This window comes from Oncorhynchus kisutch, linkage group LG18 (assembly GCF_002021735.2).
Source record: "Oncorhynchus kisutch isolate 150728-3 linkage group LG18, Okis_V2, whole genome shotgun sequence".
Taxonomy (NCBI): domain Eukaryota; kingdom Metazoa; phylum Chordata; class Actinopteri; order Salmoniformes; family Salmonidae; genus Oncorhynchus; species Oncorhynchus kisutch.
The window spans coordinates 36096980-36205596 of NC_034191.2; the positions used below are offsets into that span (position 1 = coordinate 36096980).

General features: G+C 44.6%; 5 protein-coding genes across 11 annotated transcripts; 3 read left to right on the plus strand and 2 right to left on the minus strand.

The window, feature by feature from the left end:
• The first annotated feature begins 696 nt into the window (after positions 1-696).
• LOC109909021 (gastrula zinc finger protein XlCGF26.1) lies at positions 697-4454 on the plus strand. The gene is made up of 5 exons (XM_020507872.2): positions 697-1007; positions 1469-1616; positions 1854-1921; positions 2015-2090; positions 2222-4454. The coding sequence occupies exons 1-5, from the start codon at positions 843-845 to the stop codon at positions 3760-3762; spliced, it is 1998 nt and encodes a 665-aa protein (XP_020363461.1). The 5' UTR covers positions 697-842; the 3' UTR covers positions 3763-4454.
• A 5881-nt stretch (positions 4455-10335) lies between these two features.
• Positions 10336-19216, plus strand: LOC109909022 (gastrula zinc finger protein XlCGF26.1). Its single transcript, XM_020507874.2, has 4 exons — positions 10336-10658; positions 15705-15969; positions 16097-16179; positions 17453-19216. The coding sequence occupies exons 1-4, from the start codon at positions 10512-10514 to the stop codon at positions 18860-18862; spliced, it is 1905 nt and encodes a 634-aa protein (XP_020363463.2). The 5' UTR covers positions 10336-10511; the 3' UTR covers positions 18863-19216.
• A 1140-nt stretch (positions 19217-20356) lies between these two features.
• On the minus strand, positions 20357-24321 carry LOC109909583 (insulin-like growth factor-binding protein complex acid labile subunit). Its single transcript, XM_020508606.2, has 2 exons — positions 24285-24321; positions 20357-22912 (listed from the first exon to the last, which is right to left on the minus strand). Exon 2 carries the CDS (start codon positions 22901-22903, stop codon positions 20849-20851), a length of 2055 nt encoding a protein of 684 aa, XP_020364195.1. The 5' UTR covers positions 22904-22912; positions 24285-24321; the 3' UTR covers positions 20357-20848.
• Positions 24322-28472: 4151 nt separating this feature from the next.
• Positions 28473-80695, plus strand: LOC109909019 (MAP/microtubule affinity-regulating kinase 4-like). Of its 6 annotated transcripts, none has more exons than XM_031795929.1 (18): positions 28473-29475; positions 45964-46161; positions 47243-47296; positions 59423-59471; positions 60041-60106; positions 62285-62355; positions 62571-62627; positions 62830-63066; positions 63416-63535; positions 63636-63735; positions 63954-64063; positions 64638-64821; positions 65101-65327; positions 65905-66011; positions 70587-70856; positions 72945-73027; positions 74615-74659; positions 77895-80695. In XM_031795929.1, exons 1-18 carry the CDS (start codon positions 29428-29430, stop codon positions 77957-77959), a joined length of 2091 nt encoding a protein of 696 aa, XP_031651789.1. In that variant the 5' UTR covers positions 28473-29427; the 3' UTR covers positions 77960-80695. The 6 variants fall into 6 exon arrangements, with proteins under 6 accessions (XP_031651789.1, XP_031651790.1, XP_020363456.1 ...); XM_031795930.1 differs by lacking the exon at positions 77895-80695 and adding an exon at positions 74921-75850; XM_020507867.2 differs by lacking the exon at positions 72945-73027.
• A 220-nt stretch (positions 80696-80915) lies between these two features.
• On the minus strand, positions 80916-84808 carry LOC109909020 (creatine kinase M-type-like). Of its 2 annotated transcripts, none has more exons than XM_020507871.2 (8): positions 84564-84808; positions 83251-83463; positions 82834-82988; positions 82530-82662; positions 82252-82423; positions 81988-82111; positions 81604-81793; positions 80916-81420 (listed from the first exon to the last, which is right to left on the minus strand). In XM_020507871.2, exons 2-8 carry the CDS (start codon positions 83438-83440, stop codon positions 81242-81244), a joined length of 1143 nt encoding a protein of 380 aa, XP_020363460.1. In that variant the 5' UTR covers positions 83441-83463; positions 84564-84808; the 3' UTR covers positions 80916-81241. The 2 variants fall into 2 exon arrangements, with proteins under 2 accessions (XP_020363460.1, XP_031651793.1); XM_031795933.1 differs by having other exon boundaries at positions 83251-83460; positions 84564-84647.
• Positions 84809-108617: the final 23809 nt, after the last annotated feature.

Here is a 108617-nt window from a genome sequence, read left to right on the forward strand (position 1 = left end):
CCAAAATCGGTCAGGGGATTTGGTTTTTGAATCAGCTGTGTAGTGCTAGGGCAAAAACCAAAACGTGCAAACCAGATAGTTCGTTTCCAATCTTTGTGTAACTGATTGCTGCCTCCTAGTGGTGGTTTTAAACCACACTCAATACAAATGAGGTGAAAGTAAAGGTTGCGTGTGAAAGCAGATCAGCACCATCTGATGTTTATACTTGGGGACGTGCTGTTTGATATAAACAATCTAATTTCTTACCAAATGGCTTCAACATCTATAAACTTGACCTGAGTTTAATGGTAATTTAGCCGCAATCCTGATAGACACGAGACATAGATGCGTTGCCTTTTCTGTTCAATATGCCTTATTGTTGTATATTTTATTCTATAGATCCTGTTCGAAATCTTTACTGACTGATGTCTGGTGATTGTTGTACATATATTCGGATGTTAGTGGGATATAAAGCCTAGAGGTTAAGAGCGTTGGGCCAGTAACTGAAACGTTCGAATCCCCGAGCTGACTAGGTGAAAAAATATGTCGATGTGCCCCTGAGCAAGGCACTTAACCACATTTGCTCCTGTAAATCGCTCTAAGAGCGTCTGCTAAATCACTAAAATGTACATTTCCAATTATCTCACTTGTTGGACTTTTATTTTGAAACTGGAAAAGGCACAATAAGTCTATATATGACGTATTAGAGACGTTCTAGAAGTACCAAGGCTGCCATTTTTTTTGTCTGTTGAGACGTGCAAAGGGGCCATCAATCAACTTTTGATTCAACTAGCTATCTTACTGGAACTAAAGAAGTCGAACAAAATTGTTAATTTTAGTATTAGACTGAGGACACAATTTCAATGGATTACGAGTCATTTCAATCACAAGCAACTTCAATTTTGGCTATTGTTGTTGAAGCGTCCGTGGCAGAAATGTGCAGAGTTGAGCATGAAGCGTCAATCATGGCATCATGTAGTGAAATGTCTTGCACTGGAGATGATGGTGATCAAAATGTCAACACAGGGGTGGGTGTCTTCCTACGTAGCCAGTTAACTAGTTTGGACTCAGTTTGCATAACAGTACCTAATGTAGCCTATTCCAAGATGGCTAGTTGTTCATTAGCCTTACATCTTAACCTTCTGATGCTCAGTTAATACATTTCACTGGCCAAGTCGTAACTTCAGGGGTCAGGAGGACTCGACACTCACTGGTATGATGGCCAACAGCCCAAACTGGTTTTGGAACCACTGCTTTACTAGATGCCCCTAGTCCCCCCCAGATAACACACTAAAGATCAAACTGTGGGATATGGGGTGTTGTTTATTAGGATCAAACGGTTGGAGATGGGGTGTTGTTTATTAGGATCAAACGGTTGGAGATGGGCTTTAGTTTTGTAGGATCAAACTGGGAGATAAGTACATGATGTGGTTGTGATATTAGGTAGCCTAATATTGCTTCGCCACGATTTTCTTCCCATTTCCATCAGGCACGGCTTGTCTCCATCATGCACCTGTTGATGAAGGAAGCCATTCGAAAGTTATGTAGGTTATTCACAGAGTGTACTACAATTCTACAAAATGAAAATGAGACCCTGAAGAATAAACTGGAATTAATGGTGACACCACTGGAAAAGGGTGAGATCTGAAAAAGACTAATTATGTGTTGACCAAGAGTAATCAGTTTGGTTAGTTGGGAGTGTGTCTGAAATCCACAGGAAAAAAAAAAAATCTGAAATACAACGTTAAAATCTAAATAGTTAGAATACCATGCAGAGCATTCGATAAACTGGACTATGTAAACATATTAATCTGGTTTCATATGAAAGAGAAACCGGGTTGAAATAATTCCACTTATTTACATTTCTCTTTTAGGTTATGTTGTGTCTCCTGCCAGTGCAATGAAAGATGGGACTTCTGCATCATCAGAGGAAGACTGTGAGGTGGGTAGATTGTATTTCATCAAAACATGCCAAATGAAATCATTGTAATAGTACGTCTGTTTTTACTGTGTGTGTGTATTTGTCTATTGGCAGGAGGATGACTCAATCGACTGTTCCATCAAGGAGTGTGATATCTCAGGAATCAATGTGACATCAACCAGAGGAGAGGGTAAAACTCTTTGATTGTGTTCTCTCAGTAATTCTGCTCAGTATACATCTCAACTGTATTTAGATGCTTATTTTGCAATTGACCAGAGGTTTATGTGCCATTCTTTGTGTTTGCACTCCATTTGTCCTTAGGTCCTGCAGATGTTGATAATGCACGCAGAGTGAGTTCAGGCACAGACAGTGACCCCCCTGCAGGAGACCGAGAGGAAGTAAAAACAGAGCCCACATCAAGAGACCCGGAAATTGGCGTTGAACACATCCATGATGCTCTCACTGATGGCCCACTAGTCAAAACAGAGGACAATGGAACAAATGAAGAAGTTTCATCTGCTGATGTAACAGAAACCACAGAGCACAGCTGCCCCAGAACAAAGCAGATCTTTCCCAAAAGGAAGAAATCCTTTAACTGTGACCAGTGTGGGAGGCGTTTTCATCTGAGCAGCTTGCTGAAACAGCACAAGCGAGTTCACACGGGAGAGAAGCCTTTCTGTTGTGGCCAATGTGGAAAGAAGTTTATATACTTAACTTCTCTCAACAAGCATGTCTTGGGTCACTCAAAAGGGAGGACTTTTGTCTGCACAGTTTGCGGAAAGACGTTCCGTGAGGAGAGAGCACTAAAGTCCCACGAGTTTGTTCATTCAGAGGCAAAACCATTCAACTGTCTGACTTGTGGACAGGGTTTCACAACAAGAAACAGTCTTATGGTGCACCAGAGAATTCACACAGGTGAAAAACCATATAGCTGCACTATGTGTGGAAAGAGTTTTGCACAATCCAGTTACCTCACGACACATAAGAGAACACACTCCCTCGACAAGCCATTTAGGTGTGCTCAGTGTCAAAAGGGTTTCATGACTGAGCGGGCATTGAAATCTCACCAGGTAGTGCACACAGGACTGAAGGCATTTAAATGTGAGATATGCGGAAGCAGTTTTGGTCACGAGGTCAACCTTAAAAGACACAGTCTGATTCACACAGGGACTAAACCGTTCAGCTGTAAGGTGTGCAGAAAGCAGTTCAACCAATCCAGCACCCTCAAAGGACACATGCAGGTACACGAAGGATTGAAGCCCTTTATGTGTGACATTTGTGGAAGAACATTTGTATACAATTACGCTCTGAGAAACCACCAGCAGACACACATGGATGATGAAAAGAAGGACAAGCACAGGAAACCACAAAGTTGTGAGATATGTGGGAAGTGCTACAGCTCCATTGGGACGCTTAAAATACACCAGCTGCTTCACACAGGTGAGAAGCCATTTGTTTGCTCCACATGTGGGAAAACCTTCACCCAGCGAGCTGCTTGTGTCATACATCAGAAGGTTCACACTGGAGAGAAGTCTCACATGTGCAGCGTGTGTGGGAAGAGCTTCAGTTTGCCAAACAGTCTTCGACTACATGAACGAATTCACACGGGCGAGAAACCTTACACATGTGAAACTTGTGGGATGACCTTCCGTATCAGCGGTAACCTTAAAAGGCATATGCGTGTTCATACAGGAGAGAGGCCCTTTAGCTGTGAAGTATGTGGGAAAATGTTCAGCCAAGCTAATAATGTCAAAGCTCACATGCAGGTGCACAAAGCAGAAAAGCCATACTCATGTGACAATTGTGGAAAAAGCTTTGCCTATGTAAGAAATTTCAAGGAACACAAGTGTGTCAGTAGATAACCATTTGCAGCACTGTGAGGATTGTATCAGAAAATGTGTAGTTTGGGGTGCCTACATGGTTGACAAGAGGATCAACTTTTATTATTATTATTATTAAGAGAGTGGGCATTAAAAATGAAATCTCTTAGTTTTAGGGTTGATGATGCTGTAAACTGATATCTGGGCATTTGTTGAGCAGGATGATGACATGGTCTCAGTATTATCATTCCAAGTTATTTATTTGTAGCAAAACTTATTTTGTTCTTTTAGCACTTTTATCAAATTGCATAAGCTTTTTCTTTAATGGACAGATAGAAATGTACTGGGGGAGGGGTGGTCCAAAATAAGGGAGGGTTGTCAATTAAATTGTTTTGCTTTGGGGAGGGTTGTGTGGGTTTTTTTATTGGGCAAAGGGGAGGGTAGTGTGGTTTTTTTTTTGGGGGGGGGGGGGGGGGGGGTGGCTTGTGGAAGAACATTTGATATTACACTAATAAACTTTTTAAATGTTTGTGAAGGTTTGGTATGATGTGGCTATAATTACGCTTTAGCTACTGCAAGCCTATGATATGAAGGCAGTGCGCCCCGGAGCTCCAACTGACTGACAGTTCAACTTGAGGTGAGGAGGTCTATTTCAGGTCTACCAGAGTTTACTCCTATAATCTAACAATATAATGCTTATCTTAATAAAAAAATATTCTGATTGAAAATCTACAAATTAGCCTCCGTCTGTACATCTATAGCTGCATAGCAGACGCTATAGCCTACAAAGAAATACATTGTGAAGCATTTGCGAGTGCGACACACTAGGCTGGTAGGAGAGTCAGGGACATTAAATGCTGAGCTTTTAAAAAACATTTTGTTGTATTAAATCATTATAGTCTATAAATTGCGCATATAGGCTTTGAGTTACTTATAATTAAATACAAATTAAACTGACTTTGAATACATTTTTAGAAACACCAGTTTGGCCACAGTCTGGCTTTAGGATCATGCAATGGTGCTGGGAGAGGATGCCAGCATCGAAGAATATCCTCTCCGCTCTTGCAGAGCTACTGGGGTTGCAAAACACTCTTTTGGCTACTCTTGCCAGGCTGGGCAGGGATGCAGAGTTTAAAAAATATATACACTGCTCAAAAAAATAAAGGGAACACTTAAACAACACAATGTAACTCCAAGTCAATCACACTTCTGTGAAATCAAATTGTCCACTTAGGAAGCAACACTGATTGACAAATTTCACATGCTGTTGTGCAAATGGAATAGACAACAGGTTGAAATTATAGGCAATTAGCAAGACTCCCCCAATAAAGGAGTGGTTTTGCAGGTGGGGACCACAGACCACTTCTCAGTTCCTATGCTTCCTGGCTGATGTTTTGGTCACTTTTGAATGCTGGCGGTGCTTTCACTCTAGTGGTAGCATGAGACGGAGTCTACAACCCACACAAGTGGCTCAGGTAGTGCAGTTCATCCAGGATGGCCCACAATGTGAGCTGTGGCAAGAAGGTTTGCTGTGTCTGTCAGCGTAGTGTCCAGAGCATGGAGGCGCTACCAGGAGACAGGCCAGTACATCAGGAGACGTGGAGGAGGCCGTAGGAGGGCAACAACCCAGCAGCAGGACCACTACCTCTGCCTTTGTGCAAGGAGGAGCAGGAGGAGCACAGCCAGAGCCCTGCAAAATGACCTCCAGCAGGCCACAAATGTGCATGTGTCTGCTCAAACGGTCAGAAACAGACTCCATGAGGGTGGTATGAGGGCCCGATGTCCACAGGTGGGGGTTGTGCTTACAGCCCATCACCGTGCAGGACGTTTGGCATTTGCCAGAGAACACCAAGATTGGCAAATTTGCCACTGGCGCCCTGTGCTCTTCACAGATGAAAGCAGGTTCACACTGAGCACATGTGACAGACATGACAGAGTCTGGAGACGCTGTGGAGAACATTCTGCTGCCTGCAACATCCTCCAGCATGACCGGTTTGGCGGTGGGTCAGTCATGGTGTGGGGTGGCATTTCTATGGGGGGCTCGCCAGAGGTAGCCTGACTGCCATTAGGTACCGAGATGAGATCCTCAGACCCCTTGTGAGACCATATTCTGGTGCGGTTGGCCCTGGGTTCCTCCTAATGCAAGACAATGCTAGACCTCATGTGGCTGGAGTGTGTCAGCAGTTCCTGCAAGAGGAAGGCATTGATGCTATGGACTGGCCCGCCCGTTCCCCAGACCTGAATCCAATTAAGCACATCTGGGACATCATGTCTCACTTCATCCACCAACGCCACGCTGCACCACAGACTGTCCAGGAGTTGGCGGATGCTTTAGTTCAGGTCTGGGAGGAGATCCCTCAGGAGACCATCTGCCACCTCATCAGGAGCATGCCCAGGCATTGTAGGGAGGTCATACAGGCACGTGGAGGCCACATACACTACTGAGCCTCATTTTGACTTGTTTTAAGAACATTACATCAAAGTTGGATCAGCCTGTAGTGTGGTTTTCCACTTTAATTTGGAGTGTGACTCCAAATCCAGACCTCCATGGGTTGATGAATTTGATTTCCATTGATAATTTTTGTGTGATTTTGTTGTCAGCACATTCAACTATGTAAAGAAAAAAGTATTTATTAAGAATATTTCATTCATTCAGATCTAGGATGTGTTATTTTAGTGTTCCCTTTATTTTTTTGAGCACTGTATATAGGACACACCTACTCATTCAATGGTTTTTCTTTATTTTGCCTATTTTCTACATTGTAGAATAATAGTTAAGACATCAAAACTGTTAAATAACACATATGGAATCATTTAGTAAGCAAAAAAGTGTTAAACAAATCAAAATGTTATATTTGAGATTCTTCAAAGTAGCCACATTTTGCCTTGATGACAGCTGTGCACACTCTTGGAATTCTCTCAACCTGCTTCATGAGGTAATCACCTGGAATGCATTTCAATTAGCAGGTGTGCCTCGTTCATTTGTGAAATGTCTTTCCTTAATGCGTTTGAGCCAGTCAGTTGTGTTGTGACAAGGTAGGGTTGGTATACAGAAAATAGCCCTATTTGGTAAAAGACCAAGTCCATATCATGGCAAGAACAGCTCAAATAAGCAAAGAGAAATGACAGTCCAACATTACTTTAAGACATGAAGGTCAGTCAATTCTGAACATTTCAAGAACTTTGAATGCTTCACAGAGTTCAAGTAACAGACACATCTCAAAATCAACTGTTCAGAGGAGACTGTGCGAATCAAGCCTTCGTGGTCGAATTGCTGCAAAGAAACCACTACTTGGCTTGGGCCAAGAAACACGAGCAATGGACATTAGATCGGTGGAAATCTGTCCTTTGGTTTGATGAGTCTAAAGCTCGTTGTCTTTGGGAAACGCAGAGTAGGTGAATGGATGATCTCCACGTGTGTGGTTCCCACCGTGAAGCATGGAGGAGGAGGTGTGATGGTGTGGGGGTGCTTTGCTGGTAAGGCTGTCAGTGATTTATTTAGAATTGAAGGCACACTTAACCAGCATGGTTACCACAGCATTCTGCAGTGATACACCATCCCATCTGGTTTGCGCTTTGTGGGACTATCATTTGATTTTCAACAGGACAATGACCCAACACACCTCCAGGCTGTGTAAGAGCTATTTGACCAAGAAGGAGAGTTATTGATTGCTGCATCAGATAATCTGGCCTCCACAATGACCAGACCTCAATCCAATTGAGATGGTTTGGGATGAGTTGGATCGCAGAGTGATGGAAAAGCAGCCAACAAGTGCTCAGCATATGTGGGACCTCATTCAAGGCTGTTGGAAAAGCATTCCAGGTGAAGCTCGTTGAGAAATCCAAGAGTGTGCAAAGCACTCATCAAGGCAAAGGGTGGCTACTTTGAAGATTCTCAAATAAAATATATTTTGATTTGTTTAACACTTTTTTGGTTACTACATGATTCCATATGTGTTATTTCATAGTTTTGATGTCTTCACTATTATTCTACAATGTATAAAATAGTAAAAATAAAGAAAAACCATTGAATGAGTAGGTGTGTCCAAACTTTTGACTGGTACTGTATACATACAGTGCCTTCGGAAACTCTTCAGACCCCTTAACTTTTTCCACATTTTGTTACGTTACAGCCTTATTCTAAAATAGATTAAATTTAAAAAATCCTCATCAATCTACTCAACATACCTCATAATGATGAAGCAAGAACAGGTTTTTAGACATTTTCGCAAAATATAAAACAGAAATACCTTGTTTACATAAGTATTCAGACCCTTTGCTATAAGACTCAAAATGTAGCTCAAATGAGAACACAGTGGCATCCATCATTCTTAAATGTAAAAGTTTGGAACCACCACGTCTCTTCCTAGAGTTGGCCGCCCGGCCAAACTGAGCAATCGCAGGAGAAGAGCCTTGGTCATGCAGGTGACCAAGAACCCGATGGTCACTCTGACAAATTTCCTCTGTGGAGATGGAAGAACCTTCCAGGAGGACAACCATCTCTGCAGCACTCCACCAATCAGGCTTTTATGGTAGAGTGGCCAGGCGGAAGCCGCTCCTCAGTAAAAGGCACATGAAGCCCACTTGGAGTTTGCCAAAAGGCACCTAAAGGACTCTGGCCTCTGTATTCTCTGGTCTGGTGAAACCAAGATGGAACTCTTTTGCCTGAATGCCAAGCGTCACATCTGGAGGAAACCTGGCGACATCTCTACGGTGAAGCATGGTGGTGGCAGCATCATGCTGTGTGGACGTTTTCAGCAGCAGGGACTGGGAGACTAGTCAGGATTGAGGGAAAGATGAACCGAGCAAAGTACAGAGAGATCCTTGATGAAAACCGGCTCCAGATTGCTCAGGACCTCAGATTGGGGTGAAGGTTCACCTTCCAATAGGACAACGACCCTAAGCACACAGCCAAGACAATGCAGGAGTGACTTCGGGACAAGTCTCTGAATGTCCATGAGTGGCCCAGCCAGAGCCCGAACTTGAACCTGATCGGAAATACCTGGAGAGACCTGCAAATAGCTGTGCAGCGATGCTCCTCATCCAACTTGACAGAGCTTGAGAGGATCTGCAGAGAAGAATGGAAGAAACTCCCCAAATGCAGGTGTGCCAAGCTTGTAGCGTCATACACAAGAAGACCCTAGGCTGTAATTGCTACCTAAGGTGCTTCAACAAAGTATTGAGTAAAGGGTGTGAATACTCATGTAAATGTGATGTTTCAGTTTTTTACTTGTAATATATTTGCAAAAATGTCAAATAATCTGTATTTGCTTTGTCATTATGTGGTATTGTGTGTAGATTGATGAGGGGGGGAAACTATTTAATCCATTTTAGAATAAGGCTGTAATGTAACAACATTTTGAAAAAGTCAAGGGGTCTGAATCCTTTCTGAATGCACTGTATGTATTATTTTAACTGACAAATAAAATGTATCATTTAATCCAAACTGTGCAGCAGCCAACTGATGAATGAAAAGAGACATCTGTTACAAAACACCAAGTTTAAAGACATTCGGAGATTGTCAAGCCTTCAATACTGGGTAAGCCTACAAGGTAGGGAGGGATGTATTTTCCATTTGTTGAGATTGACATAATCTATTTATTTTGGTGTTAAAAATGCAAGCCATGATATTGAAGTGCTCTAAGTAGGCGGTATACTTTGTTTATTGGTTGTGTGGTGCATTGGCACAGAAACCTGTTGGTTGGAGAATTTGTTGCATAAGTTTTATAGAATTATAAATATGGCATCAAAATGTACATCTGATTTCCCCCTAGCTGATCATTGTCTCTAGCCGGCTCTGATCGTGAAGTAATAAAACAGGCAGGGAGAGTCTCGTCTGCGGTGGACGGCGAACCCTCAACCTTCAAGCCCCTAGCCCTGTGTGGCATTGATAGTGCCACAAAAGCATGTTATATCCACATTTATAAAGACATGGTCGCTACAGTTATTGTTAATTTTGGTCGTAAACATTCTTTTGAGCTAATTCTATGAAGTGGGAGGGTGTTCCATTTATTTTGCAGTACAAGGGGAGGGGGGTGCATCATTTTTTTATGGCATCTTGGGTTGGACAATCCCCCCCCCCCCCCCCCCCCCACACACACAGTAAATGTCTATCTGTCCCTAACCTACATTAACATTCCCTACACACCTGCAAAGCAATCCCTAGATTCTTTGGATGTGCAAGTACATTTCACTTATGTCAAAATAAACATTTCCGTTGGCAGGAGACTGGGTGATGACTGATGACTTTTTGATGCATTTGTTTGTAATGATTTCTGCGATTTTTGTAGTGTACGAAATATTTTTCTGTAACACAAACATCACTCTTTCCCATATAGCTAATTTATAAGTGAAAACAAAGTTACTTTTATTTTGAAACATTAAAAACGGTTGTCACAACACACCACAGCCACAAAGTCATAAACCCCGCCCATTTGTACAATTTATCTTCTTGAGTTTTTAAACTTAACCACACACTGCTAACTCAATGCCTAACCCTAACCTAAAATTAAGACCAAAAAGCAAATGTTAATTTTTATGAATTTTTATGATATAGCCACTCTGACTTTGTGGTTGCAGTAACTCGTGGAAACCAATAAAAAAAAAACATACCTCGACCCGGAAGAACATGTGACCTATGCCGGTCGAGTTGTTTCAGGTCAGTCGGACAACAACACTGCTAACAGCACTAGCTACACTTATTTTGTAGCTAACGTGACATAGCGCTAGGCCAACTTGGCCAATAGCGCGTATTTACGAAGATTTGTAAGTGCGTTGTGATTTTGACAAAAATGTCAGTTTTGCAAGGGCAGATTGACTCCATTTTGGAGATAATGGTTAGAGCGACTGTTACAGAAATTAGCAAAGTTATCGAGGGTTCTGCCTCGTCTGAAGTGCCAACAACGGGAGATAACGCGAATGAAGCCCCAAACGAACAGGTATATCTGCTGATTATGTAAAGTAAGGCATTTTGTAAACTAGTCCGCTATTTAATTGCACCGATGTAACAGCCTCCACTCCACTCTGGGGCGCAATCATTACGCCCAAACCGTTTACTCCAAACGGAAAACGCATACGAGAGTTTCTATTGGACAAATTCAAGAAGAGACCTACCCATTTCGTTCGGGTTGGTTCTGCGTTATGCAAAACTCGTTCCGCCATTTCATAGTTCGCCTAGTTTTAGTTTGTACCAAAATAATTAAGTATAGACTTTATTTATTTTATTTTATTTCACCTTTATTTAACCAGGTAGGCTAGTTGAGAACAAGTTCTCATTTGCAACTGCGACCTGGCCAAGATAAAGCATAACAGTGTGAAGAGACAACACAGAGTTACACATGGAGTAAACAATTAACAAGTCAATAACACAGTAGAAAAAAAAGAGTCTATATACATTGTGTGCAAAAGGCATGAGGTAGGCGAATAATTACAATTTTGCAGATTAACACTGGAGTGATAAATGATCGGATGGTCATGTACAGGTAGAGATATTGGTGTGCAGAAAAGTAAATAAATAAAAACAGTATGGGGATGAGGTAGGTAAAATTGGGTGGGCTATTTACCGATAGACTATGTACAGCTGCAGCGATCGGTTAGCTGCTCAGATAGCAGATGTTTGAAGTTGGTGAGGGAGATAAAAGTCTCCAACTTCAGCGATTTTTGCAATTTGTTCCAGTCACAGGCAGCAGAGAACTGGAACGAAAGGTGGCCAAATGAGGTGTCTTAGGGATGATCAGTGAGCTACACCTGCTGGAGCGCGTGCTACGGGTGGGTGTTGCCATCGTGACCAGTGAACTGAGATAAGGCGGAGCTTTACCTAGCATGGACTTGTAGATGACCTGGAGCCAGTGGGTCTGGCGACGAATATGTAGCGAGGGCCAGCCGACTAGAGCATACAGGTCGCAGTGGTGGGTGGTATAAGGTGCTTTAGTAACAAAACGGATGGCACTGTGATAAACTGCATCCAGTTTGCTGAGTAGAGTGTTGGAAGCTATTTTGTAGATGACATCGCCGAAGTCGAGGATCGGTAGGATAGTCAGTTTTACTAGGGTAAGTTTGGCGGCGTGAGTGAAGGAGGCTTTGTTGCGGAATAGAAAGCCGACTCTAGATTTGATTTTAGATTGGAGATGTTTGATATGAGTCTGGAAGGAGAGTTTACAGTCTAGCCAGACACCTAGGTACTTACTATACTTGCTTGTTTGTAGAGAATCAAAATCATTGTGCCATCTATACCGCTGTGAAATCTCTTCCATAACCAAAAATATTGTGATTACCAGTGGTATAAAGTACTTAAATAGTACTTTAAAGTATTTTTACTTAAGTCTTTTTTGGGGTTATCTGTACTTAACAATTTATATTTTTGACAACTTTTACTTCACTATATTCCTAAAGAAAATAATGTATATTGGTGTCCTTTAGGACCATGCGGACGCCTCCGAGCGGTCGGGTAGGCTGTCTGGAGTGTTTTATCTGACTGGATTTAGGGATAGGCGTCCAGTTAATGGGACAGTTGTAAATCATGCAGCACCTTTTGTGACAATCACATATTTAGAGAAACAACAAATGTCGGTACATATGTGTCTTATATCGGCTGAAAGCTTGAAATTCTTTATTAATTAATATAACTGCACTGTCCAATTTTCAGTAGCTATTACTGCTAACAAATGCCATGCTATTGTTTGAGGAGAGCTCCTAACAACAAAACACTTATTTTCAAATGTTTACTTACATTCTGAAATCTTGCTCTGATTTATCATCCAAAGGGTCTCAGAGATAACATTAAGTGTCGTTTTGTTAGATAAAATCATTTTTCATATCCTAAAAAGGTCCATGTAGCATCGAGTTTGTATTTCCACTCGTTCAATTTGCAAAGAAAGGAATCTGTGAAAATCTAACCCTAAATGTTGTTTCAACCAGTCAAATCACATTCATATGTATTCCTCAGAGATCCTAGAACGTAACCAGACTTCACTATATCATTAAGGGTGTAGTATATCCTATAGGACACCAAATTTGGTCAGAGAGCGACACCTTTATGTCACGCCGATGATGCGGCCGGTCTTCATTTGATCTACAGTATCTTTGTCAAATAACTGTAGATGCTAACCTTTTGCGACAGCATGCCCTTTCCTTTTGGACAAAAATTATACAGTTAGGCATCCCGGGTGGCGCAGTGGTCTAAGGCAGTGCTAGCTGTGCCACCAGAGACTCTGGGTTCAAGCTCAGGCTCTGTCGCAGCCGGCCGTGACTGAGAGGCCCATGCGGTGGCGCACAATTGGCCTAGCGTCGTCCGGGTTAGGGAGGGTTTGGCCGGCAGGGATATCCTTCTCTCATCGGGCACTAGCGACTCCTGTGGCGGGCCGGGCGCAGTGCACACTGACCAGGTCGCTAGGTGTACTGTGTTTCCTCCGAGACATTGGTGCGGCTGGCTTCCGGGTTGGATGTGCGCTGTGTTAAGAAGCAGTGCGGTTGGGTTGTGTTCTCGACCTTCGCCTTTCCCGAGTCCATACGGGAGTTGCAGCGATGAGACAAGATAGTAACTAATAATAATTGGATACCACAAAATGGTCAGAAAAGTCAGAAGTTTACATACACCTTAGCCAACTACATTTAAATTGAGTTTTTCACAATTCCTGACATTTAATCCTAGTAAAAAATCCCTGTCCCTGTCAGTTAGGATCACCACTATATTTTTATTTTAAGATTGTGAAATGTCAGAATGATAGTAGAGTGATCTATTTCAGCTTGTATTTCTTTCATCACATTCCAACTCGGTCAGAAGTTGACATACACTCAATTAGTATTTGGTTGCATTGCCTTTAAATTGTTGGTTCAAACGCTTCAGGTAGCCTTCCACATGCTTCCCACAATAAATGTTTAAAGTCATGCCCCTCTCCATCCTTGACTATTCCTTAAGTCTATTAAACACACTGTCGTTGTTCACAAACAGAACTGGTATTATAACCAGTTTTAGGTGGACGCGTCGTTTTAAGTGTTTTTTTTGCCTCTCCTCCCGACGGTAGGGCCTGCGCCCCTCCCAATAGTTGAAGGTGCAATGTCCAGTTGATAATCACCCAGATAATTGCCTCAACTGAACCTAAACTATACCAAAACTAATTTCACACTTATCACAACAGATCAAATAAATGAAGTAAAGTGTGATGGGGAGAATCGGTGATTGAGAGGACACGGACACATAATTATGTAATCACCTATTGTGAATGAAGATCAGGACTGGCCATTCTATTGTATTAATCTATTCTAATTATAATCAGTCCCCCGAATCCAAGCAGTCCTATCAGTTTACTCTGGCCTACTTGGGGTAAACAGTCAGTGAGGGCGTACATCATTTACAATGGCAAGAAGCTCAAGACAAATGGATGGACATGCTGTGTTAAGCGTTGCTACCAAATCTGAATGAAAATGACTGATGGTGGGGAAGAAATTAATCTCGATGACATCTGATTATCAGCACAAAACGTTGTAACGGAGAGCAGTCCCTAAAAAAACATTTGCAACAAACTCATCAGCTTTCGTTGTTTATGTGCATGCTTTAACTGATGCCATTGCGTGAAGAAGCACACCATGTATGCCCGAGCTGACAACAATAGACTATTACTGACTGCTGTCATATCAACACATATATTAGTTAAAAAGCCATTATTGCTTTTGTGCAGATGTTCCATATTTATCAAGCACACCTGACACTTATAATGATGTTTAGGCTACTGATGTTTTCGTCATTCTACCGCATATGTTGCTGGCAGTGGTTGGGGTATTTTTATTTGGTTATAAAAAGTTATCTGTTACTTTCATTCCACATGCTTTCTTTTTCATAGTTATAAAAAAGGCACTCTATGTACAATTGATTGAAACCTTGTGCGTTTTTTAATTATTAAATTTTGTGTTGAAATGTATCCTACAGTAACAAACTAATAAATGCTTTTGTGTTATTTGAGACCTTCATGGACACAACCAAATGATTATTTTTGAATTGGGTATATGAAATGTATTAATTACACTGCTAGAATGTTGCAGTCAGAATGACTGCTCATTAGCTTGAAGGGGGGGGGGGGGGTCCCTCAAGGCCCAATGGTTCTAGGAGGTCCCATGAAAAAACAACATGCCCCCTATGGAAATGAAATGCCCGCCAACTGATTAGTTCTGGTGCCGGCCCAGCCTTAGCCTGGAGACCTGACATTTGAATGTCATTACATTCAGCATCGGGCGTAAATGAGTGTTTGGATCAGCAACGTTTCCTCTCACAACCTCTACAAGCCGGAATGTGAAATAAAATGACTTACTTTGAACTTACTTTACCAGTTGTCTGTGTGGTTGGTCCTTTTGCAGGTGGGAATGTGTGACAATATATCCACAGGAAGGTATAATTAAATCAACTTTTCAAAGCGCTGGTAGTGCGTTCAGATGTCTATCACCTGATGTATTAGCACTAGATGATAATATAATGCATGCATACTTGCCAAGCTCATAAATGTGTTTACACATTCTGCGCATGCTTCATGTGATAGAAATCTTAACACACTACCAGTGCTTTGAAAAGTTGATTTAATTATACCTTCCTGTGAATATATTGTCTCACATTCCTATCTGCAAAAGGACCAACCGCACAGACAACTGGTAACGTTAAAATATCATTTCATTCAACATTTTGACTTGTAGAGGTCGAGAGGAAACCTTCCTGATCCAAACGCTCAATTAAATGAAATTCAGCTTTGGGTTTTTAGGCTACCCATCCCTGACCTAGGGTATGTGTTCTACGTCTGGTTAATTTAGCTAATACATTACGCTAGTACTTACCACAGGGTTGGCTCAACTGGAAACATGTTTGTATAATTTAGATCTGCAAGCATTTAGCTTAATCGACAGAAATACTTGTCAGAGACGTTTATAATGGAAGCTAGCTAGTTGAGTAAACTGAAGTTTGTTCTGTATGCCCTAAACTTGCTTTTGCTCATTTCACTCAGTTGACCCAGTTGACATCATTCATGGAGATACTGGCAAAGGAGGCTGTGGACCAAATCTGCAAGCTATTCAACGAGTGCTCCTCCATTCTGCATCTGGAAGTGTCTCGGAGTCAAACTGAGAATGAGGACTTGAAGAAGAGGCTAGATGCGGTTGAGACCAAACTGAGGACTGTCTTAGAAGGGAGTGGAGGACAAGAGAACACATCAGCCAATGGCTGCTGCAGTGAAGTCAAGATCATCCACCAGTTAAAAGGCACACACCCAGGTGAGAGTTGGCATTATTTCAGGGAAGCCATCAATCTGGTTTTAGATTGCTTTGTTACACTGTTACTAAAACCAGTGCTTTTGAATTAAATTCAAACCTTTTTGATTTTGACTGCAATCTTTTTCAGGCGTATGCGCTGGTGATGCAGAAGTGAAACGATCCCCCATCCTCCACCTGTGGAAAGGGAGACTTCCCTCAACTGTAAACGAGGTAGGCTTATTTGCCTAACTGACAATATTCTGTGGGAAGTTTAGATCTTGGAAAGCTGTCTGGAATTACTAGGGTGTACAGAACGTAATAACTTATTTACTTGTCTGTATCATTATACACCATTTGGTACCAGGTAGTTACCAATTGTATTTAATTATTGGAAGTGAGTACAAGAAGCATTTGATCCCTTTGTGAAGATTTCTGTTGTTTTATGATATTATATGGATATATAGGTATAGATATACAGTACCAGTGAAAAGTTTGGACACACCTACTCATTCAAAGGGTTTTCTTTATTTGACTATTTTCTACATTGTAGAATAATAGTGAACACATCAAAACTATGAAATAACACATATGGAATCATGTAGTAACCAGAAAAGTGTAAAACAAATCCAAATATATTTGAGATTCTTCAAATTAGCCACCCTTTGCCTTGATAACAGCTTTGCACACTCTTGGCATTCTCTCAACCGGCTTCACCTGCAATGCTTTTCCAAGAGTCTTGAAGGAGTTCCCACATGCTGAGAACTTGTTGGCTGCTTTTCCTTCACTCTGCAGTCCAACTCATCCCAAACCATCTCAATTAGGTTGAGATAGGTTGATTGTGAAGGTCAGGTCATCTGATGCAGCTCTCCAGCGGTCCTCATGGGAGCCAGTTTCACCATAGCGCTTGATGTTTTTTGCGACTGCACTTGAAGAAACTTTAAAAGTTCTTGAAATTTTCCGCATTGACTGACCTTCAAATCTTAAAGTAATGTTGGACTGTCGTTTCTCTTTGCTTATTTGAGCTGTTCTTGCCATAATATGGACCTGGTCTTTTACCAAATAGGGCCATCTTATGTATATCACCCCTACTTGTCACAACACAACTTATTGGCTCAAATGCATTAAGAAGGAAAGAAATTCCACAATTAACTTTTAACAAGGCACAGCTGTTAATTGAAATGCATTCCAGGGTCCTCATGAAGCTGGTTGAGAGAATGCCAAGAGTGTGCAAAGCTGTCATCAAGGCAAAGGGTGGCTACTTTGAAGAATATCAAATATAAAGTATATTTGGGTTTGTTTAACACTTTTTGGTTACTACATAATTCCATATGTGTTAGTTCATAGCTTGTAGAATAATAGTGAAGAAATCAATGTAGAAAATAGTAAAAATAAAGAAATACCCTTGAATGAGTAGGTGTGTCCAAACTTTTGATTGGTACTGTAGATAGAAATAGATGGGTCTCTAAACCTGCGTTCCATTAAATCACTTTCCCTCTCATCTCAGCACTCCAACATGGAGGAAACGATCGAGTCAGTTATTATCAAAGAAGAAGGCTTAGAAGATTACTTGTACAGTAGCACCTCAGACCCAAGTTCTTTTTTAGAGAGCCATGCCCAGGAGTTGAGTGACCCAGAGAACCCCTCAGAGGACCCAACGGACAGAGGCGGCACCGCAGGGCCAAAGCATTTGAGAAAGCCAAAGATCACTGGGGCTCGTCAGGCAAGGCCCAAAAAGGAGAACCATCTTAGCTGCAAGCACTGCAGGAAGACATTCAGCAAACTGATCCAGCTGAAAGCTCACCAGGCGATCCATGCAGCAGCGGAGAAACCTTTTAACTGCAAACAGTGTGGCAGAGGTTTTTCCTTTAAACGCAGTTTGGATGCACACCAGCTGCTTCACACAGGAGAGAGACCACACACCTGTGGCGATTGTGGAAAAGCTTTCACCTTAAAGCAGCTACTCAAGAATCACCAGAGACTCCATGCAGGGTTGAGACCGTTCCGCTGCGACGAATGTGGCAAGAGCTTTAACCGGGCCCATGGTCTCAAGATGCACCAGATCGTCCACACAGGAGAGAGGAAATACAGCTGTGAGATCTGCAAGAAGAGTTTCAGCATACCAGGAAATCTCCACAGGCACCAGCGTATACACACCGGTGAGAAACCGTTCCGTTGCGATACGTGCGGGAAAAGCTTCAACCAGGCAGACACTCTGAAAGGACACCAGCGGATCCACACAGGAGAGAGGCCATTTACCTGTGAGACGTGTGGGAAGTGTTTCATTCAAAGAAGTGCTCTGAAAATGCACCAAAGAACCCACGCAGGAGAAAACGCCTTCCTCTGTGTGGTGTGCGGGACAGTACTGGCTTGCGTCAACTCTCTCAAAACACACCTTCAGGCTCACACAGCAGAGATGCCTTGTATTTGCTCAGTGTGCGGTAGTAGTCTCAGTTCATTCACTCACCTCAAATCACACCAGCAACTCCATACTATGGAGAAGCCGCACAGCTGTGGCCTATGCAACAAGAGCTTCAAGTCGGTCAGCTACCTGAACATACACATGAAAACTCACACTGGGGAAAGACCGTTCACCTGTGACGTGTGTGGAAGGATGTTCACTCAACACAGCAGCCTGAAAACCCACCAGGCTGTCCATACTGGGGAGAAACCTTTCAGCTGTGAAACGTGTGGGAAATGTTTCAGCAACACTGGGAACCTCAACAGGCACCAGCGGATACACACTGGAGAGAAGCCTTTTAGCTGTGACCTCTGTGGGAGGAGCTTCAACCAGGGCAACAGCCTCAAAGCCCACAAACAAATCCACACAGGGGAGAAACTATTCATGTGCGACAAATGCGGGAAGAGTTTTTCCTACCTGAGGAATCTGAAAGATCACAAGTGCTATTATATCTAAAACCAATAGGCATAGCCTCTTATTGCGATGGACCACACTTGGTTTGAACAATTGTCTCGGCATTAAAAATGCATTTATAGGTCAGTGAGTGGCATACTAACATAAGAAGTGTACTGATTAGATTGGTTGCCAAAAAAGCCTTTTTTTTCAAAGTATTTAATTTTGTATAACCAGTTGCCTTTGTGGGGTAGAAATACTTTGAGTGGATTGGCTGGTGGTCCAGTAACTGTTCAATGAAGCAGAGCCTAATTTATTTGAGAAGGATGTACATCTGTAACCTTTCTTGTCTTGTGTACCTTTTATTACTGTTATCTCGTATTTGTGTGCCAATGGTAAATAAAACTCCTGAAATTAGTCCTTTGTTGGTGTGGGTGTTTGTTGCTATCCGTGCATATAGTCCCTCTAACAGCTGCAACATAACATTAATGCAAATGATCGAGTGCCTATAGGTTGGTGTCCCTCTATGGCGCCTTGTATGAAGTGCCTCAGATGAGACTGATAAGACTCGTATGGATATTACATAACAAGGAGAAACAACAGGAAAATAAACCTGTATTTCAGTCCATTTTTGGCACCGAAATAGCAGATCATCCATTTCACATTAAATTAATTAGAATAGTGTCGATGCATGAATTCCTCCGAGAACAGATTCTTGACTGTGGACTTGTGGTGTGCCGCCCATCTACATGTCTGCATTACCAGTAACTGTGTTCCCAAGCCATACCTCAGCCAATGTCACGATGATAGAACTGTGCAACGCTCTCTTCCCTTCCAACAGAAAAGTACAGTAGATATGAGCCAGTTTCCTGAATGGAGCCAAACAAGTTTTTTTTAAATCTATGAATAAGCTAAGGCAACACTGTTGGTGATGTCAAAGGAAGTGTACATGTGACCAGAAGATGATTATCTTCCGCACTAATAGAAGTTCATGTGCTGTGGTAGAATGAAATGGTTCTGTATTATGCCTGCATATTCATAATTCATGTTGGGTTACCTTGGGCACTTCAAATATGCAAATCCTCATAGGGTAATCAATGAAAGATGGTCCTAATATTGTTGCACACTTCACATTGATTAATTCATTTAATATGTGGTTTTGGTGGTCTGCCTCGCACCCATCTATGGTCATCCTTCCCTCCAATCCTATTCCTGAAAATCACAAGTCTACATATGTTCCCTGTCAGTCACATTAATGGGTATGGCATAATGTCTATGTTTAGACCAAACTCACCAAAAATGAAGATCTTTAATTATTTTCCCCAATGTTCTCTGATGTACTCCATGCACATAATAGCAGAGAACTTGTCATATATATATATTAAGGGGAACTTCCTTGCCACTCTTCAGCAGCACCCCACCTAGAATGCAGTGCAGGAGGTGAGGGACCAGACCTTGTGTTCTGCTGTCGGGAGCCTGACCTGACCCTGTGTTCCACAGTTACCTACATGTCTTTCCATTTAGGGTTAATCACATTCAACCTCAAAAGGTTGACTCGAGGCTCACTCACGAATGCTCAGCAGTAATGCCCCTCAGCACTTGTAGGTTAATGTATCCTTGAATCTGCACAGTGGGTATGCAGTGATGTCTAGTGGCGTTTCGAAGAACAAGCAGTTGTATCTCTGAGTGTGCGACTGCATGTCTTGAGTTGGAAAGAGTATGTTTTGTATCCATGGATGGGTGTTTAGTCATAGATTATAGAGTAAATGCCTCAAGTTTATTAACTCTGAGCAACACTCCTAGTCTAATTCACATGAAGATCACACATGGCAGATATTGTAACCCATCAAGAAATTAAATTAAATGATTTGTTTTATTTCAAAGAAAAGCATGAATTTTCAATCAAATATTTAACACCATTCCATGGTATTTTAATCTTTACACTATATCACTTACTCTTCACAATGCATGTGCAATAGACAGTTGCATGAAAGCATAACCATCTGAAAACAAGAAACAAAACCACAATGCTGAAACCGCAAAAGTACGTCAAAGAAAACCGCTAGCTAGAAGCCAAGCTGTAAGCACTGTCAGCATCTCTAGGGGAAGTTTGTGTCTGGGGAAGCATGCAAAGCTCACACAGGGCTTTAAAAGGTGTGCAGGCTGTGAAATGGGTCGGTTGAGTGTGGAACACATGGGTTCGTCCTGTAACATCTGGGTGTTGTTGATGATCCAGTTACTGATGTACAGGATGGGTGATCTGCAAGAGCAGTCCCAGGGGTTCCCCTCCAGGTGGAGGGCCTTCAGGCTCTGCAAAGGCTCCAGTGTCCCATTCAAAAGAGTACTGAGGCGGTTTGATTTCAGGTGAAGTTTCTGGAGACGGTGAGGGCCTTGAAACATGTCAGGGTGTAGCTGTTCTATCTGGTTGTTGTCTAAGTCAAGCTCCTGTAAGTTGGCCAGGGGTGTGAAGACTTGAGGGTGCAAGGCCACCAAGCGGTTGTTCTGGAGAAGGAGTCTACGTAGGTCATCCAGGGAGTCGAAGGTTGCATGTGGGAGATCACGGAGCTGATTGAAGCTGAGATGAAGCTCCTTTAGTGTACCTAACCCATCAAAGCCTGCAGGAGTCAGTGCTGTGAGGCGGTTGTTATCCAAATCCAGCATCTTGAGGCTGCGAAGCTCAGAAAATATGCCTGTGGGAAGATCTTCGATCAGGTTTTCATTCAGCAGGAGCTCTCTCAGGTTTCCAAGGGTAGAAAACTGCTCAGGTTGAAGAGCTGTGAGACAGTTATTGGAAAGCTTCAGGGAGTGGAGTGTAGCCAGACCATGGAATATGGACTTAGGGAGAGACCTGAGGTGGTTATTGTTCAACTGTAGCTCCCTGAGTCTCTTGGTCTTGTGGAATAGGCCTCTGGGAATCTTGCTTATTGCGTTGTTGTCCAGGTAGAGTGTCCGTAGCCTTCTCAGTCTGGAGAACAAGGCATTGTGGAAGTCAGCTATCTGATTGTTGTCCAGCTGGAGTTCCCTTAGCTTAGACACCATGTGAAAGAGCCCTGGTGATATGTATGAGATATTGTTGCTGTCAAGTTGCAGCTCTCTCAGCATAGTTAGGTTGTGAAACAGGTTCTCTGGAAGGTATGTCAGCCTGTTGTGGTAGAGATCCAGGAGCTCCAGTCTGCATAGATATTGAAACACTTCAGAAGGAAGGGATTGGAGGTTATTGTAGCTCAGATCCAATTGACCGAGATGTGCTAGACCACTCAATGAGTCCTTAGCCATTATGCTCAGATGGTTATTATTCAAAACCAAAATCCTTAGATGGCTGAGCTCAGAGAAAGCATCTTCTGGTAAAAATGTGATGCTGTTCTTCTGGAGGTACAAGCTGTGCAGCTTTGACACATCCTTCAGGGCAGCAACGGGCACAGAATCTAACCTGTTTCCACTGAGGTCCAGATGACTCAGGTTAACTGCTCCACTGAATGTGCCATTCCCAATGCTAACCAAGTTGTTCTTAGACAAAATCAACTTTACCAATTTGGATGAATTCTCAAACACCCCTTCCTCAATCTCCACAATACTGTTGCTGCTCAGGTGAAGGTCAGTGAGTGCAGGGGCTCCACCCAGTGCCCCGTACTGCAGGCTGTTGATCTGGTTCAGTGTTAGAATGAGCGTCTTTAATTGACCAAGGCCTTGTAGGGATCCTGGTTGCAGGGCCTCCATGTTGTTCTCGCTGAGGTCCAGGAAGGTGAGTGCTGAGAGGCCTTGGAGCTGCCAAGGGCCCAATGAACCCAGGTAATTACCCCTGAGAAACAGCTTGACCAGGCTGCTCATGTTGGGCCAGATGAAGTTGGAAGTCAAGGAGACATTGAGACAGTTCTTGGTGAGATCCAGGAACTGCAGCTGCTCCAGTCCACTGGTGGGGAATGCCTCGATCAGGTTGTGGGCCATATAAAGCTCCTCAGTACCATCTGGGAGGTTAGGGAACTTCTTCAGCCTCTTGTCCGGGCAGCTGACTGTGACGTTGTCCAGACATTCACATGGTGAGGCAGGACAGGTAGCAGCTACTGAGATGAGTGCCATGATGACCGTACTTAAACTCACCAACATTGCGAGGAACTAATATTGATATGACAGGAAAAGAAATTGGGTCAATGTGAGATCTGAAACAAATATATGAAACTTCTGTTGTGACATAATTCCTGTTTACCAGTACACATCCTGCTCAACCGTGTCAATGTAATCTATGCCAATTCATTGTTCATTTCTTTGGATATTCAGTACAATGTCTTGTTAATTATGTGAAAATCTTGCGACACTACAAACTTGTTGGACGCATTTGCAGTTTGTTTTGTTTGTGTTTCAGATTATGCTGTGCCCAATAGAAATGAATGGTAAATAATGTATTGTGTCATTTCAGAATCACTTTTATTGTAAATGAGAATTTAATCTGTTTCAGAACACTTCTACATTCATGTGGATGTTACTGTGATTATGAATGAATCATGAATAATGATGAATGAAAAAGTTACAGGTGCAAAAAGATCATGCCTCCAAAACATTGGAGTTGGAGTACGAGTTGGAGTACGATATTTATGCTAGCATCCACATTTACAATACAAGTGAGTCCAAGATACATAAAGTGCTTTCATTTCTAAATGATAAAACAGATGAAAATACGCTCAAATGAAATGTGACATTCTGTACTGTACATAAATACTGTACTGAATGAAAACATTTGATCACAAATCCAAAATGCCGGAGTATAGAGCCAAATTAAAAGTTTGTCTATAAACATATCAGTACTGTGTAGCAATGAGTACAATATAATTACACTGTGCTTTCCAACTTATTCCAACTTAACAAATATACAGTTTCCCTGTCACTTATTATAAAATGGAACCCAACAGATTGCTTGGGAGTGACACCATCTGTCTTTACAGTAGATTCCCTTATATAAAATTCCATCATTAAAACTTTTATTGAGATTTAAGGGTCAACCTGCAGTTCAAACAATAACAAAGCGACACCCCGCCACTCTTTTGGTTAAAAGCTGAGGGATGGGGCTGCAGAAATGTAACACTCAAATTCATGGACATGGCTATGGATACAAGGAAAAGTATAGTTTAAACCATGTTTTGAGGCTTTACATTGTTAGTTTACAAGTACAATGTTTACTAACAAAGGAGTAAAACAAGCTTATATTTTTGGTTCTGATGGGGTACAACTGTTGAACTAAGCTTATGAGGCATCCATAAGTTATATTCTTCAAGAATCAATGGGTATAATATCATTAATTTTAAAGTCTAAAAATGAATGTTACAAGGCCAATTGCCCCTTTAAGGACTTGCATGTTTATCATATTTTAGTAATGACAAAAGTGTAAAATATGTGCATGCATTTCATTCTCACTTTGAAAGTAAGAGTAAATGCACAGTTGCATACAAATATTCAACCACATTTTTTATTCACTAATCATAAGTCAACTTACCTTTGAGGAGGATAGATTTGTGCTGCATGTGATTGTAGTGAAGTCATAATGGTGAAAGGCACTTGCTTTTAAAGGTGAGGGTTTTAGATGTCGGAAACTTTTTTCAGAATATTACAATTTGTCAGCACAAATGTTGTGGTTTAGAGCCCCTATCTGTGACATCAGATCAGTCTCATATTTGATTACCACAGAAAGCTAGGCAGGTGTCTAGAGGTGAGAGATGCATGTCAGTACCAAGAAAATGAAATAAACCACTTCAAAGCGTTGTCTGTGACTGCACTGCAATCAGTCTAGTCTGTGTCTAGGGTATACTGATAATATCTTGCTGTGTTTGATAATGTAGAACAGGTATTCCCAAACTGGGGTACGCGGAATGCCATCAGGGTATGCCAAGTAAAAATGTTATTCACATTTTTTTATTTATTAATTAATTAACATTTTCAAACAGTTCATTTATATTTTCCAACAGGGCTATACATCTGGGTGTGTCACGTTCTGACCTTTATTTCCTTTGTTTTGTATTTATTTCGTATGGTCAGGGCGTGAGTTGGGTGGGCAGTCTATGTTTTTTTTTTCTAGGTTTTGGGTATTTCTATGTTTCGGCCTAGTATGGTTCTCAATCAGAGGCAGGTGTTATTAGTTGTCTCTGATTGAGAATCATACTTAGGTAGCCTGGGTTTCACTGTGTGTTTGTGGGTGATTGTTCCTGTCTCTGCACCAGATAGGACTGTTTAGGTTTTCTCACGTTTGTTGTTTTTTGTTAGTTATCTCATGTGTAGTGTCTTTATAAATTAAAGAACATGAATAACCACCACGCTGCATTTTGGTCCGCCTCTACTTCACCTAAAGAAAGCCGTTACAGGGTGAGGTTTTTTTCTCACCTGAGTAGCCTCGTTTCACTGCCAAAATTAAACTATCTAGTGTTCAGTGAAATAACAACACAATGTCCGATACAGGTAATTAACGGGAATTCCACTAACAGTCTGTATGTAGCCAAACGTAGCTGCTGCTCATTTCGTTTGTCCGAAAATTGATTGTTAACATGTTTTTTTGTGTCAAAAGTAAGGCCCTCGTCCATAGAGACACATACCAGCTCTACTGGTAGTACTGCTACTACCAGCAGTACTACACCTGCGCCTGTCGACGACACAAGTTGTTCTGCTTCCACGAGCACATCCAATGCTAGCATCAGTAATTCTACATTTGTTGTTAGCCCAGCTAGCATAGACACTGACAGTTGTGAATCTGATGCAGCTGAAGAGCTACTGCCCCCTTACCTGGGAAAGCACTGAACAACCGACAGGGACGTTGGACCCTCATAGAGGTGCAAATATGATGAGAACTACATTGATTTGGTGTTCACTTATATTGGGAGTAGTGCCTTTCCCCAGCCACAGTGTGTTATATGTGCAAAGTACTAAATAGTCTGGGTCAGAGTATCCTGCCTTGGCAAATCGCGCTGTTATGACACTGATACCCTTTGCAACCACATACCTATATGAGAGTGGATTCTTGGCCCTCACTATCATAAACTAAATACAGGCACAGACTGCGTGTGGAAAAAGACAGACTCTCTCCAATACAACCCAACATTGCAGAGTTATGTGCATACTTTCAAGCACACCCTTCTCATAAACTTGTGGTGATTTATCCACAAGTTTTGATGAAAAAATAAGGTTTTATATGTAAGATGGCTACGTAAAGAGCAAAATTATTGATTATTATTTGTGCCCTGTCCTATAAGAGCTCTTTGTCACTTCTCACGAGCAAACTCACACTTATTCTTATGTTTAATGAATGTATCGTATAGTGTGTGTGTGGCAGGCTTACAATGAAGGCAAAAAACATTTGAGAGTGCGCTGACCCTGGTGCTAGAGAGGGTACGCAGCTGGAGGTTGAATGTTTTAAGGGGTACGGGACTTTAAAAAGTTTGGGAACCACTCATGTAGAAAATGCAAAAGGCACACACATTTTGATGGGAAATGTAGTATTTGTAAACAATTATCTGATAACTTATAACATAGTAATGTACTGTGCAGAGTGAGAGGAAGAGCGAAAGGAAGAGAGTGAGAGAGACAGAGCGAAAGAGAGAGAGAGTAAGATGGAGAGAGAATGCAGCGATGGTCTGTTCAGTTGATTCACTTCCTATTTATTTTTTCCTTATATGTTTCAGTTTCAATCACCAAGCATATATCTGAGAGCCTTGAAGCATGGCAAGTAAGCTATGCTAGATGAAAGTGAGACCTTTTTGTAAGATGTCTTTCCAGGCTCTTTTTTGAGTGGCTCTGGTCATTTTCACCCTTTTAAGCATTTTGTGATCAACTTGATCTCATAATAGATGCAGACATAAAGGGTAATGGTAGAGAGTGGGACAATTCAATTTGTGACCCAAAATGTGGCAAGAGGTTATTCTAAATGTTGAAACTTGAAACAAGGATGAAAGATTAAAGTACTGTAGGCCAATGTGCTTCCCCGGCTGTTTTGAATAGGCCTCCCTGTGGTTCCAGTTCAAACTCACACCAGTTCGGAGACTGGAAGTACTTTGATTTCCTGATGCTGCACTCTACCCTCTCTCTTATATAGACTACACAAATGGAAGAGGGTTTTCAGGCTCAAAACAGCAGGCGATCACCATGTCACAATTATAATGTTAAAAAGGGGGGTTTGCTGATGATGCAACAAAACACTGCCACCACATAACAAGTAAAAGAAAACAGAATCATTGACAACCACAAGATGACGCCATCACAACAGTAATAAGGATGCCTCTGGCCGTGATGTGGCTACTACTCCACTAGGTGGCCCTCTATAACCTAACATAATTTGCAACACAGCACAGAGAGCAAACAGGATGACATTGCAACTTCTCACCAACAAGATGAGCAAACAAGGTAAACATAACAAGCAAAAGTATGATAACTATATATGAGATATTAGAAAAAAATAATTTCTAAAAAATGCCACTCTTGCCTATTTCAATGTTAACCTAACCAATGCATTATTCTGTTGCCCATATATTCTTGAAACCCATAATCTATACAATCAATGGTCTTTATTTGTATCTATTTGATTCCTTTAACAATTTGCATTCATATTAACAGTTGGACAACATCTTCAAGCATATTTGAATTACAGCCAAGTCTCATCAAATATAATAATGATTCTATTGCCTGATTTTGTTCACAAAAAAGGGTATTTGTAAACTTTGAACAACAACATCCTGGGGTTCAGGGACAGTCAGGATTGGACAGACACTTGATTAAGGGCAGAACATAGCCTCCAATGTGCCTCCAGACATCATAATCTCTGCCAGATTAGAGATTAATGCAGTGGGAGGCATGGGGGGTTGGCCATGGTACTGCCTTCCAACAGCTGTAATTAGAGCATTGAGATGACTAGGTCTGAAATACAGTAGGTCAACTGGAATAGAGAGAAGTTTCAGTAGTTTGTAACTCTCCTCCATTTGAGGATATGTAAAGCATTTTGGATAACAGCTGATACTGTTCATGTTGCCATGTGATGTATATGTCTACACTGAGTATGCATGTTTTTTAATAATATTTATGAAGCTATATCAAATCAGATTTGCCAAGAGTCTTGAGTCAGACAGTGGAGGCTCTGTTGGACAGCAGACCTGACTGGAGGTGGTTTGTGTTCAGTTCCTCAGGGTCAGCCAGGGTTGCAGTGGTGGGGCTGGGCCCTGGTCGATCACCCTCACCCGCTCCGTGTGCACACATCACTTACAATCATGTCTCGGCTCTCTCCATGGTACATGGAAAGAGCAGCATCATCTGACGCCCACACTTTACCTGCCTTCGCACATACCCCATTAGGAGTATTGAAAATTCCACATAAAGTGGTTCCCAAATGATTTGGTCCCAAATGACTGCCTAATGATGCTGAGGGACTAGATGCTGATTAGAGAGAGTTTGACGTGTGTTCCACAGGTTCACACTGTTTCAATAGTGACTCACTTTCACACACTGCTCTATCACCCATTTGTCGCCCCTGTTGTCAAATGCCCAAGAGATGCTGTCTGCAGCGTCAAGTGATGACATTACTGTACAGAATATTGCTTGCCAACGTGGTTGACGTGTGGCTGGTGCTGGTAACTGCTGTTCTACCAATGAATGAATGGGGGGATTGTCTCTTTAAGAATATGGGGGAAGGGTGTGTAACTGAGCCACCGACGCAGCCCTGCCTATTATTTCTCTTGATGTTCTTCCCTCTTACTCTTGTCATACAGTTTGGAGATGCCGTTTTCTGTAGGCAAATGTTACAACTGATAGTTATGTAGGATATCTGCGAGAGTCAAAGTTAAATCATTTTTCGAACGTTGAGTGTTATTCGACGGCTACTTTTTCAGGAAGTGGTCCATCACGTGCAGAAAGAGAAAGGTGGTAACAGTACATTCGCCGATGCTCTATCCGCAATTGTCATGTCGTTGTATTGTTTCTTTTGACGGTTAATTATTTATTAATTAACTATGAAATGTGGGCTGGCAATTAGGCTTAAGTCGTTCAGTGTTTTGCCTTGGGAGTGGTTGGTTTTGCGAGCATTATTTGGCACCCCCCCAAAAATACATATTTTTCAACGACAGACATCCACCCATGGTCGTGGTACGCGCAGGCTACCTGACCAATGTTTTTTGTTTTGACAATTGTTTTTTTTATCGGATATAACAAACTGCTCTGTTCCTGACATACACCCACATTCATCACTGGAAACACATAATTGCTTTCAAAAAATGGTTTTAGTATAGTAATGGTGCGATAGTGACAAGAAACCTATTTTGGGTTCATTTTATTTCCAGAATGAGGTATATCATTGATGCCTTTCTTCACATGAAGGATCAACCAAACATGAAGTAGATAGCCTAGAAGGCTATTCGGACAGTTTTCTAGACAATTGTCGTGTTCGGTGTTGGCTTTTTACAATGAAAATTATTATTTGAGGATACAATTCTGTCTCACTGCTCTCGAACCTGGGGTTGCCGGTAGGAAAGGCGTCTATTGCCTTGGAACACTGGCTAGGCGGTGGAGCGGCCAATGTCGACCGTTATCTTCGGTAGAATATAATCCTGTATATAACTGTTACCTACATAAAAACCAAGTAGCCTAATAGAAAGGATACCTCAGGGACAATGTCTTCTCGTGCAGCACTACCTGGGAACGAGCGGAAATCGGACCTCGTAAGTATTTAATACATTTTATTGTCTTGTATAATCTTTTGTGGAGGGGTCTGACTGTCATGTGCATTACACCCTTTAAATGGAACAGTGGCATGGAATCAAGCTAGGTGACATATCAACGTACTAAAAAATGACAGGAGGATGCATAAAACCGATACAATAATTGATTGCTGGCTGGCTGTAGCCTATTTGCACTGCTGTTTAAACCATCATTCATTCACTCTGTACATTTTGTTCAAGTGAACAGAATAACCCATAATTTTGAGAGAGAGCACATGCTGCGCCTAGAAAGTCTGGAAATCAATAATGATACATCTATAACACTGTCATACCAGTATGTAATAATATGTCAATTCAATGTGACACATGTGGCCTAGCTAATGCAGTGGCAGGCTTGTATACAGTCTCCCAGGCACAGATATGTCACTTTGGTTTCATTGTTTGCTTCACACACTTTTTTTTTAGGATTGGTGAAAAGAGGACATTCTGTTAATCATCATAGAAAAGCTCTATACCTCTTCTAATTCCCGTCAATCATGAAGGAGATGTTTGGCTTGAGTCTAGTCTGCTCAGTACAGTATCAATGCTGTAGAATAACAGAGCTTAAATAACAAGTTGCTCACCAGTTTTGCACAGACCTTCTTGACGGATAACTGGCATTTAAAGACGTGGATGTTGATTAAGACAGCCCCCCGCACCTCTCTGATTCAGAGGGGTTGGGTTAAATGCGCAAGACACATTTCAGTTGAAGGCATTCAGTTGTACAACTGACTAGGTATCCCCCTTTCCCTTTAAAGCTAGACCGTTTTATATGTTTACTGACAGTGATCCTCGGCCAGACACTTTTAGAAGTGTGAAAATCCACCCTGTATTTTGATCACAACATTGGACGGGCCCCAGTTTATTTCTTTATTACATAGACGAACAATAGATAGATAGACAATTATATTATGCCACGCCCACATAGCATATTATGTTCTGCTGATTGTTGTTGCTTTTATTTGTTGATCATCCTCTGCTACAATAAATATCCATTCAAATCCTATATCTAAGCAGGTCTCACATTATCATGCCACTGACTTGGTCCTTCCTGGAAGGAATGGCATGCAAGAGTGACACCATCAAAGGCAGATAGATTCACTACAAAAGCATTTGAGTTGAATTGACAAAGCATTTTTGACAGGTGGATATATCGGAGAGGTGTAGGGTCTGTCTAGCCCTGCTGTGCCCACCCTCATCCATAATATTAGGGCATGTCAGGATGTTGGTTGATTGGTGTGGGTGCAGGGCTAAATTAGGATAATATTACGCAACTACCATACATGACCTGAGCTTACATTGTTTAAAAAAATGTTTTATTAAAAGAAAGGGCATAGAAATCTTCTAGACATTCATGAAGCAGATCATGCTTGCTGTCCTCTTCAGAAAGGACGGACTTCCAGAAGGACTTCCATTGTTTGTTTACATCACATCAAGCGACTAGACGAGAGTACATTTTTGACAAGATGATTCTCTTAATTACAACCTCTTTATGCTCGCTTCGAGGAATACAACACAGAGTCTTGTGTGAAAGCCCCAGTTGTTCCAAATGACTGTGTGATCTCGCTCTCCGTGGCTGAAGTGAGTAAAACTTTTAAACAGGTTAACACTCGCAAGGCTGCCAGGCCAGACGGAATATCAGGGCATATTCTCAAAGCATGCACAGACCAGTTGGCACGTGTGACATTTTCAATCTGTCCTTGCCTGACCTAGTCTGTAATCCCAAAGACAGTTTTAAAGAAGCATGATATGAAGAAAATTTAGTCAAAACAAAATCAAATGCTATTTGTCACATGCGCCGAATACAACAGGTATAGGTAGACCTTACAGTGAAATGCTTACTTACAGGGCAGTCCCTCAACCAACAATGCAGTTTAAAGAAATCTTTGAAAAGCCTATTTCAGAAAAAAAGAATAGCATAATTGTCCCTATGTGGCTATGCCAAATGGTTGTGGGCTACACTAGTTCATTTAGCAGACAAAGTTTGCTTATAATTCCATGGCATGATTTTATATTATTTTATAGTATGAAGAATACAAAGCTGAATAAAATAAACATTTTCTCAAAACAATTTGAGGGAGTGCACTCATGCGGCTATTCTGTGTTGAGCGGCTAGCAAAGAAATAGGTACTCCTATATGCTTCATTTAGAGTTATTAATGTAACTTTAGTTGTTCTACAAATGTTGGGCTATATGTTTTGATTTTTAATACATTGTAAGGCTGCATGATGACACAAATTATTTGAAAGAAGTTGCTTGAAAGCACAATGGGGAAATGGCTACCTAAATATGATCCCCAATCAGAGACACGATAAACAGCTGCCTCTGATTGGGAACCATACCAGGCCAACATAAGACATATAATTCCCCTAGATAACCCACCCTTAATCACACCCGATCTAACCAACAGCTCTCTGTGTTCAGGGCGTGACAATATTGAAGATATTTGAAGAACTGTCCACATTTACTTTTCGTCAGCCAAGAAGATGAGTAGGCCTAACGAACAGCAAAAGCACTAGGCTATGTCAATCTACTATCTCCCATAGTACAGAAGTCAACCTATTCTATTCTGTGCAATATATATTTTTTCTCCAAACATAGTCTGGTACGGTTGTGGGATGTGATAGAGCCCAAATTATTACAACCACTAGCATCAAAAAAACTTTTTTATGCAATGTGGCTGACGCAACGGATCAGAACGTTTTGCTTAAAATGTTAATAAACTATTAGGCTATTTCTTCACATTATAAGCGCAGCAATGCGCACCTGGTAGTAGTCTGTAAGCATGAATGTTCCATTAGTGGAAAACACCATTATCAAAAGTGACCCCAAATGCAATTATGCATGTACAGTTGAAGTCGGAAGTTTACATACACTTAGGTTGGAGTCATTAAAACTAGTTTTTCAACCACTCCACAAATTTCTTGTTAACAAACTATAGTTTTGGCAAGTCGTTTAGAACATCTACTTTGTGCATGACACAAGTAATATTTCCAACAATTGTTTACAGACAGATTATTTCACTTATAATTCACTGTATCACAATTCCAGTGGGTCAGAAGTTTACATACACTAAGTTGACTGTGCCTTTAAACAGCTTGGAAAATTCCAGAAAATGATGTCATGGCTTTAGAAGCTTCTGATAGGCTAATTTACATAATTTGAGTCAATTGGAGGTGTACCTGTGGATGTATTTCAAGGCCTGCTTTCAAACTCAGTGCCTCTTTGCTTGACATCATGGGAAAATCAAAAGAAATCAGCAAAGACCTCAGAACAAAAATGTGTAGACCTCCACAAGTCTGATTCATCCTTGGGAGCAATTTCCAAACGCCTGAAGGTACCACGTTCATCTGTACAAACACTGGTACGCAAGTATAAACACCATGGGACCACGCAGCCGTCATACCACTCAGGAAGGAGATGCGTTCTGTTTCCTAGAGATTAACGTACTTTGGTGCAAAAAGTGCAAATCAATCCCAGAACAACAGCAAAGGACCTTGTGAAGATGCTGGAGGAAACAGGTACAAAAGTATCTATATCCACAGTAAAACAAGTCTTATATCGACATAACCTAACAAGGCCGCTGAGCAAGGAAGAAGCCACTGCTCCAAAACCGCCATAAAAAAGACAGACTACGGTTTGCAACTGCACATGGGGACAAATATTGTACTTTTTGGAGAAATGTTTGGAGGAATAAGGGGAGGCTTGCAAGCCAAGGAACACCATGCCAACTGTGAAGCACTGGGGTGGCAGCATCATGTTGTGGGGGTGCTTTGCTGCAGGAGGGACTGGTGCACTTCACAAAATAAATGGCATCATGAGGAGGGTGTGGATATATTGAAGCAACATCTCAAGACATCAGTCAGGAAGTTAAAGCTTGGTCGCAAATGGGTCTTCCAAGTGGACACTGACCCCAAGCATACTTCCAAAGTTGTGGAAAATGGCTTAAGGACAACAAAGTCAAGGTATTGGAGTGGCCATCACAAAGCCCTGACCTCATCCAATAGAACATTTGGGGGCAGAACTGAAAAAGCGTGTGTGAGCAAGGAGGCCTACAAACCTGACTCAGTTACACCAGCTCTGTCAGGCCAGAATTCACCCAACTTATTGTGGGAAGCTTGCGGAAGGCTACCTGAACCGTTTGACCCAAGTTAAACAATTATTATTAATTTATTTTACCCCCATTTTTCATGGTATCCAATTGTTAGCAGTTAGGAACTTGTCTCATCGCTACAACTCCCGTACGGGCTCGGGAGAGACGAAGGTCGAAAGCCATGCGTCCTCCAAAACACAACCAAGCCACACTGCTTCTTAACACAGCACGCATCCAACCCGGAAGCCAGCCGCGCCAATGTGTCGGAGTAAACACCGTGCACCTGGCGACCTGGTTAGCGTGCACTGCGCCCGGCCCGCCACAGGAGTCGCTAGTGCACGATGAGACAAGGATATCCCTGCCGGCCAAACCCTCCCTAACCTGGACGACGCTAGACCAATTGTGCGGCGCCCTATGGACCTCCCGGTCGCGGCCAGCCCCCGACAGAGCCTGGGCTCGAACCCAGAGTCTCTGGTGGCACTGCTAGACCACTGCGCCACTCGGGAGGCCTAAGTTAAACAATTTAAAGGCAATGCTACCAAATACTAATTGAGTGTATGTAAACTTCTGACCCACTGGGAATGTGATGGAAGAAATAAAAGCTGAAGTAAATTATTTGCTCTACTATTATTCTGACATTTCACAATCTTAAAATAAAGTGGTGATCCTAACGGACCTAAAAAAGGGAATTTTTACTACGGTTAAATGTCAGGGATTGTGAAAAACTGAGTTTAAATGTATTTGGCTAAAATGTATGTAAACTTCCGACTTCAACTGTAAGTATTCAGATTCTTTGCTATGAGACTCGAAATTGAGCTCAAGTGCATCCTGTTTCCATTGATCATCATTGAGATGTTTCTACAACTTGATTGGCATACACCTGTGATAAATTCAATTGATTGGACATGATTTGTAAAGGCACACATCTGTCTATATAAGGTCCCACAGTTGACAGTGTGTGTCAGAGCAAAAACCAAGCCATCAGGTCAAAGGGGAGTGTCTGTAGAGCTCTGAGACAGGATTGTGTCGAGGCACAGATCTGGGGAAGGGTCCCCCCAAAAAATCTGCGTCATTGACGGTCCCCAAGAACACAGTAGCCTCCATTTTTTAAATGGAAGAAGGTGACCAAGGACCTGATGGTCGCTCCGAGAGAGCTCCAGAGTTCCTCTGTGGAGATGGGAGAACCTTCCAGAAGGGCAACCATCTCTGCAACGCTCCACCAATCAGGCCTGTATGGTAGAGTGGCCAGACAGAAGCCCCTCCTCAGTAAAAGGCAAATGACAGTCCACATGACAGTTTGCCAAAAGGCACCTAAAGACTCTCAGACCATGAGAAACAAGATTCTCTGATCTGAAGAAACCAAGATTGAACTCTTTGGCCTGAATGCCAAGCTTCACACCTGGAGGAAACCTGGCACCATCCCTACTGTGAAGCAAGGTGGTGGCAGGATCATGCTGTGGGGATGTTTTTCAGCGGCAGTGACTGCTTAGACTTGTCAGGATTGAGGGAAAAACGAATAAAGCAAAGTACAGAGATATCCTTGAGTGGCCCAGCCAGAGCCTGGAATTGAACCCGATTGACCTGAAAATACGAGCAATGGACATTAGACTGGTGGAAATCTGTCATTTGGTCTGATGAGTCCAAATTTGAGATTTGTGGTTCCAACCGCCGTGTGTTTGTGAGACGCAGAGTAGGTGAACAGATGATCTCCGCATGTGTGGATTCCATCGTGAAGCATGGAGGAGGTGTGATGGTGCTTTGCTGGTGACACTGTCAGTGATTTATTTACTGTTCAAAAGTTTGGGGTCACTAAGAAATGTCCTTGTTTTTGAAAGAAAAGCTATTTTTTTTTTGTCCATTATAATAACATCAAATTGATCGGAAATACAACATTGTTAATGTTGTAAATGACTATTGGAGCTGGAAACTGCAATATTTTATGGAATATCTACATAGGCGTATAGAGGCCCATTATCAGCAAACATCACTCCTGTGTTCCAATGGCACGTTGTGTTAGCTAATCCAAGTTTGTCATTTTAAAAGGCTAATTGATCATTAGAAAACCCTTTTTCAATTATGTTATTACAGCTGAAAACTGTTGTTCTGATTAAAGAAACAATTAAACTGGCCTTCTTTAGACTAGTTGAGTATCTGGAAGATTGGCATTTGTGGGTTGGATTACAGGCTCAAAATGGCTAGAAACAAGACCTTTCTTCTGAAACTCGTCAGTCTATTCTTGTTCTGAGAAATGAAGGCTATTCCATGCGAGAAATTGCCAAGAAATTGAAGATCTTGTACAGCGTTGTGTACTACTCCTTTCACAGAACAGCGCAAACTAGCTCTAACCATAATAGAAAGAGGAGTGGGAGGCCCCGGTGCACAACTGAGCAAGAGGACAAGTACATTAGAGTGTCTAGTTTGAGAAACAGATGCCTCACAAGTCCTCAGCTGGTAGCTTCATTAAATAGTACCCGCAAAACACCAGTCTCAACGTCAACAGTGAAGAGGCGACTTCAGGATGCTGGACTTCTAGGCAGAGTTCCTCTGTCCAGTGTCTGTGTTCTTCTGCCCATCTTAATCTTTTCTTTTTATTGGCCAGTCTGAGATATGGCTTTTTCTTTGCAACTCTGCCTAAAAGGCCTGCATACCGAAGTCACCTCTTCACTGTAATTTTAATGAATCTGCCGGTTGAGGACTTGTGAAGCATCTGTTTGTGTCATGCACAAAGTAGATGTCCTAACTGACTTGCCAAAACTATAGTTTGTTAACAGGAAATTTGTGAGTGGTTGAAAAATTAGTTTTAATGACTCCAACCTAAGTGTATGTAATCTTCTGACTTCAACTGTATGTAAAACACAGGGAAATCCAATATTCTGCTGCACTGGCCCTTTAACAAAAACCACATGTTGGTTGTCCTTTATGTGACAGAAATGTTGCAGGTCAGGGATCGAAATGATTGACCTGCTCTTGGTGTCAACTGGGTCACACGCTCCTCTTGTTTGAAATCTCTCCATGGAAACCCAGGAGTGCTTTGCTTCCCAGTCCACTTTCCTCCCAGTTTGACATCTATGCTGAGTGAAAGGTGGTGGCGTAAAATGAGAAAGCCCACACCGATCTCCTCCTATCATGTTGCTCGCGCCATACCTCCCAGAAAGCCCCATCTGTAATTAAAATTATTTTAGATTGTATCGTCTTCCTCGGTCTCGTTCCCTGGGACAGCCTGGGGGTGTGTGGGAGAGTGAAAATGTGTTGCGTGCAGGTTGACGTAGTGTATCAGGATATGTGCACAGTAGGGTGGGACGGGGCATTTATATACTTAAGATTTTGGTAAATCATTGGTAACAACAAACCAGACCTGTGAGGCTGTTGGCCTAAAATGAAGAATTTATTGAGGGTAGCATATTTGGCTCAGTAAACAGTTGATACAACCACCATTTTCAATATTCACATGAGTTTTTCTGCTCGAATAGATCATAGGCCTACACATTGAAGTAGACTACTAACCAGAAGATGACATGATGTTCAAACTCCAAGTGGGGTTTCACTTGTGTGGTGCCCTTGTGTAAGACGTCTTCCTATATCCTTGTACATCAATCTGTGTAAGCCTAATCATTGTAATTCCATGTCTGTAAAGCAAAGGAATTTGTTATGTAGGTCAGCCTAATGATGCTTATTCAATGGATTATTATCTCTCTATCATCATAACTTGAATAATAAACCTAACAACACACATGGTGGCACAGATTAGTCATCCAGATTTGAGATTTGCATAATCGCACTTGCTTCACACCTCCCGCTCCAGCATGTCTCAGGGATCCAAGTCGTTATGAGTCAGGCCACTAATGCTGTCTTAGCGCTGGTACAGTTTCGCACCCCCCTGCATTGTGACATCCTCTGTATGCCCCTCATTCTCTCGCTTCTATCAGCACCATCTGGTAGAGGGACCTTTACTCTCACTCTCCAGTTGCCCAGCCAGTCCCGTGAATGGAGTCCATGTAGGCCCCGTTTCTGTTGTTTTGATCAGTACCTTTACTTACCTCTATACATTTCTTATCCAGCTCAGCTTGCAAATTCGGCCCAAATACAAATAACCCTCCATATTGTGAACAAACTCTTAGTCATACATTTTGCATATAAACTTTTTGTTGTATTTACCTGTCAATAGTTTATGGCCCCTTTGCAAATAATTCACAAGCCTGTATAATGCAACCAGATGCAGGTCTGAATGAATGAACAGGTTTTTCCTGGTGGCACAGAACAGAGCCATTGTGTGGCCTTGCGTTGATGGATTCATGATTTGGCTGTCTCTAAATGGAAAGGACTCCTCAAATCCCATTGGAGCCATGCAGGTCACGTAGGAATGTTCACAGTCTGTTGAATTTCATTGAACAGAACCTCGTTTCAATGGTGGGCTATACATGACCTGCTCATATTGGTAAAGATGACTATCGTCTGGTAGAAAGGAACTTGACTTACTCCAATTTATATGACCAAGCAAGCCTAAGTATCAGGCTAGTTTTTGGTTGTGTTGAACTGGTTTATTTGGAAAGCTGTCAGGACAGGTGTCTATTTGAATTGCTTCAAGAACATTAGCACACAGCTCTCTGCACTGTTACGTAACCGTTGCACTCTGGTGTCACTTTACCTGTGCGTCTCCAGGGTTGAGTAAAGGGCTGGGCGATACTGTATATCGTGGAGACTAGTATACCGGTATGGATTTTTACAATACCGTCTATAAAGGTATTTTGAAACAATGCTAAATAAATGCAAGTTCTACATTTTGACTTTCGCTGTCAATGTTGTCCTAGTTTAGTTGAGTATAAAACAATCAAAACTAAGAAAGACCAATAAAATCACTTAGAAATAATGTGTGGCCTTTCTAGGGTCATTCACTACTTCTAGAACTTATTAAGATCTTGTAATCTTCAGAAACTTAAAATACCGCCATACCGCGAAACATATTGTGATGTGATATTTTGTCCATATTGCCCAGCCCTAGCTGAGTGGGTTACCTAGCGACACATAAGACAGCTGTTTCACCTGGGCCTACTGTGGCTTTCCAGAGTGACTAGGCTACGCTAGAGCATTCCACTCCTGTGTTCGACCGCTACTCGTTATTTGTTTCACATTTTCATTGTTGGATATAAAAGACTAAAACACCAGGAAATCAGCTCCAAGTGATTTTAATTTGGAAATCTTTTCCCAAGTATTCCCATGCATAATAGAGAGACATATTTGATCGTTTACCACTAATAATAATTGATTGGATTTATATAGCACTTTTCTACCAACTGAGGGGGGAAATGTGTAGCACCCACCTCAGTGATGTACGCCGACCATTTTTGTGCCAGAACGCTCACCACACATCAGCTATCAGGTGAGGAGTGATATATACCTATTAGGAATGAGGGGGATGAGTAGGTGGCCATGAACACCGGGGTGAAAACCCCTACTCTTACAGTAAGCACCATCTTTAATGACCACAGAGTCAGGACACCTGTTTTAACGTCCCATCCGAAAGATGGCACCCTACGTCGGACAATGTTCCCAAATGTAATCAAGGTTTGAAATGATTATGTTTTATCAAATATTATATCTGTTGAGGCTTCTTGTGGTCAATTTGCAGTCAAAAAATATTTATTTTATAATGATCCGGACCCCTGACCATCCGCTCAAGCAAAAATTGGTCCGCGGCTGAATCTAGTTGATGATCCCTGCAGTAGATGGTAGAGTCATGAGTCCATGAGTCGTATTCAATCTCAGGCTGTGTCTCAGCCGGCCGCGACCGGGAGGCCCATGAGGTGGCGTACTATTGTCCCAGTTTCGTCCGGGTTAGGGGAGGGTTTGACCGGCCGGGATGTCCTTGTCCCATCGCGCTCTAGCGACTCCTGTGGCGGCCCAGGCGCATGCACGCTGATTTCAGTCACCAGTTGTATGGTGTTTCCTCCGATGCATTGGAGCGGCTGGCTTCCGGGTTAAGCGAGCAGTGTGTCAAGAAGCAGTGAGCCTTGGCAGGGCCGTGTTTTTTGGTGGACGCATGGCTCTCAACCTTCGCCTCTCCCAAGTCCGTACGGGAGTTGCAGCGATGGGACAACATTGTTACTATCAATTGGATATCACGAAATTGGGGAGAAAAGGGGTAATAAGTACAACAACAAAAAAATAATGAAGTGGAGAGGAAAATGGAAGCACAAGTGTCAATTGTGAAAAAATGATCTGGCAGAGTATGCAAACCTCTTCTGTCTAGCCACTGTGAGAGTGTATGTAAACAGAGGGAGACTGAGACAGTGAATCTGCTCTACAGGTTAATCTAGGGCAGTTAATTACATTATATCTCTGACCTTAGTCCTGCTACTTAGCCCCAGCAGACCCTATGGAGCCATTCATTACTTTTTAATCTGTGCTTGAGTTGCCCATGGGCCATCTGCCTTGTTCATGTATGAAACTAAGCGAGGTTCTGTACACAATCAGCAGGGTCTTCAGCAGAAGGTCAGATAGGTATTTGCTTCCTGTGTGGGGTTATGACCAGAGCACAATTGGAAAAGCTAAGCGATATGGTAGGCTTACAGTGTTAGGCCAGTCTAGTGAAAGCAGTTTATGTTCTGGTTTCACACATTGCACACTGTAGTAAAATTTACTTTCCTATTGAAGACTAATGGCCCTGTTTCTCTGAGCCAGTGCTCCTGTGTTCTTGCTGGTGTTTAGGCTGTTTCATATGGCAGTGCCGTATAGATGAATTGTATAGGCTGTGCAGTGCACTGTAAGTGGCTTTGGATAAGGGCATCAGTTAAATTCATTTCAGGCTTCTAAGATACATCGATTAGAGAACCTGACTGAGAACTTGTGTGTGTTTGGTTTGTGTGTCGTATGTGTGTGAAACCAGAGAGCCATGGCGCCCTGTTTCTGTGTCCACTAGAGGATGAGAGAAAGAGAGAGGGATATCCGACACAGGAAGAAAAAAGCAACATAAATAAGCAGTAGTGCTTGCTGGTAGAGTTCAGTTCCCTCCTTTCATCTGCCTTTGTTGATGTGTGTTTGTGTGCACTAGCACGTGCCTATGAGTGTGGGGGATTATTAGACCTGTTGCAATGATACAAATTAACTTCAAAGGAAGGAGGGAGTCTGTCCTGTCACTCTTAATTAATGGGTTAAATGACAGTGAGTGCAACTCCCCAAACCTGTTACTAATAAAACATGACCAGATTTGTATCTGTTATTCGCTTAGTTTGTATAGAGGCTTAATCCTATGAGAGATGGAACATTTCCTGCTTTGAAAGCGAGATATACTCTCTCTGTCTGTCTGTCTGTCTGTCTGTCTGTCTGTCTGTCTGTAAGGCCATTTTGTTCTAGAACATATTTGTTGTACTGAACGAGAAAGCTTCAGGCACTCTTAGAGGCAGATTGTTACTCAAGTTTGACCCGCATTCTCTTCTGCTCTTCATACAAATACCTTTAGGAAAGACTTCTCACCTCTTCGGTTGCTGAGATATACTTAGGATTGAATGATCCTGATGATAGCTTTAGGGAAAGGAAAGGGGGGGATACCTAGTCAGTTGTACGACTGAATGCATTCAACTGAAATGTGTCTTCCGCATTTCATTTTTTTAACCTTTATTTAACTAGGCAAGTCAGTTAAGAACAAATTCTTATTTTCAATTACGGCTTAGGAACAGTGGGTTAACTGCCTGTTCAGGGGCAGAACGACAGATTTGTACCTTGTCGGCTCAGGGGTTTGAACTTGCAACCTTCCGGTTACTAGTCCAACGCTCTAACCACTAGGCTCCCCTGCCACCCTGCCTGCCGCATTTAACCCAACCGCTCTGAATCAGAGAGGTGCGGGGGGCTGCCATAATCGACATCCATATTTTCAGTTCTTCTTCTAACATTGTATTGGTTAGGTTCCAAGCCCTGAGGGGATGGACCTTTCCTGCTGTAGTGTTCTTTGCCATAAGCATATGGTCTTTACATTTCAAGGTTTTGTTTGACGCCAAGTTGAGACTTGTGCTGTGAACCACACCGGCTGCAGTGGCTGTGTCTCTAGTGTTCTGAAGCCATTATCCCCAGTCGCTTCTCAGCTGTGTTGCTCATGGTTTTGGTAAAAACCACAGTGGTAGTTTACCGACTGGACTGACTGAGGAGAGTTCATTCAGTCATGAGTCATGCTGTAGAATTCACTAGCAGGCAGGTGAGCAGACTGTCTGGGACTCCCAGAGAATAGAGCATGTTAGGTCGTTGCTGCAAACTAATCTGCCCCCAACCAACACAACAGGATTTGCCTAAAGTTCAGTAAACGCTCTGGATTAACAGCAAAGCAAGTTTTATGTGAAAATGTACTGAAATGTAACTGCTGTAGAGCTAAAAATTATTGAAGAGGATTGATACTGGCAGAAGAACTACAGTTTACCAGCTCAGTGTCTGACCTCTGCACGACAAAGCAAAAGATCTGTCCGAATGTAGCTAGTAGCAAATGAATAAAGTAGCCTAATGTTGGTTCTATTGGGATAATATGTTTTGGATGCTGTCTTATTCTCACTCTGTTTTTTAACCAAGCTGGATTTCCTTGTCAACCAGTCCAGGAAACACTGCACAGCAGTGTATGACGTGTGACAGTGTGGCATGTCACGTGCTCTTCAGGACAGTAAGACGCTGGCTACGGTCACAACTTCCAGTTAGATGGGTGCTAGCTAGGCTATATATCAGACATTTATGAACAGAGACATTCCAACTATCCGCATATGTACAAGGGACATAGATTTTGTAACACTTCCTATACCATCATATTGAGATTCTACTCTATGGACATATCCAGCCTGAAAAACTTTCATCACAGGCACAGAGAGGAAGTCTGAGGGGAGGTGGCATTGTGTAAGGACGGGATGTTGAAACCCTGACCCATCCTCAACCCATAGCACAGCCTCCTATTGTTTTGCCGCTCACCAGTCATGTGATCCGATGCAAAGATAGACACAAACCGCCCCCAGGCACTGTCCAGCCTTACTCAGACAGAAGTGGTTCACATTTGTCTACAATGGTAGAGATTGCCATGTAGCCTATTAGAATGACTTATATAGGTTAGCAATCATGCTAACCTATGCTACAGGCTTTTATTGGCCTGAATACATAACTTGTAGGTTGCCATACAGACCTAGTATTTCAGGGATGGCCTCACCCAGTGATGCACAGGAAACTGAGTGTGCCTCCAGGCTGCCATTACATGACTGGGTCATGACAACTTTCTTCTTTAGGAGGTGTAGCCTTGACCCTGAAATTCTCTCTCTGTTTACCAGCTCTGTACTTCCTTTATTTCCTTTACTTATTTAACCAGGAAAGTCAGTTAAGAACCAATTCTTATTTACAATGATGGCCTAGGAACAGTGGGTTGGGCCTTGTTCAGGGGCAGAATGACAGATTTTTACCTTGTCAGCTCGGGCATTCGATCTAGCAATCTTTCGGTTACTGACCCAACGCTATAACCACTTGGCTACCTGCCACCCCTTTAGAAGAAGATGGTGTAGTGAGAGAATGGCATACTTGTTGGGTGTACTGGTGTTATCATATCACACCTCCTGTTGTTGTAGTTATAGTTGCGTGCTATGACATAACCTGTATCTCTTTCTCTCTAGTTGACTATGACTAATTATGGTTTGATCCAGCAGGACCTTCCATTTATTTCAGCTGGTTGAATGTTATTTTGTGGAACATTTGCGATTCTATGCATTCCCTATTGTTTACACTCAAACGGATCCAATCTCTCACACTTGATTATTCTGGCTTTCACCCTCCAGGGTTCTCATGGCCCACACAGAACATTGTTGTTGCAACAGACAAGTAAAAATCACATGCATATAGTCACTTGTTTTTTCATGTTCACGTTTTTATTGTTGTGGTGTTCAGTTTCACCTCCAAGACCTGTCTGTGACCCTGCTCTGTTGAACTGCTGCAACACACATTCATGTCTCTCTAGTCTTGCCCCCCAGTCTGTCTATGTATGCATCAGCGACTTCATCTCGTACCCAGCCCTCTGCCCTCAGACTTCATCCCACTATCTGAATACATTGACGTGGCAATTGGATGGAGAGAGAGAATCGATGGGCTCTCCTTGAAAGGGTCAAATGGAAAAGGGAGGGAAGAGAACACAGATTGTGAGGTTGGCTGAAAATGAGAGAAAGATAGCAACACTAGACACAAGGGGATCGGGGTCGGGTGTGGAAAGGAGAGGGAGACTAATTGATTTGTTTTGGGGGAGGGGGAGATGAAGGGGAGGGGGCTAACTGAGGGCTTGTCACGCCCAGTGAGATGGGGATGCAGGCGGGACATAGGGGCTCGGTCGGAGGCGATGCCCAATAGGAGTTCTCCTCTTTCCTGTGGGAGCGAGGGACACGACATGGGAACAGGTGGATGAGAGGAGTGATAAACCGGACTGCGGCAGGGAGGGTGGGAGAGAGAGAGGGATGGGGAGGGGATGAAAGGGCTCTGCCAAGAGTAGTCTGATGCAGCACCAAATGCTCTGTTTCGCCTGATCTGGGGTTAAGGCTTATGCTCTTGCATATGCATTGCACATTTATGATAGTATACTGTGTGTACGTGTGTGTGTGCGCGCGTGTGTGTTGGTGTCTCTGCGCATGGGTTTTAAAGAAAGACTGTCTCAGTCAGGCAGCGGGATCTTTCCTGGGAGTTAGGGTGCACTATTCTGTCTGAAGGTTATACAGTATGCTTTATTATACAGTATGCCTTCCCTGTGCTAGCCTACACATGGCTGTGGTCTGAAGCTGGGAACTGGTTGTGCTTAGGGCTACTGATGAGATCGTGGGCCTCACCCCACCTGCATCTGTCTTTTCAATCCTACCGTCTATCTCTCTGGGTGCATTCGAATAGGCATTTGAGGCTGGAAGTTTTTGACAGGTTGCAAGGAAAACCGCTTTCAAATGTATTGAACAAGGGAAGGACGATCTATCAGTCCTTACCTACCTTCTTTAGCCAAGGATGTAGAGGCTGCGTTGTTGATTAATGTCGTCATATCTCCGCCTAAGTATAATAACGTGGTTTGACAGTTGAAACTAATTTCAGGGCGTTCTCTGAAGCATTGGCTTAACACGATTTAAATACCACAAAATTATCATTATCTTCATTGTAGTGAGTTCCTCAATAAATATGGATAAATAAATCCTTAAAATGTTACTTCATTCATGTTTTAGTGAGATCGGAGTGGTGAGGATGGTTAGATTCATTCAAACGCTATCCCCTTTCCTCAGTGACTTTTCCTCCCCTCTTTACCTTGAACACTGTGATCTTTTCAAATAAGGTCAAGGTAAAGTCACCAGGAAAGGAAAAAAGGCCATATTTTAGAAACCACCATCTCTCCTGCCCTGTTCCATAAGGGGCCCCACATTTCCCTTCCCTCACCACACCTCGCCTAAATTATTCAGTTGATTAAAAATAGTTTTACCTCGTCCCTCCACTTCTCCCTTCTCTCCTCCCTCTCTTTTTCTTCATGCTCCTGCATTGGCACTATATCATAAGGTCATTATTGATACTACGTTGGAAAGTGTAATTTCTCTCAAATGACTCTGTTACTTCAGGAACACCATGCTGTGACTCTTATCCAAACTATTCTCTAAACGTCGTTAGGGATTTGAAATGATTCAACCAAATGTTGTCATAGATTGTGTTATCCAAACTCTCCGTTTATGCTTTGTTGACTTGGAACATGCTGCGATGGGTAACCCATCGAGCCAAGGCACCGTGTAGGAGGAATGTTGAGCCGCTATGTCGCGTTGGCGTGCAAACGCAGCTAGCTGTACGCTACAGTGTGGTGTCGGGCATTCCAGAGCAGATCGATTAGGAGATGCTGAGTTGCACCATGCCACCCGTCTTTATTTTATGACCTCAGAGGAGCATGCATGTGAAGAATGCCAGCAATGTGGGGTGGAATGAGATTAGCTGCCTTCCTTGGCTTCCATAGGCCTCATGAGCCACTGCTAACCGTGTTAATGTGTTAGCCTGTTAGCTAGCTTGGCACTGCTCAGTATTTACTGTCAGCCCAATAGCTTACTCTAATAGCATTAACAGGTTTTTCACAACAGACCTTGATGAATTACTCATGGCCACTCAACACTCGACATGAACAATTCCATTCCACAAAGCCCTCTATAAATGTTGGCTTTGGTAGTTTCAGACGTGTAGACATTTGGGGGTTCTAGTTCACCAGAATTTCTTAGCTGATGTCTGCTTAAATTGCTTGTATGTGTTCTAGAATCAGCTATTGGCAGAGAATGTGATTTCACACCATTGATGTCAAGATGCGATGCAGCTAGATTATTTTAAATTTTGTTTATGACCCCTTTCTCTTTTCCCAGCATACCTCTCTCTCGACGAGCCGCTCGGAGAAGAGCACTGGTTGGTCGAGCAGATCACTCGGAGCACGATGCCGGAACTCTATCGCCTCGTGTTCGGACGAGCAGCCGCACATCGGCAACTACCGTCTGCTCAAGACCATCGGCAAGGGCAACTTCGCCAAGGTCAAGCTGGCCAGGCATATCTTGACGGGCAAAGAGGTGAGACTGGACTGGGCTGATGGTGTGGATGGGCTAGACTGAGGGGTGAGACTGGACTGGGCTGGTGGTGTGGATGGGCTAGACTGAGGGGTGAGACTGGACTGGGCTGGTGGTGTGGATGGGCTAGACTGAGGGGTGAGACTGGACTGGGCTGGTGGTGTGGATGGGCTAGACTGAGGGGTGAGACTGGACTGGGCTAGTGGTGTGGATGGGCTAGACTGAGGGGTGAGACTGGACTGGGCTGGTGGTGTGGATGGGCTAGACTGAGGGGTGAGACTGGACTGGGCTGGTGGTGTGGATGGGCTAGACTGAGGGGTGAGACTGGACTGGGCTAGTGGTGTGGATGGGCTAGACTGAGGGGTGAGACTGGACTGGGCTGGTGGTGTGGATGGGCTAGACTGAGGGGTGAGACTGGACTGGGCTGGTGGTGTGGATGGGCTAGACTGAGGGGTGAGGCTGGACTGGGCTAGAGGTGTGGATGGGCTAGACTGAGGGGTGAGACTGGACTGGGCTGGTGGTGTGGATGGGCTAGACTGAGGGGGAGGCTGGGGTAGAGAAGTGGGTACTTGACTGAAGAATGGGGTTAGGCTGGTAGGAATAGTGCACACGGCCAATGAGGTTTGTGATAGGCCATTTGACAGGTTGGTTGTGGTGAGAGCATGGAACATGTGGGAGGGATGGATGGTAGTTGTAGTTTTAGAGAAACTTATGGAAAGAACAAGACTGGGTTTGTTCTTCTAGTCTGTGATGACTTTTAAGGCCTGTGTAGTTATGTAACGTAATGTAACGTTAGCCCATAAAGCCCACATTTTTAGGTGCATAATTCCACAGGGTTGTTAAAAGTTAAACCAATGACATGGAATGGGATCATGTGGAGAGCAGTGTGTAGTGAACCATATACATTTACAGTCCTAGTCTCACTCACACTTTGACCGAGACAAACCACGCTGTTAAGCCACATATGGGGCCTTATAGCTTGTTGGTTTGTTTTAGAGTTTGAGCTTTGGGATCTATTAAAATCTAAACATATGTCACTGTTTTGATTTCACTGATTGTAATGATTTGTCTCTCAACGTTTCAGGTTGCAATAAAGATCATTGACAAAAATCAGCTCAACCCGACCAGCCTACAGAAGGTGAGTGCTGTTGTGTGCATGTCATGAGAAACGGTTTGGAGAATAAAAGTCTTGTCTGGAAACGAGGCCGAAAAAGCATGCGACGTCACACAGTTTTACAAGACACAAACAGCATCAAGAAGCATCAAGAGAACCATAATCTTCATGTCATTTGAGATAGTGATGGTTAGGAGCAGAATTTATCAGCTTGAATGCAACCTTCCTAACGTCATGGTTTTTGTTTCAATATTGACTATATTATGCTGACCTGCACTCTGTCTGCGCTCTCTCTCCCTACACAGCTGATAACTTGCTCAACACCTATCAAAATACTGTGACAGGAAGTGGTCTCCTGTGTACTTGTTTTGGTGGACATTTGGGCAGTGAGATGGTGTGAGGATTCAATGGCCTAACTTTTGACCTCGTTCTGAGTTCTACTGGTCTAGGAGGCGTATAGTTTCTGGGATGTTTTGATGGTTTTGCTGCGGTCCCTGAGGTCCAGAATCCGTGGGGCATCCCTACCCCATCTGAAGTTGAAATTTAAAATGGTTAAGGTTATGGTTAGGGTAAGACAGAGTTTCCCAAATTCAGTCCTCGGAACCCCAAGGGGTGCAAATTTTGTTTTTTGACCTCACACTATACAGCTGATTCAAATAATCAACTAATCATCAAGCTTTGATCATTTGAATCAGCTGTGTAGTGTTAGGGCAAAAACTAAAACGTGCACCCCATGGGGACCCGAGGACCGAGTTTGGGAAACACTGGGGTAGGGGTCAGGGTTAGGATCATGGTTTAGGGTAGGGACTTCCCAAGGATCCCAAATAACAATTTTGCTGCAAACATACCAGTGATTTCAAGGCCATTTAAAGGAGAAATTGTTGAGTTTCTCCCATTCTTCTCTGCAGATCCTCTCAAGCTCTGTCAGGTTGCATGGGGAGCGTCACTGCACAGCTATTTTCAGGTCTCTCCAGAGATGTTCAAGTGTGGGCTCTGGTGGGGCCACTCAAGGACATTCAGAGACTTGTCCCAAAGCCACTCCTCTATTGTCTTGGCTGTGTGCTTAGGGTCGTTGTTCTATTGGAAGGTGAACCTTCGCCCCAGTCTGAGGTCCTGAGCACTGGAGCAGATTTTCATCAAGGATCTCTTTGTACTTTGCTCCATTCATCTTTCCCTCGATCCTGACTAGTCTCCCAGTCCCTGCCGCTGAAAACCATCCCCACAGTATGATGCTGCCACCACCATGCTTCACCGTAGGGATGGTGCCAGGTTTCCTCCAGACATGACGATTGGCATTCAGGCCAAAGAGTTCAATATTTGTTTCATCAGACCAGATAATCTTGTTTCTCATGGTCTGAGAGTTCTTTAGGTGTCTTTTGGCAAACTCCAAGTTGGCTGTCATGTCACTTTTACTGAGGAGTGGCTTCCGTCTGACCACTCTACCATAAAAGCCTGACTGGTGGAGTGCTGTAGAGATGGTTGTCCTTCTGGAGGGTTTTCCCATCTCCACAGAGGAACTCTGGAGCTCTGTCAGAGTGACCATTGGGTTGTTGGTCAACTCCCTGACCAAGGCCCTTCTCCCCCGATTGCTCAGTTTGGCCGAACGTCCACCTCTAGGAAGAGTCTTGGTGGTTCCAAACTTTTTCCATTTAACGATTTAAGAATGATGGAGGCCACTGTGTTCTTGGGGACCTTTAATGCTGCAGAAATCTTGTGGTATTCTTCCCCAGATCTGTGCTTCGACACAATCCTGTGTCTGAGCTCTATTGACAATTCCTTCAACCTCATGGCTTTTAGCTCTGACATGCACTGTCAACTGTGGGACCTTATATAGACAGGTGTGTGCCTTTCCAAATCATGTCCAGTCAATTGAATTTACCACAGGTGGACTTCTATTAAGTTGTAGAAACATCTAAAGGATGATCAATGGAAACTGGACGCACCTGAGCTCAATTTTGAGCCTCATAGCAAAGGGTCTGAATACTTATGTAAATAAGGTATTTGTGTTTTTTATTTTTAATACATTTGCAAACATTTCTAAAAACCTGTTTTCGCTTTGTCATTATGGGCTATTGTGTATATATTAATGAGGGGAATAAATTATTAAATACATTTTAGAATAAGGCTGTAACGTAACAAACTGTGGAAAAAGTCAAGGGGTCTGAATACTTTCTGAATGCACTGTATATGGTAACTTTCTTAGATATACAGGATAAAGTTGATCATTTCATAACGAGGACAGCAATGACATGTGCGAGGCGCACTGCATGGCCCAAGAGGAGATCACTCCATTAAAAACTTCCAAAAGTTCAAAACGATTTGATTTTGAATTGTGGGTGAAATCCAAAGATGTGCTATATTTTCATTGGCTATGTCATAGCTAATTTATAAACAGTAAATATTGATACATTACTAGCTCAAACACTTAACCTCAAAAATGCCAAGTTCATTAGTGGGTGATGGTGATTTCAGAAGCAAAGTATGGGGACAAAAAACTGTCTACATTGCCCCCCATAATCTGGTAGTGGGGTGGTAGAATCCTGGTCTCCTTTATGGCTCTGCTCAGGTGCCTACATAGTACATACACCATAGACATCCATAATTTACACACCACATACAAACGTTCTCTCATCGCACTGAATCGTTTCAAACTAAAACATGTCGTTCCTGTATCATATCGGAGTCCATCTAGATACGTATCGAATCGTCTTGAAAGGGAAATATGCACACCCATATAATCCATAGTTCTGTTTCTCTAAACAGCCATTACAAACTTCAGCTAACTTCAGCCACCACTAGCTACAAATCAATGGGAGTGATGGGGGCAATGATTTTGGAACATTGACAACTACGCAATGATAATGTTGCTGTCCATATGAGAGAGAACTGTAGGAAGGTGCTGCTGTATCATGTGTTGCCCCTCAGTGGAACTCTATTTAAGCATGGAGCGATGCACATAACTGTCCAATGTGGTCAGAGTTCATGGGCAGACAGAGCCTATGTATAGATACATTGCATAGCATAGCTGTAATAAGGTTAGTATGCTGGCCCGACATCATATGACTGTAGTACAACCCCAGTCCCCCGTCATAATCAACCCCAGTCCCCCGTCATAATCAACCCCAGTCCCCCGTCATAATCAACCCCAGTCCCCCGTCATAATCAACCCCAGTCCCCCGTCATAATCAACCCCAGTCCCCCGTCATAATCAACCCCAGTCACCCGCCATAATCAACCCCAGTCCCCCGCCATAATCAACCCCAGTCCCCCGTCATAATCAACCCCGGTCCCCCGTCATAATCAACCCCCGTCATAATCAACCCCAGTCCCCCGTCATAATCAACCCCAGTCCCCCGTCATAATCAACCCCAGTCCCCCGTCATAATCAACCCCAGTCCCCCGTCATAATCAACCCCAGTCCCCCGCCATAATCAACCCCAGTCCTCCGCCATAATCAACCCCAGTCCTCCGCCTTATAATCAACCCCAGTCACCCGTCTTATAATCAACTCCAGTCACCCGTCTCATAATCAACCCCAGTCACCCGTCTCATAATCAGTCAACTTACTACTGAGAGGGTCCATACATGCTGAATGGATCCTCTAGAGACCGCTGTTGACTTTGTATGAGCATGGCAACGCATTCATGCCTCCAATGTGAGAATTGATGCAGATGACATCACGCTCATGCGTCCCTGTTGCTAGGCAAACATGTTTTGATCAACCATCTTGTCACAGGCATCTGACGAGGTGACCTGTGTGCGGTGCACATATTTGTATCAAAGCGTCATCTGCTGACCAAACTTTAGCCTCGTTGTCAGCATAACAGGAGCAGGCTCTTACTTAGGACAATTAAATCAATATAAAACACGCTGCTATCGATTGTGGCTCTGTTTAAGGTATTATTTGTCTGCCGCGGATAAAGATATGGCTGGAACCAGCCAATGCAAATTATACTGTTCACAATTAGTTAGCTACTATTGCTTTGCAGACATCCTGTAAAGTAAACATATTCGTAGACCTTTTGTTATTGCTTGCAAGAAACTCCCATCGCATGTTTTCAGTGATGAAGTGGCCACCATAGAGTTAAAGGGGCAATCTCGATTGGTACATCCATTTTGGACTGAAAGTAATGATATAGCCATTGATTCTTGGAGAATATGACTTATGAATGCCTGCTGTTCCAGGCTGCATCCCAAATGGCATCCTATTCCCTATATAACCTTTGTCTAGAGCCCTATGAGCCTACATAGAGAGTAGAGTGCCATTAACGATGCACCCCTAGTGTTGAGTGGTTTCCTAGTGGGGACTGGGGATGGATGCCTGGAGGGTGGGGAACAGGGGTGGTTTGTGATCTCTGCATGCAGAAGTTTGCTGGTGGATGGATACTGCTGCAGTAGCGCAACGGGCAGACGGTTGTCCTGTCAGCACTATTCTCCTCCCATTCAGGGCACACTAGACCAGAGCACCAGGTGACTCTCTCTCTTTCTCTCTCTCTCTCTCTCTCTCTCTCTCTCTCTCTCTCTCTCTCTCCAACTGTGTCCCTCCCCTCCCTATCCTGCTCTCTTTTGTATTGCAACATTCCCCTCTCCCACCCTGTCTTTTTCTCGCCCTCCCTCTCTCACCCCACTCTCTGACCTCCTCTCCCTCTCTATATGTCACCTAACCCACTTTATTTCCAGTTTCTGTCTATCTTTCCCTCCCTCCCTTCTCTCATCACCTCTCTTCAGGCACTGCAGAGTAACCACAGATGTACTCTCTGGTGTTTCTCTGGAGGCTGGACCCCCCACAGTAGCTAGGGGGACACGCCCAAGCGGTGGCAGGTGATTTAAGGGCCCAGACTCCGCCCCCCACCAGCCAACTGCAATGCTGCAGAACACTTGGGGTAATCTGGCTGCAGTCTGCAGGCTTTAATATGACAGTGACAGCAGGGCTGTAGCAGCAATGCTCCATGTTGGCCCACCGCCCCCCAAAGTCACTCAGTCTCCCTCTAATCCCATTAGGGGCTGCATGGGGGATCCCCAGCAGCTGATACACATTGAGCAGGACAGACACTTGCACCCATCCTAAAACAACTGCCTGATGTATCTGAAACACCCCCAACCACTTACTAACCCCATGCCTAAACCCATGCCTATCTATCTCATACCCCTAAATACTACCTCCCACCACCTATGTCTCCTTCCTACCCCACCCCTCACTCTACCTCCCACTCATTCCCAGTCCCAACCTCTGATCTATTCCACACTAGGCCCTTTAACTTTAAACCCTGTCTCTGTCATCCTTGATGTCACTTCTGTCCCTCACACCTCACCCACCCTACAGCCTCTCTGTACCCCCTTATTCCCCTCATCTTCCACCTCTCTCTCTGATCTGGATGTTGTCACGATTTTCTCAAGCTTCGTCACTGTCAAGAGTGTGCATAAGTCTGCCTGTGAGAGCCTGTGTGCAAGTCTGTGTGTGTGTGGGGTGTAATCCTTCACAATGTAGGGCCCCTTCAAAAGAGTCTGATGCTACATTGCAGGGGGATGGGGGGGAGGGTTATCCCTCTATCAGGCCCATTCAGCCAGGAGCAGCATTCCAGACAGACAAACAATGGGGACAGCCGAACCCAGAGGAGGTGGGGTCCTCCAGGGGGCCAGGGCACTGGAGCTGGGATCCTGAGAAAGCAAGCAACCATGAGATGAGGCAGAACCAAAGAGCACAGACCGTGTGTGTGCACGCGTTGGTGTGTGTGTTCTAGAGAAAGGGATAAGGACGCTGCCTGACAGTGTGTTTGTTTATCAGTGGGTAGTGTGTATCATTAAGATATTAAAGGAATTAATACAGAGGGGGCAGGATATTTTCCCACACTGTTGAAGGATGATGGGAAGAGTGGTTTTCATTCTGTTCATGCAGGGGTCAGAATATGTGCAGTAATCCAGTTTCTGAGTTGCTGACTATGAGTGCGTTCCAAATGGAACACTATTCCCTATATCAACTCAGCAAAAAAATAAACCTCCTCTCACTGTCAACAGCGTTTATTTTCAGCAAACTTAACATGTGCAAGTATTTTTATGAACACAACAAGATTCAGCAACTGAGACATAAACTGAACAAGTTCCACAGACATGTGACTAACAGAAATTGAATAATGTGTCCCTGAACAAAGGAGGGGTCAAAATCAAAAGTAATAGTCAGTATCTGGTGTGGCCACCAGCTGCATTAAGTACTGCAGTGCATCTCCTCCTCATGGACTGCACCAGATTTGCCATTTCTTGCTGTGAGATGTTACCCCACTCTTCCACCAAGGCACCTGCAAGTTCCCAGACATTTCTGGGCGGAATGGCCCAAGCCCTCACCCTCCAATCCAACAGGTCCCAGACGTGCTCAATGAGATTGAGATCCGGGCTCTTCGCTGGCCATGGCAGACCACTGACATTCCTGTCTTGCAGGAAATCATCCACAGAACGAGCAGTATGGCTGGTGGCATTGTCATGTTGGAGGGTCATGTCAGGATGAGCCTGCAGGAAGGGTACCACATGAGGACGGAGGATGTCTTCCCTGTAACGCACAGCTTTGAGATTGCCTGCAATGACAACAAGCTCAGTTTGATGATGCTGTGACACACCGCCCCAGACCATAACGGACCCTCCGCCTCCAAATCTCTCCCGCTCCAGAGTACAGGCCTCGGTGTAACGCTCATTCCTTCTACGATAAATGCGAATCCAATCATCACCCCTGTTGAGACAAAACCGCAACTCGTCAGTGAAGAGTACTTTTTGCCAGTCCTGTCTGGTCCAGCAAAGGTGGGTTTGTGCCCATAGGCGACGTTGTTGCCGGTGATGTCTGGTGAGGACCTGCCTTACAACAGGCCTACAAGCCCTCAGTCCAGCCTCTCTCAGCCTATATCGGACAGTCTGAGCACTGATGGAGGGATTGTGCGTTCTTAGTGTAACTCTTCGTGTAACTGTCCAGCAGGTGTGATGTTTGGATGTACCGACCCTGTGCAGATGTTGTGGTCTGCCATGTGGTCTGCCACTGGGAGGACGATTTAGCTGTCCGTCCTGTCTCCCTGTAGCGCTGTCTTAGGTGTCTCACAGTACGGACATTCCAATTTATTGCCCTGACCACATCTGCAGTCCTCATGCCTCCTTGCAGCATGCCTTTGGCTTGTTCATGCAGATGAGCAGGTACCCCGGGGCATCTTTCTTTTGCTGTTTTTCAGAATCAGTAGAAAGGCCTCTTTTAGTGTCCTACGTTTTCATAACTTAATTGCCTACCGTCTGTAAGCTGTTAGTGTTCCACAACTGCATGTTCATTAATTGTTTATGCTTCATTGAACAAGCATGGGAAACAGTGTTTAAACCCTTTACAATGAAGATCTTTGAAGTTATTTTGATTTTTATGAATTATCTTTGAAAGACGGTCCTGAAAAAGGGAGGTTTCTTTTTTTGCTGACTTTAGTACACTACTTTAGACCAGAGCCCTATTCCCTATATAGTACACTACTTTAGACCAGAGCTCTATTCCGTATATAGTGCACTACTTTTGACCAGAGCCCTATGGGAATAGGGTGCCATTTTGGGAGGTAGACATGGACTGTTTTGTCTTCTCTCTTTGGGATCTAATGACTGTTGTTGCTACCCTTTACAGGAAACAATTGAATCCAGTTGCTGTAGTTCTGGATAGGCATGTGACTTGGATGTGTTTTATTGCTTCTTGCCAAACAGTAAAGGTTGTACTACCTCGTGCTCTGTGTAGATTTGACTCTGTCAGCTTCTCAGTGTCAACAGTTACATGATAAACTATGGTCAAACAAACATGAGGTGAATTCCTGAAATAAACTATTGTTTATTATTACTGTCCATGAATCATTAAAACACGTGAAGGTATATTGTAGCTGAGGCTGGAATTATGCTATACCAATTTGGCCACAAACAGTCACCAGTGTGTGTTTGAACTTTGAACCCAATCTACCTTTGCATTTGGGTGCTACACAGGGCAAACTCAATCCAGGTGGAAGCACCTGTAGTCCTGGCCCCTGGGGACGCCTCACCTGAGCCCTGGCCCCTGAGGCTTCCCCTGCTGGGGCCATCTGTCTGACCCCCCGTGGTAGAACTCAGCACTAGTTTTAGATTGGCTTGTAACGAGGAAGCTCCGGGTCTGCTCCTCAGCCGTTGCCTTGAAACGCCCTGATCCAACATGAAAGGGCTCCTTCTGCATGATCACACCCCCTTTCCCAGAGGAGCAACCTGGGTCCCACAGGGACATGAAAGGGGGGATGGGGTTGGGGTGTATGGGGGGAGAGAGTTAGGGCAGGGATGGAGGGGTATTCTGTTGGTTAGGTGGGGGGGGTTAGGGGCAGTGTAGGCAGTGGCACTTGCATCAGATGTTATCGTTATGCAGGGAGGGAGGGAGCAGTCATTCATGTGCGATGGCTTGCTTGGCCCTTGGCGTGGATAGATGTCTCTTTCAGAGACAGCAGGTTATTCAGTGGCTCTGCTGAGTCGTTTGAGAGGGGAGCCTGTGAGTTCCGTTTACCTCTATCGCTCTCTCTCTCTCTCGTTGTCTCTCTCTCTCTGTTCACGTGACAGTGTGGTCAGGGGGATGAGGGGTGTGCTTGTGTGTGACTGTGCGTGCGTAATGTGGTTGTGTAAAGTGTCTGTGTGTGGGTAAAGCGAGTGTATATGTGTGTGTCCTATGCAGGCATATTTTTCCCGTGTGTGAGTGCAACTATGCGTGGGATTGTTCAGGCCAGAGCTCGGACACAAGGCCTGGATTAACTGGTCAGAGTGAGGCACGCAGACAAAAACACTGCCTTGTGTTCAACAACTGCCTGTGTCCACCGCTGACTGACCCAACGGTAACCTCGACCCACAATGACACACAGAGAGTACGAGAGAGAGAGAGAGAGAGGCAACTTAGTAAGCTGCTTTGTGCAAATCCCCATGCAAAACAGAGGAGAAAAACCAGAGGGAGCTCAGAGGTTGATTAATTCTGCCCTTTTGTGCTCTCTCTGTTGCTTTCTGCTTCAGAGCGAGATTGGCTTCCGGTGTGATGTACAGGGTGAGAGGGATGTGCAGGGATGAGACGGGGAGGGAGGGAGGACTGCATTAGACAGATGCACACTGTGGATGGGCTGTCCGTTCCCTTGGCCAGTCAAGTGCTGAGGGTGGAAGGCAATACAGGGCATGGTTGGGCAGCGGTGGGGTGGAGAAGCTCCCCTGGGAAGACACTTGCCTGGGGGTGAGACTAGGACTATAGAGTCTGACATGGGTTGGCATGGCAACAGTGACGTTGGGCCAAGAGAATGGACCAGGAAGTCATTTATGGGCGTGTGAGAGAGGGAGAAAGTGGTAGATAGAAGGGAGGGGGATATGACGGAAGAGAAAAATATTAAGGAGGTGGCAGGAGAGGAGAGGAGAGACTGGCTTATCTGATTATTTTTCTTTAGAGCTCAGGTGAACAGCTGATGCGCTCTGCTCTCCTCAATTCAATTACAGACAGTCTCAAGGGATGTGTGTTTGATTTGGATTGTATGTTCACGCATGGAGCTGCATCATGTCACTGATGTGTGTTTGTGGACACTGAATGTATACTTGTGTACTCTATGTGGCACTCACAGTAGCCCTGGTCCACATTAGCCGCATTACTATGTAACATGTCTGCATCACACAGGCTGATTGTCTCAGTGTGTCTGTTCGGGACGGGACACATGTACACCATCAGATTTATGGTCGCGTCCAGCTGCCCTGCACTTTGGCATTGGAAAAATGTATAACAAGGGAAGCAGTGAGTCCTATTTTCTGCCTTTAAATTGTTTTTCAAGAACTAGGTTTCTCTGTACAGTGTTTAATCTCACTAGCCTATATCCTACAGTCATGTATCACTAGCCTATATCCTACAGTCATATATCACTAGCCTATATATCCTACAGTCATATATCACTAGCCTATAGTCCATAGTATATTTGTTGGGTCTTGATAAATATTTGCATTCAGTGCAGGTGTTATGGATACAAATGCGCAAGACATTAATACAACAACACTAAACTAGCCCTCTTCTTGAAGTTGTACTTGGTGAACAAAAATAGGACTGTGGACACCGCCTGCTTCAACATCATGTGGCCCAGTGACAAACCGATCAATATCTTGTGTTGCATCACATACTCTGTTTTTCTGTAAGCATGTCTCCATACTGGTCTAGGTAGGTCATTTTAAAGTGCAACAGCACGAAAGGGAGAGCGGGGCTATTGTTCCAACGAAAGGCGCTATATGGAGTCCGACCATGCTGCAGGTTGGGTAATCCATCACCTCATTACTACATCCTCCATGTATTATTACATCACTACCAGGAAGTAGACAGTCATGCTTGGTAGAACTTTCCCCTTGTAAGTAACACTACAAACAAGCAAAAGCAAAACATAATCATCATCTATGTTCATGTTTTTGGCTTATCCCCCCTGGCCATATCCCTAGATATTTTTCCTTTCATTATTTATAGTTATTTTTTTGGTCTGAACTGAGAAACACTGGCTGTTTTGAAAGCGCTTCACCTCAGTAGGTATGCTTATGTGCTCCAACGGGCCAAAAACTATGCCTCTGTCTAGCTACATGGGAGTGTCTGCGTGTGCGTGTGTGTGCAATTTAAATCATTGAACCCACCTTACCAGCCCGGCTTCGTTCTGTTTATTTGAGAAATTAGTCATTTGCTTGCACAGTCCCTGAGGCATACACATTTGAATCATTCTCAGTTTCCTTCTCTCTGTTTCCCTCTGTCCTCAAGGCAATCCAAAATATATTTATCATCCTCACAACTTTACTCTTGCCACTTCCGTGTACAGATATCTTGTTTGAAAGCTTCCGCAGAAGGCCAGAATCACGGGGTAGAGCATAGGGAGGCTGAGAGAGAGGGGTGGGGTGGCTGAGAGAGAGGGGTGGGGAGGCTGAGAGAGAGGCATGGGGTGGGGGTGGCTGAGAGAGAGGCATGGGGTGGGAGGGGCTGAGAGAGAGGCATGGGGTGGTGGTGGCTGAGAGAGGGGTGGGGGGGGGGGCTTCAGAGAGAGAGTGAAAGAGAGAGGGACAGACGGGTGAGACGCAGCTCCCTGGGTGACGCTCTGTGTTTTGTAAGAATGGGCTTGAACTTCTAAGGAAGCTGGACACCTTCTCACACAACCATCAGCACATTCCATCCATTGTGTGTGTTTCCTTCTCTATCCTTCCTGTCTTTCTCCCTTTCTCTCCTTCCTTCTCCTTGCTTTTGCTCGCTCATACATTGTGAAATCTAACTTTGTGTTTGCCTCTATTTCTGTCTTTATTGAAGTATTCCCCTTTCCACAAACCCAGCCCTTGTAACACAGTCTCTCACGGATACCCTTTTACCTGGTCAGAGCAAGCTGATGCCTCGTCACCCAGTCTCACCATATACAGTTCAAAGAGAGCACTCTGTGGGCTGGTGCACACATCCACTATAATTATCCCCAAGATGCTTGTATGTATGCCGTCAGCGCTCCTCATTACCCCACTTTCAGCAGATGTCACAACCAGGAAAGGAGGCTTATGAATGTGTTCGAGGGAGGGGCGTGTGTGTGTGTGTGTGTGTGTCAAATTGTGTGTAAATATGATTGTGTGTCACCTCATAACCACAAGATGTTGAATCACACACAGCAGCGGCAGACAGTGCCCGTGCCGCACAACCGTTGCAGCGACTATGTGATGTGGCGCCCCCACTATTTCTAGAAAGAGTTGAGGCTAAAAGCAGCGGCACCTCCATGATGGATGAGGGAGCCCTGTGGGGAGAGAGGCTCTGCCCAGGGGGAGAGGCGCTCTGTCTAGTCAGGCTGTCCCTGGAGTGGTCCACTCTCTAATTAGAAGGAAGCCAGCTAGTGTTGGAGGGGGAGGTGCGTCCATTTTCCCAACAAGCAGCTGAGCTTATTTATGAATGAATATGAATGAAAAAATGAATAAATGAGTGACGGGTGGAGGCGGGCTAACCTCCTCCTATACGCCTGTCTGATGTTCAGTTCTTATATTATGAATCGGGAATTTTGATCATCCCCCACTTTCATGCCTGTCTTCGCATGCGCTATATATATATCAGTGTGGCTGTGAAGACTTAAATAATGAAATAACATTATTTTAACTCGCTTCTTCTCTCTCTCTTTCCTCCAGCTCTTCAGAGAGGTACGCATCATGAAAGGCCTCAACCACCCAAATATCGGTAAGTGCCTCGGCTATACTAATCTCCCCAGCTTCCAGGTTGTAGTGCCGCAGGGCATACCCGACCCCAGAACATCATCAGCCTAACACCCATCCTCATGCAATGTTCCCCTTCACTGTCAATACAGCTGCTGAGCAGGAGTCAGGACGTGTGATATGGATAATAGTCCCCCACTGAGCTGAAAATGATCCTCCTTTCCAGGGGGGTACAGTCTAACTGAGGGACGCCCAGACACCCTCGCGCTGCCCCTGTAATGGCTAGAGGCTGTGTCCCAAATAGCACCATATTCCCTATGGGCCCTGGTCAAACAGTGCACAATAAAGGCAATAGGGTGTAGTCGCTCATATAAAGCCAGGACAAGTAGACTTCCTCCTTTAAAAAAAAATAATGCACACGGTCACATTTAATACTGCATGCAGCTGAAACATAAACTGCTGTACCATACTGTTGTGCATTTACGGCACATCTCCCTGCTCTAAGGAACACACAATAAATCACTTTGTGCAACTGTGTGTGTTGTTTGTCTGTGCCACTATACTGAGGTGTCTATGTATGTTTGTGTGTTACAGTGCAGCTGTTTGAGGTGATCGAGACGGAGAATACACTCTATCTGATAATGGAGTACGCCAGTGGGGGTGAGCAGAGTACCTCTCCTCAATCCCTACACGCTCCTCCATTTCTCTCTCATCTCTTTTCTCTCCACCCTTCCCTCATGCTTTCCCAGTACTGCTGACCCATCGATTGTCCTCTGACCGCCCTCCTCCCTCCCTCTGAACTCTCCTTTTCTCTCCCCTTCTCCTTTCTGTCTATTCTTCTCTTTGCTTGTGTCCCCTCCCTCTTCTAATCCCCACTCTGCTTGTTTGTCAATTTTTCCTCCCATTCTGTTTCTTGCCAAATAAGGAACTAATAGCCAAGCATGTGCCCCCTCCTGATCTCAACCTCACTGCTTTTCTCCCAGTGGATGTGTCCTCTAGCATGAAGCATGTACTATGCAAAAACACAACACACACTCATGCATTAATTCATTCAGTCACTCTCTCTCTTTCAACTCTCTCTCAAACCACCACCATAGATTCCCAGACACATGCATGGGTCACAGACATGTAGACATGCCCATGCAAAGTCAACCATTAGGCCAGGGATCACTGAGATGAATGTGGCCCTATAGGCTAAATTATGAACATACTGATCCCAGATCAGTCTCAATTTAATAATCTATCTCACTGATGATACTACTGCTGCGTATGCTCTCCTTTGGCTTAGGGGGCGCCGTACTACTATGGCTGACCCTGTAAAACAACACATTTCACTGTACCTATCCGGTGTATGTGACAATAAAGCATTTATATATATATATATTTGTTTTATATTCTCTCTTCATATTCTTACATTACAATTTCTTTTCACTCACTCACTTAATGTGTACATCATAGAAATACAATATAATTATATTATAGAACTCTAATGAATACACTATATATATATTAGTGGTGTGTGGGTCAGCTGTTTGTTCAACCACCCGCAATACCTAATAACCCATCTGCAAACCATGTGGTAACCCGTTTACCATGTGGTAAAGTGAAAATCTGAGGCCCAACCCTAACCCGCTAATATAGAAAATCTGCTGTGCAGTCAGAGATGGTGGCGGTATTTTTGGGGGGAGCAGGCCTTTCTCGATAGGCCTATGTCTCTGCTTATAATTTCCGACATTTTGGCCGGCTATTTGTTAGTCGCTTTTTAACAACTTCTACAATTAGATAAATGCAGCTTCTCTTCTGTCATGACTTGTTGCCCTGGAAGATTTAAGTAAACCCTGCTCACCAGAATGACGTAGTTGATATTGGTCAAATGTTCCCCTTCATCGATGCTTCTCTCACCGGGGAGAAAATGCAATAAATACATTTGTGGAAAAGGGAAAGATTTTCTGATGACGTCAGTTTAACCGGTTTTAAGAAAATGTAAGAATATTTTGACCCGACATGTTTCTGATAAGACTTCAGTTCGGCTTGGATGCATACTTTTATGTGGTTGAAATAGGCTTCTATCAGCTTTTATGATGCTGATAAATATAGTACCTTTACAGACCCTAACCGCGCATTCATTCTCTCAAGATGCTGAAATAATATTACATACTACATTTGGTGTATCATTTTACTGCAAGAAATGCTTAATTTTGCAAGCCTTAGTGTTATATTGGGCTATGTGAGAGGTTATAGACCTACAGTCCAGGTTTCAGACTACTATTCCGTTTAACCCACCTGAACAGTAGTTCCCTTGACGGGCCATTTGGAAGTCCCCTTCTTGTGACTGTCGAATTTGTATAGCGCCTCACAATCATCACACATAACATAACACTGCTATCATCTTACCACTTCACCACATCTTCCCTCAACATTAGACTACTGCTCTGACCCTCCCTTCGATTTATTTTCAACTTTCCATTTCGTAGCTTTTCTCTTATTGAATTAAACCCTGGCATTGTCCTTTTTGCCTCAGTGGACCGAAGTGAACTTTTTCTGCCCATGTTCCCAAAAGCATTTGGCGACGTATCCGGTGAGCCGTGTATCCGGTGAGCCGTGTATCCGGTGAGCCGTGTATCCGGTGAGCCGTGTATCCGGTGAGCCGTGTATCCGGTGAGCCGTGTATCCGGTGAGCCGTGTATCCGGTGAGCCGTGTATCCGGTGAGCGTATAGTTAGGCGCTAAAGCTTAGTCTGCACTCTTTCGCCAGAAAGAGTGCAGACGGTGTTGTAAGCGACGGTGTTGTAAGCCTGATGCTCTGTTTTCTGATGTGGTTGGTTTCTCTCTCCCTCAGGTGAAGTGTTTGACTACCTCGTGTCCCATGGGAGAATGAAGGAGAAAGAGGCGCGGGCCAAATTCCGTCAGGTGAGATGTGACCAAAAATGTATAATCGCAACAAAACCCAGTGAATGGTGCTGAGTTGGCCTGAATGACATTGCAAGCATTCTTCTAAGTTTGTATGTGTCAGTCTATGTGTTTGGCTTTTTTTACTGTGACTTGTCTCACTCCCTTTCTCTGTCTCTCCCGCTCTCTCCCCCCTCTCCCTCTCTCTCTATATATATCTATATCTATCTATCTAGATTGTGTCTGCTGTACACTACTGTCACCTGAAGAACATTGTTCACAGGGACCTTAAAGTACGTGACCGGTTCAGACCTGAACCCCTTTTCATTGTCCAAAATGACAACCACTCATTGATATTAAGTATATCATTATCAATACATTAAAAAACATGCCAAACACTGATCATCTCTTTCCTGAAATGAGCATACAGACTCAGCCTGAACTGAACAGACTCTCAGTCCTTAAAATCTGCGCTATCTTCACCTGTCTCTGCAGGCTGAGAACCTCTTGCTGGATGCTGACTCCAACATCAAAATTGCAGACTTTGGCTTCAGTAATGAGTTCACCATGGGCAACAAGCTGGACACGTTCTGTGGCTCCCCTCCCTACGCCGCTCCGGAACTGTTCCAGGGGAAGAAGTACGACGGGCCTGAGGTGGACATCTGGAGCCTGGGGGTCATCCTCTACACCCTGGTCAGCGGATCACTGCCCTTCGACGGGCAGAACCTCAAGGCAAGACCCCCCCCCCCCGCAGCGCAGCCAAAATGGCCTTTACTTTGTCTGGGGCACTACATAGGGCACTACTTTTGGCCCGGGCCCATATGGTGTGGTCAAAAGTTGTGTACTATATGGGGAATATGGTGCCAAATGTGACATTTTGGATACTAATGCTGCCTGTGGTACTGAAGGGTTTTGTGCTGATTACTTCATGTTCACCTTCCATTTTCATGTTCAGTTAATCAAGAGAAGGGAAACGTTGTCTTTTAGTCCCTTTGCCATTATTATGTCATGTTTTTGTGTAACGTTATATAACATTATGTGCACGTTTTGCGTAACGGTATCTGTATGTGTTGTTCCCCAGGAGCTGCGGGAGCGTGTTCTGCGGGGGAAGTACCGCGTGCCCTTCTACATGTCCACCGACTGCGAGGGCATCCTGCGCAGGTTCCTGGTGCTCAACCCCACCAAACGCTGCACCCTGGAGGTGAGGAGGGCAACGGCAGGCGGCACTCAGCTTTACAGTACACGCAACCACACACACCCTGTTTGTGCACTCTTTAACACATCACTTTATCCCTGATTAGCAAATCATGAACGACAAGTGGATTAACTCTGGCTACGACGGAGAAGAACTGAAGGCTCATATAGAGCCCCTGGAGGACCATAATGATGGCAGCCGCATCGGTGAAATACCTCTCTATCTCCCCTCTACTCCCTACCTACATATCGTATTTGTCCCAAATTGCACCGTATTTCATTTTTAGTGCACTGGCCCCTGGGAGTAGTAGTAGTAGTAGTGCACTTTTGTAGGTAATAGGCTGCTATTTGGGACACGGCCTTCCTCTTCTTTCTGTGAGCCTGTATCTCTGTCTAACGTCCCTCATCTCTCCGCTCACCTTCAGAGGTGATGGTGGGGATGGGTTACACCCGTGATGACATCAAGGACGCTCTGACCACTCGGAAGTACAACGAGGTCACTGCCACCTACCTGTTACTGGGACGCATGAATGAGGTGAGGCACATCGAGACAACGTGTGTGTGTGTGTGTGGGAGAGAGAGAAAATCCTTCATCATTAAAGCTTTCTGTGTTGCCCGTCTGCCTTCCCAGTGTTCCCCCTAAAATGTTTTTAATTTTTTTTTAATTATATATATATATATATTTCTGCCGAGACACGCTCTTAAAGGGATAGGTTGAGAGTTGGGAAATGAATTGCCAAAGTCTGGCACTATCCCTTTAAGATCAGTATATTTGTAGGAAACAGAGCAAGCAGTGGTGTGAATGAGAGCCACCGCTTGCTCTTCCTCATCTTACAGTGCAGTGGCGCGCACCAGTTACATTTCAGATGGTGTCAACGTCATTTCATTTCACCATGGAGTAGATTGTCCTTTTAAAAAGTCGCCAGAAGTGACCTTCTCACAGTCGTTCTACACAAAAATCCCCCTCCGCTACCTTAGCCACCGCTGCTAATACAAATCCAAGGGGAATGCCTGGCGTGCCAGTCTGCTACAATACGTGTGTGTGTCGTGCCTGTGTGTTCACACTGTCCTGATCCTAACGTGTGTGTTTCTCTCTGTGTGTATGTCAGGTGGAGGGCAGTGAGTCTCGGTCAACCAGCAGTCTGAGCCTGGCGCGGGTACGGCCCAGCACCATCACCAACGGCACCAGTAAACACTCCACCTCCTCCACCACCTCCGCCTCCTCCTCCCACAGCAAGACCACCCAGCGCAGCGCCTCCACCTACCACCCCCGCAGGAGGCACAGTGACTTCTGTGAGTGGGCTGTCTCTTAGTCTGCGTCCCAAAATGCACCCTATTGTGAGGTCACCGATCGTGTGTGAGATCTTTATAATTTGTGCAGTCTATAATATCATAACATGCTGTTTATCCCAAACGACTGTAGTCCATGCAGAAATGTACATATGGGTGGCCCCAGCAGAATTCAAACCCACAATCTTGGTTTTACAAGTGCCTTGCTCTACCAACTGAGCCACACAGGACCAAACTTTGATTCTCATGTTGTGTCCTCTGCCCTGTCTGCCTGTTGTGCAGGCGGTCCAGCAGCGCCCCCATCCCACCCCAAGCGTAGCCCCAGCAGCGTGGCGGGGGCAGACAGGGAGCTGAAGGAGGAGGGGGGGCGCATGGCGTCCCGTAAGGTCAGCAGCAGCGTGGTGGGCAGCCGTTCCATCCAGCCCCCCTCCAGCCCCATGGTCAGCAGCGCCAACAACCCCAACCAGTCAGAGATTCCCGACCGCCGCAAGGAGATTAACACCGCCACGGTGAGCACACACACACACACACACACACATAGGCCATGTTCCAGGCTCACTACATGTCAGCAAACCACATCATATAATGGCTATCTGGTGCCAGACTGCGCCGTCGATGATGTGGCACGTAACCATTGGTTGATGCAGTGCAATGCTGTCGGCCTACAATACGACCTTATACGAGACAAGGTTACAAGAGATGAATGAAACTAAGATCAGTGTGCGGAGGAATGAACCAAGAACAACACTTTGGAGAGAGAATCTACAGATTCATGCTAAACTAAGATGTAGACAGAGAGAATAGATATGAAACGCTGGCCTGTAGGGAGTCCAGTAACAGAATAAGGATGAACAACAACAACCGTGTGAACGGAGAATTTATAGATGAACCCGAGTTGAACCCTTTGAAGGGCTCAGAGGCGCTCTGACAGGGTGGACTGAGAGTGACGACAAGAGTTCAGCACTGGTACTGTGGTTCCCTAAAGTACACTCCTTTTGACCATGGCTCATAAGTAGTGCACTATATAGTAGTCACAGTCAATCACAGTCAATGTGTGATCTAACTGTCATTCTCCCTGCCTTTCAGAACAACGTCCCAGCAAGTGCCATGATCCGCCGGAACACATACGTGTGCACCACGGACCGGAACAGCACAGACAGGCCCTCCCTGCTGCAGAACGGCAAGGAGAACAGGTGAGCAGAGTGTTTGGGTTTCATGTTTGAGCGTTGTACATGTGCTTCTACATTTGTTGAGTCATCAAGAATAATAGCAGGGATACTGTACATTCACTTTCTCAACATTATGTGCATTAATAACCTGTGTTTTGACTGTACTGTAGTGGTGTTTTTGTGTGTATAACATTCATTACGTCTCTTGACTAGGGGATAAAGAGCTTACTGGTATGTGCCAGAAGGTGGTGGTTATCATGTGACCTACGGTCCTAGCACTGGGGGAGGGGTGGGGGTGGATGGGGAAAGAGGTGGCAGGCTGTGTTCCAACTTGACCAGCAACCGCCTTCTAGGCCCTGTCAATGCAATGCAACCGCCTTCTAGGCCCTGTCAATGCAATGCAACCGCCTTCTAGGCCCTGTCAATGCAATGCAACCGCCTTCTAGGCCCTGTCAATGCAATGCAACAGCCTTCTAAGCCCTGTCAATGCAATGCAACCGCCTTCTAGGCCCTGTCAATGCAATGCAACCGCCTTCTAGGCCCTGTCAATGCAATGCAACAGCCTTCTAGGCCCTGTCAATGCAATGCAACCGCCTTCTAGGCCCTGTCAATGCAATGCAACAGCCTTCTAGGCCCTGTCAATGCAATGCAACAGCCTTCTAGGCCCTGTCAATGCAATGCAACCGCCTTCTAGGCCCTGTCAATGCAATGCAACCGCCTTCTAGGCCCTGTCAATGCAATGCAACAGCCTTCTAGGCCCTGTCAATGCAATGCAACCGCCTTCTAGGCCCTGTCAATGCAATGCAACAGCCTTCTAGGCCCTGTCAATGCAATGCAACCGCCTTCTAGGCCCTGTCAATGCAATGCAACCGCCTTCTAGGCCCTGTCAATGCACACTAGACGGGCTGACGGGACACACACGTGCTAGAGCACACACAGTGCAGCCGCACAAACAAATACACACAATGACAAAATACACAAACCAACACACTCGGAAACAGACACAATAATCGTGCTCATACTGACATGCATGCTGTCGTACAATTACATGCTATATATTACATAATCATGCATTACATTCTACACATTTTCAATTCCTGCCCCTGGTCTCTTTTGCTTTGGGGCTCAGGTTGAGGGTAAATGATTGTGCTCTGAAACAGCTGCAAATCAACCAAAGGACTCTAATGTGTCTGCCCTACTCGGCCCCTCTCCCTGTGTGAGTGTGTGTCTGTCTATCAGAGCTCTGGTTATTTAGAGCGTTAAGTAAAGCGGCCCCAGGCCAACAGGGGCTCAGCCAGCCTAGCTAACCCAGCCATTCAAGGAGAACTGTAGGGAGCGGGCCAAGGGGACGAGGGGAGGGGAGCTCTGCCAGGTGGATGAAAGGATGCAGGGTTAAGGGGGCATGGGGAAGGAGGGGGGCTACTGCTGTATGTCCTCCAAGCAGATGGCTGAAATGTTCATTTTCAGTCTGTCTCTCTCCCTCAAGCCCTCTCTCTCTATCTCTCTATTTCTCACCCACTCTCTCTATCTCGCACCCCTCTCTGTATCTTTCACCCTCTCTCTCTCTATCTCTCACCCTCTCTCTCTGTATCTCTCTCCCTCTCTCACCCTCTCTCTCTCTATCGCTCACCTTCTCTCTCTATCGCTCACCTTCTCTCTCTGTATCTCTCCCTCTCTCTCTATCTCTCACCCTCCCTCTCTATCTCTCAACCATTCACTATCTCGCACCCCTCTTTGTGTCTCTCACCCTCTCTCTCGGTATCTCTTACCCTCTCTCTCTATCTCTCACCTCTCTCTCTCTATCTCTCACCTCTCTCTCTCTCTATCTCTCACCTCTCTCTCTCTATCTCTCACCTCTCTCTCTGTATCTCTCACCTCTCTCTCTGTATCTCTCACCTCTCTCTCTCTCACCTCTCTCTCTCTCACCTCTCTCTCTGTATCTCTCACCTCTCTCTCTGTATCTCTCACCTCTCTCTCTGTATCTCTCACCCTCTCTCTCTGTATCTCTCACCCTCTCTCTCTGTATCTCTCACCCTCTCTCTCTATCTCTCACCCTCTCTCTCTGTATCTCTCACCCTCTCTCTCTGTTTCTCTCACCCTCTCTCTCTGTTTCTCTCACCCTCTCTCTCTGTTTCTCTCACCCTCTCTCTCTGTTTCTCTCACCCTCTCTCTCTGTTTCTCTCACCCTCTCTCTCTGTTTCTCTCACCCTCTCTCTCTCTGCATCTCTCACCCTCTCTCTCTCTGCATCTCTCACCCTCTCTCTCTCTGCATCTCTCACCCTCTCTCTCTCTGCATCTCTCACCCTCTCTCTGCATCTCTCACCCTCTCTCTCTCTGTATCTCTCACCCTCTCTCTTTATTATCTCTCACCCCCTCTATCTCTCTCACTCACCCTCTCTCTCACTCACCCTCTCTATCTCTCACCCTCTCTCTCTATCTCTCACCCTCTCTCTCTATCTCTCACCCTCTCTCTCTGTATCTCTCACCCTCTCTCTCTGTATCTCTCACCCTCTCTCTCTGCATCTCTCACCCTCTCTCTCTGCATCTCTCACCCTCTCTCTCTGCATCTCTCACCCTCTCTCTATCGCTCACCCTCTCTCTATCTCTCTCACTCACCCTCTATCTCTCTCTCTCTCTCTCTCTCTCACTCTCTCTCTCTCTGTATCTCTCTCTCTCCATCTCTCACCTCTCTCTCTCCATCTCTCACCTCTCTCTCTCCATCTCTCACCTCTCTCTCTCCATCTCTCACCTCTCTCTCTCCATCTCTCACCTCTCTCTCTCCATCTCTCACCTCTCTCTCTCCATCTCTCACCTCTCTCTCTATCTCTCACCCTCTCTCTATCTCTCACCCTCTCTCTCTTTTACCTTCTCTCACACTCTCTCACTATCTCTCACCCTCTCTCTCTGCATCTCTCACCCTCTCTCTCTGCATCTCTCACCCTCTCTCTCTCTCTCTCTCACCCTCTCTCTGTATTATCTCTCACCCTCTCTCTCTGTATTATCTCTCACCCTCTCTCTGTATTATCTCTCACCCTCTCTCTCTGTATTATCTCTCACCCTCTCTGTATCTCTCACCCTCTTTCTCTCTATCTCTCTCTATCACTCACCCTCTCTCTCTGTATCTCTGTATCTCTCACCCTCTCTCTGTATCTCTCACCCTCTCTCTCTGTAACTCTCCCCCACTCTCTGTAACTCTCCCCCCTCTCTGTAACTCTCACCTTCTCTCTCTGTAACTCTCACCCTCTCTCTATCTCTCACCTTCTCTCTTGATCTCTCACCCACTATCTCTATCTCTCACCCTCTCTCTGTATCTCTCACCCTCTCTCTCTCGCTCACCCTCTCTCTCGCTCACCCTCTCTCTCACTCACCCTCTCTCTCACTCACCCTCTCTCTATCGCTCACCCTCTCTCTATCGCTCACCCTCTCTCTATCGCTCACCCTCTCTCTCTATCTCTTACCCTCTCTCACTGTATCTCTCAATCTCTCACCCTCTCTGTATCTCTCACCCTCTCTCTCTGTATCTCTCACCCTCTCTCTGTAACTCACCCATCTCTCACTCTCTCACCCTCTCTCTCACTCACCCTCTCTCTATCGCTCACCCTCTCTCTCTATCTCTTACCCTCTCTCACTGTATCTCTCACCCTCTCTCTCTATCTCTCACCCTCTCTGTATCTCTCACCCTCTCTCTCTGTATCTCTCTCCCTCTCTCTGTAACTCACCCATCTCTCACCCTCTCTGTATCTCTCACCCTCTCTCTCTGTAACTCTCACCCTCTCTCTGTAACTCTCACCCTCTCTCTCTGTAACTCTCACCCTCTCTCTCTGTATCTCTCACCCTCTCTCTCTGTATCTCTCACCCTCTCTCTCTGTATCTCTCACCCTCTCTATATCTCTCACCCTCTCTATATCTCTCACCCTCTCTCTCTATCTCTCACCCTCTCTCTATCGCTCACCCTCTCTCTATCTCTCACCTTCTCTTTTTCTCTCTTTCCCTTTCTATTTCTATGCTCACTTTTCTATTCTCATTTTTTTTACCAGTCACACCCCTCCCACATCCCCCTTTCCAGTCTGTCCTTCCCTCCTCCTCCCTGATCCCCCTCTCCCCCTCACAGTCTGTTTCCTCCAAAGGCCCAATTCTGATTTGGCCTCACCAGCCTTCTCTCTCTGTCTGCTGAAAGCCAACACAAGTGGAAGCTCCTACCCTGGGACTCTGTAAAGGTTCACCATCCCTCTGCCAGATCCAAACTAACTCCAGCTAAAGCCTTTCTGGCTCAGATCGTTTGTCTCAACGGATACATTAGAACGATGAGATGTCCTGTGCAAATGTTTTTTTTAGTCTGGATCATGTTGTTGTGTATTGTTGTATGTTTTATTTATGTCATGTATTGATTGTTGCTGCCTTCTTGGCCAGGTCTCCATTGATAAAGAGACTCTGGGTCTCAATGGGCTTGTCCAGGTTAAATAAAGGTTAAATTAAGGTTTAATAAATGTTTAAAAAAAAAAACATTATGAACTGAGCACCTCACTGTTAATGGTTGAGTGAGGGATGAACGGGATGATGATCTGATTGTTTTGTTCTTTCTGCTCTCTCCTCTCTTAGCTCCATGTCCCACCGGCTGCCCCCGGCCTCACCCTCCACCCACAGCATCGCTGGGGCCTCGGGGACCTCCTCCTCTTCGGGCTCCCGCCTCACCCGGGGCTCCAGCATCCGCAGCACCTTCCACGGGGGCCAGCTGAGGGACCGGCGGCCTCCCTCTCACGCACCCCCCACCTCCCCCACTCTGTCCCACAACGCCAGCCCCCTGCCCCACGCACGTACCCGCGCCACCTCCAACCTGTTCAGCAAGCTCACCTCCAAGCTCACACGCAGGTAAGAGGAGAGTGAAGGGAGTGTGAGGAAGCCCTGAGCTTTAGCCCCCCAGTATAAGGATGACAACACTTCTAGGCTAGTCCATAGTGAGGGTAGAATTCTTAGCTTTAACCCTGTTGACTGGATATTTAAGGAATTTCAGTAGAAACATCAGAAGTGTAAGCAATCCTAGTCTAAACAGCTGAAAGGGACAGGAAGCGTGAAATTGTGAGGATTCTAATAGATGTTAGTTCTAATTATACGATGCTGCGCGCGACATTGTGAAATTCAACACTCCTCAGGGATAGCGACTACCGTTTAAGCAATTCGATCAAATAAAGATCATGTACGGTCTAGCAAGGACAAGGATTACTGTGAGCGTTTGCTCCTGTTACGCCCCCGTGTTATTTTAAGTGTGAAAATCTGGGGAGCTCTTTGTTTAGCGAAGCCCAGTAAACTGCTCATCTGTGGAAACAGGCCTGAACCAAAAGGGAATGTTGATTCAGGCAAATCAACATGAAATAGCACCCTAAATGAGACTAGCGTGAGGTAGAGGCCTTTATGGGTCCAACAAGTTAGACGCGTTCCGAAATGGAAAAATGCATAAATACATTTTTTAAATAAAGAGACCCGTTCCGAACGGACCCGAGGACAACTAGACCCTTTCCATATAGACCTGGTCGGATCCAGACCCGGTCCGAGCCGAGTGAAAGAAGCAGCAGAAAAGTCAATTTTTAAGCTACTTTATGAACTGGAACTGATAAAGCGTGAAGGAGAGGCGATAGAGAGAGGTGACGCTCTAGCAGGGGTCGTGCTGTGTGTAGGCTACTGTGAGTGTGTGTGAGTGACACGGGAACAGGGAGGAGGGAGGGAGAGGAGAAAAACTGGCAACCAACCAAGCCGACTCGCGTTATTTATCATCCAAAATGTTTACGTAGTACCTGTCTTGACTGCATCAAACCGGGAGGAGCTAGTTAAGCTAGCAGCTAGCTAGGCTAATTGGTGTTGCATGCTCTTTCTCGTCCCACAGTTACAAACAGCAACAACTCCATTCAGAATATAAATTAGCAGCCTACCTGTTGGCTCTTGGTCCTTGTAGCATATCCTTCTCCTTTCATTTTTAAATCCATCATTTAAATCCATATTCCATTGATTAGATATTTCCTAACCTTCGTCCCGAACAGAGGCTCTATGACTATAGCCTATTGTCGCTTTGATGACTTATGATTGACCAACAACAAGCTTACACGTGCCCCTCTCGTGAAAAGCAAAGAGTAGCAGCATCAATTATACAATTACTGTAGCAGTCGCGTTTGGATCTGTATGGGTCCTTCTGGAAAAGTCAGTTGAAATGACTCATACCTGTGACAATCTGATCCGACCCAGACCCGTGACATAATTTAGAGTTCTTGATCCGGAACCACTCGGGTCCTGGATCGGGTCTCGGGTATTCGGAGCCGTGAAGAACTCTAGCGTGTAGGCTACAGTGTTAGATAGTGTGTTAAGGACAATATAGTTAGGCAACTGTAGAGGAGGGCACACAAAGCCCAAGACAGGTGACAGTGACTTCCTCAATATTGAGAGCATTCGTCTTATCCCTAGAGACACAGTGGAGTCAGTAAGGTGTGTGTGTGTCTGGCCATCGGTACTCAGACTTACACTGCTGGAGGGTCCGAAATGCTTCTGACGTCCCCCTCTCTCACTCTCCTTAATCTGCATTGACTTTACTCAGGCTTACTTCCTCCTCTATTAACCACAGGCTTCAAACCCCCCACTTACCCAGTTCACATCTTCCTACTACACTCTCTCTCTTGGTCTTGGCTGTTTTTTGGGGAGGTGCTTCATGTTTTTTTCTGTTTCTTAACTACTTTACTTTTCCTTGTTAACTTTACTTTTCCTTGTTAACTTTACTTTTCCTGGTTAACTTTTCCTTGTTAACTTTACTTTTCCTTGTTAACTTTACTTTTCCTGGTTAACTTTACTTTTCCTTGCCAATCAGCTGCAATCTTTTATCCTTCTTTCCCCCACTTTATCCATATCTCGTTCTCTCTCTGTCTTTCTTTCTCTGTCTCTCTGTTTCTCTTTATTTCTCTCTCTTCTTCCTCATAGGGTCAATCTTGACCCCTCTAAGCGTCCCAACTCAAACAAGTCCGTCTCGGGCTGCACTCTTCCGCAGGGATCAAAAACAGTTAGTAAGTTCTTCTTCCCATGTTTCTGGCTCCTTCTCTCTGCCTGCCTGTCAGTCTGTCTGCCTGCCTGTCTGCCAGTACCTCCAACCCCTTGCACACTCCCCTCTCATTCACTGCCTCAGTCTGTGTGCGCCCTGTCTGTTGTCTGGGTTCAGTACAAGAGCGCACTCTAGAGGCCACAGGTGACACAGCATACCCTTGACAACAACAGAACAACAGCCAGCAAGGACCCTGCTTTCCAAAGGCTTTTAAAATGAGTGCAGGCTTATACATTCTTCTTGTATTTTCAGTTCAATTTAAGGCAATTGGTTAATGGATTTATTATTGTATGGATATCTACCAACTGATTGTGGCACTTCAAACAATAATACATGATTGGACATGAAACATTTCTTTATTCTTATCTTTGAAAATCAAAGGGGTCTGATGTGACTTTGGACTCTACGGGCTGTTCTTTACCTTCTCCTAAAGCTTTAGGGTGAGTGGTGATGACCTCATCACTCATTGTGCAGTTGTATGCCGTCCAGTTGTAGTTTGGAACGCAATTGTAAGACGGTGACTCATTTAATGAACTCCATATATTCCTTGCGTTGTTAAAACACCATCAGTCTCAGAGCCAGTTCTGTGAAGCTGTTTCAGTGTTTTTGGTTAAGCCTACCTACCTCTTTGCCACAACACAACGGTATCACAAAGCCAAGGAGGCACAGATTGGTACAGTTTTGTTTGTAAGGAGCTGCTGCCATGCGTCCTTAGCATTGCTGACACTTTAAACCAGGATTAGTTGCTTAATAGAGCCTTTATCCCCCTCTTAACGGGATCCTCTTCACAGTCCCAGCCAGAGGCACAAGCTTGTCATTCCTTATCCTCCCTCTCCACTCCTCTCCACTCCTCTCCACTCACCATGGGCTCCACTCACTCCCTCTCTCCCAGAGAGAGATTTGACCCAACATGGTAGCCCAGACGCTATCCCACTGGCAGGTTTGTTTTAAGACACTCGACAGCTCAGATCTCTCCACTATCCTATTAGATGGAGATTTTCTAGAAGGAAACCTCTAGTCCTTTCAAGAAACACCTAGTTTCTGGAAAGGCATGTGGTTTGCCAGGTTCTTGGAGATGACATTTGAAATGGGAAGGTTACGAACATGCAGTGCCCCCTTGTGTGTGTTAGATGGATGTGTAATGGGACATCTCAAAACCTGTCCATACTTTAGTGGTAGTAGACATTGGGCGAACACCATGTGCTTTCATATGCTTTTTGTCCGAATTTATGGTACACATGTTCTACAAACCCACTGTCACGCATTGCAAGCAGTAGAAGCTTTCTAGTCTCTTGGCAGATACCCAAACTTGCCCCCAGTCCTTTCCTCTAAAATAGCTTTCTAGTGTGGCTTCAAAGTGTATGTTTTTATTTATTTCATATTCCTTGCATTTCGAAAGGTTGATGTCACTCTGGCTCTGATGAGTTGATGTTGGTGTTGTGGTTGATGTTGCCTTGCTGAGGGAAGCATTGGAATAGGAAGGGGAGGGAACAAGGGATATTTCTCTATTGGCTGATTCATTCCTAACACGCACCTTTGTCTTCCTCTTGAGGGTCACAGACGAACCTGAGAGAGTCTGCAGATCTCCGGTCACAAGGTGAGTGTATACAATACAGTATGTCCCACTGTGATGAGAACCTCTTTAATTACTGGCCCAAGATCAGATTCCCCAAACCCAGTTGTAACCACATTCATTATGATCACACAATGCAAAACTGACCAGATCAGCTAGTTAGTTGTGATGGATATCAATCAAAGACATTCTTTATCACTCCATGTCTGCCCACCATTGGGCAGTATGACAGCTCCAGGACCAGTAGTTACTAAAGGCATTTCTATTCTCTCCCTCACAATGTAGCCTCGGCTGCACAGTCTCTGGTCAGACAGTCTCTGGTTAAATCCAGCAGGTAAAGCTCAGAGCATGGGTCAATGCAGCATTAGCTCTAAATGCCCTTGGTGTGACTCGTAGATAGTAGATGTGGTACCCTGTGCTAGATGCCTGTGATTGAGTGCCTCTCTAATTATTTTCTGAAGTAGGCTCCTCGGTGTGTGATTAATAACAATTTAAACTCCCCATCCTTTGACATGAACCTCCATTCTCACTTACTCAAATTATTTGAATAAATACCCATAATGTAGACATGCCGAATACTTACGGAGCTTCCATTTCATAACTTCCAGTCTTAGTTGTGTTGGGTTGGTGGTGTGTGGATATAGTTGGTAAGTCATGCTGTTGAACTTGCCTATGTTTCCAAGAGTTGTACTAGTACTAGTGTTTGGTATCCTGGCTATGTCCACCCCCAAACCTACACCTACCTACACAGCAGATGTGTTTTTGCTAGCTTGTGACTGAGCAAGGTAAGATACCACCTCAAGCTGATTCTGTGACCCACCAGGACAGCATTCCAAGGAAACATTTCTGCTTTAAAATGTAAATAAATCCCAATAATCCCAATAAATCCCAATAAATCCCTTAAATTAGCTGTGCAAACCACCAGGGCTGGGCTCAATTTCATTTCAATTCAGGAAGTACACTGAAATTCCAATTTTCTTCAATGCTTTTCGATGAGGATTTTTAAAAATTAGAATTGGAATTTGGTTTAATTTCTGAACATACTGAATTGAAATGGAATTGACCACAACCCTGCCATCCAAAGACACCTCCAGAAGTACTAATGTAATGATAAGAATATACAGTGCATTCGGAAGGTATTCAAACCCCCTTACCCTTTTCCACATTTTGTTATGTTACAGCCTTATGCTAAAATTTATCAAATTATTTTTTCCCTCATCAATCTACACACAATACCCCGTAATGACAATGCGAAAACAGGTTTTTAGAAATGTTTGCTAATTTATTCAAACAAAAAAACAGAAATACCTAATAAACATAAGTATTCAGACACTTTGCTATGAGACTCAAAATTGAGGTCAAGTGCATCCTGTTTCCATTGATCATCTTTTAGATTTTTCTACATCTTGATTGGAGTCTACCTGTGGTAAATTCAATTGATTGGACATAATTTGGAAAGGCACACACCTTTCTATAAGGTCCCACAGTTGACAGCGCATGTCAGAGCAAAAACCAAGCCATGAGGTCGAAGGAATTGTCCGTAGAGCTCCGAGACAGGATTGTGTCGAGGCACAGATCTGGGGAAGGACACCAAAAAATATCTGCAGCATTGAAGTTCCCCAAGAACACAGCAGCCTCCATCATTCTTAAATGGAAGAAGTTTGGAACCACCAAGACTCTTCCTAGAGCTGGCTACCCAGCCAAACTGAGCAATCGGGGGAGAAGGGCCTTGGTCACGGAGGTGACCAAGAACCCGATGGTCACTCTGACAGAGCTTCAGAGTTTCTCTGGAGATGGGATATCCTTCCAGAAGGACAACCACCTCTGCAGCACTCCACCAATCAGGCCTTTATGGTAGAGTGGCCAGATTGAAGCCACTCTTCAGTAAAAGGTACATGCCAGCCTACTTGGTTTGCCAAAAGGCACCTAAATGACTCTCAGACCATGAGAAGCAAGATTCTCTGGTCTAATGAAATCAAGATTGAACTCTTTGACCTGAATGCCAAGGTCACATCTAGAGGAAACCTGGCACCATCCCTATGGTGAAGTATGGTGGTTGCAGCATCATGCTGTGGGGATGTTTTTCAGCGGCAGGGACTGGGAGATTAGTCAGTATTGAGGGAAAGATGAACCGAGCAAAGTACAAAGAGATCCTTGATGAAAACCTGCTCCAGTGCTCAGGACCTCAGACTGGGGCAAAGGTTCACCTTGCAACGGGACAAAGACCCCTAAGCACACAGCCAAGACAACGCAGGAGTGTCTTCATGACAAGTCTCTGAATGTCCTTGAGTGGCCCAGCCAGAATCCAGACTTGAACCCGATCAATCATCTCTGGAGAGACCTGAAAATAGCTGCGCAGCGACGCTCCCCACCTAACCTGATAGAGCTTGAGAGGATCTGCGAAAAAGAATGGGAGAAACTCCCCAAATACAGGTGTGCCAAGGTTGTAGCATCATACCCAAGAAGACTCCAGGCTGTCATCGCTGCCAAAGGGTCTGAGTACTTATGTAAATGTTATATTTCCGTTTTTCATTTTAATGCATTTGCAAACATTAAAAAATATATATGTTTTTGCTTTGTCATGGGGTATTGTGTGTAGATTGATGGGGGACTGTTTAATCCATTTTAGAATAAGGCTGTAACGTAGCAAAATGTGGAAAAAGTCAAGGGATCTGAAAACTTTCTGAATGCACCAAGCATACATCATTGAGTGAGGCAGGACTGTAGCCTGGTCTAATGAATGAGGTATGATGGTGCAGCATCACTTAGAATGCTGTTGCCTTGAAGAACACGTGTCCTCAAAAAGGTAAAATTGTGTTGTTGACTTGCCTAAATTGTGTCGCTGCCTAATATTCAATTTTATTGCGCTTTGGTATCCTCTGAATTGTGCACCACAGATTTATTTTTCTAGAATTGTCTAAATTATGGCAGCATTTTAAGATGGCGATGCAGCTTGTGTGTGTTGTGGATGCTACATCCACTCTTCAGCGAAGACTGTTAAAAACATTTTCTATACTTTCATTTCTATTGGCCTTGTTATCTATTTTAATGAATTTCTATTGCTGTTGATAAATTAAGAGTAGTGGCTGTTAAACAAAACCATATATGATACTAATCTATTTCTCCCCTGTCCCCTTCTTCCCTTCCACTCACCCACATTAATGCATCGTCTCACCCACACTCCACCTGCACCCTCTTCTGTCATTCAATCTCTCACCCCCACTCACTCCAACACTCCCTACCCACTTTGCCCCTGCAGTCGCCATCTACCTGGGCATCAAAAAGCGGCAGAGCCCCGGACCCCCCGATGCGGCTGGGATGTGAGGGTGCGGAGCCCGCGGGACCCGGCGGAGGTGGTGCTGGCGCTGCGCGAGGCGGCCCAGGGCTGCGGCTGCCAGGTCCACCTGGCTGGGCCCTTCCTGCTCTCCTGCACCCATGGGGCGGCTGGCTCACGCGTGGCCTTCGAGGCTGATGTGTGCCAGCTGCCCGCAGGCCCCGCCGAGACCAGCGGCGTGCGCTTCAAACGGCTGTGGGGGGCGCCGCTCGCCTTCCGGGACATCGCCACAAAAGTGTCTAAGGAGCTGGAGCTCTGAGGGCGACGGGGTGGGGCAGAGGGCTTCTACACTGGACAGACTGACCGGGGGGCGGGAGAAGGAGACGGGCAGAACCCGCTACCCCCACTGCCAACCTCGCCTCACCCCTCCAAAGACCCACTTCTGGTGCCACACTGACACGCAGACACACAGGCACGGATGGTCCGGGCCCGCCACTCACAGACATATGACCTACAAACCCTGCTAAGGCACCTCAATATTATGTGAATCTACGGAGTCAAGCAGTTCTTTTTTAATTCCATATTTGCAGATGAAGATATTTTTCGTCAATGTCGTTATGATTATATTTGTTGTCGTTCCTTTTTAACAGCTGCTATTTAAAAGGTTTTTTAATTTAGTTTTTCTTGTTTTCGCTTCAATGAGTGATTGACGCAGACTGAATGCATATTTAAGAAACAAGGGACCAGCCCTTTCCTAGACAGACCTCCAGGCTATAGAGCAGGGGTGTCAAACTCATTTTGCCCTGGAGGCCGCATTCGGTCTTCAACAAGGTCCGGAGGGCTGCATTGAAAATGTGTTATATTTCTTTGCAGTCAATTTTCCAAAAATAGTCCTCTACCCATAGTTTTTTTTAAATGATTATGCTTTAGCTTTAGACTGTCTAGCTTTATTTGGGAGATTATTAACAAGCTGGACACAGTCAATAAACTGTATGAATGTAGGTCCATTATCTTATCATTTCTACACAGTTTCAATTTGGTTGTAGTTCTGTTTTGTTTTACTCAAACCCGCGGGCCAGATTGGACCCCCTCGCGCACCGAATCCTGCCCGTGGGCCGTATGTTTGACACCCCTGCTATATAGGGAGACATGCAGAAATGCAGAGACGGACAACAACAAAAAATTATGCTGTAAAACAAAATGCCAGATTCTTCTGCCCATCCATCGCGTCTGCTCAATTCTGTAAGACCCCCTCTGCTACTCTCGTCAAGTTTCATTTTGTGTTTTGTATATACCGGTATGTGGTTACCATTGAGCAAAGCTGTCTGACTTCAATGTCCAAAACGGAGTAGGCGATGACCGCTCTTCTGAGCCACTAACCCTTTGATTTTCTGCGTTTCAGCAGGTAATGTACACAGGCATTCTACACGTTCTTCTGGGAGCACTTTTGGTTTAGCAATATCACCTCTTCAATTGTATTTCCTCTTAAATGGTACAGCACATCCACCAGGCCAAGATTCCAAACATGATTTGATATAAGCGGTGTTTAGTATAATGTTGGGGGACATCATTTGTCACATTTCAAGGAATCTCAATGGATCACTTTTTTGTATAAGATGACCCAAGATCGCGTAAAAAAAGAGAATTGGATCAACTCCTAATTTTCTGCGCAAAAAGAAAATAGTATCATTGATCACACAGACTATAACAACTACAGCGATGCTTGTTGAATTGCATTCAGTATTTCAATTGGACAGCAAAACAGGCTTCCCTTCTGGTAACCAATCAGCCTTCTGTATTCCTGAGTGACGTATGAGAGTGAGGTTGGTAGTTTAGAATGTGACCCTGGGTGACGTTGTTGAAATCAACCCTGACACTCTTCTATAAATGAAGCACGCTCCCAAGCTCCTCACAATAGATCCAAGTCGGGTAGATAGTCAAGGCCTGAGTGAGTGACTGTTTGTCACTGGCTTTGGTTTGCACCAATAAACAGTAATGGTCCTTGTCGCCTGGCAGTGGGTCACAGCAGCAGACATGCCAGAACTTCATTCCCAGTTGGTACAGTGAGCTGCAGTGGGCTCTTCTAAAAGCCCTCAGAACCATGTTTCTATTTTCTCAGCTCAGACTGTTGGTGTTGCTGAATGTTCCTCAACCTTTCTTGTTTGCTGAAAGTCTGTCTGGTCTTTAAATGGCTCAAAGATTAATCAGCAGTGGATGTTCTCATTACAGAATGTATTTGTCACTGTTCCAGTATGATGACATCTCTACAGTATGTAACATCCCAGTTATATTCCGTAACCTGTGACACCCCTGACCATCTTCGCCAGCCTGCCCACACTGGACTGCCTGCCCAACACAATCTTCAGTAGTTTTCAAACTCCACCATTTTCCACCTTATTCCTTTTGGCAAAATTTATATTGCACACGTGTATGGCAGTATTACATAGTAATCCAGGACACTATGACTTCAGTTTGCCCGTTGCAAGGAATCATGTGAGTTTTTAGTTGCAACAGGTGGCCACAAATGTCTTAAAATGTGAAAGCTGTGATTTAGGGCAATTCTTTTGCAACTTTGCCCAAAATAGGACCTCTTGCCCAACAATTCCCTTCTGTATTGCTAAAAGCTTAGGACCATGCTTCAAGAGTAGGAAGTAGTTGTGCGTTTGAAGCCGTCGCTGTTATCGATAAAACGGGGTGCAACTATGGAAATGACTGACCTGCAGTCCTGCATGTCTCCTGAGGAAAATTGTATGAAGCAAAAATAAATTTCTCCTTTCAAATTCTGACATTTTGGATCAAGTTTATTTTTGTTCTCAGTGGGGTTGATGTGGTGTCAATAGATGACAGATTGGTCATGTTATATGTTTGTTTATTGTACCATGGTTTTAGGGCATTTACGAGGCAGCTGTAGCGTGTGCACGTGGTGTGGGTGTGCGCCCACTGAGTGAGTGTGAGTGTGTATGTGGATGCACCGTGTGTTTTGAGACCATACATCAGACAGTGGGGTTGATTTAACTGGGCCTTGTTTTATTTGCTCAATACATTTTACAACCAAAACAATGATTTCTAGATTAGGTGCATACACAAAGTAATGGCCCATGGCACTAGACTATGCGATGGTACTTTTGATCCCAGGAAAGAGCGGGAGAGATGGAAAGTGACCGTAGGAAGGAGAAAAAGAAATGATGAAGAGAAAGAAGGAAGGATGGAAATAAAAGTTGGATCAGAGTGGAGTCTTTTTAGTTAAAGTCCAGGGAGGCAGTCTCCTGCCTTCGTAACGACAAGGCTAGTCATTTTTATTATACAAAAAACACTGAAGCACAAGTACCGCTTTACTTCTGGGCGGGGATCATGCCATCGATGGCCTCTCCCTTCTCCAGCTTCTTCTCCATCTCCACCATGAGCTTGACGCCATCCACCACCATCTGCACCTGCTCCACCTCTGAGGAACCCAGACGATCAGCGTTGGAGATGTCAAAGATTCCGCCCACGGAGGCAGTGTCCACACCACCTGCAGGCAAAGAGGTCAAAGGTGAATCTTCATAATTCTCTACACTGGTACTCAAATGATGTACATGTCAGGTTAAATATGGCTTGGCTAGTCACCTCAGAGATCCATATGTAATGGCAATGTAATTACATTCTATGGACTATTGCATGAAGACTGTAAAGTGAGTTTGAGAGTAGCTCGTACCTGTGCCGCGCTTCTGCAGACGCAGCCTGGTCAGGATCTCCTCAAACTTGGCGTGTGTGCTCAGCTTGGGCAGCTTGACGTGCACGCCACCGCGCAGGCCAGTTCCCAGGTTGGAGGGGCAGGTCAGCACGTAGCCGAGATGCTCGTTCCACATGAAGCCGTGGTTGTGCTTCTTGAAGACCTCCTCAATCTGCACAAGGTGGAGAAAGACGAGACGAGAACGTTCCGGTGAGTGCGTTTTCAGGTGAGAATAGCCAACCGAAAGTGATGTGTGTTCGACTACTGACTATAAGAAAAGCCAGCTGCCATCGTTGTGAACGAGCAATAAATAACACTCTAGGTACTGACAGTGTGTCAGTCCTGTGGGCTCTGTGGCTAGCCTACCTTCTGCAGACCAACGCAGAAGCGTCTGAAGACCTCCTTCATGTTGCCTCCCTTCTCCATAGAGATGACACGCAGGTGATCCTCCTCATTCACCCAGACCAAGAAGCTCTTGGCATCGTTGTGCCTTCAGAAAGGAGGAAGTACGTATTACATGACACACCACTATGATACACCGTGGGACATACTGTACATACATTGTCTGGTTTCACAAATGTTATTGTTTTGGTTCAGGTATTGGTATGGGCCTGAGTCCTGGGAACTTACCAGATTCCTCTTGCGTCTGGCCAGTCACGGGCCATACCAGCGGACAGCAGCAAGGGGGAGACGGGCTTGTCAAACAAGAAGTGGTCGGCGATCAGCTGATCCTGCTCGGCATCGGTCATGGCGTTCAGGGGGTAGTACTTTCCCTTGAACTCACCATCCAGTGTGGCCAGGGCTGAGGGGAGAGAGACATACACATGAGATTGACATGGTCGTGCTCCATGGCAACACAGCTGACCCTGATTTATAGTGCTGATTTTACTGAGTGCTCAGACACTTACCCTCAATGGACAGTTTCTCAACCATTCTGCGCTCGCCACGGCTGTTGTGGGGGGGCAGGGTGTATCCCTTGATGCTGCGTCCGGTACGCACACGGCTGGACAGGACGTAGGCGGGGTCAAGATCATCACCTCCCTGCAAACGGGGAAATTAATGTTATTTCACTCTAGACATATAACTCATTCAAATGCGGTCTAGTCACCACAGTCCACTGCAGCCTTATATATTAGCTAAAAAAAATCACGCTTGCAAAAGGATCAACGCCAATGTAGAAATGTGATTGTCATGGCCACTTTCTTCACTCACCTTCAGGTTCTCGAAGTTCAGGTCGGTCTTGTGCTTGTCGGTGGGCTTGTAGCCTCCGTGACGGTCGGAGATGATGGGGTCGAACATATCCTTAAAGACATCATAGCACTCTTCATCACCAGCAACGCAGCCGACGGTCATGATGAAGGGGTGTCCTGCAGACAGAAAGAGAATAAGTGAGAACTATTGCCACAGGAAAACTACATGTAACAGGCTAACAACAAAGTGCACAACCAACAAAGTGCACGAGCAACAGTCTCATTTTTCATGCCAATAGTGTATAAGTTAATATCACTAAGAATATTTAGCTTTGAGGTGCCCTTATCAGCCACCAATCAGAGCTGATCAGGACATGCCTATCCTGTGACCTCACAGGGCCCTGACGGGACTTCCTGTGTGTGTGCTTCCGAATCTTACCAGGGTTGTCCACACCGGTCTGGGTGCAGTCGTCCAGGGTGAAACCGGAGGGGGTAGACTTGCTCCTCAGCTTTTTGTACATGTCCTTGGTCAGCACCTTGGCCATGTGGTTGTTGTGCAGGGAGAGGTCTGGGAACTCCTCTTCTTCTGAGAATTTCATCTTATAGTCATTATGGCAGTTCTTCGTCATGATTGCAGCTCTCTTTTGTCCTGCTAAAAGGAGGGGGGGGAAGAAGTGTGAATATATGTAGGATGATCTGGCACACAGTAACGAAAGCCCTCCCAACTAAATATTCAAGAATGGTGAAGGAAAAATATCTTGGTCCCTAGCAACAGAATTGTGCCACAATTTGTAAAAGAGAGCATGATGGGTTTTCAGAAAAAAAATCACAAGGAACTGTCCTAGCAATGGCCTAACAAAGCAACACATACCACTAAATGTACCATCTTTTGGGTTTTGTAGTAATGAGTCTCCTAGTGTCTTATCTATCCGTGTCCTGACCCCCTCCAGCCACCATCTCATAATTTCACAGAGTGACGGGTGTGATCTACGTGCTTTATGCACTTAGCAGCAGAAGGTATTTTTAGACCAGGCCATCCACCCTACACCCTTTGCTGTGGCTATACTCTGACACTGGCATGCAAGCCACCTTCCCATTCCTCCAAGGAAAACACCATCACGGGAGCCTAGTCTGGCTACCCCCCAGTAGGCGGTACCAGAGAGTTCCAGAGACTGACTTGATTCATTCTCCGGTCATTAGCACATCTGACCTTCATATCAGAATGAATAGGATCGCAGAATAAAAACATCAGAACTACAAACATGCTGAGGAACAATTGCAGACATTATAGAAATTCAATACTTCACATTGTATGTTTTTTTTTCTGCAAAATATCTAAAATGACTCTCATCTATAGATCACCACTGGTAACAAATCAACCAGCCACTGTTCTGGGACTATCCTTCCTCTACAACAGCCATTTGTGATCATTGCTGTTTTCAAACCAGTGCTCTCTTTTACGACCAAAACTTTTAACAAAGTTACAGTTTGCACTCAAGAGGATGATGAGTAAAAACGCATAAGTAGTAATATATCTTCCATTTTAGGAAACGCTGCAAGAAAAGGAAGAGGGGCCCAATGCAAAAAACAAGAATAACCGATTTCAGGATTCCAAATGGTGCAGCGACGGAGAGGTTTCAATTGCCTAGTGTTTGTTTAAAATTCCTCTTTTCTTTTTGTGCTGTTTTTCAGGAGTTCTCCTGATTTCTACTTAAAGCCATTTTCCAGAAGCTCGCTGCCTAGTAGGTTTACCTGCACAGAAGAAAAGAAGGAGGTAATGTTCCTGGGATCCACCAAAGCCAATATAGGGGTTGCCCAACTTTGACAGGTGTTAAACCTTAGCTTATATACCCAGACCTTTGCACCCATTGGCTGGTTTGTCTCTGAATTCTCTCAATCGATTGGACAGCCACAACCCCCGATGTCCAGTTGAGTTTCTAAAAGGCAAGAACTTACATCACAACACCCGAGACGGTATAACAGCTGTGCCTACCCCCTGAATGGCAACGTCCCCCGCCTCCTCTTATTATCTAGTTGAGGTGAAGGGGGTTGAAAGACACAGTTGAAGTAAAACGACAGTTGTAAAAGAACACTTTCTCCGTGGACACTTATGTAAGTGTTCACACTGAGAGATTGAGGGATCCTGGGGAACAAATAACTACTAAACTCAGCAAAAAAAGAAAGGTCCCTTTTTCAGATCCCTGTCTTTAAAAGATCATTTGTAAAAATCTAAATAACTTCACAGATCTTCAATGTAAAGGGTTTTTAAACAATGTTTCCCATGCTTGTTCAATGAACCATAAACAATTAATGAACATGCACCTTTTGGAACAGTCGTTAAGAAATTAACAACTTTCAGACGTTAGGCAATTAAGGTCACAGTTATGAAAACTTAGGACACTAAAGAGACCTTTCTGCTGACTCTGAAAAACACCAAAAAGAGAGATGCCCAGGGTCCCTACTCATCTGCGTAAACGTGCCGTAGGCATGCTGCAAGGAGGCATGAGGACTGCAGATGTTGCCAGGTCAATAAATTGCAATGTCCGTACTGTGAGAAGCCTAAGACCACGCAGTGGCTGCGGTGGCAGACCACGTGTAACAACACCTGCACAGGATAAGTACATCCGAACATCACACCTGCAGGACAGGTACAGGATGACAACAACAACTGCCCGAGTTACACCAGGAACGCACAATCCCTCCATCAGTGCTCAGACTGTCCTCCGCAATAGGCTGAGAGGCTGGACTGAGGGCTTGTAGGACTGTTGTAAGGCAGGTCCTCACCAGACATCACCGGCAACTACGTCGCCTATGGGCACAAACCCACCATCACTGGACCAAACAGGACTGGCAAAAAGTGCTTTTCACTGACGAGTCGCTGTTTTGTCTCACCAGGGGTGATGGTCAGTTTTTCATTTATCGTCAAAGGAATGAGCGTTACACAGAGGCCTGTACTCTGGAGTGGGATTGATTTGGAGGTGGAGGGTCCGTCATGGTCCTCCACCTGTAATGCTCATCCTTCGACGATAAACGCGAATCTGATCATCACCCCTGGTGAGACAAAACCGCGACTTGTCAGTGGAGTACTTTTTGCCAGTTCTGTCTGGTCCAGCGACAGCGGTGTGTCACAGCATGATTGGACTGAGCTTGTTGTCATTGCAGGCACTCTCAACGCTATGCGTTACAGGGAAAACATCCTCCTCCCTCATGTGGTACCCTTCCTGCAGGCTCATCCTTACATGACCTGCCAGCATGACAAGACCATCTGTAAGAGGTGCGTGACTGGCTGCAGGGAAGTCAGGCGCAGGAGAGCAGAACTGGGTAATAACCGGAGCAGTTTAATAAGAAAAAACCAACGGCACCCAGAACAACAAAATATGGGTACAAAATAACCCGGCGTGCACAAACACTTTACAACAAACAATTTCACACACAGACATGGGGGGGAACAGAGGATTATATACACGACAAGTAATGAGGGAATGTAAACCAGGTGTGTGGGAAAACAAGACAAAACAAATGGAAAATGAAAGATGGATCAGCTATGGCTAGAAGACCGGTGACGTCGACCTCCGAATGCCGCCCGAACAAGGAGAGGAACCGACTTCGGCGGAAGTCGTGACAGCACCAGCAATACTGCTCATTCTGTGTGTGATTTCCTGCAAGACAGGAATGTCAGTGTTCTTCCATGACCAGTGAAGAGCCCGGATCTCAATCCCATTGAGCACGTCTGGGACCTATTGGATCAGAGGGCTAGGGCCATTCCCCCCAGAAATGTCCGGGAACTTGCAGGTGCCTTGGTGGAAGAGTGGGGTAACATCTCACAGCAAGAACTGGCAAATCTGGTGCAGTCCATGAGGAAGAGATGCACTGCAGTACTTAATGCAGCTGGTGGCCACACCAGATACTGACTGTTACTTTTGATTTTGACCCCCCCCTTTGTTCAGGGACACATTATTCAATTTCTGTTTGTCACATATCTGTGGAACTTGTTCAGTTTTGTTTCAGTTGTTGAATCTTATGTTCAAAGAAATATTTACACATGTTAAGTTTGCTGAAGGTAAACTCAGTTGACAGTGAGAGGACGTTTCTTTTTTTGCTGACTTTGTCTAAAAGCGTCTGCTAAATGGCATATATTATATTACTAGTTGTGGGTTTTCATGGGAGTTCTCCCCTACAGTCATTGGAGCTCCCTCTCATTCATCTGTAGTGTGTTTGTGCATTCCCACCTCCTTGGTCCTTGAATCAGTCAAATGAATATGATTTTGCATAGGAATATGGTTGTGGTCCCTTGAGAGAGATGGAGAACAGGAAGAGGAGAAAGGAGAAAGCCACTTCATTGAGCATTTCATAAACAATACCTGACAATATCAACCACAAACTGGAACTGTGTGACACACTCCACTTGGATTCAGAGCAATTGGTCTTCGCAGAGGTTTTTGTTGAAGCTCATAGTCAATCAAGGCTTAATGTGATTTCACACAAGGTTTAATCATTTTAACGAGGAGATTGTTTAAAACAAGTCTTCCGCACAGTGCCACTGTGTCTCCCAGCTCAATGACTAGACGGAATGAACAAGTGGCACAATGTTAGTCTGATGTAAACAGGCCTATTTTGGGTGAATTTAACAAACTTTTTTTAACAAACACCTTTTCTTAATATCAAGAATTGTTAAGGTCCAAATGTTGGTGAAGATGATTCTATCAGAAATTATATCTTATATTTGCTGATATTTTTTACTAGTCTCCCTCTTTTCCTTTGTCCGTCTTCACAGTATCCTTCATATTCCCATCCAGTTTGATCAGGGATGCCAGTACAGAACATTCCACTGTCTTTATAACTTGACACAACCTAGTTGGCGAATGTTACCACTTTTTGGCTTTAACGGTTATCATTGGTTTTGTACAGACAGGCTCGGGAGGGGGGCATCTTCTTTCGTCTCTATTATCAGATGAGAATAGTGAGAACTACAACTGTAATACTGAGCTTTGGCATGCATCACTAGATGACTAGGGGCGGCTAGATCGAATCCCCGAGCTGCCACGGTAAAAATCTGTCGTTCTGCCCTTGAACAAGGCAGTTGAACCACTGTTCCTAGGCCGTCATTGTAAATAAGAATTTGTTCTTAACTGACTTGCCTAGTTAAACAAATAAAAAATGACGATGCTAAAAAGTCCAACACACACTAGCAGAGCTGTTGCTGTGTATATATATATATATATATATATATATATATATAAAAATATATATATTTTTTTTTCACCTTTATTTAACCAGGTAGGCTAGTTGAGAACAAGTTCTCATTTACAACTGCGACCTGGCCAAGATAAAGCATAGCAGTGTGAACAGACAACACACAAAAGGACACAAAATTGGGCACACAAAAGGATGAAAGTCCCTTACTCACAAATCCATGCTGGCCACAACTTTGCTTTTGTGCCAACCATTCTGTCAGGACACATCTCCCAACTGTGCTAGATAATATATGCCTTCGTTTCTATTTCTAGCAGCATGCCAGGGCCCTGCCAAAGAAAGATACTGTGTCCCCATGGGGTGATAGTCATAACAAACATGCACACACAGAAGAAGAATAAGGTGTTTTTCTTTGGTTGGAAGTACAGCATAAGATTTAATTGAAAGCATCTACTGTCTACAACCAAAGTTTGCTGAAGCAGATTTAAAGACCGTAAGAGTGATAGAGGTTGATTGTCAAGACCTCTTACACAGTATGTATTATCAAAAGTATTATTAAGTTGATCATTACAAAATTCAGTCTTGTATGGAATATTAACCTTACATAATACAAAAAGCAAATTGGCAGTGGTTTTATACACTGCTCAAAAAAATAAAGGGAACACTAAAATAACACATCCTAGATCTGAATGAATGAAATAGTTTTATTAACTACTTTTTTCTTTACATAGTTGAATGTGTTGACAACAAAATCACACAAAAATGATCAATGGAAATCAAATTCCTCTACCCATGGAGGTCTGGATTTGGAGTCACACTCAAAATTAAAGTGGAAAACCACACTACAGGCTGATCCAACTTGGATGTAATGTCCTTAAAACAAGTAAAAATGAGGCTCAGTAGTGTGTTTGGCCTCCACGTGCCTGTATGACCTCCCTACAACTCCTGGGCATGCTCCTGATGAGGTGGCGGATGGTCTCCTGAGGGATCTCCTCCCAGACCTGGACTAAAGCATCCGCCAACTCCTGGACAGTCTGTGGTGCAACGTGGCGTTGGTGGATGGAGCGAGACATGATGTCCCCGATGTGCTCAATTGGATTCAGTTCTGGGGAACGGGCGGGCCAGTCCATAGCATCAATGCCTTCCTCTTGCAGGAACTGCTGACACACTCCAGCCACATGAGGTCTAGCATTGTCTTGCATTAGGAGGAACCCAGGGCCAACCGCACCAGCATATGGTCTCACAAGGGGTCTGAGGATCTCATCTCGGTACCTAATGGCAGTCAGGCTACCTCTGGCGAGCACATGGAGGGCTGTGCGGCCCCCCCCAAAGAATGCCACCCCACACCATGATTGACCCACCGCCAAACCGGTCATGCTGGAGGATGTTGCAGGCAGCAGAACGTTCTCCACGGCATCTCCAGACTCTGTCATGTCTGTCACATGTGCTCAGTGTGAACCTGCTTTCATCTGTGAAGAGCACAGGGCGCCAGTGGTGAATTTGCCAATCTTGGTGTTCTCTGGCAAATGCCGAACGTCCTGCACGGTGTTGGGCTGTAAGCACAACCCCCAACTGTGGACGTCGGGCCCTCATACCACCCTCATGGAGTCTGTTTCTGACCGTTTGAGCAGACACATGCACATTTGTGGCCTGCTGGAGGTCATTTTGCAGGGCTCTGGCAGTGCTCCTCCTGCTCCTCCTTGCACAAAGGCAGAGGTAGCGGTCCTGCTGCTGGGTTGTTGCCCTCCTACGGCCTCCTCCACGTCTCCTGATGTACTGGCCTGTCTCCTGGTAGCGCCTCCATGCTCTGGACACTACGCTGACAGACACAGCAAACCTTCTTGCCACAGCTCGCATTGATGTGCCATCCTGGATGAACTGCACTACCTGAGCCACTTGTGTGGGTTGTAGACTCCGTCTCATGCTACCACTAGAGTGAAAGCACCGCCAGCATTCAAAAGTGACCAAAACATCAGCCAGGAAGCATAGGAACTGAGAAGTGGTCTGTGGTTATCACCTGCAGAACCACTCCTTTATTGGGGGTGTCTTGCTAATTGCCTAAAATTTCACATGCTGTTGTGAAAATGGAATAGACAACAGGTGGAAATGAATTGTCAATCAGTGTTGCTTCCTAAGTGGACAGTTTGATTTCACAGAAGTGTGATTGACTTGGAGTTACATTGTGTTGTTTAAGTGTTCCCTTTATTTTTTTGAGCAGTGTATAACAGTATTTTGAGATGTTCAGCAGTAGTATGAGATGTTGCAGGTGCCTTGTGTCTGAGATCTATTACATATCAGTAGTGCAATTACTGACAGATATTAAATCAAAGAGAGCCCATGTGACAACAAAATTGTTGATGGGTGTGACGCAAACACTACTAATCCCTCCCATTATGCAAAGTAGAAGGCAAGAGAAGCTAAGCTCAGTACTTATTGATGTGCTCAGGGGTTTTCTATTGCAACGCTACTGAGGGGTCCTGGTCATAGCAATGTAATAAATAACCAAATGTGTGATGACTCAATGACCAGGTTCATATTTCTTAATGAGGAAAGTGGAATGTGTCTCTGCAATATGTTTCAAGCTTGCTATTCTCTGTGGTACAAGGAAGATGCGACTCTGATACACATGGGAATATCTTTGGTTTGTCATTATGAAGCTTAACTATGAATTTCCAGAGGCAAGGAGTCAAAGAAATTTGACGTTGCTTGGGAAGTAATCTCATACAATGTCATGGGCATTAATATGGAGCTGCTATAAACAGCCTCCACTCTTCTGGGAAGGCTTTCCACTAGATGTTGGAACATTGCTGCGGGGACTTGCTTCCATTCAGCCGCAAGAGCATTAATGAGGTTGGGCACTGATGTTGGATGATTAGGCCTGGCTTGTAGTAGGCGTTCCAATTCATCCCAAAGGTGTTAGATAGGGTTGAGGTCAGAGCTCTGTTCAGGCCAGTCAAGTTCTTCCACAACGATCTCGACAAACCATTACTGTATGGACCTCGCTTTGTGCACCGGGGCATTGTCATGCTGAAACAATAAATGTCCCCAAACTGTTGCCACAAAGTTGGAAGCACAGATTTCCCTTCACTGGAGCTAAGGGGCCTAGCATGGACCATGAAAAACAGCCCCACACCATTATTCCTCCTCCACCAAACTTTACAGTACTATGCATTCGGGCAGGTAGTGTTCTCCAGACATCCGCCAAACCCTGATCTGTTCTTCGGACTGCCAGATGGTGAAGCGTGATTCATCATTCCAGAGTACGTGTTTCCACTGCTCCAGAGTCCAATGGCGGCAAACTTTACACCCCTCCAGCTGATGCTTGGCATTGCGCATGGTGACCTTAGGCTTGTGTGCGGATGCTCGGCCATGGAAACCCATTTCAAGAAGTTCCCGACGAACAGTTCTTGTGCTGAAATTGCTTCCAGAGGCAGTTTGAAACTCGGTAGTGAGTGTGACAGACAATTGTTATGCTTTAAGCGCTTCAGCACTCGACGGTCCCGTTCTGTGAGCTTGTGTGGCCTACCACTTCACGGCTGTAGCTCCTAGATGTTTCCAGTTCACAAAAACAGCACTGACAGTTGACCAGGGCAGCTCTAGAAGGGCAGAAATTTTACGAACTGTCTTGTCGGAAAGGTGGCATCCTATGACGGTGTCACGTTGAAAGTCACTGAGCTTTTCAGTAAGGCCATTCTTCTGCCAATGTTTGTCTATAGAGATTGCATGGCTGTGTCCTCGATTTCACACACCTGTCAGCAACAGGTGTGGCTGAAATGGACAAAGGGTGTCCGCATACTTTTGTGTATATAGTGTATGTTGGGAAATCTGGTCTAGACTTTATTTTCCTTATCCATTATTATTAATTTTCATGAGACTTGTTAAACTATGTAGAATTTCGGGAAATTAGCTTCAAAACAACAGTCTCCTAGGACCCTCAAATTAAACAAAATCAAGCTGGTGGTGTATTTAATATAGGCCATCTCAATTAATCAATCAAATTTATTTATGAAGCCCTTTTTACATCATAAGATATGTCACAAAGTGCTATACGGAAACCCAGCCTAAAACCCCAAACAGCAAGCAATGTAAAAGTAGAAGCACGGTGGCTAGGGAAAACTCCCTAAAAAGGCAGGAAGATGGCCATTTAAGTACATGGACATTTAAGGCCAGATTGTTCTTCAAGATGTTCAAATGTTCATGGATGACCAGCAGGGTCAAATAAACATCAGTGGTTGTAGAGGGTGCAACAGGTCAGTACCTCAGGAGTAAATGTCAATTGGCTTTTCATAGCCAAGCATTTAGAGGTCGAAAACAGCAGGTCCGGAACAATGTAGCACGTCCGGTGAACAAGTCAGGGTTCCTTAGCGGCAGGCAGAACAGTTGAAACTGGTGCAGCAGCACGAGCAGGTCTACTGGGGACAGCCAGGAGTCATCAGGCCAGGTAGTCCTGAGGCTCAGGTTCTCCAGGAGGGGAGGGACAGAGAATTAGAGGGAGAATACTTAAATTCAAAATAATAAATGGGGGAGAGGTTTGGGAACCCCTGCTCTAAACCCTTTGTTGTTGAAAGGAACAGCAGAGAAGCAACTAGACAGGTTTAAGTCTGTGTGTGCATGTGTACATGTATGTATGGGGGGGTACTCTCAGTGCCCTGACTCTAAGTCAGGTGTGTCAAACAGATGGTTTGAGTAAAAATAAATAAAAAATGACTAAAACCAAATCTAAACTAGTTTCTTGACTGTGTCACTAATAATCACAGAAATGAAGCTAGGACAGTCAGGGAGCATTGGAAATTACAAAAACGATTGATAGAGGACAATTTGTTGCTAATTTTGACGGCGGGGAAATATACCATATTTTCAGTTCAGCCCTCCAGACCTTGTTGAAGACCCAATGGGGCCTCCGGGGCTAAATGAGTTTGACACCCCTGCTCTAAGCCAATGCTCAGGGTCCAGTTTCACAGCTGTGCCGTGCCTATCCTCCCCTAACATGACTGACCAAATTAGTCTCTGTCCATGTCCCCATGCCCCTCCTGTGTGCCCCTGTCAACCTCGTAAATCCCTCCATGATTAATGCACCATGGTCAACAGCATTACCATGACTGCATGTTGGGCACCATTCACTTCTGCAGCTTATTTGAGGTTCCCTTTTCAAATTTTCATCAACCAATCAATAAAACACATTCAATCAGTCATTTAATTTGTCTTGGTCTTGATATTTGTAGTTTTGACCATGTAGAACAAAATACACCTACATGCTGAACACTGTCCATGCATAGGTTATATGTTTTTACTATTCCCGTGTTATTCTGCATTACGTCTACACACCTGCTCTGCCCACTGAGGCCTCCATGACACATGCTGGTCTCTCCACCAGGGTGCCTGGGCCCTGCTTGTCTCTGTGCTGGTTTGAAGTCAGACCAGACAGGTTCTGCTTGTCTCTTTGCTGGTTTGAAGCCAGACCAGAAGCCAGACCAGACAGGTTCTGCTTGTCTCTGTGCTGGTTTGAAGCCAGACCAGAAGCCAGACCAGACAGGTTCTGCTTGTCTCTGTGCTGGTGTGAGGCCAGACCAGACAGGTTCTGCTTGTCTCTGTGCTGGTGTGAGGCCAGACCAGACAGGTTCTGCTTGTCTCTGTGCTGGTTTGAAGCCAGACCAGAAGCCAGACCAGACAGGTTCTGCTTGTCTCTTTGCTAGTGTGAGGCCAGACCAGAAGCCAGACCAGACAGGTCCTGCTTTTCTCTATGCTGGTGTGAAGCCAGACCAGACAGGTTCTGCTTGGTGAGGATTCACTGAGGAGACGATAGAGAAGGAAAAGAGGAGACAGAGGGAAGCACTCTGGGCCAGCCTGCCACTTTATCCTCTCTCTGGCTCCAGCTGCCTGGGCTGGCAGACAGGATGAACAGTTATGTAAAGCTAGCAGCAGCTTGAGGAACAGCGGGGACGGGACAGTGGTCCCCGTGAATTAATAAGACGCGCCCTAAGGCCCTGCTGTGGAGGCAGCGAGGGAATGGTCTCCACACACAAGACAACTGCTCCTCAGAGCACCTTGTGTTTAACAGAGCGCCCGTGTGATCGGTATGTGTACACCACAGAGGCGGCTGGTGGGAGGAGCTATAGGAGGACGGCTCATTGTTATGGCTGGAATGGAGGCAAGCACGTTGTTTGATACCATTCCATTCCAGCCATTACAATGAGCTGTCCTCCTATGGCTTTTTTTTACTAGGCAAGTCAGTTAAGAACAAATTCTTATTTTCAATGACGGCCTAGGAACAGTGGGTTAACTGCCTGTTCAGGGGCAGAACGACAGATTTGTACTTTGTCAGCTCGGGGATTTGAACTTGCAACCTTTCGGTTACTAGTCCAACGCTCTAACCACTAGGCTACCCTGCCGCTACCATGGTGTACCATGTATGTGTGTGTACGTGTGTGTGTGCACAACAAAGTATTTATGTATTTTTGTATGTGACGAAGTGTTCAAGTGCTGCTATGTGTGAAGAGTGAAATATGTTAGTAGAGTGACAGTTGCCAACTTCATAGTCCCCAGGTCCAAAACTAATTTAAGGTAACACACATTATTGTATAGAGCCATGGCTACTTGTAGCACTGCCCTTCAGCTGTTCTTGTCTATTATTGTTCTGCATTATGTCATGTTTTGTGTGGACCCCAGAAAGAGTAGCTGCTGCTTTGACAGCAACTAACGGGGATCCTAATGAAATCCTAAATCCTAATGATCTGTCAGTGCATGCAATTGTGAAAATATTGCTTACAAATCAAATAGAACATTTAAAAAAACAACACGAATAACACAAGGAATAAATACACAATGAGTAACGATAACTTGGCTATATACACAGGGCACCAGTACCGAGACGATGTGCAGGGGTACGAGGTAGATATGTATGTACATATAGGTAGGGATAAAGTGACTAGGCAAAGGGATAGATAGAAGACAGTAACAGCAGCTTATGTGATGAGTCAAAAGAGATTAGTACAAAAAGGGTCAATGCAAATATTTCAGATGTTATTTAGCAGTCTTATTACCTTTTATTTATCTAGGCAAGTCAGTTAAGAACAAATTCTTATTTTCAATGACTGCCTAGGAACAGTGGGTTAACTGCCTGTTCAGGGGCAGCTCGGGGGTTTGAACTTGCAACCTTCCGCTTACTAGTCCAACGCTCTAACCCCTAGGCTACCCTGCCGCCCCGATATAGCTTGGGGGTAGAAGCTGTTCAGGATCCTGTTGGTTCCAGACTTGATGCATCGGCAGTAGCAGAGAGAACAGTCTATGACTTGAGTGGCTGGAGTCTTTAACAGCTTTTAGGGCCTTCCTCTGGCACTAACTGTTATAGAGGCCTGGGGCCATATGCACTACCCTCTGTAGCGCCTTGTGGATGCCAAACAGTTGCAGTACCAAGCAGTGATGCAGCCAGTCAAGATGCTCTCAATGGTGCAGCTGTATAACTGAGGATCTGAGGGCCCATGCCAAATCTTTTCAGCCTCCTGAGGGGAAAGAGGCGTTGTTGAGCCCTTTTCACGACTGTGTTGATATGTGTGGACCATGATAGTTCCTTAATGATGTGGACACCGAGGTACTTCAAGCTCTCAACCTGTTCCACAGCCCCGTCAATGTGGATGGAGGCATGCTCAGCCCTCTGTTTTCTGAAGTCCATGTTCAGCTCCTGTGTCGTGCTGATGTTGAGTGGGAGGTTGCCTCGGACCTCATCCCTATAGGCGGTCTCATTGTCGTCGGTGATCAGGCATCTGCAAACTTAATGATGTTGTTGTTGATGAGCGGACACACAGTCGTGGGTGAACAGGGAGTACAGGAGGGGATTAAGCACACACGCCTGAGGGGCCCTCGTGTTGAGGGTCAGCATGGGGGATGTGCTGTTGCCTACCCCCACCACCTGGGGAGGTGTTTCATCCCAGTGTCCTTAGCTTAGTCATGAGCTTGAAGTGCACAATGGTGTTGAACGCTGAGCTATAGTAAATGAAAACCATTCTCACAGAAAAGCAGAACTTAATATTTGGTACAGAAACCTTTGTTTGCAATTACAGAGATCATATGTTTCCTGTAGTTCTTGACCAGGTTTGCACACTCTGCAGCGGGGATTTTGGCCCACTCCTCCATACAGACCTTCTCCAGATCCTTCAGGTTTTGGGGCTGTCGCTGGGCAATACAGACTTTCAGCTCCCTCCAAAGATTTTCTATTGGGTTCAGGTCTGGAGACTGGCTAGGCCACTCCAGGACCTTGAGATGCTTCTTACGGAGCCACTCCTTAGTTGCCCTGGCTGTGTGTTTCGGGTCGCTGTCATGCTGAAAGACCCAGCCATGACCCATCTTCAATGCTTTTACTGAGGGAAGGAGGTTGTTGGCCAAGATCTCGTGATACATGGCCCCATCCATCCTCCCCTCAATACGGTGCAATCGTCCTGTCCCCTTTGCAGAAAAGCATCCCCAAAGAATGATGTTTCCACCTCCATGCTTCACGGTTGGAATGGGGTTTTGGGGGTTGTACTCATCCTTTTTCTTCCTCCAAACACGGCGAGTGGAGTTTAGACCAAAAGGCTCTATTTTTGTCTCATCAGACAACACGATCTTCTCCCATTCCTCCTATGGATCATCCAGATGGTCATTTGCAAACTTCAGACGGGCCTGGACATGCGCTGGCTTGAGCTGGGGGACCTTGCGTGCGCTGCAGGATTTTAATCCATGACGGCGTAGTGTGTTACTAATGGTTTTCTTTGAGACTGTGGTCCCAGCTCTCTTCAGGTCATTGACCAGGTCCTGCTGTGTAGTTCTGAGCTGATCCCTCACCTTCCTCATGATCATTGATGCCCCACGAGGTGAGATCTTGCATGGAGCCCCAGACCGAGGGTGATTGACCGTCATCTTGAACTTCTTCCATTTTCTAATAATTGCGCCAACAGTTGTTGCCTTCTCACCAAGCTGCTTGCCTATTGTCCTGGAGCCCACACAGCTCTCTGGTCTTGGCCATTGTGGAGAGGTTGGAGTCTGTTTGATTGAGTGTGTGGACAGGTGTCTTTTATACAGGTAACGAGTGGAGAACAGGAGGGCTTCTTAAAGAAAAACTAACAGGCCTGTGAGAGCCGGAATTCTTACTGGTTGGTAGGTGATCAAATACTTATGTCATGCAATAAAATGCTAATTAATTACTTAAAAATCATACAATGTGATTTTCTGGATTTTTGTTTTCGATTCCGTCTCTCACAGTTGAAGTGTACCTATGATAAAATTTACAGACCTCTACATGCTTTCTAAGTAGGAAACACTGCCGATTTTGCAGGTTATCAAATACTTGTTCTCCCCACTGTATATATAATGTTAACTAATAGCAAAGAAAAGTTTTGGTATTGGCCTAATCAAAACCAAATTAAATCTGTGTGACATAATACCCTTTGTATTTGTAATTTTAGAATGTCAGTGTACTAGTTACTACACATTGCAGGTTTTAATCATGACCAGAAGGACCGCCTAAGTGCCAAATTATCCTAGGTAGATTTAAAACAGCATAATTCTGCGGTTCTGGTGAGAACTGGCAAAACGTTTCACAAACTCATCCATGTTGAGGGAGCGAGCCCTCCTTGACTGAACACTGAGAATTCCGAGTTGACTTAATTCTGTCATCAACCATTGTTGTCCTAAGGTGGGTTTTAAATCTGTTTTAAAGCTGAGAAGCTTCTCTTACAAGAGGCACTGCTGACTGGTGTAACAACAGAAATCTTACAAAGTCGAAATAGCTCATGGAAGACCTCTTTATAAGGTTCTAGAAATACAACAAAGTCAAGGAGAGTAGATGGTCTGTCCCTTCCACTTTCCATAGTTCTCCATAGTAACCCTCACTTCTGTAGTCCTGTAATGTGTCTGTAAGGGATCCTGCTAGATCCACAGCCCTTGTGAGGTCAAGAGAGCTTGATTGGAGCATGTCAGAAAGACATTTGGCATCACCAAGCACTTCACCAAAAGCCCTATGAAATGTAAATCTTTCTGAGAAAGAAATCCCCTTGCCTGTGATATCCTGTAGCACTCTCAGAACTGCTGGAAGCCTGTCCCTTAGATTACGCCATGCCATGTATCTGCATGCCCACCTTACATCCGAAAGTCTTTGTAGTTCCCTGGGCTGCTGCTGTGGATACAGCTCTTTCTGAACTGTAAGCCATTTGAGATGAACGTACGAGCCAGATACAAAGTTATAAAACTTCTGCAGGAGAGCAAAAAAGTGAACTGCAGGGCCTCCCGGGTGGCGCAGTGGTTAACGGCGCTGTACTGCAGCGCCAGCTGTGCCACCAGAGACTCTGGGTTTGCGCCCAGGCTCTGTTGTAACCGGCCGCGACCGGGAGGTCCGTGGGGCGATGCACAATTTGGCCTAGCGTCGTCCGGGTTAGGGAGGGGTTGGCCGGTAGGGATATCCTTGTCTCATCGCGCACCAGCGACTCCTGTGGCAGGCCAGGCGCAGTGCGCGCTAACCAAGGTTGCCAGATGCACGGTGTTTCCTCCGACACATTGGTGCGGCTGGCTTCCAGGTTGGATGCGCGCTGTGTTAAGAAGCAGTGCGGCTTGGTTGGGTTGTCTATCGGAGGATGCATGACTTTCAACCTTCGTCTCTCCCGAGCCCGTACGGGAGTTGTAGCAATGAGACAAGATAGTAGCTACTAAACAATTGGATACCATGAAAATGGGGAGAAAACAGGGGTAAAATAAAAACATTTAAACTAAAGAAAAGTTAACTGCTTCAGGCACTGATTTTACAGCATCGACAAGGACCAAATTCAAACAATGTGGATTACAGTGCACATCAAATACAAATCTTGCACTGTTTTTAATCCGTGCAGACACACCAGAATGCTTTCCGCTCATGACGAATGCACCGTCATAGCCTTGCCCCACAAGATTATTTCTGTTGTCCAGACCATATTTTTTCAAGGAAATCAATGATCATTTTTGTGAGACCTGCTGCATCTAAGCTTTCAGCTGACTGAAAGTGTAAAAAGCTTTCGTGGATGGGCCCCGTTGTAATAGTACCTCACATCTAAAGACATTTGTTATTTTTTCTTAAAATCTTTAGTTTCATCTGCAATTACACTAAAAACTTCACTTTATTTCACTTCTTTTATTTCACTTTGTACCATCTCAGCTAAACCCTCAAGAACTTTGTTCTGGATTTGGTGGCTTGTGGACTTAGCATTGCCACATGCATTCTTCCCTTTCACAATGAGAAGGTCATGCTTTGCTATTTCTTCGAAGATTGTCAAAAAATGATCCTTGTTGTGAGAGTCACCAGACTCTCGATGACCCTCTCTGTCCTATATTTTGAGTTCATGTAAGTACTGCTGTTGAAAGCCCTTTTCCTAGTACCATGCTGAGTTCTGGGAAATGTTTTCAAACACGGCTGCACAGGACCATCTTCTCTGGATCTTGAAATGTCTGAAATACACGTTAAATAATGTGTCATATCTCTATGGAAATGTATAATTAAGGGATCCACAAGATTAGATACTACCAGCTGCCAACTAAATGTGTAGTTTAAAGTATAGGCCTGGCCTACCATTGGGTGTAGTTTAAAGTATAGGCCTGCCTACCATTGGGTCCTTTTGGAACAGCATATCTGGTGCTTGATGCTGTTGGGAGGGGCTCGATGACATCTCCTGACAGCTCTGGCTCCTTGTGAAGTCTGACCACACGGACTCTGACTAGCCTCAGGTAGGGAGCTGCTATGACCTGGTGGTAGACTGGCTCCTTGTGAAGTCTGACCACACGGACTCTGACTAGCCTCAGGTAGGGAGCTGCTCTGACCTGGTGGTAGACTGGGTCCTTGTGAAGTCTGACTACACGGACTCTGACTAGCCTCAGGTAGGGAGCTGCTCTGACCTGGTGGTAGACTGGGTCCTTGTGAAGTCTGACTACATGGACTCTACCCTCAGGTAGGGAGCTGCTCTGGGGTCCAGTGGTGATGTAAGGCCTGGGGTCTGTTTGCACCTGATCTGCCTGTTTGTGCTTCTTTAAAATGAAGTCTGATCTCTCTCCCTTTCTTTTCATGTTTAATTGACCCTATGCAAAAATAAAACAGTCTATGGTTGCATCGAAGCATCCAATTACCCACATTTTAGTCCAATCTCAAATCACCATTATCATAACTGTACCTAAAAATCCCCGAGGTAAAGACAGTTTCAGGTTGGATATTCGCCTGTAGTTCACCAACAGCAGTTAGGGATGGTCAGCATAGTGACAAATCAAATTTTATCATTTCAATAGCTCTTTAACCATTACTCCTAAAACCTTCAACACTGGTTGTAGCTAACCTGATGGCATAGGCACACATTCAACACACTTTTTTTGTCGATTTACATCTCACACTATTTTAAATTATTTATTTACATTTTTTTATTTCAATAGCTCATTGGTCATGTGACCTACTGGCTTCAAACAAGGTGCAGAATGTACACTCAGTGAGCCTACATATTGCACACCCTTTAGTTTGTCCATTTTCATTTCACACGTTTTTACATACATTTTTCCAAAATGTTAATTTAAATTGCTCCTTGATCATGTGACCTACTGACTTCAAACAAGGTTCAGAATATCCACTGACTACCCTTCTATATTGCACACACTAATTTGTCCATTTTCATCTCACAAGATTTTACATACATTTTTCTAAATTTAAAATGTCAATAGCTCCTTGGTCATGTGACCTGCTGACTTCAAACAAGGTTCAAAATGTCCACTCAGTGGACCTACACATTGCACAGATGGGCTATGTACAGGTGTAATGATCTGTAAGCTGCTCTGATAGCTGATGCTTAAAGATGGTGAGGCAGATATGAGTCTCCAGCTTCAGTGATTTTTGCAATTCATTCCCGTCATTGGCCGCAGAGAACTGGAACGAAAGGCGGCCAAAGAAGGAATTGGCTTTGGGGGTGACCAGTGAAATATACCTGCTGGAGCACGTGCTATGGGTGGGTGATGCTATGGTAAGACCTGGAGCCAGTGGGTTTGGCGACAAATATGAAACCAGGGCCAGCCAACAAGAGCATACCGGTCTCAGTGGTGGGTAGTATATGGGGCTATGGTGACAAAATGGATGGCACTGTGATAGAATACATCCAATTTGCTGAGTAGAGTGTTGGAGGCTATTTTGTAAATGACATCACCGAAGTCAAGGATCGGTAGGATAGTCAGTTTTATGAGGGTATGTTCGGTAGCATGAGTGAAGGATGCTTTGTTGTGAAAATTCGAAGCCGATTATAGATTTAATTTTGGATTGGAGATGCTTAATATGAGTCTGGATGGAGAGTTTACAGTCTAACCAGACACCTAGGTATTTGTAGTTGTCCACATATTCTAAGTCAGAACCGTCCAGAGTAGTGACGCTGGACGGGCAGGCAGGTGCGGGCAGCAATCGGTTGAATAGCATGCATTTAGTTTTACTTGCATTTAAGAGCAGTTGGAGGCCACAGAAGGAGAGTTGTATGGCATTGATGCTCGTCTGGAGGGTTGTTAACACAGTGTCCAAAGAAGGGCTAGAAGTATACAGAATGGTGTCATCTGCATAGAGGTGGATAGAGGAGAGGAGGAGAGGAGAATCACCACCCGCAAGAGCGACATCATTGATGTATATGTAACGGATGTGAAACGGCTAGCTTAGTTAGCGGTGGTGCGCACTAAATAGCGTTTCAATCGGTGACGTCACTTGCTCTGAGACATTGAAGTAATAGTTCCCCTTTGTGGAGCGATGGGTAACGATGCTTTGTGGGTGACTGTTGTTGATGTGTGCAGAGGGTCCCTGGTTCGCTCCCGGGTATGGGCGAGGGGACGGTCTAAAGTTATACTGTTACATTGATGCTGTTGACCCGGATCACCGGTTGCTGCGGAAAAGGAGGAGGTCAAAAGGGGGGTGAGTGTAACGGATGTGAAACGGCTAGCTTAGTTAGCGGTGGTGCGCGCTAAATAGCGTTTCAATCGGTGACATCACTTGCTCTGAGACCTTGAAGTAGTAGTTCCCCTTTCTTTGCAAGGGCTGTGGCTTTTGTGGAGCGATGGGTAACGATGCTTTGTGGGTGACTGTTGTTGATGTGTGCAGAGGGTCCCTGGTTCGGGCCCGGGTATGGGCGAGGGGACGGTCTAAAGTTATACTGTTACATTGATGCTGTTGATCCGGATCACTGGTTGCTGCGGAAAAGGAGGAGGTCAAAAGGGGGTGAGTGTAACGGATGTGAACTTGAACTTACACAGCGACTCAACTTTCGTAAAAGTTGTTCAGGAAACCTAAACCCGATGCTAAACCTTAAAACTTACTTCAAATTTGATGCTATCGCGAAAAGAACTCATGGATCTGTGGAACTATTCTCTCTTCTTCTTCTGTATCTCGCAACCAACTTTAATATTCTCTCGTCCTCGATTTAAAAACGTCAAAATAAATGCTTCTTTCAACAAGAGGTGAAATGAGATGTCAATCAGCATCAAACTGCCAGTAGCAAATTAAATTTTGGCCAATCAGAAGGCAGGGGTGTCCAGTGCCACCCCGGACACCCCTCTGGCTCTTCCTCTGGGCCTAGTGTCTGCAGGATTTTGTTGTGGGTGTGGGGAGGTGTGGAGTTCCTTAATAATTAGTGACCTTAATTCATCAATCAAGTACAAGGGAGGATAGAAAACCCACAGCCACTCGGCCCTCCATGGAATGAGTTTGACACCTGTGATATTAGAGATCGCGGACCAGTTGTTGCTAACAAAGAGACACCCCCTCTCTGAGTTTCCCTGACGAAGCCATACTGTCCTACCGATGTATAGAAAACCACCTAGATTTATATTTATAATATCCTTGTTCAGCCACTACTCTGAGAAACATAGAATATTAAAGTTCTTCAGATCATGTTGATAGGATAGTCTCGAACGGAGCTCATCCAGTTTATTCTCCAGTGATTGCACGTTTGCCAATAGAACAGCTGGTAAAGGCAATTTATCAACTCTCCGACTTGCTCTCCGTCAGGTATCCCGTATGTCGGCCTCTATAGCGCCGTCTCCTCCTTTGAGTGTCAGGGATTTGGGTCTGGTCCGCGATAATCAATATGTCTTTTGCCTCTGACTCATTGAAGTAGAAGTCCTTGTCCAAATGGGGGTTAGTGATAGCTGTTCTGATGTCCGGAATCTCTTTTCGGTCATAGGAAATGATCAGCGCCAAAAAAATACATAAAATAGCACAATTGGTCAGGATGACCGACAACGACCAGCTTGTTTCTTATTGAAAGTAAAGCACGAGTAACAGTTGTCACTGTCACTTGCGTAACAGTTTAGCTTCCTTCCACGTCCGCTAATGGATGTGATCCCGAATACTCTGCTTCGCAAACTCACGTGACCGACCTCTTGAAAATGTTTTTGCCAACTACGCTACCGAAAATCTAGCAATTTCATAGCGCATGTGTAGACATTTCAAGCTGGGGAGTAAGGATACAAATCCAACTCCGTTACACATGCACTGAGGGATAATACATTGGCTTCTTAAATAGGCTACTTTTAAGGAAAGCCTAGAAGGTTAGAGGGTGGAAGAGGCCTGGAAGAGGCTGAAAGAGCAGAGAACTCCCCTAGAAGCGATGATGGCTGTACTACATGAAACATAGAATATGAGACAGGAAGTTAACGCTAGGCTACAGTGACACCTTCTTTGGAGTCCACACATGGTTTGACCTCTGAGCGGCCAGTGTCAAACATGTATACCTATGTAGAAAAAAGCGTGTTAGCAGTTTGCAGACCCTACAAATAGATCCAGCCTTTGAAATGGGACACCATCAACATATGTTGCATTTGTTGCAAAGTGGAATAGACTGGAGTGGCGTTCTAAAGACTAGACAGAGAAGTGGGGGTTGGTGTTGTATAGGTAAGGTCTCACTGTCTGAGTTTCAGATGCCTTCTAAGATATCGGGTAGCATTGTAGTACCATGTACAACTAGATCGTATAGATATTTGCAAAGCACTACAATGTGTTTAACATTCAATTTCACATAGGTGTCAAAGCCTCACCACAGTACAGCAGCTTCCCATTACCATCACTATTTGAGTATTTTCACACATTACAGAATCAAAATAACCTTGGCAGATTGTGTGGATTGCTGTTGCTATTCAAAAACATGTTTTAATGTTAGTGAATGGCAATGGAAAGCATCACAGGTCCCTATATAAAAAAATGCATGTACGAAATGTGTACTGTACATGTGACTTGTACATAATGTATATATGACTCATACACATTATGTAATATTCTGGTTGAGTTGAGGAATATCATATCATTGTTGTGCTGTTGGCACCAGAGCATATCAGCCATGGTCAAAATTAGCAGCAAGCTAGGAGCCTGCTATCAAGAATTTCTCACGACCCCACCCCACACCAAATCTAATGACAGCCTTAAAGTCTATACATTTAGATTTTTACATCAACAAATAACCTTTAAATTCAGTACTTATCAAAATGAAAAGAAACCAATAAATACATTTACTCAATTTTATTTTTCAAATGATCTTTCTCAAAAATATTTGTATATTATCAAATACAACGATCTGTAACGACCCCGCAAATAAATCATACAAAAATGACATTAAATTGCAGATTACACTGCAGTTCCCCTCCACTAGGGGTCGGGACCCCGACTTTGAATACCACTGCCCTAGATACTTCTTGGTAGGACAACGACCCTAAGCACACAGCCAAGACAATGCAGGAGTGGCTTCAGGACAAGTCTTGAATGTCCTTGAGGGGCCCAGCCAGAGCCTCGACTTGACCCCGATCGAACATCTCTGGAGAGACCTGAAAATAGCTGTGCAGCGACGCTCCCCATCCAACCTGACAGAGCTTGAGAGGATCTGCAGAGAAGAATGGGGGAAACTCCCCAAATACAGGTGTGCCAAGCTTGTAGCGTCATACCCAAGAAGACCAGAGGCTGCAATCGCTACCAAAGGTGCTTCAACAAAGTACTGAGTAAAGGGTCTGAATACTTATGTGATATTTCAGTTTTATATATTTTTTTCAATTTGCAAAACTTTTTAAAAAACTGTCATTATGGGGTCATTATGGGGTATTGAGTGTAGATTGATGAGGGGGAAAAAACGATTTAATAAATTTTAGAATAAGGCTGTAACATAACAAAATATGGAAAAGTCTGAATTATTTTTCGAATGCACTGTAAACCTGTAGTCTAGCTAGCCCATACCCTTTGACACATTCTGATGTTGCCATATATTGTTGCCATACCTATTTGATCCTTTTAGATCTATCCTGTTGGAGGAAGGTGAACCTTCAGCCAAGTCTGACATCCTAACCTGATCCAGAGCGCTTTTCATCAAGAACCTCTCTGTACATTGCTCTGTTCACCTTTCTCTCGATCCTGACTCGTCTCCCAGTCCCTGCTGTTGAAAAACAGAGATGGTTGAGTGCTGCAGAGATGGTTGTCCTTCTGGAAGGTTCTCCCATCTCCACAGAGGAACTCTGGAGCTTTGTCAGAGTTGTCAGGGTTCTTGGCCACCTCCCTGACCAAGGCCTTTCTCCCCTGATTGTTCAGTTTGGCCGGGCGGCCAGCTCTAGGAAGACTTTTGGTTGTTCCAAACTTCTTCCATTTAAAAATGATGGAGGCCACTGTGTTCTTAGGGACCTTCAATGCTGCAGAAATGTTTTAGTACCCTTCCCCAGATCTGTGCTTGACCAAGAATGAGAGTGATGGAGTGCTGCATCAGATGACCTGGCCTCCACAATCACCTGACCTCAACCCAATTGAGAATGTTTGGGATGAGTTTGACCGCAGAGTGAAGGAAAAGCAGCCAACATGTGTTCAGCATATGTGGGAACTCCTTCAAGACTGTTGGAAAAACATTTCAGGTGAAGCTGGTTGAGGGAATGCCAGGTGTGTGCAAAGCTGTCATCAAGGCAAATGGTGGCATTCTTAGAAGAATCTCAAATATAAAATATATTTTGATTTGTTTAGGACTTTTTTCTGTATGTGCTATTTCATACTTTTGATGTCTTCACTATTATTCTACATTCTAGAAAATAGTCAAAAATAAAGAAAAACCCTTGAATGAGTAGGTGTGCAACTCCTGCAACTCCATTTTCATATCAGGTAGTATCTCTCACACACAAATGATCAGTCTCTCCCCCACCGTTTGTGCCAGATTCTGTGTGCCTTACCACTCTTTCAGATGTTGTATATTATATTTATTTTGATCTTTTTATTTTGTTGATTTTTAGGAGTTCCCTAGTGTGGGAACCGCTGTTATAATATATATTGTTTTGTGCAGGCCCTATATGTTTTTTCTCTCGGGATTTTGGAAATTCTCTGAGACCCCGTTTTCATATCAGGTGACCCCATGAGAGTCGTGACCCCTACTTTGGGAACCGCTGATGTACATAGACAACCCACTCAGCCATTCCCCCATCTAGGCTACGTAATATTTTTTTTATATAACCTTTATTTAACTAGGCAAGTAAGTTAAGAACAAATCCTTATTTACAACGACGGCCTACCCCAGCCAAACCCTAACCCAGACGACGCTGGGACAATTGTGCGCCTCCCTATGGGACTCCCGATCACGGTCGGTTGTGATACAGCCCAGGATCGAATCCAGGGTCTGTAGTGACGCCTCAGACCTCTGCGCCACTCGGGAGCTGTTGTTGATGTCATTTGAGAAGCGTGTTGGGCCTAGGACAAAGCCTTGGGTTACTCCCTTGGTTACAGGCAGTGGCTGAGACAGCAGATGTTCTGACTTGATACACTGCACTCTTTGAGAGAGGTAGTTAGCAAACCAGGCCAAAGACCCCTCAGAGACACCAATACTCCTTAGCCGGCCCACGAGAATGGAATGGTCCACTGTGTCAAAAGTTTTGGCCAAGTCAATAAAAATAGCAGCACAACATTGCTTAGAATCAAGGGCAATTGTAACATCATTTAGGACTTTTAAGGTTGCAGTGACACATCCATAACCTGAGTGGAAAAATTCTGGTCAGTAAAAATCCACTGTTCTAAAGTCACATGTCACAGGGAGGATTGGAGGTATGGGTAAAGAGACTATAGACAGAAAGACAGATAGACTGACAGCTGAGTCGATGCAATTTAATCAGCCAATCTGGCAATGGTGGATGGAGAACATTACACTGTGGCACTAAACTTAGCCCCTCCAGCACAAGTGACTGAACTGGCTCTGGTTTCAATGGATGCAATTTCATCACAAGACACACAACACACTCAAGTCATTATTTTAATGGACCCAAAGATTGTTTCCTGTTTATACACTACCGGTGAAAAGATTTAGAACACCTACTCATTCAAGGGTTTTTCTTTCTTTTTGACTATTTTCTACATTGTAGAATAGTAGTGAAGACATCAAAAGTATGAAATAACATATATATTATAACATATATATGATATATTTAACCTTTATTCAACCAGGCAAGTCAGTTCAGAACACATTCTTATTTTAAATGACGGCCTAGGAACAGTGGGTTAACTGCCTTGTTCAGGGGCAGAAAGACAGATTTTGTACCTTGTCAGCTCAGGGATTTGATCTTGCAATCTTTCGGTTACTAGTCCAATGCTACTAGTCCAGTTTGGTTACTAGTCCAATGCTACTAGTCCAGTTTGGTTACTAGTCCAATGCTACTAGTCCAGTTTGGTTACTAGTCCAATGCTACTAGTCCAGTTTGGTTACTAGTCCAATGCTACTAGTCCAGTTCGGTTACTAGTCCAATGCTCTAACCACTAAGCTACGCTGCCGCCCCGGAATCATGTAGTAACCAAAATAAAGTGATAAACAAATCTAAATATATTTTATATTTGAGATTCTTCAAATAGCCACCCTTTGCCTTGATGGCAGCTTTGCACACTCTTGGCATTCTCTCAACCAGCTTCCCCTGGAATGCTTTTCCAACAGTCTTGAAGGAGTTCCCACATGCTGAGCACTTGTTGGCTGCTATTTCTTAACTCTGCGGTCCAACTCATTCCAAACATTCTCAATTGGGTTGAGGTCAGGTGATTGTGGAGACCAGGTCATCTGATACAGCACTCCATCACTCTGCTTTTTGGTTAATTAGCCCTTACACAGCCTGGAGGTGTTTTGGGTCATTGTCCTGTTGGAAAACAAATGATTAGTCCCACTTTGCCCAAACCAGATAGGATGGTGTATCGCTGCAGAATGCTGTGGTAGCCATGCTGGTTAAGTGTGCCTTGAATTCTAAATAAATCACAGTGTCACCAGCAAAGCACCCTCACACCATAACACCTCCCTCTCCATGTTTTACGGTGGAAAATATATGCTGAGATCGTCCGTTCACCCACACCGCGTCTCACAAAGACACAGCGGTTGGAACCAAAAATCTCCAATTTGGACTCCAGACCAAAGGACACATTTCCACTGATCTAATGTCCATTGCAAGTCTTTTCTTCTTATTGGTGTCCCACTCCAATTTGCATACCGCCCAAACAGATCCACAGATGATGCAATCTCTATTGCACTCCACACTGCCCTTTCCCACCTGGACAAAAGGAACACCTACGTGAGAATGCTATTCATTGACTACAGCTCAGGGTCCAACACCATAGTACCCTCAAAGCTCATC

Excerpts from the sequence above, each read along its gene's own strand:
- LOC109909583 (XM_020508606.2), bottom strand. The coding sequence starts at position 22,903 with ATGTTGGTGAGTTTAAGTACGGTCATCATGGCACTCATCTCAGTAGCT.
- LOC109909019 (XM_020507867.2), top strand. The coding sequence starts at position 29,428 with ATGTCTTCTCGTGCAGCACTACCTGGGAACGAGCGGAAATCGGACCTC. Across the intron at positions 64,822-65,100 it reads CAGGAGGCACAGTGACTTCT|GCGGTCCAGCAGCGCCCCCA; the intron begins GTGAGTGGGCTG and ends CCTGTTGTGCAG. Across the intron at positions 66,012-70,586 it reads CAGAACGGCAAGGAGAACAG|CTCCATGTCCCACCGGCTGC; the intron begins GTGAGCAGAGTG and ends CTCCTCTCTTAG.
- LOC109909021 (XM_020507872.2), top strand. The coding sequence starts at position 843 with ATGGATTACGAGTCATTTCAATCACAAGCAACTTCAATTTTGGCTATT. Across the intron at positions 1,008-1,468 it reads ATCAAAATGTCAACACAGGG|GCACGGCTTGTCTCCATCAT; the intron begins GTGGGTGTCTTC and ends CATTTCCATCAG. Across the intron at positions 2,091-2,221 it reads GACATCAACCAGAGGAGAGG|GTCCTGCAGATGTTGATAAT; the intron begins GTAAAACTCTTT and ends ATTTGTCCTTAG.
- LOC109909020 (XM_020507871.2), bottom strand. The coding sequence starts at position 83,440 with ATGACGAAGAACTGCCATAATGACTATAAGATGAAATTCTCAGAAGAA. Across the intron at positions 82,989-83,250 it reads GACCGGTGTGGACAACCCTG|GACACCCCTTCATCATGACC; the intron begins GTAAGATTCGGA and ends TTCTGTCTGCAG. Across the intron at positions 82,663-82,833 it reads TGAACTTCGAGAACCTGAAG|GGAGGTGATGATCTTGACCC; the intron begins GTGAGTGAAGAA and ends CCCCGTTTGCAG.
- LOC109909022 (XM_020507874.2), top strand. The coding sequence starts at position 10,512 with ATGTCAGTTTTGCAAGGGCAGATTGACTCCATTTTGGAGATAATGGTT. Across the intron at positions 10,659-15,704 it reads ATGAAGCCCCAAACGAACAG|TTGACCCAGTTGACATCATT; the intron begins GTATATCTGCTG and ends CATTTCACTCAG. Across the intron at positions 15,970-16,096 it reads GTTAAAAGGCACACACCCAG|GCGTATGCGCTGGTGATGCA; the intron begins GTGAGAGTTGGC and ends AATCTTTTTCAG.